This window comes from Nerophis ophidion, linkage group LG12 (genome assembly GCF_033978795.1).
Source record: "Nerophis ophidion isolate RoL-2023_Sa linkage group LG12, RoL_Noph_v1.0, whole genome shotgun sequence".
Taxonomy (NCBI): Eukaryota; Metazoa; Chordata; class Actinopteri; order Syngnathiformes; family Syngnathidae; genus Nerophis; species Nerophis ophidion.
This window is the reverse complement of record NC_084622.1, coordinates 34,481,279-34,610,271: the sequence shown is the minus strand read 5'-3', so window position 1 is coordinate 34,610,271 and position 128,993 is coordinate 34,481,279. Positions and strand designations below refer to the sequence as shown.

The 128,993-nt window shown below is 40.3% G+C and overlaps 1 protein-coding gene and 1 long non-coding RNA gene across 3 annotated transcripts; one reads left to right on the top strand and one right to left on the bottom strand.

Annotated features, from left to right (window-relative positions):
• Positions 1-30,362: 30,362 nt before the first annotated feature.
• Positions 30,363-41,409, bottom strand: LOC133563356 (uncharacterized). 2 transcript variants are annotated; one of them, XR_009809033.1, is made up of 7 exons: positions 40,754-41,409; positions 36,388-36,463; positions 35,393-35,470; positions 34,782-34,859; positions 34,171-34,249; positions 31,522-31,593; positions 30,363-31,405 (listed from the first exon to the last, which is right to left on the bottom strand). It is a non-coding gene; the product is annotated as an uncharacterized LOC133563356 (long non-coding RNA). The 2 variants fall into 2 exon arrangements; XR_009809032.1 differs by lacking the exons at positions 36,388-36,463; positions 40,754-41,409 and having other exon boundaries at positions 35,393-35,776.
• Positions 41,410-45,394: 3,985 nt separating this feature from the next.
• On the top strand, positions 45,395-119,189 carry calb2a (calbindin 2a). The gene is made up of 11 exons (XM_061917440.1): positions 45,395-45,599; positions 61,332-61,408; positions 61,476-61,565; positions 63,640-63,720; positions 70,353-70,409; positions 85,965-86,042; positions 89,710-89,765; positions 89,859-89,898; positions 89,982-90,035; positions 113,242-113,313; positions 117,757-119,189. The coding sequence occupies exons 1-11, from the start codon at positions 45,509-45,511 to the stop codon at positions 117,871-117,873; spliced, it is 813 nt and encodes a 270-aa protein (XP_061773424.1). The 5' UTR covers positions 45,395-45,508; the 3' UTR covers positions 117,874-119,189.
• Positions 119,190-128,993: the final 9,804 nt, after the last annotated feature.

Genomic DNA, 128,993 nt, shown 5'->3' with positions numbered 1-128,993 from the left:
AAGACCCATCTTAAAACTCATTTGTATACTCTAGCCTTTAAATAGACCCCCTTTTTAGACCAGTTGATCTGCCGTTTCTTTTCTTTTCTCCTCTGCCCCCCTCTCCCTCGTTGAGGGGTGGGGAGGGCACAGGTCCGGTGGCTATGGATGAAGTGTTGGCTGTCCAGAGTCAGAACCCGGGGTGGAACGCTCGCCTGTGCATCGGTAGGGGACATCTCTGCACTGCTGACCCGTGTCTGCTCGAGATGGCCCTACTATGGACTGCACTATCACTATTATGTTAGAGCCACTATGGACTGGACATTCACAATATTATGTCAGACCCACTCGACGTCCGTTGCATCTGGTCTGGGGGGATGAGGGGTTACCCACATTTGCGGTCCTCTCCAAGGTTTCTAATTGTCTTTCTCATCGACGTTCCACTGGGTTGTGAGTTTTTCCTTGTCCTTATGTGGGCGCTAACCCGTGGATGTGGTTGTGGCTTGTGCAGCCTTTTGAGACATTTTTGATTTAGGGTTACATAAATAAACATTGATTGATTGGTTAAATGATTGGTTGTTGAGCTTACCCACTCAACAAATTCCGGCCTTAGCCATCAACACCACGTCCGGAAGCTGTCGGGCTCTCCTCAGAGAGGGAGGTTGCAATCAGGCAGGGGACCCCAGCCACCACGCAGCAGCTGTGAGTAGGTGCCACTTCTGCTGCTCACTGCTCCCCTCACCTCCCAGGGGGTGATCAAGGGTGATGGGTCAAATGCAGAGAATAATTTCACCACACCGAGTGTGTGTGTGACAATCATTGGTACTTTAACTTTGATTTTAACTTAACACGGGACAAGACTGGTTCATTAATGGCAACGACCACTTCCTGGCTATGGCAACACACAGAGGACAAACTGTAATGACTGCATACTTGCAAATGACAATCAGAAGTGTAACAAAACAAGCTTAAACAACTGGACACCACTGTTATCGTTATCAACATATTAAATGTATGCACACTACAAATTTGAACCGTTGAGTACCGATATGAATATTCAGATACCATAAGTTAGTACCTTGTCTGTTCAAATGTGAAAGGTATCATCCATCCCTAAGTGCATTTAATCAATCAATCAATCAATGTTTACTTATATAGCCCTAAATCACTAGTGTCTCAAAGGGCTGCACAAACCACTACAACATCCTCGGTAGGCCCACATAAGGGCAAGGAAAACTCACACCCAGTGGGACGTCGGTGACAATGATGACTATGAGAACCTTGGAGAGGAGGAAAGCAATGGATGTCGAGCGGGTCTAACATGATACTGTGAAAGTTCAATCCATAATGGATCCAACACAGTCGCGAGAGTCCAGCCCAAAGCGGATCCAACACAGCAGCGAGAGTCCCGTTCACAGCGGAGCCAGCAGGAAACCATCCCAAGCGGAGGCGGATCAGCAGCGCAGAGATATCCCCAGCCGATACACAGGCAAGCAGTACATGGCCACCGGATCGGACCGGACCCCCTCCACAAAGGAGAGTGGGACATAGAAGAAAAAGAAAAGAAACGGCAGATCAACTGGTCTAAAAAGGGAGTCTATTTAAAGGCTAGAGTATACAAATGAGTTTTAAGGTGAGACTTAAATGCTTCTACTGAGGTGGCATCTCGAACTGTTACCGGGAGGGCATTCCAGAGTACTGGAGCCCGAAATGAAAAAGCTCTATAGCCTGCAGACTTTTTTTGGGCTTTGGGAATCACTAATAAGCCGGAGTCCTTTGAACGCAGATTTCTTGCCGGGACATATGGTACAATACAATCGTTAAGATAGGATGGAGCTAGACCGTGTAGTATTTTATACGTAAGTAGTAAAACCTTAAAGTCACATCTTAAGTTTAAAAAAAAAAGTATGCAACATGATGGATGTCCCCCTATATTTACCGAGCACTGGAAAATATGTGAAGTAAATTACATTTATATAGCGTTTTCTCTATTGTTCAAAGCGCTTTTACATAGTGAAACCCAATATCTACAGTAAGTTACATTTAAACCAGTGTGGGTGACACTGGGAGCAGGTGGGTAAAGTGTCTTGCCCAAGGATACAACGGCAGTGACTAGGAACTAAGATCCTGGAACCCTCAGGTAGCTGGAACGGCCACTTTACCAACTGAGCTATACCGCCCATATGTATCAAATGTATCATGTTGTAACTGTGTACATGTTCAAAACAAACTTTAGCCAACCAACTTTTTGGACTACAAGTTGTGATCAAAATTATTCAACCCCCACACAATTTTGTGTGTTTTAGCAAGTTGGACATTTATTCTGTATTTTGTTTATAGTCATATCAAATAAAGATGCATTAAATAGATGAATGCAACTTGAATTACAACATTATATTTTTTAAATACCAAACAGTGTCATTTCTCTTAATATCTCATTGACAAAATTATTCAACCCCTTGAAGATCATAACTCTTAAGAACAGAATTTGAATAAAGTCTTTTCAATCAGGTGTTGAAAACACCTGTAGATGTGATTAGAACCATAACGAGCAACAATTAAACTGATTGAAAAAGACTGTGACGCTCAGCTTCTTGTAGATCAGGGGTAGGGAACCTATGGCTCTAGAGCCAGATGTGGCTCTTTTGATGACTGCATCTGGCTCTCGGATAAATCTGAGCTGGCGTTGCTTAACACGATAAGTAATGAATAATTCCACTTGTAATCACAGTGTTAAAAATAATGTTCAAAATACAAAACATTCTCATGCATTTTTAATCGATCCACCCGTTTTCTACTGCACCTGTTCAAGAAGTTACGTTAATGGTAAGAAGTTATTTATTTATTATTGGTTAGTGTGGGGCTTGCCCTCCTGGGGGTTCTTCAGACCACCAAGCACCGACATGAGAGCCTGTTTCATGGTTACAAGATTTTTTTTTATTTTCAATAAGTCTCTCAGTTGCTTTCCAGCAATTGTATTTTTCTCTTTTGTTCTCGCTCGCGCTCTGGCTCCAGCCCCAACTCCGTCTCTCCTCCTGGCTGCTGCTTATAACAGAGCTACAGGTGATTAGATAACAAGGCCCAAGTGGGCCATCGACGCATCAGTCGCTGATTTTGAGGCCGGTCCTGGCACACCCCAGTTCGCTGCAGGCCCGCAGGCCACGCCGCCTCCACATTTAGCTTCAGAATAACAATGTTAATGCAAAGAATAACAGACCTACTATACTCTAGAAATGGTGGTCTTACTTAAAAATGCACGCGTTAAGTTGTGTTCAGTGTTAAAAAAAAATATTATATGGCTCTTATGGAAATACATTTTAAAATATTTGGCTTTTTGGCTCTGTCAGCCAAAAAGGTTCCCGACCCCTGTTGTAGATGTTCAATGGTGTATTTGCAACATGGTGAAGTCCAGGGAGTGGTCAAAGAAGTCAAGAGAGGAGGTAATTTCTCTTCATAAGAAAGGATATGGATATAAGAAAATAGCAAAGACATTACACATTCCAAGAGACACAGTTGGGAGCATAATTTGCAAGTTTTAAGCTAAAGGCACAGTGGAAACACTACCTGGGCGTGGTAGAAAGAGGATGCTGTGTGCAACTGCTGTCCGGTATTTGAAGCGTACAGTGGTGAAAACCCCCCGAGTAACAGCTGAGGAACTACAACAGGACATTGCAGAGTGTGGAACGCAGGTTTCGTCCCAGACAATAAGGCGCGCACTACGAGATGAAGGCCTCCATGCCAGAACTCCCAGGCGCACCCCACATCTGACTACCAGGCACAAGGAAAATAGTCTTCAGTATGCCAAAAATCATCTGGACAAACCCCAAAGGTTTTGGGAAACTGTTCTATGGAGTGATAAGACAAAAGTGGAACTCTTTGGGCCTATGAATCAACGTTATGTCTGGAGGAGAAAAAAAATGAAGCTTACAAAGAGAAGAACACCTTGCCTACTGTTAAGCATGGTGTGGGGTCAATCATGCTCTGGGGCTGTTTCTCTGCCTCAGGTACCGGGAATCTCCAGCGCGTTCAAGGCATTTTGAATTCTATTTCCTACCAGGATATACTAGCTGCAAATGTCTTGAAGTCAGTGACGAAGCTGAGGCTTGGGAGACGTTGGACCTTCCAACAGGACAACGATCCCAAGCATACCTCCAAATCAACATCAGAGTGGTTGCAGAAGAAGGGCTGGAAGACTCTGGAGTGGCCTTCAAAGTCGCCAGACCTAAATCCTCTAGAAAAGCTGTGGTGGGACTTGAAGAAGGCAGTTGCAGCACGCAAGCCCAAGAATATGAATGAACTGGAGGCCTTTGCCCAAGAGGAATGGGCTAAAATACCTGTAGATGCTTGCAAGAAGCTTTTGTCCGGTTATGTATCACCTTTGAAGGATGTCATCACTGCCAAAGGGTGTTCTACTAAGTACTAAAGATGCATGGAACTAGGGGGTGGAATCATTTTGTCAATGAGATATTAAGAAAAATGTCCTTTTTTGGTATTTTGTAAAATACAGTGTTACAATTTAAGTTGCATTTGTCTATTTGACACATCTTTATTTGATATGACTATAAACTAAATACGGAATAAATGTCCAAATTGCTAAAACACCAAAATTGTGTGGGGGTTGAATAATTTTCATCACAACTGTAAATGGCAAGTTACCTGCCTTGATTGGCTATAGAGTCAAACAATTCGCAAGGCTAATGTAACTATTGTAATTCGGTGACACAAACAGCTACTACAGGAAACAATCCAGATAAACATTTCCAGTTTAAACTGTTAGGATGACATGAACCATACATCTTGGTAAACTAAATATAGATAGATGTAAGCCACCCACCCCATTACCCATTATCATTTTCTAGGGGTGTAACAGTACATGCATTTGTATTGAACCGTTTCGGTACGGGAGTTTCGGTTCGGTTCGGAGGTGTACCGAACGAGTTTCCAGACGGACATATTAAGTAGCGTACCGCACTTTGTGTAATCAATGCACACCGAGGCACTGCATGCTAGCAGCGACCGGACTACGATAGACTGACCATACCTCCTCTTTTCACCGGATATGTCCTCCTTTGCGGGGCTGTCCGGGTGGAGTTTCTTAAATGCCTCAAATGTCTGCCATTTTAAGTTAGGGTTGCGTGGATTTTCAATGTACGTTTAGGGTTAAGAAGGGGTTAGAAACAAAAAAAATTGTGCACGCAGCAGCATTCTTGAGGGAGGGCCAGAGACAGAGCGAGCAAGAGAGTTATAATAAACATGCATGCGCCGCCAGACTCTGCTTTTTATCGATAGATTTATCAGATTTTAGTTTTTATTATCTATAGCAGGGGTGTCAAAAGTGTGCCCCGGAAGCCATTTGCAGCCCACAGCTAATGTTTTAGAAAGCCCACGGCACATTCTAAAAATACTATTAAAATAAACAAAAACATAAACAAAGAGAGTATAAACAAGTGGAGGAGTTCAACTACCTAGGAGTCTTGTTCACGAGTGAGGGAAGAGTGGATCGTGAGATCGACAGGCGGATCGGTGCGGCGTCTTCAGTAATGCGGACGTACCGATCCGTTGTGGTGAAGAAGGAGCTGAGCCGGAAGGCAAAGCTCTCAATTTACCGGTCGATCAACGTTCCCATCCTCACCTATGGTCATGAGCTTTGGGTCATGACCGAAAGGATAAGATCACGGGTACAAGCGGCCGAAATGAGTTTCCTCCGCCGTGTGGCGGGGCTCTCCCTTAGAGATAGGGTGAGAAGCTCTGCCATCCGGGAGGAACTCAAAGTAAAGCCGCTGCTCCTTCACATTGAGAGGAGCCAGATGAGGTGGTTCGGGCATCTGGTCAGGATGCCACCCGAACGCCTCCCGAGGGAGGTGTTTAGGGCACGTCCAACCGGTAGGAGGCCACGGGGAAGACCCAGGACACGTTGGGAAGACTATGTCTCCCGGCTGGCCTGGGAACGCCTCGGGATCCCCCGGGAAGAGCTAGACGAAGTGGCTGGGGAGAGGGAAGTCTGGGCTTCCCTGCTTAGGCTGCTGCCCCCGTGACCCGACCTCGGATAAGCGGAGGAAGATGGATGGATGGATAAACAAAGATGAAATAAAAAAGCTTAAAGGCTAAATGTAATTTAGAAAAACTTGCAACGTTGACTAATAAAACAAAGCTTTTTTTTTTTTTTCAAACTTTCATTGCTCAAAATATAATATTGAATCAAAATCAATGTTAGTATGAATTATTGGCCTATCCAAGGTTCCCATTACGTCACATCAAATATTCCACTAAGAAAAAATATTTTTAGTGGAAGATTTTGCAAATTTGGTAAATAAATAATCGTAAAATATATATTTTGTGGTTTTCTTACCGTGACCTCTGAACCGAGGTACGTACCGAACCGAAATGTTTGTGTACAGTTACACCCTTATCATTTTCCATTGTTCAGTTTTGCGAAAGGTCAATGCACAGTCTGAACACACCTCAAACAGAAAGACGCTGTGAGATTATGAGGTTGGGGAAAATGTTACTTAGTGCATAATTCATGTACATGTATATTCAGCCTGTAGAGGTGTATCCCACTGCGCAGCTGAAATATTAATACAAATGAGCCAAACAGCATGGCAACACACTTAACACGGAGAGCAGTATTGCCTCTACACAGATCCTGTGATCAGCTTCATCCCAAAAATATATTCTGAATTAAAGCACTTTAGATAAGGAAGGATGAAGACAGAAGAAGAAAATATACAACAAAGAAGATTGATACGTGTCCGACTGTCTAGTGCAGGGGTGCCCACACTTTTTCTGCAGGCGAGCTACTTTTCAATTGACCAACTCGAGGGGATCTACCTCATTTATATATATCCATCCATCCATCCATCCATTTTCTACCGCTTATTCCCTTTTGGGGTCGCGGGGGGCGCTGGCGCCTATCTCAGCTACAATCGGGCGGAAGGCGGGGTACACCCTGGACAAGTCGCCACCTCATCGCAGGGCCAACACAGATAGACAGACCACATTCACACTCACATTCACACACTAGGGCCAATTTAGTGTTGCCAATCAACCTATCCCCAGGTGCATGTCTTTGGAAGTGGGAGGAAGCCGGAGTACCCGGAGGGAACCCACGCATTTATATATATCATTTATATTTATTTATTTATGAAAGAGACATTTTTGTAAACAAGTTAAATGTGTTTAATGATAATACAAGCATGTGTAACACATATAGATGTCTTTCTTTCACAAAGACAAGAATATAAGTTGGTGTATTACCTGATTCTGATGACTTGCATTGATTGGAATCAGACAGTAATGATGATAACGCACACATTTTCAAATGGAGGAGAAAAAAAGTTGTCCTTTCTGTACAATACCACATGAAAGTGGTTGGTTTTTGGCATCTAATTCATCCAGCTTCCATACACTTTACAAGAAAAACATTGGCGGCAAATTCCGTAGCTTGCTTGATTGACATTCACGGCACCCGAGGGTCTTGTGAGATGACGCAGGCTGCTGCCAGTTCATTATTATGAAAAAATGACAGAGAGGAAGGCGAGAAACACTTTTTATTTCAACAGACTTTCGCGCCGTCCCTTCCGTCAAAACTCTAAAGGCCGACTGCACATTTCCTATCTTCACAATAAAAGCCCTGCTTCATGCTGCCTGCGCTAACAAAATAAGAGTCTCGGAAAGCTGGCGTGCACAAGTGATGTGCACGCCAGCTTTCTGAGGGATCGCTTGTGCACGCGGATGTGTAATGTGTAACTGAATATGGGTTGAAAAGGATTTGCAAATCATTGTATTCCGTTTACATTTACATCTAACACAATTTCCCAACTCATATGGAAACGGGGTTTGAAAATTTTTTGGTAGCAGGTTACAGTTTGCTTTGCCCATAATTTTAGCAGTTTGCAAATGCACCAAATCGTTGAATTTCAATATTTGTAATTATATAAAAAAGGGTTTGATTCTTCTTTACTGTGCATCCAACATTGTGCATTACTATAACTGACCTCTTTTGATACACACTTCGTGAAAGAAGCAAACATTTGTAGTTATTTCCCCATATTTCTACACAATAACTCAGATATGGTAACGCTAGCAAGTAGTAGAAAATATGGAGTGATTTTTGGTCCAATATATATTTTGCTTTCTTAATTTTTTAAATATGTCTTTCCATCTTATGTTGTATATTTGTCATACAAAATGTCCAGTTCATTCAAAAACAAATGTTTATTTTACCCTGTCAATGCATACTCTGTTTATTTATATGCGTGTTTGACTTTCTCATCTACTGTTACGGAATAGCATTGATTTGGTATTGCTGAGATTCAAAGATAGTCTGTGTTTGTCAAACCATCTTTTTAATTTGTTAATTTCTTTAGTCATTTTTTGGATTAGCATCTTTGTGTTCACTCCTGAAAAAAAATAGATGTACAGTTTAAATATAGTACCAACTTTAAGTCGTTAGTGACTTTACAAATGCCCTTTATATAGAAATTGAACAATTTTAGTCTCAGTACTGACCCCTGGGGTATGCTGCAAGATATAGTTAGTGTTGTAGTGTGTTCACCGAGCTTCATGTATTGCTTCCTGTTAGTTAAGTAGATTCTTACACAGTTCAAGACTAACCCTCTGATGCCATACTGTTCTAGTTTGTTAATTAAGTTAATTGTGTCAAATACACTGTAGCAGCACTTCTGTTATTTCGATTAATGACATTGATGTTGAAATGTTGGCTCTGTATCCTTATCAATCAATCAATCAATCAATCAATGTTTACTTATATAGCCCTAAATCACTAGTGTCTCAAAGGGCTGCACAAACCACTACGACATCCTCGGTAGGCCCACATAAGGGCAAGGAAAACTCACACCCAGTGGGACATCGGTGACAATGATGACTATGAGAACCTTGGAGAGGAGGAAAGCAATGGATGTCGAGCTGGTCTAACATGATACTGTGAAAGTTCAATCCACAATGGATCCAACACAGTCGCGAGAGTCCAGTCCAAAGCGGATCCAACACAGCAGCGAGAGTCCCATTCACAGCGGAGCCAGCAGGAAACCATCCCAAGCGGAGGCGGATCAGCAGCGCAGAGATGTCCCCAGCCGATACACAGGCGAGCAGTACATGGCCACCGGATCGGACCGGACCCCCTCCACAAGGGAGAGTGGGACATAGAAGAAAAAGAAAAGAAACGGCAGATCAACTGGTCTAAAAAGGGAGTCTATTTAAAGGCTAGAGTATACAGATGAGTTTTAAGGTGAGACTTAAATGCTTCTACTGAGGTGGCATCTCGAACTGTTACCGGGAGGGCATTCCAGAGTACTGGAGCCCGAACGGAAAACGCTCTATAGCCCGCAGACTTTTTTTGGGCTTTGGGAATCACTAATAAGCCGGAGTCTTTTGAACGCAGATTTCTTGCCGGGACATATGGTACAATACAATCGGCAAGATATGATGGAGCTAGACCGTGTAGTATTTTATACGTAAGTAGTAAAACCTTAAAGTCACATCTTAAGTGCACAGGAAGCCAGTGCAGGTGAGCCAGTACAGGCGTAATGTGATCAAACTTTCTTGTTCTTGTCAAAAGTCTAGCAGCCGCATTTTGTACCAACTGTAATCTTTTAATGCTAGACATGGGGAGACCCCAAAATAATACGTTACAGTAATCGAGGCGAGACGTAACAAACGCATGGATAATGATCTCAGCATCTTTAGTGGACAGAATGGAGCGAATTTTAGCGATATTACGGAGATGAAAGAAGGCCGTTTTAGTAACGCTTTTAATGTGTGACTCAAAGGAGAGAGTTGGGTCGAAGATAATCCCCAGATTCTTTACCGTGTCGCCTTGTTTAATTGTTTGGTTGTCAAATGTTAGAGTTGTATTATTAAATAGAGGTCGGTGTTTAGCAGGACCGATAATCAGCATTTCCGTTTTTTTGGCGTTGAGTTGCAAAAAGTTAGCGGACATCCATTGTTTAATTTCATTAAGACACCTTACTGGTTCTCTGAGAGTTTTCACTTTTATTTACAAAATTGTACATTTTTTAGAATGTGGACGGAATAAAGCAGGTTTATTGTTAGTAAACGGTGTGGATTTTTTGTGATTGTTTTCCTCGGTAGTCGTCTTTGTGGGTGCATCTACTTTAAATGCATCTAAACGCCATGCGTAATATGTGTAGTTTGGAGATGACTGCTTAATTTTTGTCACAGGTCAAGTTCCGCAAAGAATCTTGATGAGCATGACTGTGCACTTTTTTTTAACAGAATCATGTTGACTGGCTGGTTTCCAGGTGCTGTTTCTTCCGGACATTAGCATTCATTGACTGCACCTAGCCCCGCTTGGTTTCTTCACTAGGGGGCAAAACTACGACATCCCTTCTTATAAAACTCTATTTAACACAGTTACACAAGAATGACATTGTTTAGCACTTTAGCCTACAAAAACAAAGTTCAGCATTTCTCAAAATGTGCTTATTCAGTTTTTTTTCTCCAAGGTGTTGGATAGAGAAACAATTAAACAAAGTTTGAAGTTATAAGCCAAAGCGTAAAGAGTTCCAAGCCTTAATAAAAAATAAAAAAAATGCCCTTACAAGAAAGTATTCACAACGCTTCACTTTTTCCACATATTATGTTACAGCCTTATTCTAAAATGGAATAAATTAATTTTTGTCCTCAAAATTCTAGAGACAATACCACTGTGGGAGTCGCCTTCCAGGGGGTCCTCCAGACCACCAAGCATTTCTATGCAAGCCCGTTTCATGGTTCAATACAGTTTTATTTTTCAATAAAACTCTGTGTGTTGCTTTCCAACAATTGTCTCTTGTGGCTGTGACAGGCACGCTCTCGCTCTCACGCCAGCTCCAACCATGTCTCAACTTCCGGTTGCTGCTTATACAGTGCGACAGGTGATTAGATAACAAGGCCCAGGTGGGCCGTCTACGCCCCTGTTGCTGACTTCAAGGCCGTTCCTGGCACGCTCACCCCGCCTCACTGCAGGCCCGCAGGCCACGCCCCCCTCAACAACCACTTAATGACAATAAAATGTTTTTTTTGTTTTTTTTAATTCGCCAGTTTATAAAAAACAACTTTAACAAAATCACATGTACATAAGTATTCCAGCCTTAACTCAATACCTTGTTGATGCACCTTTGGCAGCACTGAAAAACTCAAGTCTTTTTGAATACGATGCCACAAGCTTAGCACACCTGTCTTTGGGCAGTTTCACCCATTCCTCTTTGCAGCACTTCTCAATCTCCATTAGGTCGGATTAGAAGCGCTAATTTTCTTCCAGGATGTCTATGCCTTCCTCTCTCTCTGTCTCTTTCTCACACTAGCCGGCTGGAGGCGTGGCATTGGGACTCACCTGAGGCTGATTGCTTCATTGGCCTTTTAAGCAAAGTGCTTGCAGCCGGGAGATGCCAGTTCTTTGATTCGTGTCATCTCTGCTACTGGACATCACAACCTTCCTGTTGCTGTCTTTGGAATAACAGCTTTTCTGGCTCCCATCTGGACTTCTTTGTTCCTCTCTGTCATCTCTGCTGCTAAAGATGCCTTTCACCTCTCCTCCAGCTGAAAGACTCTTTAGTTCAGGGGTCACCAACCTTTTTGAAGCCAAGAGCTCCTTCTTGGGTACTGATTAATGCGAAGGGCTACCAGTTTGATACACACTTAAATAAATTGCCAGAAAAAGCCAGTTTGCTCAATTTACCTTTAATAAATAAATCTATATATATAAAAAAATGGGTACTTCTGTCCATCATTCCGTCGTACATTGTTTTTCCTCTTACAGAAGGTTTTTTGTAGAGAATAAATGATGAAAAAAACACTTAATTGAACGGTTTAAAAGAGGAGAAAACACGAAAAAAAAAGAAAATGAAATTTTTGAAACAGAGTTTATCTTTAATTTCGACTCTTTAAAATTCAAAATTCAGCCGAAAAAAAGAAGGGAAAAACTAGCTAATTAGAATCTTTTTGAAAAAATTTAAAAAAGAATTTATGGAACATAATTAGTAATTTTTCCTGATTAAGATTAATTTTAGAATTTTGATGACATGTTTTGAATAGGTTAAAATCCAATCTGCACTTTGTTAGAATATATAACAAATTGGACCAAGCTATGTCTAACAAAGACAAATCCTTATTTGTTCTAGATTTTCCGGAACAAAAATTTTAAAAGAAATTCAAAAGACTTTGAAATAAGATTTAAATTTGATTCTAACGATTTTCTAGATTTGCCAGAATAATTTTTTTGAATTTTAATCATAAGTTTGAAGAAATATTTCACAAATATTCTTTGTCAAAAAACAGAAGCTAAAAGGAAAAAATACATTAAAATGTATTTATTATTCTTTACAATAAAAAATAAATAAATGTACTTGAACATTGATTTAAATTGTCAGGAAAGAAGAGGAAGGAATTTAAAAGGTGAAAAGCTATATGTGTTTAAAAATCCTAAAATCATTTTTAAGGTTGTATTTTTTTCTCTAAAATTGTCTTTCTGAAAGTTATAAGAAGCAAAGTTAAAAAAAAAAAAATTTATTTATTCAAACAAATAAAGACTAAGTCTTTCAAATATTTTCTTGGATTTTCAAATTCTATTTGAGTTTTGTCTCTCTTAGAAATAAAAATGTCGAGCAAAGCGAGACCAGCTTGCTAGTAAATAAATACAATTTAAAAAATAGAGGCAGCTCCCTGGTAAGTGCTGCTATTTGAGCTATTTTTAGAACAGGCCAGCGGGCGACTCATCTGGTCCTTACGGGCTACCTGGTGCCCGCGGGCACCGCGTTGGTGACTCCTGCTTTAGTTTATTCCAGTCATTTTTTGTGTTTCCTTTTTATGGTGCTTGTTTTTCTGTATTATCTCTCTCAGTTCGTTTGCTACCTTAGTTATTTTCTTATTGTTGATATTAAAAGACTTCGTAAAGACCTTCTTCGTCCTCCACTTCTGCAATTGGGCTTTGTGCTCCAAATGGACCCCATAGTGGCAGGGGCGGAGCTAGAGGAGAGGCCAGGGTAGCATTGGACCCCCTGAAATCTGATTGGACCCCCCAGGTGCCACCCCAGATGATTGACATATCGCGGTACCGCACGTCTTGTCGGAAGGAACCAGTTGCATTTTTAAATCAGTGAAGCCTATTGACTGCTAAGTCCCTCCCGTACAGTAGTTGGCGCTATGTGCCACAAAGCCTTGCGAGCCACGTTCATTAGGGGAGAAGAAGAATCGCCAATGAAGAAGAGGAAGATTTAAATTCGTGTCGCTTATCGTTGCTGGAGACCGGAAAGCCGGAGATCAACGAAGTTACAAAGAAAAAGAAGAATAACCTTCTCGTCGTAAAGTAAGTTTTACGGTGGTGTCCTAATGAGTCACTGTTTAAAATAACTTTTGTAGATAGAAGTTTTTTTTTGTCTACCAGCAGAGAGCCACGGCATCGAGCAAACGTTAATGTTACATCTCATGGCGTCTTGCTTCCAACAGCCGCTAACCTCTCGTTTAATTCATTTGGGTCGTTATTCATATTCACGTGTTTCTCCAATAATTCTAGAGCAGTGGTTCTCAAACGGGGGTTCGCGTACCCCTGGGGGTACTTGAAGGTATGCCAAGGGGTACGTGAGATTTTTTGAAAATATTCTAAAAATAGCAACAATCAATCAATCAATGTTTATTTATATAGCCCCAAATCACAAATGTCTCAAAGGACTGCACAAATCATTACGACTACAACATCCTCGGAAGAACCCACAAAAGGGCAAGGAAAACTCACACCCAGTGGGCAGAGAGAATTCACATCCAGTGGGACGCCAGTGACAATGCTGACTATGAGAAACCTTGGAGAGGACCTCAGATGTGGGCAACCCCCCCCCCCCCCCCCCCCCACTCTAGGGGACCGAAAGCAATGGATGTCGAGCGGGTCTAACATGATACTGTGAAAGTTCAATCCATAGTGGCTCCAACACAGCCGCGAGAGTTCAGTTCAAAGCGGATCCAAGACAGCAGCGAGAGTCCCGTCCACAGGAGACCATCTCAAGCAGAGGCGGATTAGCAGTGTAGAGATGACCCAACCGATACAGGCGAGCGGTCCATCCTGGGTCCCGACGAGCGGTCCATCCTGGGTCTCGACTCTGGACAGCCAGTACTTCATCCATGGTCATCGGACCGGACCCCCTCCACAAGGGAGGGGGGGACATAGGAGAAAGAAAAGAAGCGGCAGATCAACTGGTCTAAAAAGGAGGTCTATTTAAAGGCTAGAGTATACAGATGAGTTTTAAGGTGAGACTTAAATGCTTCTACTGAGGTGGCATCTTGAACTGTTACCGGGAGGGCATTCCAGAGTACTGGAGCCCGAACGGAAAACGCTCTATAGCCCGCAGACTTTTTTTGGGCTCTAGGAATCACTAATAAGCCGGAGTCCTTTGAACGCAGATTTCTTGCCGGGACATATGGTACAATACAATCGGCAAGATAGGCTGGAGCTAGACCGTGTAGTATTTTATACGTAAGTAGTAAAACCTTAAAGTCACATCTTAAGTGCACAGGAAGCCAGTGCAGGTGAGCCAGTACAGGCGTAATGTGATCAAACTTTCTTGTTCTTGTCAAAAGTCTAGCAGCCGCATTTTGTACCAACTGTAATCTTTTAATGCTAGACATGGGGAGACCCGAAAATAATACGTTACAGTAATCGAGACGAGACATAACAAACGCATGGATAATGATCTCAGCGTCTTTAGTGGACAAAATGTAGCGAATTTTAGCGACATTACGGAGATGAAAGAAGGCCGTTTTAGTAACGCTTTTAATGTGTGACTCAAAGGAGAGAGTTGGGTCGAAGATAATACCCAGAATTTTTACAGAGTCACCTTGTTTTATTATTTGGTTGTCAAATGTTAAAGTTGTATTATTAAATAGAGGTCGGTGTCTAACAGGACCGATAATCAGCATTTCCGTTTTTTTGGCATTAAGTTGCAAAAAGTTATTTATTTATTCTAAAATCCTTTATAAATATATTTATTGAATAATGCTTCAACAAAATATGAATGTAAGTTCATAAACTGTGAAAGGAAATGCAACAATCCAATATTCAGTGTTGACAGTTACATTTTTTGTGGACATGTTCCATAAATATTGATGTTAAAGATTTCTTTTTTTTGTGAAAAAATGTTTAGAATGAAGTTGATGAATCCAGATGGATCTCTATTACAATCCCCAAAGAGGGCACTTTAAGTTGATGATTACTTCTATGTGTAGAAATATTTATTTATAATTGAACACTTGTTTATTTTTCAACAAGTTTTTGGTTATTTTTATATCTTTTTTTTCCCAAAGAGTTCAAGAAAAGCCACTACAAATGAGCAATATTTTGCACTCTTATACAATTTAATAAATCAGAAACTGATGACATAGTGCTGTATTTTACTTCTGTATCTATTTTTTTTAACCAAAAATGCTTTGCTCTGATTAGGCGGTACTAGAATTTAAAAAAAAAAATTTTCACAGGGGGTACATCACCAAAAAAAAGGTTATGAACCACTGTTCTAGAGGAATGAACCTAGCAGAGAATCAGCCAGCCAGCTAGCTGTTTCATGCTTTGTTGTAACGTAACGTTCACATGGTAGTTAGCCTGCTGTCAACTAACTGAAAAGTCTGAATATTAAACTTAGGTCTACAATGGTTTATTTGCCCAGACATGTTTTAGGCTTGAAGTGGAGATTTAATAACACTGTGTGATTGTCAGTGATGCCTGGAGTAACAAGACTGGCTTATTTTTTCATAGCAGGGTCATTTGAGAATGAAAAGGCATTTATGACCTCTTTTTAAAAAGAAGCAAGTCAGGATCAGGAAAAGATGAGGCAGACAAACAGCCAGGATTCAGGTCTGCCAGCAGTCCTGGCAGCTCCCATCCTGGGACGAGTCAGGAGGAGAGAGAATGTGATGCACACAGCCCATCATCACCAGGTCAGAGCATAGAAGCAGTCACATGCTCACTTAAGTCATTTTAAGTTACAGGGTTCCTACGCTAGTATGGAACGTTTGGAATTTCTACATTTCCAGGTCTGTAGTAATACGGAAGATGGAAACATCCATCCATCCATCCATTTTCTACCGCTTATTCCCTTTCGGGGTGGCGGGGGGCGCTGGCGCCTATCTCAGCTACAATCGGGCGGAAGGCAGGGTACACCCTGGACAAGTCGCCACCTCATCACAGGGCCAACACAGATAGACAGACAACATTCACACTCACATTCACACACTAGGGCCAATTTAGTGTTGCCAATCAACCTATCCCCAGGTGCATGTCTTTGGAAGTGGGAGGAAGCCGGAGTACCCGGAGGGAACCCACGCATTCACGGGGAGAACATGCAAACTCCACACAGAAAGATCCCGAGCCTGGATTTGAACCCAGGACTGCAGGAACTTCGTATTGTGAGGCAGACGCACTAACCCCTCTGCCACCGTGAAGCCCTAAGATGGAAACAATTGTATGGAAATATATTTATACTTATCTGGGTTATCTTAAGATTTGTGGGTTAATTATTTTGCATATCTACAATCTTCTGGAAATAATTTGGTGACTTAATGGCATACAAATTCAATAATGATAACAAATGATTTCCATGATGAATTGCATAATTTATTCAATTGATATACTCATCTCAAATGTCACAAATTATTGGATTCTTTTTTACACAGATTTCTTGACCGTGTAGTATTTTATACGTAAGTAGTAAAACCTTAAAGTCACATCTTAAGTGCACAGGAAGCCAGTGCAGGTGAGCCAGTACAGGCGTAATGTGATCAAACTTTCTTGTTCTTGTCAAAAGTCTAGCAGCCGCATTTTGTACCAACTGTAATCTTTTAATGCTAGACATGGGGAGACCCGAAAATAATACGTTACAGTAGTCGAGGCGAGACGTAACAAACGCATGGATAATGATCTCAGCGTCTTTAGTGGACAGAATGGAGCGAATTTTAGCGATATTACGGAGATGAAAGAAGGCCGTTTTAGTAACCCTTTTAATGTGTGCCTCAAAGGAGAGAGTTGGGTCGAAGATAATACCCAGATTCTTTACCGTGTCGCCTTGTTTAATTGTTTGGTTGTCAAATGTTAGAGTTGTATTATTAAATAGAGTTCGGTGTCTAGCAGGACCGATAATCAGCATTTCCGTTTTTTTGGCATTAAGTTGCAAAAAGTTAGCGGACATCCATTGTTTAATTTCATTAAGACACGCCTCCAGCTGACTACAATCCGGCGTGTTGGTCAGCTTTAGGGGCATGTAGAGTTGGGTGTCATCAGCATAACAGTGAAAGCTAACACCGTATTTGCGTATAATGTCACCTAGCGGCAGCATGTAGATGCTGAAGAGTACAGGGCCAAGGACCGAACCCTGGGGAACTCCACACGTTACCTTAACATAGTCCGAGGTCACATTGTTATGGGAGACACACTGCATCCTATCAGTAAGATAAGAGTTAAACCAAGACAGGGCTAAGTCTGACATACCAATTAAACAAGAATGGGAAATAATTCCACTTTCAAAGCTTCAACAAGTTTCCTCAGTTCCCAAACGTTTATTGAGTGTTTTTAAAAGAAAAGGTGATGTAACAGTTGTGAACATGCCCTTTCCCAACTACTTTGGCATGTAATGCAGCCGTGAAATTGTAAGTTAATTATTATTTGCAAAAAAAATAAAGTTTATGAGTTTGAACATCAAATATCTTGTCTTCGTAGTGCATTCAATTGAATATGGGTTGAAAGGGATCTGCAAATCATTGTATTCTGTTTTTATTTACCTCTAACACAATTTCCCAACTCATATGGAAACAGGGTTTGTATATATGTAATGTAGTAGCAGACACATTTAATACCATGTAACATTTAACATATTTTGGTCATTTGAAGCATTAACGGAACATTTTGGTGCATTGATTTCATCACATTTGCTAGTTCCTACAACAATAAGAACAACTACTAATCACAGGTAGACTTCATGACAGGCAACAACGACTACTTTCGGAGCCAGAATCATATTGTTGAGCCTGAATGTAAGTAAGATGAGTTACAAGTTTTGGATCCAAAGTAATAATCAAATCACGCTCTATTGCTAAGTCCTAAATAAGAAATACAAACTACGCATATGCTGTAATAAATCAATCACTTACTGTACAATGACTACTTTTACGGTGATGCCGACTGATGGGTTGTTTATATCTTCCAGGACTCAACTTTTCTTCTCTGTATAGATGATTAATTCATAATTTAAAAAAAAGGTGGGCTAAAATATTGCTAGGAAGACACGACAATCTGTATGTATTTAGGTCTCAATTGATTTTCAAAGTTGGCCAACTTCTAAGTTTACGTCCCCAACCTTTTAATATTGAAGTGCGAAACATGATTTATAATTTAGCAGAAACTTTTACAAACTCCGAGGCGATGCAGCAGGAGCAACAGCTCACTATGTTATGAACTAGTTACCTCTCGGAGTTCACTGCACCATGTTACTAAAACGAGTTCCTCTTGCTAGCTCTTACAATAACATATATTTGATTAATATTCAGATAATGACATATAAATGGACTGTTGGTGGTTTTGGGATTTTTTTAGAGCACTTTTTAAGCGGGATAGATGACAGTTTTTGAAAAGTCGGACTAACACAGATTATGCAGTTGGAAACCAGGGGCCGTATTTATCAAGCTTCTTAGAATTACTCCTAAGAAGTCTGCTAAGAGTTGACTTATGAGTAAAGAAATTCTTTGCCGAAAGCTGCACTTAAAAGTCAGTTATAAAGCGCCTTACTCACACTTTCAGCGATGTGTAGGACTGAATCTTAAGTGTCACACTCAGAGCTGAATTATGACATTACTATGTGCCGTAAACGGAATTTTAGGTCACATCATTTCTGTGTCCATAGAAATGACCAATCACAGAAGGGAATCCCTTGTCTAAAAATAAAGAAATATCTGAGAAATATTTAAGTGGACAATGGGACTGTATATTTTAACAATAAACTACAAAATAATACAAAACAAAATGAAAGATTCTGAGAATACTCTCAAAGAGCTCCTAACTTATCCTAAAAAATCTCTGAGCGAGGAATTTTAGCTCTCATTTGTGCACATTACTTGTGCACTTTTTTTACATACTTATGTGTGAGCACACAACTTGTGCACTAATGTTGCACTCCTATATGAACACACAACTTTAGCACTTACTTGTCGCTCATACGTGAGCACACGTGTGCACCTATTTTACACACTTATATATGAGCATACAACTTGTGCACTTATTTTACAAACTTATATATGTGCACATGACTTCTGCAATTTATTAATGCACTTATTGTACACACTTATAATTGTGCACTTTAACCTGTGCACTTTATTGGTGCACCTATTTTACACAGTTATACAAGTGCACATAATTTGTGCACCTATTTTACACACTTATATATGAGCACACAATTTGTGCACTTATTTTACATACTTATATATGTGCACATGACTTCTGTAATGTATTAATGCACTTATTGTACACAGTAATAATTGGGCACTTTAACCTGTGCACTTTATTGGTGCACTTATTTTTACATACTTATTTATGTGCACATGACTTCTGCAATGTATTAATGCACTTATTGTACACAGTAATAATTGGGCACTTTAACCTGTGCACTTTATTTGTGCACTTATTTTACATACTTATTTATGTGCACATGACTTCTGCAATTTATTAATGCACTTATTGTACACACTTGTAATTGTGCACTTTAACCTGTGCACTTTATTGGTGCACTTATTTTACATACTTATGTGCACATGACTTCTGCAATTTATTAATGCACTTATTGTACACACTTATAATTGCGCACTTTAACCTGTGCACTTTATTGGTGCACCTATTTTACACAGTTATACAAGTGCACATAATTTGTGCACCTATTTTACACACTTATATATGAGCACACAATTTGTGCACTTATTTTACATACTTATATATGTGCACATGACTTCTGCAATGTATTAATGCACTTATTGTACACAGTAATAATTGGGCACTTTAACCTGTGCACTTTATTGGTGCACTTATTTTACATACTTATTTATGTGCACATGACATCTGCAATGTATTAATGCACTTATTGTACACAGTAATAATTGGGCACTTTAACCTATGCACTTTATTGGTGCACTTATTTTACATACTTATTTATGTGCACATGACTTCTGCAATTTAATAATGCACTTATTGTACACACTTATAATTGTGCACTTTAACCTGTGCACTTTATTGGTGCACTTATTTTACATACTTATTTATGTGCACATGACTTCTGCAATTTATTAATGCACTTTTTGTACACACTTATAATTGTGCACTTTAACCTGTGCACTTTATTGGTGCACCTATTTTACACAGTTATACAAGTGCACATAATTTGTGCACTTTGTTGGTGGACTTATTTTATACACTTATGTATTTACACATAACTTGTGCACTTGATTAATGCACTTATTGTACACAGTTATATATTTACACTTATTTTACACACTTATATACAGAATGTGCACATAACATGTGCACTTTATTGGTGCACTTAACACACTTAACATGTGTGTTTACCTCTTAAAATGTCAGTGCCTTGAAGAAGTCAGTATTCAATTTTAGATTGAAAAGCCTCACAATATAAAAACAGTCCATTCAAATTTTCCAACTGAATTTTCTAGTTGTGGAATATTTTAACTATTTTTGATATGTTTTATATTGTTGAATATTTTTATAAATAATGTTATAAATATAAATATAAATAGCATTCTGCTCCCTGAACGTTCGCGCACGTCTCTCTCGCCTCAGTGCCATCCCCCGCTGGCAACTCTTAACCACTTAGGACACCTCTGAAGGTATCTTAAATATCGTGGAGAGTAGGAGTGATTCTTAGACTTAAGAAAGTTGATAAATAGCTTTTATTCTTAAGTTTAAGAGTAGGACTAAATTTCGCAAATTCTCAGGACTTAAGTATAAAGTGGCACTTTAAGATAAATACGGCCCCAGATCTCTTGAGTGGGTATGTTCCCCCAGACGATACAATCAAGAATTAGATACCATTCAATAAAAACATAGCAACAATTGTCATGAACGGGACTACTGGCTTCATTCGGACTCCTGATCGAAATACGGGTGGGATGGAAGAGATGCAGGTATGTATTTTACAAGGCAAATAATGAAGCATACTCAAACCTTTTCACGTTGCCTTTGTGCACTCCAAACTGATTTAAAAAAGTCTGTATTCCACACAATGGGCAACATAGTCAAGAACAATAGCAACTTTCATCTGGAACAGTATCGACCGGGTAACAAACTATTCTCCTTTAAATTAAAAACTCCTTCCATCAATCCACATAGCCTTTTGAATAACCTTTGAGACATTCAAAGGTTTTGTTTTATTGATTTTTGTCCAAAAATTCCTTCAAAACCACTCCCTCCCACCGGTCTTTCTTTGCTTTGGACTGGCATCCGCTCCAAGACATTCATGGTAGCAGTGTCATGTTTGTGGTGCAATCTAAGATGATTTATTGATGCTGTCTGCTATTTAACATCAATGTAGCCATTGGAGAAGTAATATTTATGATCTGCGCCAATATTACAGCAGACATCATGTGCGGCAGGGCCAGTCTGCTGATTTCTACGGAGCCGCAGACGCCTGGTGTGACCTCATAGGTCAACTGCAAAAGTGATATATTAATACGCGCTAAAAGCCAATAAGCGCCTGAGAGGCACACGGCAGATGACAAATAGTCACATAGAAAGACAGACTGTATTTTCTGAACCATTGGGTGCATCGGATTATAAGGCGCACTGCTGATGATAGGATCTTTTCAGGTCTATTTTCATACAAAAGGTGCACCGGCTTATACGGCGCATTAAAGGGGTCATATTATGATATATTTCCCAAATTTAAAACATTTCCTTGTGGTGTACATAACATATGATTGTGGTTCCTTGGTCAAAATGTTGCAAAGATTATGTTTTACAGACCATCTTGTGGGATCTGATGTCGTTGTAGCTGGTGGAGGTCTTTGAGACACTTGTGATTAAGGGCAATACAAATAAACTTTGATTGATTGATCTTCAAGTCGTTTTCTGGTAGTCGCTTCAGGGTGCGTCGTTTTGTGAGCAGTCTTATTTACGTGGCTCACCTTCGGCAGCGTCTTCTCCCCGTCATCTTTGTTGTAGCGGTGTAGCGTGCAAGGACGGGAGTGGAAGTGTCAAATGATGTACCTAACTGTTTTAATGACATTCAGACTTTTCTTGAATTAATAACGAAGCAGCATCTCCTCATCCGCGGCTAACTAATGCAACAACACTGGAAATATGTCCATTTAAAAAAAACGTCCGATCAGAACTCTCTAATAACTAAAGTTACATGGGTGAATTATATAAACTCACTACACTGGTAGTTTTTAGCGCTTCCATAGCGAGATATAAGTTAGAACTTTTTGCTACTTTATATTAGAAATGGCAACAGCAGAGGATGAATGCCCCATAACAAGAAGATAGTGACAAAGAAGAAGCTTATCGACTATGGCATCTGCATGGAGTACATTGGCGGAAGTGTGCAAATTTTCAGGACTTATGCAGATCTCAAGTACACATCAGCAAGTAATATGTCTGCTAATGGGTGCCATTTTGTGGTCCTTATACACACACCATGGAAATACCTGTATCTCTGACTACGGTAACCATAATGGGCCGACAATCCATCAAGCAGTGCGGCTTCAAAGTCATACTAAAATATTTTGACAGATTTTTGAGTGCCCAGTGTAATGTTTTTTATTTTCAATGGAACATTTACAGTTTTGGTGTTGTTTACTGACGTCATATTTCAGTCTACACGTATATTTTATGTGTGACTACCATCTACTGGTCGATCATAATATTTTATTAGGACGTATCAAAGCACGTATTGGTATTTCAGACTTAGCCTTGTCTTGGTTTAACTCCTATCTTACTGACAGGATGCAGTGCGTCTCTCAGAACAATGTGACCTCTGACTATGTTAAGGTAACGTGTGGAGTTCCCGGGGTTCGGTTCTTGGCCCTGCACTCTTCAGCCTCTACATGCTGCCGCGAGGTGACATCATACGCAAATACGCTGTTAGCTTTCACTGTTATGCTGATGACACCAAACTCTACATGCCCCCAAAGCTGACCAACACGCCGAATTGTAGTCAACTGGGAGTGTGTCTTAATGAAATTAAACAATGGACGTCCGCTAACTTTTTGTAACTCAACGCCAAGAAAACGGAAATGCGGATTATCGGTCCTGCTAGACACCCACACCCATTTATTATTACCACCTTAACATTTGACCACCAAACAATTACACAGGGCAACTCGGTAAAGAGTCGAACCTCGGATTCAGGAGGAACAGTGTGGTTTTCGTCCTGGTCTTGGAACTGTGGACCAGCTCTATACTCTCGGCAGGGTTCTTGAGGGTGCATGGGAGTTTGCCCAACCAGTCTACATGTGCTTTGTGGACTTGGAGAAGGCATTCGACCGTGTCCCTCGGGAAGTCCTGTGGGGAGTGCTCAGAGAGTATGGGGTATCGGACTGTCTTATTGTGGCGGTCCGCTCCCTGTACAATCAGTGCCAGAGCTTGGTCCGCATTGCCGGCAGTAAGTCGAACACATTTCCAGTGAGGGTTGGACTCCGCCAAGGCTGTCCTTTGTCACCGATTCTGTTCATAACTTTTATGTAAATAATTTCTAGGCGCAGTCAAGGCGTTGAGGGGTTCAAGTTTGGTAACCGCAGGATTAGGTCTCTGCTTTTTGCAGATGATGTGGTCCTGATGGCTTCATCTGACCGGGATCTCCAGCTCTCGCTGGATCGGTTCGCAGCCGAGTGTGAAGCGACCTGAATGAGAATCAGCACCTCCAAGTCCGAGTCCATGGTTCTCGCCTGGAAAAGGGTGGAATGCCATCTCCGGGTTGGGGAGGAGACCCTGCCCCAAGTGGAGGAGTTCAAGTACCTAGGAGTCTTGTTCACGAGTGAGGGAAGAGTGGATCGTGAGATCGACAGGCGGATCGGTGCGGCGTCTTCAGTAATGCGGACGTTGTACCGATCCGTTGTGGTGAAGAAGGAGCTGAGCCGGAAGGCAAAGCTCTCAATTTACCGGTCGATCTACGTTCCCATCCTCACCTATGGTCATGAGCTTTGGGTCATGACCGAAAGGATAAGATCACGGGTACAAGCGGCCAAAATGAGTTTCCTCCGCCGTGTGGCGGGGCTCTCCCTTAGAGATAGGGTGAGAAGCTCTGCCATCCGGGAGGAACTCAAAGTAAAGCCGCTGCTCCTTCACATCGAGAGGAGCCAGATGAGGTGGTTCGGGCATCTGGTCAGGATGCCACCCGAACGCCTCCCTAGGGAGGTGTTTAGGGCACGTCCACCTAGTAGGAGGCCACGGGGAAGACCCAGGACACGTTGGGAAGACTATGTCTCCCGGCTGGCCTGGGAACGCCTCGGGATCCCCCGGGAAGAGCTAGACAAAGTGGCTGGGGAGAGGGAAGTCTGGGTTTCCCTACTTAGGCTGTTGCCCCCGCGACCCGACCTCGGATAAGCGGAAGATGATGGATGGATGGATGGAACTCGGTAAAGAATCTGAGCATTATTTTCGACCCAACTCTCTCGTTTGAGTTACACATTAAGAGTGTTACTAAAGCGGCCTTCTTTCATCTCCGTAATATCGCTAAAATTCATTCCATTTTGTCCACTAGCGACGCTGAGATCATTATTCATGCGTTCGTTACGTGTCGTTTCGATTACTGTAACGTATTATTTTTGGACCTCCCTATGTCTCGCATCAAAAGATTACAGTTGGTACAAAATGCTGCTGCTAGATTTTTGACAAGAACAAGAAAGTTTGATCATATTACACCTGTACTGGCTCACCTGCACTGGCTTCCTGTGCACTTAAGATGTGACTTTAAGGTATTACTACTTACGTATAAAATACTAAACGGCCTTGCTCCTTCCTATCTTGCTGATTGTAATGTACCATATGTTCCGGCAAGAAATTTGCGTTCAAAGAACTCCGGCTTATTAGTGATTCCCAGAGACTAAAAAAAGTCTGCAGGCTATAGAGCGTTTTCTCCAGTACTCTGGAAGGCTCAGTAACAGTTAGAGACGCTAAGTCAGTAGAAGCCTTTAAGTCCCATCTTAAAACTCATTTGTATACTCTAGCCTTTAAATAGACCCACCTTTTAGACCAGTTGATCTGCCGTTTCTTTTCTGCTCCTCAGGTTCGGTGGCAATGGATGAAGCGCTGCCTGTGCAAAGTCGTGACCCGGGGTGGACCACTCGTCTGTGCATCGGTTGGGGACGTCTCTACGCTGCGGAACTGTCTCCGCTCGGGATGGTCTCGTGCTGGCCCCACTATGGACTGGACTCTCACTATTATGTTAAATCCACTATGGACTGGACTCTCACAATATTATGCTAGCTCCACTCAACGTCCGTTGCATCAACGGCGGGGTCCCCACATCTGCGGTCCCCTCGAAGGTTTCTCATTGTCCCATTTGGTTGAGTTTTTCCTTGCCCTGATGTGGGATCTGAGCCGAGGATGTCGTTGTGGCTTGTGCAGCCCTTTAAGACACTCGTCATTTAGTACTTAATGAGTAAACATTGATTGATTGATTGACTTATCATTACACCATGTACCAAATAAAATTGCTTCGAGGTTGGTAAGCACAACAAGAATTATTCCGTACATTAGGCGCACCAGGTTAAAAGGCGCACTGTCGATTTATGAGAAAATTAAAAAGCTTTAGGTGCGCCTTTTAGTCCGAACAATACGGTAAGTGTTTGTTTGGGACGGCGTGGCGCAGTGGGAGAGTGGCTGTGCGCAACCCGAGGGTCCCTGGTTCAATCCCCACCTAGTACCAACCTCGTCACGTTCGTTGTGTCCTGAGCAAGACACTTCACCCTTGCTCCTGATGGGTGCTGGTTAGCGCCTTGCATGGCAGCTTCCTGCATCAGTGTGTGAATGTGTGTGTGAATGGGTAAATGTGGACGTAGTGTCAAAGCGCTTTGAGTACCTTGAAGGTAGAAAAGCGCTATACAAGTACAACCCATTTAACATTTATCATTCACATAGGGATTGTGAATGAGAGGCAAAATTCCTAAAAAAAAAGTGCAGTTTCCCTTTAAAGATGAACATCCATCATCTGGCTAAGTTCAGTTTTGTTGCATAAACTTGCATCGTTTCTCTCATGCAGTTGTTTTTAAAGTTTGTGTGTTTTGTGGCATTAGCATTCCCTATTATATGTGTTTCGGTTCTTGTAACATTTATTTCATTACAGCCTTTTTGATTTTCACAACTTTCCCATTGCATTTGTTTTTACTGTTGTTGTGTGTTTTCGGCTTTAGATCATTTGTGTCTGGAGCATCTGAATGTTTCCAACGGCCACCGTAACAAATGCATACGAAATGTTTTTTTTAAATATTTCTGTCCAATAATCACATTTGTTGACGTCACAATAATGTGTGTCAGTTGAATTATATGTAATGCACGTTAAAGCTGTTACCGGTTTCTCTCTAAGAAATAGAAAACAATAGGATTGGATGCCCATTTCCTTGAATAGTATCACCCCACATTATTTTGTAGGCGTAGCATTTTACACTCAATCTTTTAATAGGATCCATGACTTCTTACTGTACAGAACACTAAATGAAAAATATTATTTTTTTCTTTCCAATCAGAATTTACATTTATTATGTGGGCTAATCACTGCTCACTCGAGGCAATGTGGGAAATGCGATTAGTGCATAAGCTCTAATTAAGTCTGTGAGGCTTCACACACATTGCCAAAGCACTGGCAGGCGGCTTGCACACACACACACACACACTCTCACACACACACTCTTGGATTTGTTACCTTCTTGAGACCTCTGAATAATGCCTATCTCTTTAGGACCACCCGTTGTAGATATATAAAGATTTGTATTTACAACATTAATAAAAATACAAACTATGTAAATATAAAAAAGCTTGTTGTGAAAAATTAGCTGGAATTTCACAAGAAAAAGGTCCCAATTTCAGAAGAAAAACTTAGAATTTTGACAGTATTATAAAAAAAGTCGTCATTTTACTCAAAGCAAGTCAAAATTTTACAAGAAAAAACTAAACATTTATGCAATATTATGATAAAAGTTGTAATTTTACTCAATAACAGTTGCAATTTTATAAGAAAAGCTCAAAATGTTGGCAATTTTATGAAAAGAGTCGTAATTTTACACAAGTACACGAGTCAAGGGAGGGCGGGGGAGTACATGTCGGAGGGTCGCCAGGCCATGTGTCCCCGAATCCCCTGGGGACAAGTCAGGTGGCGGCGGCGAATTGAAAGCCGCTGCCGCAATTGTTTAGGCGGGGACCTCGGAAAGGCCACATCCGTGGCCGTCGGGGAGGGTGGTACACTTGGCGAGGCGGATGGCCGACGTGGAGGTGGGCGCGTCGGTGCCGTCGTCGTGGCAGGCTTGAAAGCAGTGGACGAGTCAGGCGCGGGTGCAGCAGACGAAGCATGCTCGGGTGCATCAGACGAAGCTGGCTCGGGTGCAGCAGACGAAGCAGGCTCGGGTCCAGCAGACAAAGCAGGCTCGGGTCCAGCAGACGAAGCAGGCGGCGAAGCTTGGCGTGTAAGGCCAGCTCGAGGTCACTGAGACGTCGTCAAGGAAACAGGCGTTGTCGTCATGGAAACAGGTGCTGGTGTGAGTTCCAGCCTTGGAGCAGGTGCTGGAGTGGGATCCAGCCTTGGATCAGGTGCTGGAGTGGAATCCAGCCTTGGATCAGGTGCTGGAGTGGAATCCAGCCTTGGATCAGGTGCTGGAGTGTGATCCAGCCTTGGATCAGGTGCCGTACTGGAATCCAGCCTTGGGTCAGGTGCTGGAGTGGGATCCAGCCTTGGATCAGGTGCTGGAGTGTGATCCAGCCTTGGATCAGGTGCTGGAGTGGGATCCAGACTTGGGTCAGGTGCTGGAGTGGGATCCAGACTTGGTTCAGGTGCTGGAGTGTTATCCAGACTTGGATCAGGTGCTGGAGTGGGATCAAGCCTTGGGTCAGGTGCTGGAGTGCGATCCAGCCTAGGACTTGGACTTGGACTAGGACCTGGACTTGGTCTTGGACTAGGACTTAGACTAGGACTAGGACTTGGACTAGGACTATGACTAGGACTTGGACTAGCGACAGGTGGTAGCCGTGGTGCAGGTGGAGGTTGCCTAGCTGGGGGTTGCGGTTTGGCAGGCCGAAAGTTAAGTTAAAGTACCAATGATTGTCACAGACACACAAGTTGTGGTGAAATGTGTCCTCTGCATTTGACCCATTCCCTTGATAACCCCCTTGGATGTGAGGGGAGCTGTGGGCAGCAGCGGTGCCGCGCCCGGGAATCATTTATGGTGATTTAAACCCCAATTCCAACCCTTGATGCTGAGTGCCAAGCAGGGAGGTAATGGGTCCCATTTTTACAGTCTTTGGTGTGACTCAGCCGGGGTTTGAACTCACAACCTACCAATCTCAGGGAGTACACTCTAACCACTAGGCCACTGAGTAGAAAGACCAGTGGTGGAGGCCGCGCCGGAGGTTGCGGCTTGGCGACCCGAAAGACCGGTGGCGGTGTCTAGCTGGGGGTTGTGGCTTGGCTGGGCGCAGCTGTGCTACCTCCGTAGCACAGCTACCAGAACTAGCCCCCCCCCCCCAAGAAGCGGATCCCAGACGCGCTCCCTGTGGTCTGGGATTGTCCTTAAGGGTGGGTGGAGGAAGGTCAGGAGGGGGGTAGACTCCTCCCCTCTTGATTGTCCAAAAAGTCTATTGCGCTCTGCAATAGCAGGCGGAGCCAAAGTCACTGGGCGGGACTTTGAAAACATGAGACTGAGACTGAAAAGATCTAAATTTAGAAAAAAAAATCTATCATAAGGATTAATTCTAGTACTAAATGCTTTAGTAGGCGGCTGACAAAGAAAGTAAACCGCATCTAAAAAAATTATTGGTGTATGATGTCATCGTTAGTGGGAGGGATGACGTCATTACGGGAAAGTGGCGAAACTTCGACAGCGGAGGTTTCCTCTTGGCTCACAGCCCAATCGGAAGATTAATTGGTAAAATTAAAAACTGAATTACCAAACCTCAGAGGGGAATACTGGACTGCTGTTGGTGTGCTGCTGTCTGGAGTAGGTGTCTTCGGGAGCGACACGTCCTGGCGAGGCGAAGACTCCATGCGGTCCAATGCGGGGGAACGAGTTGCTGGGTCCATTCTGTCACGCTCGTGGCGCATTGTGATGCGGGATTTCGTTCTCCCCACGGATGCAAAGGACACTCCGGATGACAACGTAAAGGTAAGATAATTTAATAACTCAGACACAGTACAAAACGGAAAGAAATAAACAAAAGAAACGCGTGCTGAACGTACGGGAAGCTAATGCTAACACTTAGCATAGATTAAGGAAACACTAGTGCAGCGTGCCGAACACAGGGAAGCTAAGGCTAACACTTAGCACAGATTCAGGAATCAGAAACATGAAAGCGATTGTTGCTTACCGCAAAACAATGGACCCAGGCCGACTGACGGGAGAGGTCAGGCTTAAATAACAAAACAATTACAACACAGGTGCGCGTGCGGAAACAAGTGGCAGGTGAAACTAATAAGTAACTATGGTGACAGAACAAACAAGGAAGTGCAACTAGGAACTAAGTCAAACGTTAGCAGAATATAATGTAAAAAAGATTCAAAACCTAAACATAATACAAAAAAATATTGAAATATTACAGAAACAGAAAGAATATGAGAAATTGTTTCCAATTTTATAAGAAAAAATTCGAGACTGCTTTTGGTAAAAAAAAAATTTGAGGGGGGGGGATTTTTGCTTTGTAAATGGTTTTTAATCTTCATTATTTACTTCAAGTTATTACAGTATGTCTCTATATACATAGTTATTTTTTTATTTTTTTTAATTAATTTAGGCCAAAGGGGGCGCATTTCAATTTCTTACACACACTTGTTATGACACATGTTGGCCATAGGGGGAGCACTTTTAAAACCGACACACAGTCAATTTGAAAAATCCCTCCTTTAAGGTACCACCCTAATTTTGATAAATTTCACCACCAGGGGTGCAAATGACATCTCTATGAAATCCTGACTTTGGAGCTTAGGCGCCGATTCCGTGGGCGCTTGGGCCCCCGAAGTAAATGTAGATTGGCACCTGTGCTTCAGAGCAATGTTCACGGACTTTAGTATTTGTCTTGCCATTAGATGCAATGGTTTTCCATATTAGGACCATGATTTTGGTCCTAACATATTCACTGGTCCTCATGTTGATGTCTCAAGAATTAAATAATTACAAGAACACACACACACACACACACACACACACACACACACACACACACACACACACACACACACACACACACACACATACGTGTTTGGGTGACATATGAGGACTTATGACAAAAACGTGACATATGGGGACATGCCTTTCCAATGGTCCTGCAGGCCTGGGAATCAGACGGTTAGTGAACCAGAATTTTAGAAACACAGTGGTCTATTGAGATTTTTGCAACTCTTTTGTTTTTTTCTGAACCTGATTTTTATGGTACATATGAGGACTTGTCAGGTTTAGGTGACAAATGAAGACCAGAGTGTTTAAGATTTCAAGTTTATGTGACATATGACGACCATGACGTCACAGAGTGTTTAAGATTTCAAGTTTATGTGACATATGATGACCATGACGTCACAGAGTGTTTAAGATTTCAAGTTTGTGAAATATGACAACCATGACGTCACAGAGTGTTTAAGATTTCAGGTTCATGTGACATATGATGACCATGACGTCACAGAGTGTTTAAGATTTCAAGTTTGTGAAATATGACAACCATGACGTCACAGAGTGTTTAAGATTTCAGGTTCATGTGACATATGAGGCTAATGACATCAGAGACTTAACAAAACCACCTGAGTTGGTTTAGTTGATGTGTTGTCATTTAAAAAAAAAATCCCCATCCCATGCTACTGTAATCTAAAACCAAGAAGAGTTTAAAAGAAACATGGGTAAAAATGTAATTGTCAACTAAGTGTAACTGAATTGTTTTTGTGGATTTTGTCGCTAAGAATTATCTGGAATAAATACAAAACGCTTGCTGTTTATTTTGCTTTTTTAATTGCTGGTAACATACTCAAACTACCACAGAAGATGTGTGAAAACATTTTTTTTCCCTTTTTTTAATATAATTCTGTTATGGATGTAGTACTTGATGGCAAGCCAATCTCTGTCCTGTAGAGCTACTAGTTCTTTATGGAGGCAGGCTTCACAATCTTTTTTACCTGGTACTTTGTTGCCAGTTACAAAATGCAACATGTGTCATTCAACTGCTTCCACTTCTTCCCCTTTGCAGCTGTCATAAAGGAGACAAAATACAATTTCTTACTGAAGGAATAATGACTATAACACAGTGAAAAGGTGCAAAACGTAATATAATATTCTAGTAAATGATGTGGATTATTTATTTACCCCGCTTTGGAGTGGACCAAGTGGAAGAAGCTTGAGACATACCTACTTCCAGCGATTTGTCCTGCTGTCAATCTGAAAGGAAGAATTAGAAAACTGTAAAAGTAAACATTTAACATATTGTGCTTTGTGAAGCAGCGGAGTATATGTGTTGTCTGTCTATTTATGAATAATGCAGACCAGGAGTGTTGGCTGAGTTCTTAACGTTTGCTTTCAGAGCGTGCATATCACAACATACAAGATGCCGTCATGGCGACACAACCTATACCGGGCTACCGCGCATGCTCGTCACTCCTGTTGCATGCTGGGTAGGGTAGTTCTTTTTTCCCCTGGCTCATAACATCACAATATAGTACCATGTATATGTGTTCAGTTTATCAAAGCACCAAGCAAACAGATATGGTCATAATTATTTTAAGTGCACCACGCAGAATAAACACAACATTATTAATATTGCTACTACGGATAATTTGATCAAAAATTCCCTAAAACAGCCCACTACCTATAATATAAGTTATTTAAACATAAGATCCCTGATAAAAAAAAATGTTTCTGCTGTTACCTCAGAAATTGCATGTTCAGATGTTATGATTGTGGCTCAGAGATTTGTATGTAGATTATATTTATTTTCCATAACAAACAGGATAACTTAAATACCCTGGCAGTGGCAATGAGCTTAAATGTTTGTATTTACATTTTTGGAGTTGATTTTCATAAAATTTGCTATTTAACTGCTACTGTTTAACAAGGACTGATTTAAATTGTGTTTGCTCAACAAATGTTTTGGCGCTTTTGTTCATGTGGGAGAATATTCCAATAAAGGTGCACTACACACTACTTTTGAATTCATTATTGGGCTTTGCGTATACAATGCATTTAATCGCGATTAATAAGAGAAATAGTGCGATTAACTTCGATTAAAAATTTTAGTCATTGCCCAGCCCTAATATATATACAAACCCCGTTTCCATAAAAGTTGGGAAATTGTGTTGGATGTAAATATAAACTGAATACAATGATTTGCAAATCCTTTTCAACCCATATTCAATTGAAAGCATTACAAAGACAACATATTTGATGTTCAAACTCAAACTTTTTTTTTTTTGCAAATAATAATTAACTTTGAATTTCATGGCTGCAACACGTGACAAAGTAGTTGGGAAAGGACATGTTCACCACTGTGTTACATCACATTTTCTTTTAACAACACTCAATAAACGTTTGGGAACTGAGGAAACTAATTGTTGAAGCTTTGAAAGTAGAATTCTTTACCATTCTTGCTTGATGTACAGCTTAAGTTGTCGTGTTTTACGCTTCATAATGCGCTACACATTTTCGATGGGAGACATGTCTGGACTGCAGGCGGGCCAGGAAAGTACCCGCACTCTTTTACTACGAAGACACGCTGTTGTAACACGTGGCTTGGCATTGTTTTGCTGAAATAAGCAGGGGCGTCCATGATAATGTTGCTTGGATGACAACATATGTTGCTCCAAAACCTGTATGGACCATTCAGCATTAATGGTGCCTTCTCAGATGTGTAAGTTACCCATGCTTTGGGCACTAATACACCCCCATACCATCACACATGCTGGCTTTTGAACTTTGCGCCGGATGGTTATTTTCCTCTTTGTTCCGGAGAACACCACGTCCACAATTTCCATATATAATTTGAAATGTGGACTCGTCAGACCACAGAACACTTTTCCACTTTGCATCAGTCCATCTTAGATGAGCTCGGGCCCAGCGAAGCCCGCGGCGTTCCTCTGTGTTGTTGATAAATGGCATTTGCTTTGCATAGTAGAGTTTTAACTTGCATTTACAGATGTAGCGACCAACTGTAGTAACTGACAGTGGTTTTCTGAAGTATTTCTGAGCCCATGTGGTGATATCTTTTACACACTGATGTCGGTTTTTAATGCAGTACATCGCTTACGTGCAGTGATTTCTCCAGATTCTCTGAACCTTTTGATAATTTTACGGACCGTAGATGGTAAAATCCCTAAATTCTTTGCAAAAAAAATGTTTAGCAGTTTTAACATCAAATATGTTGTCTTTGTAGCATATTCAACAGAATTGGGGTTGAAAATTCTTTGCAAATCATTGTATCCTGTTTATATGTACATCTAACACAATTTCCCAACTCATATGGAAACGGGGTTTGAATGTATTTATATATATATATAGCCTATTATTTGCGCACTATTTACAAGTTATGTAACAAAAACACGACCACCGAAAAAATACTTTGATCAAGGAAAACAGCGCTGCAGAAACCGGCTGTAAACAAGAGGCACTGCATTTTCTGAATTGAAACACTCATTTTAAAGCTTTGACATTAACATTTTAACACACACTAATCTGATTCAGAAAATATGAGGACCTTATATGAAACACACCTAGGTCTTTCTTGGTTCAAACAATATGAGGACATGACGAGTGCTCACATGTAGAATTTATGTTGTTGACTTGTAACATCTCCTGTTTTGCTAAACATGAGTTCCAAACTCCCTACTGACTAACATGGATGTACCCTTACGAAAATGTTGTCATGTAAACTGATCTGTGACAGATTAAAATTAATAAATGTCTTTCAAAATATAGGTTGGGTCAAATTTAGAGCAGATATAGTAAAAATAGACATGTAATAACCTGTTGGAGGGATGAAGTCGGTTTATGGCTGTCATCTGAATCTAGAGAATGTTGAGATAGAACCTCAAACAGTTGGTTTCTGCAACAAAACACAAAAATATAATGTCATAACTAATTAATTATAACATTCTCACCACTTTTTGTTGATAAAAATCTGAGCATACAATGCCAGATAAAGGGTAAAGATTATTACAGAGTTTCAGCTCTTAGACAATTCATTAAGAATGTAACACACACAAAAATCTGGTTCAGAAAATATGAGGACCTGAATTGAGACACTCATTTTAAAGCTTTGACATTAACATTGTAACACACATTTTCTGGTCCAGAAAATATGAGGACCTTATATGAAACACACCTAAGTCTTTCTTGCTTCAAACAATATAAGGACATGACGAGTGCTCACATGTAGAATTTATGTTGTTGACTTGTAACATCTCCTATTTTGCTAAACATGAGTTCTAAACTTTCTACTGACTAACATGGATGTACCCTTGCGAAAAAGTTGTCATATAAACTGATCTGTGAGAGATTAAAATAAATAAATGTCTTTCAAAATATAGGTTGGGTCAAATTTAGAGCAGATATAGTAAAAATAGACATGTAATAACCTGTTGGAGGGATGAAGTCAGTTAATGGCTCACATCTGAATCCGGAGAATGTTGAGATGGAACCTCAACAGTTGGTTTCTGCAACAAAACACAAAAATATAATGTCAGAACTAATTAATTATAACATTATCAGCACTTTTTGTTGATGAAACTCTCAGCATACAATGCCAGATAAATAGTAAAGATTATTACAGAGTTTCAGCTCTTAGACAATTAATTAAGAATATAAAACACACTAAAATCGGGTTCAGAAAATATGAGGACCTGAATTGAGACACTCATTTTAAAGCTTGGACATTAACATTGTAACACACACTAATCTGGTTTAGAAAATATGAGGACCTTATATGAAACACACCTAAGTCTTTCTTGGTTCAAACAATATAAGAACATGACGAGTGGTCACATGTAGAATGTATGTTGTTGACTTGTAACATCTCCTGTTTTGCTAAACATGAGTTCCAAACTCCTTACTGACTAACATGGATGTACCCTTACGAAAATGTTGTCATATAAACTGATCTGTGAGAGATTAAAATTAATAAATGTCTTTCAAAATATAGGTTGGGTCACATTTAGAGCAGATATAGTAAAAATAGACTTGTAATAACCTGTTGGAGGGATGAAGTCGGTTTATCGCTCACATCTGAATCTGGAGAATGTTGAGATAGAACCCCAACAGTTGGTGTCTGCAACAAAACACAAAAATATAATGTCAGAACTAATTAATTATAACATTAACAACCACTTTTGGTTGATAATATTCTGAGCATATAATTCTACATAAACAGTAAAGATTATTATAGCGTTTTAGCTCTTAGACTATTATTTAAGAATGTAACATTCACTAAAATGTGGTTCAGAAAATATGAGGACCTGGATTGAAACACTCATTTTAAAGCTTTGAATTAAACATTGTAACACACACTAATGTGGTTCAGAAAAATATGAGGACCTTATATGAAACACACTGAAGTCTTTTTTAGTTCAAACAATATGAGTACATGACAAGTGATCACATATAGAATTCATGTTGCTGACCTGTAACACCTCCTGTTTTGCTAAACATGAGTTGTAAATTCCACAGACTAACATGGATGTACGCTTAAAAAATGTTGTCATATAAACTGATCTGTGAGAGGTTAAAAGGATTAAATGTCTTTTGAAGAATAGGTTGTGTCAAGTTTTTAGCATATATAGGGCAGCACAGTGGAACAGGGGTTAGTGCATGTGCGTCACAAATCGAAGGTCCTGAGTAGTCCTGAGTTAAATCCTGGGCTCGTGATCTTTCTGTGTGGAGTTTGCATGTTCTCCCCGTGACTGCGTGGGTTCCCTCCGGGTACTCCGGCTTCATCATACCTCCAAAGACATGCACCTGGGGATAGGTTGATTGGCAACACTAAATTGGCCCTAGTGTGTGAATGTGAGTGTAAATGTTTGTCTATTTGTGTTGGCCGTGTAATGAGGTGGCGACTTGTCCAGGGTGTACTCCGCCTTCCGCCCGAATGCAGCTCAGATAGGCTCAAGCACACCCCGCCAACCCAAAAAAGGGACAGGTAGTAGAAAATGGATGGATGGATGGATAGTAAAATAGTCAAGTAATAACCTGTTGGAGGGATGAAGTCGGTTTATTGCTCACATGAATCTGGAGAATGTTGAGATAGAACATCAACAGTTGGTGTCTGCAACAAAACACATAAAAATAATGTTAGAACTTATTAATTATAACATTATCAGCACTTTTTGTTGTTAACATTATGAGCATATAATGCCAGATAAATAGTAAAGATATTTATAGAGGGTTTCTGTCTCTTGTCCCGCTCATGTCTTGAGATGAACTTCCCTCGGTACTCGACCACAAAAGAACCTTTTTAAATTGATGCAAGAGCAAATACACCATATCCTGATAAAACAGTTTATCAATTAATAATGTTTGGAATATCTGTTTTAAAAAGGAATAATAATAGTCGTTACTTGACTAAAAATTCAATTACAAACAGAATTACTCTTTCATAAATGTAAATAATTATAAAATTAAGTACAAACCCCGTTTCCATATGAGTTGGGAAATGGTGTTAGATGTAAATATAAACAGAATACAATGATTTGCAAATCATTTTCAAGCCATATTCAGTTGAATATGCTACAAAGACAACATATTTGATGTTCACTCTGATAAACATTTTTTTGGTGCAAATAATCATTAACTTTAGAATTTGATGCTAGCAACACGCAACAAACAAGTTGGGAAAGGTGGCAATAAATACTGATAAAGTTAAGAAATGCTCATCAAACACTTATTTGGGACATCCCACAGGTGTGAAGGCTAATTTGGAACAGGTGGGTGCCATGATTGGGTATAAAAACAGCTTCCCAAAAATGCTCAGTCTTTCACAGGAAAGGATGGGGCGAGGTACACCCCTTTGTCCACAACTGCGTGAGCAAATAGTCAAACAGTTTAAGAACAACGTTTCTCAAAGTGCAATTGCAAGAAATTTACTGATTTCAACATCTACGCTCCATGATATCATCAAAAGGTTCAGAGAATCTGGAGAAATCACTCCACGTAACCGGCATGTCTGGAAACTAACATTGAATAACCGTGACCTTCGATCCCTCAGACGGCACTGTATCAAAAACCGACATCAATCTCTAAAGGATATCACCACATGAGTTCAGGAACAATTCAGAAAACCACTGTCACTAAATACAGTTTGTTGCTATATCTGTAAGTGCAAGTTAAAGCTCTATTCAATCAATCAATCAATGTTTACTTATATAGCCCTAAATCACTAGTGTCTCAAAGGGCTGCACAAACCACTACAACATCCTCGGTAGGCCCACATAAGGGCAAGGAAAACTCACACCCAGTGGGACGTCGGTGACAATGATGACTATGAGAACCTTAGAGAGGAGGAAAGCAATGGATGTCGAGCGGGTCTAACATGATACTGTGAAAGTTCAATCCACAATGGATACAACACAGTCGCGAGAGTCCAGTCCAAAGAGGATCCAAGACACAGCAGCGAGAGTCCCGTTCACAGCGGAGCCAGCAGGAAACCATCCCAAGCGTAGGCGGACCAGCAGCGCAGAGATGTCCCCAGCCGATACACAGGCGAGCAGTACATGGCCATCGGATCGGACCGGACCCCCTCCACACGGGAGAGTGGGACATAGAAGAAAAAGAAAAGAAACGGCAGATCAACTGGTCTAAAAAGGGAGTCTATTTAAAGGCTACAGTATACAAATGAGTTTTAAGGTGAGACTTAAATGCTTCTACTGAGGTAGCATCTCGAACTGTTACCGGGAGGGCATTCCAGAGTACTGGAGCCCGAACGGAAAACGCTCTATAGCCCGCAGACTTTTTTTGGGCTTTGGGAATCACTAATAAGCCAGAGTCCTTTGAACGCAGATTTCTTGCCGGGACATACGGTACAATACAATCGGCAAGATAAGATGGAGCTAGACCGTGTAGTATTTTATACGTAAGTAGTAAAACCTTAAAGTCACATCTTAAGTGCACAGGAAGCCAGTGCAGGTGAGCCAGTACAGGTGTAATGTGATCAAACTTTCTTGTTCTTGTCAAAAGTCTAGCAGCCGCATTTTGTACCAACTGTAATCTTTTAATGCTAGACATGGGGAGACCCGAAAATAATACGTTACAGTAGTCGAGGCGAGACGTAACAAACGCATGGATAATGATCTCAGCGTCTTTAGTGGACAGAATGGAGCGAATTTTAGCGATGTTACGGAGATGAAAGAAGGCCGTTTTAGTAACGCTTTTAATGTGTGCCTCAAAGGAGAGAGTTGGGTCGAAGATAATACCCAGATTCTTTACCGTGTCGCCTTGTTTAATTGTTTGGTTGTCAAATGTTAGAGTTGTATTATTATGCAAAGCGAAAGCCAATTATCAACATCCAGAAACGCCGCCGGCTTCTCTGGGCCCGAGATCATCTAAGATGGACTGATGCAAAGTGGAAAGGTGTTCTGTGGTCTAACGAGCCCACATTTCAAATTTTTTGGGGAAATATTCGACACCGTTTCATCCGGACCAAAGGGGAAGCGAACCATCCAGACTGTTATCGACGCAAAGTTGAAAAGCCAGCATCTGTGATGGTATGGGGGTGCATTAGTGCCCAAGGCATGGGTAACTTACACATCTGTAAGTTACCCATCTGTTTGGAACAACATTTGCTGCCATTTAAGCGCCGACTTTTTCATGTGCGCCCCTGCTTATTTCAGCAAGACAATGCCAAGCCACATTCAGCACGTGTTCAGCTTCATAAAAAAAGAGTGCAGGTACTTTCCTGGCCGGCCTGCAGTCCTATCAAAAATGTGTGGTGCATTATGAAGCGTAAAATACGACAGAGGAGACCCCGGACTGTTGAAGGACTGAAGCTCTACATAAAACAAGAATGGGAAAGAATTCCACCTTCCAAGCTTCAACAATTAGTTTCCTCAGTTCAAACGATTATTGAGTGTTGTTGAAAGAAAAGGTGATGTAACACAGTGGTGAACATGCCCTCTCCCAACTACTTTGGCACGTATTGCAGCCATGAAATTCTAAGTTAATTATTATTTGTAAAAAAAATTATTCCGTTTGGATTTACATCCAACACAATTTCCCAACTCATATGGAAACGGGGTTTGTAATTAATGTGTTACTTGAAAAAGAAAAGTTTAAAATATCTAGCATATGCAGTTGAGAGACATTTCATGAGAGCAGAGTGTGTGTGTGCCTTTAAAAAGCTGTGCCTTTTGCCAAGTGACGTGGGACTTCAGCGCCCAGACATAGCAAAATAGTTCAGCTGTATTTTTTAGCTTAGCAGTGGCAGTTAAGATAGTTCTGTTGAATGTTTTTGTTTGCGTGTGGATGAGGCCTCTTTCTATTTGATATCGTGTTCGTAATTACTTCCGGGGGTTGCTTTCATTAGTAAAAAGATATTACTGCACTAAACCTTTTGTGCTTCTAACGCTGTCTTGTTGACATACAATCACATCAAAAGTAGCATGCCAGATTACATAAAACGCATCGTAACAGCGTTGTAGCGTACATAAAAGTTATTAGATTACTCGTTACCGGTAAAAGTAACAGCATTAGTAACATCGTTTTCATATACCGCTGTTATACCATCCATCCATCCATCCATCATCTTCCGCTTTTCCGAGGTGAGGTCGCGGTGGCAACAGCCTAAGCAGGGAAACCCAGACTTCCTTCTCTCCAGCCACTTCGTCTAGCTCTTCCCGGGGGATCCCGAGGCGTTCCCAGGCCAGCCGGGAGACATAGTCTTCCCAAAGTGTCCTGGGTCTTCCCCGTGGCCTCTTACCGGTTGGACGTGCCCTAAACACCTCCCTAGGGAGGCGTTCGGGTGGCATCCTGACCAGATGCCCGAACCACCTCATCTGGCTCCTCTCCATGTGGAGGAGCAGCGGCTTTACTTTGAGTTCCTCCCGGATGGCAGAGCTTCTCACCCTATCTCTAAGGGAGAGACCCGCCACACGGCGGAGGAAACTCATTTCGGCCGCTTGTACCCGTGATCTTATCCTTTCGGTCATGACCCAAAGCTCATGACCATAGGTGAGGATGGGAACGTAGATCGACCGGTAAATTGAGAGCTTTGCCTTCCGGCTCAGCTCCTTCTTCACCACAACGGATCGATACAACGTCCGCATTACTGAAGACGCCGCACCGATCCGCCTGTCGATCTCACGATCCACTCTTCCCCCACTCGTGAACAAGACTCCGAGGGGCCATAGAGGTCGGGTGCATTGTGAGCTGGGCGGCAGCCGAAGGCAGGGCACTTGGCGGTCCGATCCTCGGCTACAGAAGCTAGCTCTTGGGACGTGGAACGCTGTTATTCCAAACACTTCTAATTAAAGCCATATAATACAACCTCTATTAGACAGTAAGGAAATGATCCAAATGAGATGTTGATACAGTTACCATTGATATGATACATAACAAGACATACCTTTCCAATCATTGATCCACTGGGCCTTAAAACAAGACTTGTCACATCCAGATCAAATAAACTCGGTGGCTTCAGCCTCAGGATTACGTCTCGCTCTTCTTTTGGACACGATGTCTATTTCATGTGTTGATGCGCCTAACAAATCCACACATAAAAATGAAAAAGGTCAGTGACACAGAAATAAAACAAAGAACTAAACCCTTCAAAAACTGTTGAATTTAGGCTCAATGCAGACATGAAGCTTCTCAAACAAAGAACTAATGTAACAATATCAGTAACATGCCAACTCCACAGTGCTTATCAGCTTGAAATATTTGTATTTGAGAAAAAGTATAAACAATTTGAAGAACTCTAGTCTGTCTTGTTTAAAATTAAGAAAAGGTTTACTAGCATAGTGATCAAGGGTGATGGGTCAAATGGAGAGAATAATTTCACCACACCTAGTGTGTGACAATCACTGCTACATATAATCTTCCATGCAACTTTAAAAAAAAAATGTTAAATGCCTTGGCCTTGGCCCAGAACTGAAATGCTTAATTTAACCTCATAAAATCAAATCTGATTGCAATTAATAACAACAACATTTAACTGTTGTTTATAATGAACTATTTTCCTATGTTAAAAAACATTGGTCTATTTAATTACGTTAAACTCCATTTTATGCTCACCTGATTAAACCATGCTGTCGAAGACTGTCAAAGATGGTTTGTGGCCAAGATAGATGTCCCCTTCCGGTGATGCAGGTCCCGGAAGTGATGTTCACTGAGCGCTCTGTTGTGCTCAAAATCGTATGTGAAGTTGTGTATTTCGATTATAAATGGTCCTTTTGGAAAACCCTTTTTTAATATATATTCAATATTAAGTGTGATACATGAGCTGTATAACTTCCATGATGAAAATAGTTAACTAGTGATTTAGCCATCTGTTAGGAGCAGACATCGTCCAGCGGCCAATCAGGCGGCGCCTAACTGAAAATTGGACCAATCAGACGCCGAGACTCTTCAGAGTGGGCGGAAGTAACCATCTTGAATACAATGTAAAGTGAATACCTCCAAAAACAATCCCCATATTAATCCTAAATTTGCCCCAAAGATAAAAATACCCAAATAATGTGCTATTGTAACCATTTGAAAATATTAAATACTGTGTGTAGTTTGAATTGCATTTGAATTATCGCCTTTGTCTCAATCAAGGTTGAAGGTTGTTTTTTTTTTATGCAAAAACCTACATTTCAGGCACATTTAAAGCAATTATTGTGCGGCATTGTATTTTAGTCAACAGAATAGCAAAAAGTCCAATACAGTAAAATACTGAATCAAACAAATTAAATCATCACCATAATCCCTTTATTACTAATTGTCTAGCCCAAATCCTCTCCAGATAAACCAAATTAATAGATAAAACTAACACTAAAAAGGATGAGATCATCAGATCAGTTGAAAATGTGTTGTTATTTGATTCAGAATTCAAGAGTATGTTTATTGCTGTAATGGTTAGATGTTTTTCAAAATGTTGGAGTGTGTGAGTTTCTGACCCACATGACATATGAGGACATATGACATATGAGGACAAGTGTGTGTGTGTGTGTGTCATAATAGCAAAGATGGCCACTAGGGGCAAAATCGAAGGTGACCAAAAAAATTAAACACACTTTCACACACTTTTTCTGAAAATTTGACAAATGAAGACTTTAGAGATTTTTGGTCTGGGAACATGCTGGGAGGGTGTAGAACACGATAGCATTGCGGGAAATATGGGGACATGGAAAATGTCCTCATATTTCAACAGGTCCTCATATGTAAGGTGAAATTTCATAAAAATGTCCCCATATGTCACTTTGACAAACGCACACACACAAACATTTTTGTATTATTTACCTTCTTGAGACCTCCGAAAAATGCTTCACTCAAGGCAAGTCAACATTTGTAAAAGAAAAACTGAACATTTGTGCAATGTTATGAAAAATGTTGGAATTCTACTCAATAACAGTCGCAATTTTACAAAAACAGCTTAAATTATGGCAATTTTATGAAAAGAGTCGTAATTTTAAATGACAAAAATCACAATTTCAAAAGAAAACTTAAAAATGTTGGCAATATTATAATAATCAGAATTTCACTTAGCAAAATTATGACAAAAGTCATAATTTTACTTCAAAAATGTCACTGTTTAACAAGAATGACAAAAAAATTGGCAACGTTGTGTTAAAAGTCAGAATTTTATATGAAAAATGTCACTGTTTTGTATTAATAAGTAAGTATAAAAGTAATAATTTATGAAAAAATATTGAAATATTACAGAAACAGAAAGAATATGAGAAATTGTTCCCAATTTTATAAGAAACAATTCAACACAATGACAAAGACTGCTTTTAGTAAAAAAATTTGGGGGGTGGGGGGGGGGGGGGGGGTTGGATTGTAAATGGTTTCTAATCTTCATTATTTACTTCAAGTTATTACAGTATGTCTCTATATACATAGTTATTTAAAAAATAATAATTTTGGCCAAGGGGGGCGAATTTCAATTTTTTACACACACTTTTTATTACACATGTTGGCCATAGGGGGGAGCACTTTTAAAACCGACAGACAGTCAATTTGAAAAAAACCCTCCTTTTTGGGACCACCCTAATTTTGATAAATGAGATCTATATGAAGGCCCTGCGATGAGGTGGCGACTTGTCCAGGGTGTACACTGCCTTCCGCCCGATTGTAGCTGAGATAGGCGCCAGCGCCCCCCGCAACCCCAAAAGGGAATAAGCGGTAAAAAATGGATGGATGGATCTCTATGAAATCCTGACTTTGGAGCATGGGCGCTGATGTCGAACACTTACATGGGATTGTTGGCAACTTCCATCCATCCATCCATTTTTTACCGCTTATTCCCTTTCGGGGTCGCGGGGGGCGCTGGCGCATATCTCAGCTATAATCGGGCGGAAGGCGGGGTACACCCTGGACAAGCCGTGTTGGCAACTTTCAATCTTTAAAATATTTTTGGAAAAATCAATCTTGTTGTTGTTAATTTTGTGGCGAGTTTGGTCCGTTTTACAAAATAATAAAGCCACAAATCATATAGATAGATAGATAGATAGACAGATAGATGGATGGATAGTACTTTATTGATTCCTTCAGGAGAGTTCCTTCAGGAAAATGAAAAATTCCAGCAGCAGTGTACAGAGTGAAGATCAATTAAACAGTAAAAAGTAAATAATGGGGTTATAATAGAAACAAAATAGAAAAATATTACAATAAGAATAAAAATAAAAAGCAACAATGAGAATAAAAATATAACAGTAAAATAAGAGTATAACAAGAGAAACTAGGCAGCAGTGACCATGTTATGAAAACATATTGCACTGTTATTAGAGCTGTGAATCTTTGGGTGTCCCACGATTCGATTCAATATTTATTCTTGGGGTCACGATTCGATAATATATCGATGTTTTCGATTCGATTCAATTCTCGATTCAAAAACGATATTTTTCCGATTCAAAACGATTCTGTATTTATTCAATGCATAGGATACCCCAGTCTGCTGACATGCAAGCAGAGTAGTAGATTTAAAAAAAAAAAAAAAGCTTTTATAATTGTAAAGGACAATGTTTTATCAAATGATTGCAATAATGTAAATTTGTTTTAACTATTAAACAAACCAAAAATAAGACTTATCTTATCTTTGTGAAAATATTGGACACAGTGTGTTGTCAAGCTTATGAGATGCGATGCAAGTGTAAGCCACTGTGACACTATTGTTCTTTTTTATTATTTTTATAAATGTCTAATGATAATGTCAATGAGGGATTTTTAATCACTGCTATGCTGAAATTATAACTAATATTGATATTGTTGTTGATAATATTCATTTTTGTTTCACTACTTTTGGTTTGTTCTGTGTCGTGTTTGTGTCTCCTCTCAATTGCTCTGTTTATTGCAGTTCTAAGTGTTGCTGGGTCAGGTTTGGTTTTGGAATTGGATTGCATTGTTATGGTATTGAAAATCGATTTTTTTCAAAATGAGAATCAATTCTGAATCGCACAACGTATTCGATTCGATTCGATCCGTATTCGAATCGATTTTTTCCCCACACCCCTAACTGTTATTGTTTTGCATCCCCTGTCATCCGAGTACCCCCCGCACCCCTCCCCAGAGCGAAGTTGTACAGTCTAAATATGGGATATTAACTTCGCTGAACGTCTTTTTTTTGTTTTGTTTTTTCAAAACACACACACACACACACACACACACACACACACACACACACACACACACACACACACACACACACACACAGCACCCACTGGCAGAAATGTAGATTGCCGCCTGTGCTTTGGAGCAATGTTCACGGACTCTAGTATTTGGCTCTCTATTAGATGAAATGGTTTTCCGTCATGGGACCATGATTTCGGTCCTAACTTGTTCACCGTTCCTCTCATGTTGATGTCTCAAGAGGGGTAGAATTACAAGCACACACACACACAAACACACACACACACACGCACACACACACACGCACGCACACACACACACACACACACACACACGCACACACACAGATGTACAGTAGCAGTGCGCGCGCACACAGAGGATGGATGCGTTGGGTTGCACAGTGCGCCCCTAGCGGTTAAAACTCTTGTTTAAAAGCAGGTGGCGAGCAGCGGTGCGCCACAGTGAAGCCTGACGCTTGACTTCGACCGAAAAGGCACACAAAAGTTATTAGTGGACTTAAAAAAAACCTGCAACTTGGGCGAACATCACCATGGCCAACACACCGCAGCCTCCTCACCTGCACTTGGCTGAAGTCACCGCGTCCCAGTTCCTCGACATCTGGAAGCATTTTGATTCTGATGGTGAGACCTTTTTTCTTCTTCTTTCTTTTCTTTCGGTATTCAGCATCAAAAAAATAACAATATTTGAAAATTAAGACTAATATATAGTCGTTAATCTTCGGTTTAGGTAAAGTAACACTTTTAATCAAATAATTAGTCCACTTCCTCCGAACAGGAAGTGGACTAAATTAATTAAACAGCTGTTTTCTACGAGTTGCATTCAAGACATTTTAAAAACGTTGGACATTTCACAAATGGTCATTATGATACTTGAACATATAATAAAATGACTCTTAAACTATGGCTGATATATATATTAATATAAGCGGGGACACTATAATTTTAAACGATAATGATTTAAAAGGGGAGTGAAAGTATTATTCCGCAATTTCGCCATCCGTTTGATTTGTGTTAATTGCTGCTTCTTTAATCATATAAAAAGTGAGACAATACAAATACATTTGTGATTAATATGTCAATTTGATTGGTTTCCATTGGCAATAAAAATCTCGCTCCTTGATATGTTGTCAATAAATGCAGCGTCAGGCGACATGTTCCCTAAAAAAAAAAAAAAAAAAGCTTCATACTGAAGGTCCTATCGATCCAGTATCTGTCAGTTTAGATTTATCATTGTTGTAATTTATCTTTAGCACCTCCAGCCTCTCTTTTCCTCCTCTCTAAGCTGATGCATTGATGCCATATTCATGAATAATTTGCACATTGGAGTACTGTATTCCCAATACCAATACTTTGGTACCGGTACCGGTACCGAAATTATTTTGATACCTTTTGGTACTTTTTTTAATGAAGGGGGCCACAAAAAATGTAATCCATCCATCTATTTCCTACCGATTATTCCCTTTGGGGTCGCAGGGGGCGCTGGCGCGTATCTCAGCTACAATCGGGCGGAAGGCGGTGTACACCCTGGACAAGTCGCCACCTCATCGCAAAAATTATGTCGATATCGGTTTTATTTTAACAAAAAAATCTTACGATACATTAAACATATGTTTCTTATTGCAAGTTTGTCCTTAAAAAAATAATGAACATAAAAGACAACTTGTCTTTTATTAGTAAGTAAGCAAACAAAGGCTCCTAATTTAGTCTGCTGGCATATGCAGTAACATATTGTGTCATTTACCATTTTATTGTTTTGTCTAAATTATCAATGTGGTGGAAAATGAATTATTAATCTACTTGCTCAATAACTGTTAATATCTGCTTACTTTCTGTTTTAACATGTTCTATCTACACTTCTGTTAAAATGTAATCAACACTTCTTTTGTTGGTTGATACTTTACATTAGTTTTGGATGATACCACAAATTTCAATCAATCAATGTTTATTTATATAGCCCTAAATCACAAGTGTCTCAAAGGGCTGCACAAGCCACAACGACATCTGCGGTACAGAGCCCACATAAAGGCAAGGAAAAACTCACCCCAGTGGAACGTCGATGACAATGATTATGAGAAACCTTGGAGAGGAACGCATATGTGGGGAACCCCCCCCCCCCCAATATATATGGATCCAAAATAACAGTGAGAGTCCGGTCCAGTCCATAGTGGATCCAAATTTGGGTGTCAATATGATACCAAGTCGTTACATGATCATACATTGGTCATATTCAAAGTCCTCATGTGTCCAGGGACATATTTCCTGAGTTTATAAACATCCATTCATCCATTTTCTAATGCTTGTCCCTTTTTGGGGTCGCCGCGGGTGCTGGAGCTGCATTCAGGTGAAAGGCAGGGTACACCCTGGACAAGTCCCCACCTCTTCGCAGGGCCAACACAGATAGACAGACCTTATTCAGACTCACATTCACACACTATGGCCGATTTAGTGTTGCCCATCAACCTATCCCCAGGTGCATGTCTTTGGAAGTGGGAGGAAGCCGGAGTATCGGGAGGGAACCCACGCAGTCACTGGGAGAACTTGCAAACTCACGTTTTTAAAAAATGAAAGAAGTGAAGTGAAGTGAACTGAATTATATTTGTATAGCACTTTTCTCTAGTGACTCAAAGCGCTTTATATAGTGAAACCCAATATCAAAGTTACATTGAAACCAGTGTGGGTGACCCTGGGAGCAGGTGGGTAAAGTGTCTTGCCCAAGGACACAACGGCAGTGGCTATGATAGCAGAAGGTGGAATCGAAACTGCAACCCTCAAGTTGCTGGCACGGCCACTCTACCAACCGAGCTATATAGAAGATGTTGTGATATATATTTTCTATATATATATACATATATATCTCAATATTTTGCCTTGGACTTGAATGAACACTTGATGCATATAATCACAGCAGTATAATGATTCCATGCGTCTACTAGAAACTAGTGAGCATCCTGGATGATGCCAGTCACCCTCTGCATAGCGTTATCAGTAGCCAGAGGAGCCTGTTCAGTGCTAGACTGCTTCATCCCAAGTGCAGGACTAATAGACTCAAGAACTCCTTTGTCCCACACGCCATTAGACTGTACAACTCCTCTCTGGGACGGGGGACGGGGGGTATTAGGATGACAGGGGATGCAAAACATTAACAGTGCAATACTTTTTCATAACATGGTCACTACTGCCTACTTTGTCTTGTTATATTCTTATTTTACTGTTATATTGTTATTCCCATTGTTTTTATTCTTTTTGTAATATTTCTCTATTTTGTTTCCTTTTAAAGCCCTGTTATTTACTTTTTACTTTTTTCTTTAAATTGATCTCAACTCTGTACACTGCTGCTGGAATTTTAATTTTCCTGAAGGAACTCTCCTGAAGGAATCAATAAAGTACTATCTATCTATCTATCTACATTAAAACATTCTTGTTCATACTGCATTAATATATGCTCATTTTAAACTTCCATGCAGGGAAGGAAATCACAACTAAGTCAATTGACCAAAACTGTATTTGTTGGTGAGGGAAGAGTGGATCGTGAGATCGACAGGCGGATCGATGTGGCGTCTTCAGTAATGCGGACGTTGTACCGATCCGTTGTGGTGAAGAAGGAGCTGAGCCGGAAGTCAAAGCTCTCAATTTACCGGTCGATCTAAGTTCCCATCCTCACCTATGGGCATGAGCTTTGGGTCATGACGGAAAGGATAAGATCACGGGTACAAGCGGCCGAAATGAGTTTGGCGGGTCTCTCCCTTAGAGATAGGGTGAGAAGTTCTGCCATCCGGGAGGAACTCAAAGTAAAGCCGCTGCTCCTTCACATCGAGAGGAGCCAGATGAGGTGGTTCGGGCATCTGGTCAGGATGCCACCCGAACGCCTCCCTAGGGAGGTGTTTAGGGCACGTCCAACCGGTAGGAAGCCACGGGGAAGACCCAGGACACGTTGGGAAGATTATGTCTCCCGGCTGGCCTGGGAACGCCTCGGGATCCCCCGGGAAGAGCTAGACGAAGTGGCTGGGGAGAGGGAAGTCTGGGTTTCCCTGCTTAGGCTGTTTCCCCCGCGACCCGACCTCGGATAAGCGGAAGATGATGGATGGATGGATGGATGTATTTGTTAAACAGTTATTATCAGGTGACTTTTCAAATGATGCTACATATTACCAGGAATGCTAATTTTGGTAGCAACGCTTTTGGCATACACTTGACAAATTACGGTTTTCTATTCGACATATTCCCGCTTGAAGCCAAAAAAAACACCACCAGATGATGGACCCCGTGCTGTTTTTTTCGGGAATTAATTCTTCCTTCATTTGTTACCAGATTCGGACCTACTGTCTCTCGTATTACCACTCGCACGGCTTCGCTAGCATCACAGCTAACGTTAGCCATGCTGCTACCTCTCTGTTGGGCGAGGGCGTATACGTATGTGACGTATGACGTGACAGGATGTGACATATGTAAGAAGGTACGCTTACACCCTGTGAGAAGGAGACACAAGAAGGAGTGGGAAGAGCCTGTAGTGTAATGCCCGCAGCTAAAAACAACTGCGTGAAAACGTATACTCAAATATCGCAATATAGTCTTTTTCTATATAGGTTTCTATATGCGTTACTAAGGTCCGCATGGAGTTGGAGGGGGCGCGGCCTCCAGCTTCGCCTGAATTTCGGGAGAAAATTTGTCCGGGGAGGTTTTCGGAAGAGGCGCTGAATTTCGGGAGTCTCCCGGAAAATCCAGTAGAGTTGGCAAGTATGGTAATAATAAAGAAAAACTAATGAATAAAATAAACTGCCAGACACAGATAATGGCACCCACACATTACCGCTCTCCTGTGCACGCTATTGCCAACGGCTGTGTGAAGACCATGTCCGCATATTCAAAGTTCCGGGCACTCAATGCGGTTCATAAATTGTTATCAGTTCCACTCATTCAATGATTATCCGAAGAAACAGAATATTGATCAAAGTTTTTTTTCTAATCAAACTAATCAATTTTTGTTGCAGCCCAAATGTTATTCAAAGTACCAGTATAATGGAAAAAACTAGTTGCCTCTGTATTGAAACTATTATCATATCTATACACCGAAAGACTTAAATAGTTTACGAGTAATTACATCAAAATAGTATCACTGTCACGGAGATCCCCGAGCCATTTTGAGAAGATAATGAGCAAGCCGGTCACGTGATCGGTGACGTAGCAGGAATGACCACAGTTCCATTCCCTGTCAAAAACAATGCTAATCATGCACACTTTGTGGGAGCCAACAACAATTACTTTTGGAAAAATTATGATCCAGAACCATTTATTTTGGAGCTCAAACACAAGGATGATGAGCAATACGTTTTAGAAGGGGAGTGCGAAACGGATGTAGCTTTTATTAAACGCTATAGCATCAGCAGCAAAGCGAAGGAGCTAAAAATACAAACTAACCGTAATAAAATAAACACTTACTCTACAATTTCCACTCTCGCAGGGATGCCCACCAACGCAACACTTACATAATCCGGTTAAGATGAAGACTTAATCAAAATCCTCACAAAGGGTTTAAAAAAATGTTGCCGCAACTAGCGTCTTTTTGTGTCTTTTTCGCTATCTCGGATATGTAAAAGTCAACCACCCTCTCAGTCAATGGCCATGTTTGTCTACTACCAGGTGAGAGGTGCATGAATTATAATCTAGAAATGAACTTTTACCAAGTCTGAGACAAACTAAAGGAAGCATAAGCTAGCATTAGCTCACTGCTATTAATATGCCGCTAAAATAGACCGTCGGTCTTGCGTTTATAATAACAATATCACTCATATTTGGTTAATTTTCAGGTAACAACATGTAAATGGAGCATCGTTGGCGGTTTTTGAATCTTATGGCTGCAACAGAGGATCTTTGATCTGTTGGGCTAATTGTTAGCAATTTATTTAAGATTTCAAATGCATAAAAAGCCAAATATATATATGTTCTTGCTTTACATAAAGATTGTGAATGATAGACATTACATCTCTTTCCATTTTTTGCGTATTTCCAGTATGACTGATATGATGATATGGTCAGAGTGCTGTAGCGTTCATCCGACCCCGAATCTACGAAAATTGACGAAAATCTTTGGAGTGAAATCTTTAAAATTTTGGGTAAATTTGTGGCATCATTTTTTATGTTGAGATGGTGTTTTCACATGATTTGCAAATTGTAAACACAATCGTATATGGTTTAATGGATACAATGAAACACAATCATATAAAATCAACTTGTTTTTCCATTGTACTGGTAATTTAAAAAGTCATTCTTTACTAGGTATTTTGATGCACCTGGACATATCATCAGTGATGTATGACACAGTTTCCTTACTTATTTAGTGTATATACTTGATATCTGTTAATAGTAAAGACAACATGATTTTGCTAATGAATGTTTTTTAGTTTTGAAAATGTAAATTGTGCTCATTTGTTTGTTTTTAATCCAGTCAACATCCTTGCTCAGTCCACTATACAGTATACCTGCAGATGATGCAATTGCGTCACACCTCACATATGTTTTGCACACACATGCTCCTATGGGAATCCATCTTCTACGCAATATGTTGTGACTGCTGCACGTGTTGAAAAATACAGAAAAAATGATTGTGGAAAGGGGATGGCTTCTGGAGGGCACATTTACTGTATGGCCTGCTTAAAGCCCAGTAGTGTCAGCATCATCACTCTTGTTTTTTTAGTCCTGCTTGGGATTTTTACATACAGTGCTTTGCAACAAGCCGCTTTGCTAATCAAATGCAAGTAATGCATCAACACTCTTGGCTACAGTGTTTGATTTCTACCCCGCATTACAGGCAGTGTGTTTTATTTTGGCATAAAGGAAGAAGAGATAATTTGTTTGCCTGGATTAGGTAAATATCTCATAGTTTGTAGTTAAAAATACACAGAGGGTGATATACCCAGAGATGATGAAACTACTTATTCCCAAATTGGCGCAAGATCAAATATCATCTGGATTTTGTCTGCCTCCTGCAGCTCCTCTGTACTGCGTCCTTCTCTTCTTTCTATGCTTCCTCGGTCAGGTCTTTTTAATCCGATCTGTTCAGAGCTTTAAAAGAAGCACTTCCGCTCTCTCCTGCTAATTATAGAATAGTTGTTGTCAATTGTCTTTGTTAAGATGCGGCATCATGGATATGAATCAAAATCACCCAGAACCTGAATCAATCTGTCCGTCATTGGTAAGAAAACTGTTTCAAATGACGGGACTGCAAGCTCCTTAGGAAGACACACACACTTTACATAGCTTTTAAATATGCACTTAGCTGGCACTGCTCCCCTTTCTGAGAGTGTTCCTACCACATGGTTGAGTTATAGCATCAAAAACTAGAAGAGTAGGCTTCTTAAGTAGCATCTCTTGGGATATGTGACGTATCCCAAAAAGTGTGTTCACACAAGAAAAATAGATTTTGTCAACCCTCTACCTATCTGAATGTTGCAGACTCTCAAAGCTCAACTGTTAAATAATACACACGCTCCACATTCATACAATATGTGAGGGAAGTTTAATCACCCCAATGTAATGTACGTCTTTTGCTGTATCAAGACTATATTGACCACATATTGTTGAATCCAAGTACATCATTCGTTCAAACATTTTTCAATAAAAAAAAAAAAACAACTAAATACATTTTATTTAAAATGTTATTTTTCCAATTTTGCACACAGTTGAAAAATGGTCAAAACAGGTACTAGGCGTTTGAACCTTTTTATTGCAATTGCATATCTCCATTTGAGACACACTTCTACTTTGCCCTCCACCCAAGTGCAGCTGGGATAGGCTCCAGGCCACCCGCAACTCCAAATGGGACACGCAGTAGGAAATGGATACATGGATGGCATTTGAGACACCAAGTTTACCAAAAAATAGAAAAGTAGTAGACATAGAGGAAGACAAAAGGACCGAGGTGTCTAAATCATTGAGGTTATGGGATGTTTTTGTTCTCGCTAAACATTGAAGATGTTGTATAAATATAAAACTGGATGATTAGTCACATCAGGAATTAATTAACTTGTCATGAGCGTATTCACAAAAGGAGCAGGCTTGAATGACTAATCACAAACATGGATTGACTGCTTGCAGTTTACGTAACTTCGGAAAATAATAATCTTGCGACGATACTAGATAAAGATATTATTTTTTTGAAAGTAAACAAGGTAACAGTTGAAAAATACAGGGCTGGTATAGAAAAGCACTCACTACGGTCATGCCTAAATCTTTATATCATAAATAAACATACTGTATATGACCACAACTAACATGCAAATGTAGACAGAATGAATGATAGATACTTAGTTGTCACTGTAAAGCATGTTGAGTATCTAAAAACATTTGTATAAATCTAATCCATTACCAGTATTATTATATGCACATACATATACAACAGTAGTTGACCATTATAGTTTTATTCTTTCAACTTGAGGGTGCCCTGGCACACTAGTGTGCTGTGAGATAATAAGGTGTGTCATGATAATTTGGCCCATTTCATCTAAATGGTCAAAAAAATTGCTCGGTTACTGTAAATAAGTCTGTTGACCGCTAATGCCTTTGAGTGTTGTTCAATATTTTTCCACTAGATAGCAGCAGGCAGCTAAGTCAATTTAGAATCAATGAGGGCGCTTTGTCAAATGTGGATTACTATCAGAAATAGGAAAATAAAAACTCTGAACTGACGGCTAAAAATACGTTTTTTTTGTATGTCTTTGTAAGGCAATGGTACCGCAACATAAAGTCTTAGTCCATATGGAGTTCCATCGTATATCATGGCTCTATTCAGACAAACATGGACATTTTAAAAACGCATATTTTCTATTTTTATTGAGCTTATACTACGTACTCAATGTTTGGTTGGGTTAAAACAACAACATCCCACAAATTTAACTTTATTTAGAACCCTTCGGTTCTCCTGTCTTCTTCTACGTTTGTTCACCTGCAAATCAAAGTCTATGTAAAACCACTTCCGGGCAAACTTAGTGTCTCAAATGGATTTTCAAAATATACGTTTAAAAACCTGTTATTCATTTTGGCCATTTTACAACTTGGCACAAAATGAAAAATGTGGAAAACGATTTCTTATCTGATACCTTAAAGGGGAACTGCACTTTTTGGGGAATTTTGACTATCATTCAAAATTATTATGAGAGACAAGACAACAGGATGAGGAAGTAGTCCAACGAGTTGGTCAACTTTGGCATCCAATTTAGACACAAGTCGCTTGATCTGCGTTTGTTTACACCCCCCCTCCGTAACTCCAGCATAATTCATCGGATTAATCCCTTTCGAACGACAAAACATTCAGCACATTTACTATGTTTTCATAATGTCCACAGTGACTAGTAAACAGTGTTGAAGGATATAGTCGTTGTGATGAGGTTTTTTTTTTAATTCATGTATGTTTAAAATGATTAGGATTAGGAGCCATTATGGACAACACCTCCCACCCACTACACTCGGACCTTGTGGAGGGAATGAGCACGTTTAGTGGAAGGCTCGGACTCCCAAAATGTAACACGGAACTACACAGGAGGTCCTTCATACCGACTGCCATCAGACTGTATGATGCATATGTTCCTTCTTGACTGCACTTAAATGTAGAATATATGTAGAATATGTTTATATTATTTATATATTATATATAATACATATATTATATATATAATATATGTCATATATTATGTATTATTATTATTGTTTATTGTGAGCGAACTGTGGTGCTGAATTTCCCCCAGGGATCAATAAAGTACTTTCTATTCTATTCTATTCTATTAAAATGCGCAAACAATACATTTTATTTTAAATGGGCCCTTTACTACATTACATTAATACTTACAACATGTATATAAAACATTGGAGGTGTTTGGATGTTTTGTTAGAGCGCTTTAGAGGCCGAATAGAGGGATTCCATTTGGCTCCATTGAAAGTGGACTTTTGATCGCATTTACTAGTAAGAATGCATAAAAAAAAAAAAAAAAACATGTCTTACCTAGGGATTGTGAATGTTGGCAAAACTCCCTAAAAAAGTGCAGTTTCCCTTAAAGTCTGGACACAGATATTGAAAAAACAAGTTATTTTGTTTATTTTAGTTTTGGGTTTAAAGCTCACTGGTGAAAGGAGGACTCAAGGCAGAGTTGGCAGAACAGACTGGTGGGTTTATTCCAGGGAAATATTCCACACACAGGAAGGAAGTCCAAACAAAGCCAAAAGGTAAGAGAGGTGTGAGGCAAAAGGCAAAGTCAAAGGTCAGGCATGGTTCAGTAACAAAAAGGCAAGAGTACGTTAGAATGTGGCATGAATGGCAATAAACTCGCAACCAGACTGAAAGACAGGAGAGTATATAATTGAAGTGAGTGATATTTATATAGCACTTTTTCTCCAGTGACTCAAAGCGCTTCACATAATGAAACCCAATATCTAAGTTACATTTAAACCAGTGTGGGTGGCACTGGGAGCAGGTGGGTAAAGTGTCTTGCCCAAGGACACAACAGCAGTGACTAGGATGGCGGAAGTGGGAATCGAACCTGGAACCCCCAAGTTGCTGGCACGGCCACTCTACCAACCGAGCTATACCGCCCAAAGAGCTATATAAGGAAGAAGAATACTGAGTTGCATCCCAAGAACATGGGGTGGAAAAACTTTGCTTTGGGGCAGTTTTTCTGCTAAGGGGACAGGACAATTGATCCGTGTTAAGGAAAGAATGAATGGGGCCATGTATTGTGAGATTTGAATGGTGAGAGCTTTGAATGGTTGACCAAATTCCCACAATGTGAATTCCTGGATTTTTTTTTTCACATTCTGTCTCTCACAGTTGAAGTGTACCTATGATGAAAATTACAGACCTCTGTCATCATTTTAAGTGGGAGAACTTGCACAATCGGTGGCTGACTAAATACTTTTTTGCCCCACTGTACACCCAACACTACATAGGCGAGGAAGTGGCTTATTATCAGGTAGATGCACATTAAGACCCAAGAGTGGCTTTGCCACTCTCCAGATCTTAATCCTGTTGAAAATCTTGGGAGGGAGCGGAAACTTCAAGTTGCCAGGCGACAGGCTCGAATTTATCATGATTTGGAGAGTATCTGTAGAGCAGTGGACCAAAATCCCTCCTGAGATGTGTGAATGACTACAAGTAACTTGTGATCTATGTGCTTGTAAACAAGGGTTTCTCCATCAAATACGAAGTCATGTTTTGCTTGGGGATCAAATACAAATTAATTTATAACCTTTTTCTAAACCTGCTTTTAATATGCTGTTTTCATTTGGTAAACTTAAGATACCAAAACTATACACTGTTCATGTCTTAGTAAGAGGTTAAACGTACACAATTAGTAAGTATTTTGTTTTGTTTCTTAACATTTAATGCAACCTACTTTATATTTAATCACAATGTACTTGCTAATTGTTTCTTAGGTCATTTCTCTCCAGGGAGCTAAATGTCAGTAAGACCTACAGGAGGGGGGCTCCATAGCAGGGAGGCTGTCCTACTTATCCGTGCATTTATGAGTTGTGATGTGGAGTAACATACATGTCCACACAGACGCAATCACACAAAGACACGCACACACATCCAAACATATGCATGCATGCACGCACACACACACACACACACACACACACACACACACACACACACACACACACACACACACACACACACACACGCACGCAGATGAAAGATGTTAAGATGTTGGCTGGATGAAGCAGGAAAGGATGGGAGAGTGAAGAGGAGAGCAAGATGATGAGTTTTGACGAAGAGGAGGGGAAGGAGATGGCATAATAGTGTTTGCAAGTGTGAAACGAGGCAACTCTGCCTTCCAGGGCTTTATTGAAGCAGCTAGTCACATTGTTAGGAGCCATCTGTCCAAGCATTCGGCAGGCTCGTTCAAAAGATGTTGGCACACATTCACATATACTACCTGGGTGAAGGGAGCACAATCATTTGTGTTCTGAATGACTGCTCTCAGGGGGAAAAAGCAAGAAATATTTATAAGATGTGACGTTAAGTAATGGTCATGGCCAGCAACTGAAACAGTCAGTAAACAATTTAATAGGGCTGTCAACTATTTACATTTTAAATCGGATTAATCACATTTTTGCATTTTGCTTTACTACGATTCATCACATTAAATTACTTTATTGTGATATAACTTATTTTCACAATGACATACAAGAACTTTTTAAAAGGTTTTCACTTCAATGCACGTCATATATTTGTTCAAAACAGTTTTATCTGTGTAAAAGTTCTGTGTTTTGAAGTGAAATTTCCCAGCGAGTCCACTCGTCTTCACTGATGTATTGATTGACCTTATCACTGACCGTGACCATCTGCAGTTAAAGGCCTACTGAAACCCACTACTACCGACCACGCGGTCTGATAGTTTATATATCAATGATGAAATATTAACATTGCAACACATGCCAATACGGCAGGTTTAGTTTACTAAATTACAATTTTAAATTTCCCGTGGAGTTTCTTGTTGAAAACGTCGCGGAATAATGACGTGTGCGCGTGACGTATTAGCGCAGCACCATCTGCGGCTAAAAGTCGTCTCTGGACATCTGTGTTGCTGAATCTTTTGCAATTTGTTCAATTAATAATGGAGAAGTCAGAGCAGAAAGATGGAGGTAGGAAGCTTTAGCCTTTAATCACACAAACACACGGTGTTTCATTGTTTAAAATTCCCAGAGGTGAAGCTTTACGATGGATCAGAGCGGTCAAGCAAACATGGTTCCCGACCACTTGTCAACCGGCAGGTTTCGCTGAGAAAATTGTCGTAAAAAGTCACCTCTTGCAGCTGAGCTTGCGCCGTCCATGCAGCTGCCGTCGAATTCCCTCAGAGACTGGCGTCAAGACACCCGTCGACACACCCCTCCGATTATCAGGTACTATTTAATCTCACTAAAACACAAGCAACGCAATAGAAGGATAAGGGATTTCCCAGAATTATCCTAGTAAATGTGTCTAAAAACATCTGAATCTGTCCCGATGCAATCGCCTTTTTTTTAACTTTATTTTTTTAATATATTTTTTTTATAGTCCTTCGCTATCAATATTATCATCTACGAATCTTTTATCCTCGCTCAAATTAATGGGGAAATTGTTGTTTTCTTGGTCCGAATAGCTCTTGCTGCTGGATGCTCCCATTATAAACAATGTGAGGACGTGAGGAGCCCTCACCCTTGTGACGTCATCGTCTGCGACTTCCGGTAAAGGCAGGGCTTTTTCATTAGCGACCAAAAGTTGCTAACTTTATCGTCGTTGTTCTCTACTAAATCATTTGAGCAAAAATATGGCAATATTGCGAAATGATCAAGTAAGACACATAAAATGGACCTGCTATCCCCGTTTAAATAAAAAAAATCTCATTTCAGTAGGCCTTTATGGTAAAGGCGTATGTGTGGTCAAAATAAATAAAACAATTAATCTGCGTTTACACATGATTAATGCGATAACGTTTTGTGACTAAGTGTTGGGGTTAAAGTATTATATTTGACAGCCCTACTATTGAGTAATACAAATTGTGAAAGCTGTACTTAAGCTCTTAAAAACAAGGGATGTGCCGATCAATGGGCTACCAATCAGTATCGGCAGATTTTTGTGATAAAGTTAATCAGCAGTTAATTGTATATCTCCATACATAGTGTGTAGCCGTGTTCCTAAGGTAATAATCAGCTCTATTACGACAAATAAACTGCATTTTTTAAAATATCTTAAGTATCATCGTCACACCTTACACACTCAGAGCAAGCCAGGAGTAGGCATTCTCATAGCTAAGCTAAGTTAGCCGCTAAACAAGCAAGAAATAACACAAAGAAATAAGTGAATAGGAAAGTTTAAGAAATGTAAATGAAACTGAATTACAGCAGAAACTACCGTATTTTTCGGACTATAAGTCGCAGTCTTCTCCACAGTCAAACTACAAAAAAAAAACCGTGACTTATTGTCCGAAAAATACGGTAAGCAGTTATTCCGCCTGATTGCAGCTGAGATAGGCTCCAGCGATCCCCCGGGAACTCAAAAGGGACAAGCGGTAGGAAATGGATGGAAGAATGGAATTACCAATTACAAGAGTCCAGAGAGAAGATAGTATAACAACAACGTTAGTGTGTTAGCATTGTCACAGTCAGTAAACGATACATGCGACACCTATGAAACTGTATCAGTATATGATCTTTGCCAGAGTGATTAGGTTGATATTTCAATGCACTATGAACCATTTTTACATTTTTTTTATTAGTGTTTACAAATTCTGAGAATAAGTCACTGAACACAGTAGGAATTTGAGGACAAAAGTTATTTCGATGAGTAGTGGATAGTAGTTTTTGTTTTTTTAGTTATTGCTTGCTATTGACTTTGTTTTGCTTCAACAATTGTATATAATAAAGGAGAATAAGGGGCTTCACGGTGGCAGAGGGGTTAGTGTGTCTGCCTCACAAGACGAAGGTCCTGAGTAGTCAGGGTTCAATCCCGGGCTCGGGATCTTTCTGTGCGGAGTTTGCATGTCCTCCCTGTGAATGCGTGGGTTCCCTCAGGGTACTCCGTTTTCCTCCCACTTCCAAAGACATGCACCTGGGGATAAGTTGATTGGCAACACTAAATTGGCCCTAGTGTGTGAATGTGAGTGTGAATGTTGTCCGTCTATCTGTGTTGCCCCTGCGATGAGGTGGCGACTCGTCCAGGGTGTACACCGCCTTCCGCCCGATTGTAGCTGAGATAGGCACCAGCGCCCCCCGCGACCCCAAAGGGAATAAGCGGTAGAAAATGGATGGATGGAAAGGAGAATAAGGAAGTAGTTTAAAACATGTTCTGATGATGTTAAATTGTCAATATCACTGACCAGAAACACACTTACAAAATGTAGTTAATACATGTGATTTTTATCAGTATTCGTATCGGCCGATCTCACTCAAGCATGATCAGTATAGAAATTGTCAGCAAAAATCCCTGATCTGAACATCCCTATTACTAACATGTAAATACATAAACCACGCTCCATGGTAGTTTTGAATAGGACATTTTGAAAACTACATTCTTTCTTTAAAGTGAAATATTATTTTCTTCATTTAGTTATCCTCCTACCGGGCAACCTGAATTAACATTGGTTAGAGAAAAATAAACAACATTTAAAAAAAACTCAGTGTCTCACCGCATGTCACTGCTATTTACCAGAACCCCCCCGAGCCTCAACCCCTGCTGACAACTGCATTGACCTTTATAGAATAGGAGAAGCCACCTATGGATCATCACCTTCAAAATCCTAGATAAGCAATTTTCCATAAATAGCTCCTCAGTATGGGCAGTGATTGCTTTGCATTATATCATTTCATAGGTTAATCGATTGATCAGGGAGGGAAGTAAAAGTGTTATTGGTACAAGGTTCTTGTTAGAACCATTGGCAAGATGCCCACATGAGACCTAATGGGACCATATCTGCTCTATGCGGAAGAGATGCTGTAGTTGACGGTAATAAACCATAATTCCCAGCTCCTCTGACAGAGTTCTCCACTTTATCACATGCTGTTTGGACAATTGTAACTCCCTGTTCTAAGCAGCAGGCTTCCATCCGTTGCTTTCAGATGGTCCAGTATGCAGCTGTACTCCTAATAACTGGTACGAGCAGCGTGAGCACATCACCCCTGTGTTGACATCGTCCCACCGGCTTCCTGTCACTTTTAGGATACATGTCTTAGTGGTCTGGCTCCCTTTAACTATGTGCATTTTTTTAGCCATAAACAAGGTCCATCAGAGTGACTGGTTCTTGGCTTGGGTCATCGATCTCCCAGCCACGTATTGAAAATTATTGGAATTTCCACAACCATGTAAATTATCCAAACACTCTTTGATTGGCATATTTGTATGTGAAACCTCTTAAAGGGATCCTATTAAGCAAAAACAACTTACTTTCCTTGTGGTACCTGTTTTTGAGTATTTGGGATTTGCATAAGTCCCGAAAGAGCCTGAGATAGTTATGTAGCAATCTTGACTTGTTCCAAACTTGTCCCAAATGATAAGTGATTAAAAACTACAACATGGATGATGGGATGGCGACACAGTCAAAGTAGGTTTGGCTTGGAGGTCCTCTGCACTTAAATAAGACCCACAAAGCGACAGTCAGTAAGCGGTTTGAAGATCGTTTGTAAAACAAAATCTTCAGAATTTTGATCAAAGCACCATTATTACATACAGACCACGAGGCAGTGTTTTAAATGTAGAAAGAAAAAAACAGACATCACGTCATTCTCACAATGACTATGTTTCACTGTCAGTTCATTTTATTGGTAAAGGTCAAACTCAATCATTGTCCAAATATTTCAGGATCTAATTGTATATTCTATAACTCCAAGGTAATGGCTTTATCGAAGGGAAGGAGTTAGAGAGTTTCTTTCGGGAGCTGGAAACAGCCCGCAGAGGATCTGGCGTGGTGAGTTACGTAGCCAAGCATTTAACACACTGCAAACACTTCAGTCTAAATAACTTCTGTTTTGCAGGACCCATCAAACCCAACATTCAGAGAAACGATGAAGGAGTTCATGCAGAAGTTTGACAAGAACAAAGACGGGAGGATTGAGATGTCCGAAGTAAGACTGGATGTGGTTTGACTATTTGGAAAGATTTCAGATAATTTGTCGGTTAACCAGTTAGCTTACTAAACATTTCTAACCACGTAGGCTGTATCGTACAACAGGAAAATGCCACCTGAATTAGCAATCGTCACTATGAAACAAAAAATGTTTTTTGGTATAGAACTACAACATTTATTCATTTTCTGTGTCAGTAGGGATGTAAGTATATGAACATTTCATATCAAGGTTATTGTGATCAAAATAATCACAGTTATCATTATTATCACGGTATTGTTAAATGTGCAAAAACTCTGAAATATTGTAACCACGTTTTTTTACGATGGTGATGAAGAAAAAAACAGGTGTTGAGGCATTTTGCTTCTAGTTTATGCCAACTCCATGAAAAAAAAATAAGTTTCACCTTGTGAATGGTAAATGGGATGTACTAGAGCGCTTTTCTACCTTTTTTTTTTAAGGACACTATTTCCACATTCACCCATTCACACACACACATTCACACACTGATGGCAGGAGCTGCCAGGCACCGCGCTAACCAGGACCCATCAGGGGCAAGGGTGAAGTGTCTTGCTCAAGGACACAACGGACGTGACATGGATGGTAGAAGGTGGGGATTGAACCAGTAACACCCAGATTGCTGGCACGGCCACTCTCCCAATTTGGCGACGCCGTCCCCCGTGTGGGGCTGGTGGACCTGATTGTTTTTCCCTTTTTTGCATGTTTTAAAGGAGTTTTATGCTATGTGCAAAGAATGAATGGAGGCAACTGGACCTTTATTCAGAAGAGTCCATTTACTTTGATTAAACCTTTTTGGATTATATGACCTGAAGACATTCTACACACATTGATTTTTAAACTATTTGACCTTGACCATAATTTAATTAAATGTGTAGGTTTTGGAATTATACAAATACATGGGAAAGTAAGTGTTCAATAATCAATATTTTTTGTGCAAAATAATTAAAGGAACAGAATTAAAAAAAAAAAAAAAATATATATATATATATATATATATATATATATATGTAGGTGTGGGAAAAAATCACAAGACTACTTCATCTCTACAGAACTGTTTCATGAGGGGTTCCCTCAATCTTCAGGAGATTTTAATGGAAGCATTCACATACAATGGTTTATATAGGGCACAGAGTGGGTGGGTACAAGCAGGCGTAGGGTGTGGTGATTGGCTCATGTGTTACCTAGGAGGTGTTTCCGTCTGTGGCGGCATGTTGAAATAATTTCACTGCGCTTGTTGAGGGATGATAGATCTGGATGATATATAATAAACAGTTTCTCTTTCAAGCATAGGTTGCATCTTTTATTACCACTGTTGTAAGGTGTGCTGAATGCAAGAATTTGCCATGTTATTGAATATTCAACATTATTGTCTTTGAGGTTCCAAATGTGTTTGCTGAGTTCTGTAGAATTCCGCAAAGTCTGGTTTCTAAAGGAGGCGTTGTGATTATTCCATCTTGTTTTGAACGCTCCTTCGGTTAATCCTACGTACGTGTCGGATGTGTTAATGTCCTTGCGTGTTACCTTTGCTTGGTAAACGACTGATGTCTGTAAGCACCTTCCGCTATATATATATATATATATATATATATATATATATATATATAGTGTATATATATTTACCAAGTATAAGAGTCCAGATAGGAGTCTTATACTTTGACTGTGTCACCACCCCATCAGCCATGTTGTAGTTTTTAGCACTTATATCCCTACGATGAGGTGGCGACTTGTCCAGGGTGTACGCCTCCTTCTGCCCGATTGTAGCTGAGATAGGCACCAACGCCCCCTACGACATATACATATATATGTGTGTGTGTGTGTGTATATACAGTAAATACGTTTAATCCTTCAACAAACTTAGGGAACTTGGTTAAAACATGATTTTGAAAAATATTTTTTCCCGGCCATCGTCCATAGGTAATAATATACTGTATTATTAATGTGGAAGTCACTCACCCATTTGAAATTTTACAGTCAAAAAAACAGAATGCATCCCTTAAAAGTTGACTCCACTATCTTTTGTTGTCATCACTCCCATGTCTCGCTTTCTCTCTAGCTGGCCCAGATTCTCCCCACTGAAGAGAACTTCTTACTCTGCTTCAGACAGTTTGTCAGTTCCAGTGCTGAATTCATGGTGGTAAGTGTTTTTTTTTTAAGCAAATACAGTATGTTAGTCTTATGCAAAACTTTTGCTCCTTGTCTGTTTTGCTTGATGGCCCACTCAAAACTTACAGCATTGTTAACCCTTTTTACTTACAATCTGGCAGTGAGATTTGGTATGAAAAAAAAATTACAATGTAGAAAAAATTGTTTTGGCAACAAACAAATACAAACTTTGAATTGTTTTTTTTTTTTGATGGATGTTTCCGATGCCAAAATTCATATTTTTGTACACTATTGTTTTTGTGTGTTTCAAAATGTTTCTTATGATCGCTTCTCTTTTTTACGATTTAGTTTCTTTTTTGTCGGGTTTTGCTTCTTTTCTTTACGGTATCAAAATAATGGCAGTCTTTTAGCATTAGGGGTGGGTGCCTGTGGGCGGGACTTAAAACAAGTTTACCTGGATGCAGTTTTACTCGACTTGGGCATTCAATTAAGAAGAAGAAAGAAGGACAAAGGGCATCTAAATTAAGTTTAAAAAATCTTCAACATTCTCAATTATGAAACAAAAGTTGTTTTTTACATTTATCTTGAGTAGGCCTGTTTTTATTGTTGTCGGCAAAATCATCTCCTGTTCAGAGAGAAATCATGTATTTGTAGACATGATACAGTAACCTACTTTATTACTCTTTGACTACTTCGTAACGCACTCTGGTCAACTTCTTTGGTGAAACGTCAATGTTCCACCACTCCTGTCTGTGACTGCTCGTCCACACGCTCATCGGAGCAGATGTCGAAGCAAATGTCAAACTGGGACAGGCAAAATGCTTGCTCTCTCCCTTCTTAACCTTCTGTATAAATTGGTTCACAAAATGTTGACTTTGTTTGCAAAAAATCTTTGAAATTGCCACATATGCACCAAGACTAAGACCTTCTATAATTGGAGCCATGTTTACTTCCGTAAACACTGCAGCATGTGTGACGTCATGACGTCAAGTCTGCACGCAGGTCAATTAGCTTTCACATTAGACATCACATTTTTTTTACAATCTGAACAACTATGTAAAAATATAGGATTTGACAAAAAAAAATCCGAATTGGACGTCCAACTTTCCAGCGTGAATGTAGTCTTAAGTTGATCTCTAGTCTTTTTTGAGCCTTACAACGTGTTAATACTGTATGTATTATACTTATTACACACCATCTTAGTTGTAGTTTTCATTACTAAATTTGGAGCTATTCAAATTGCCATATAAAATTGATAATGCCAATCAGAAGCATGTCTATGCAAAGTTTTATGTAAATTAGCATCAAGCTAGCACATTTAAAAAGTGGAGCTGTCACGCCAAATTTCTTCCCCCCTACAAAAACCTTCCCCCCAGAAGACATTTGGCGTGACAGCCCCTCTAATGCCTGAAGGACCCCAATGAGGGCGTGATAATACCAAGTTATATGACTCTTAAGGGTTACAGCTGCAAAATTAGCGAAGCAAAAATAGCTTGAAAGGTTAGCATGCGGGAATGCTAATACTTTTTCCTCACCGTTATTTTTCCAATGACAATCAGCTAATTATAATGATTTTAAAACAGGCAGCTGCGTGGTCTGCTTTAAGGTCCTTCCACCCTCACCAAGGTCCTTCAGGAATTAGAGGGGCTGTCACGCCAAATGTCTTCCGGGGGGAAGGTTTTTGTAGGGGGGAAGAAATTTGGCGTGGCAGAGCTTTACTGTATGTAAATAAGTATGTGAATTATATTTATATAGCGCTTTTCTCTAGTGACTCAAAGCGCTTTACATAGTGAAACCCGATATCTAAGTTACATTTAAACCAGTGTGGGTGGCACTGGGAGCAGGTGGGTAAAGTGTCTTGCCCAAGGACACAACGGCAGTGACTAGGATGGCTGAAGCGGGAATCGAACCTGCAACCCTCAAGTTGCTGGCACGGCCACTCTACCAACCGAGCTATACCGAGTGCAGTATGAGTTGGAGTGTTTACTATCAAGCATAATTGTTTTGTTGACATGGAAAATTACAACATTACTGTAACTAGAGGCATTCCGACTGAGTCCTGCTTGAGTCCTTGTTTGCCTACCAAATGTTTGAGCCGGCCGAGTCTGCAACCAGACGTGACATCACGTGCAATAAAAGATGTCAGAATTTGGAATCATTTGATTGTATGAGAATCAACACCCGGCAGTACAGACGGAATTCCGTCAGTGCCTTTCAAAAATACCGAATTCCAAAACCCATCCCTTTTACAAGTGCCATAACCTAAGAAATCTCTCAGCTTTTGGGGGGGGTTTTAGGTTGCGATCAAAAAGTTGAGTTAAGATACCTACTTCGCTTAGCAAATGCCACGGTGAACCCCGTAAGATCACCCACAATGTGGTGTCTGACTCTTAGTTACAAACCCCGTTTCCAAATGAGTTGGGAAATTGTGTTAGATGTAAATATAAACGGAATACAAATATTTGCCAATCATTTTCAACCCATATTCAGTTGAATATGCTACAAAGCCAACATATTTAATGTCCAAACTGATAAACATTTTTATTTTTTTGCAAATAATCATTCACTTTAGAATTAGATGCCAGCAACACGTGACAAAGACGTTGGGAAAGGTGGCAATAAATACTGATAAAGTTGAGGAATGCTCATCGAACACTTATTTGGAACATCCCAAATAAGTGGTGGGTGCCATGATTGGGTATAAAAACAGCTTCCCAAAAAATGCTCAGTCTTTCACAAGAAAGAATGGGCCGAGGTACACCCCTTTGTCCACAATTGCGTGAGCTAATAGTCAAAACAGTTTAAGAACAACGTTTCTCAAAGTGCAATTACGAGAAATTTAAGGATTTTGAAAAGGTTCAGAGAATTTGGAAAAATCACTCCACGTAAGCGGCATTGCCAGAAACCAACTTTGAAAGACCGTGACGTTCGATACCTCAGACGGCACTGTATCAAAAACCGACATCAATCTCTAAATGATATCACCACATGGGCTCAGGAACACTTCAGAAAACCACTGTCACTAAATACAGTTCGTTGCTACATCTGTAAGTGCAAGTTAAAGCTCTACTATGCAAAGCGAAAGCCATTTATCAACAACATCCAGAAACGCCGCCAGCTTCTCTGTGCCCGAGATCATCTAAGATGGACTGATGCAAAGTGGAAAAGTGTTCGGTGGTCTGACATGTCCACATTTCAAATTGTTTTTGGAAATATCCGACATCGTGTCATCCGGACCAAAGGGGAAACGAACCATCCAGACTGTTATCAGTGCAAAGTTCAAAAGCCAGCATCTGTGATGGTATGAGGGTGCATTAGTGCCCAACGCATGAGTAACTTACACATCTGTGAAGGCACCATTAATGCTGAAAGGTACATACAGGTTTTGGAACAACATATGCTGCCATCTAAACGCCATTTTTTTCATGGATGCCTCTGCTTATTTCAGCAAGACAACACCAAGCCACATTCAGCACGTGTTACATCAGCGTGGTTTTGTAAAAAAAGAGTGCGGGTACTTTACTGGCCCGCCTGCAGTCAGACATTTCTCCCATCGAAACTTAGTGGCGCATTATGAAGCGTAAAATACGACAACGGAGACCCAGGACTGTTGAACGACGGAAGCTCTACATAAAACAAGAATGGGAAAGAATTCCACTTTCAAAGCTTCAACAATCAGTTTCCTCAGTTCCAAACGATTATTGAGTGTTGTTAAAAGAAAAGGTGATGTAACACAGTGGTGAACATGCCCTTTCCCAACTACTTTGGCACGTGTTGCAGCCATGAAATTCTAAGTTAATTATTATTTGCAAAAAAAAAATAAAGTTTATGAGTTTGAACATCAAATATCTTGTCTTTGTAGTGCATTCAATTAAATATGGGTTGAAAAAATTTTGAAAATCATTGTATTCCGTTTATATTTACATCTAACAATTTCCCAACTCATATGGAAACAGGGTTTGTACTTGTTAGTTTTAGCTTGCAATAGCTGGCTAGCTTGACAGACAAAACTTTGGTTTTCCAACTATTGGACTGAAGAAAGTCAGTTGGTTGGACAGTATGGAAAAGAAGAAGCAGATTATGTGCGTTGAAGAAAAAAAGATCCTCAGTAAACATGACATGGCGACGTACTACAAGCATACAACTTACAATCTGCACCTTGCGGACGAACCGGGAGTCAATAAAGGCTATGATAATGCCAGCCAAGAGTTTGAAATAAAAGAAAGTGTGTTGAAAAGGACAGAAATCAGCAAATGTATACGATAGATCTGTCAAGGTTAAAATCAAACTTCTATGTCAAGACACCACTATACAGCTAAACCAGTGACGTGCTGTCAGGGGAGGCAAGTGACGCAGTGCCTCACCTGCCACCAGGTGGCTTAACCGTGAGATCTTCCAAAACAAAGTAATAAAATAAATAAGTTTTAATATTTCTCTTTTGGCTTATGCTTTCTATGTGATTTAGGTGTGGTTGCTGTATATTTTGATAATTTTCATGGTCAAAATCGCGGAAATTCCATGTTTCCTGAGCAAAACAATGCAGCAGATGAGAAGTGAGGCAGACACAGGCGGTGCCTCCACGGCTACACACAGTGTGTATTGGGGCGTGCGTGCGAGGTGGCGCATGCTTGTTGCCACGTGGAAAAGGCATGTCTTGAGGCAGCAAGTACCTCTGCCTCAAGGTAGGGGGCGATATATTGTCAACTTGCAGTTCAATCCTACAGCAGTACTCTGACTCACCACAGTGGGGGCGCTCAAGCTAGGAGACACAGGTCTCTCCAGTGGAAGCCAGCATTTTTTTCTTTTCTTTTTTTTTAACTGTATTCAGAACAAACGTGGCATTTTTATTGGAGTAAGCCAGCGTTTGTGGGTGTTTTTTGTCAGATGCAAAAATTGTGTTTAATTTCTTGGAATTAAATTGAATTAAATGAATGTTTCTGCCAATATGGAGGATTATATACTCTAACCAAGAATAAATACTTCTCTAAACTGGACTTTATGACCAAATGAATGCGATTATACAAAGTACGCCTTCATGGAGGATAGCTATTGCTGCTTCAGATACAAACAAAGAAAGGTAATATACACTCACAATACTTGATTTATTTTTTTAAAAGCAATTGGGACCAAAAAGTATTCAATAACAACTTTATCAAATACTTTTTGGACCCATTTATCATATCATAATATCATTATGATAGCGTTTTTATGAACGCGAATAACTCCCTTTTTTTTCCCCCTGTAACTCTAATGGGCAACCTAAATCAACAACGACTAGAGCTGCACATATGAATTTGAGTAAAAAGAAAAAAAAGTATGTATGCCTCACCTAGTGTTTAGTTCACCGCATGTCACGGAGCCAAACTGACCAAAGCTGTTAACTACAGTAAAATGATAAGACACTTTAGAGAGGTAACAGTCAGTTTGTAGTAATTCCCCCATTTTAGTCGCTCAACAAATTGTTCTTGTACATCCCTTTAAGACAGGAGCAAAACATTCATCGATTTATCGAACATTTAAGGGTCTTGAGACAGGCCAAAGAAATACCAACACTGTTTTGTATATATTGTTAGTCCGGTTCCTGTCAGACATATAAAAAAACAGACATGCAAATGTTCCTGCATGAACCATGAGCCTGCCATATCACTTTCATGCAAAACAATTGTGCATGCCTGCCGGAGTCTCAGGTTTCTTCGCATTTAATTGGATGTATGAAAATATTCTGTATTTATATTCCAAAACATGTTGGACACCTGGGGTACATGATTTTGATTATTGTGCCGGATCACATGGGTGTAAAAAAACAACAAAAATGTGGATTTCTTTGATTTTTTATTGATTTACCCAAGGTTGATGATATCGTTTTAACTTTCGCAGGGATACGCATTTACAACAAATGGGTTCATTAACCAAAGTGTTGTGTAAAGATGTTTGATGCTATGAGCAGTATGAATAATGAATCATTCTATAACTCACACAAAGCTTTCTTCAGAGCGTTGAAAGCGACAAGGAATAGGAAATAATTTATTTCACCAAATTTTCGCTGAAGATAAAACGCTGGCAGATTCTGTGTTAGATCTGCAACAATGAAAGACTGCATCCAATTAGAAACCAATTGCACACAGTGAAGATTGTGTCTTTCTTCTCACTGTCATTGAGAGGAATAATGAAATGGGTGAGGGAGGAAGGAGAATATGTGGAGGATAAAAAGGACGGACGATAGCAAACAGTCACAGAGGAAACTTAATGAAATGTCGATGGGAGGTTGGTAGCCAGAGTTTGAGAGCATAAAACAAGAGGATTAATCAGTCTTTGTTGAAGGAGGAAGTGAGCAAAGAGGTTTTTAAAGGGTTAGAATGAGAAAGCAGGACCTTCTATTTTCAGGGTCATGTATAATGGATAAGACCGCTGTGCAGAGGAGAAGGGTGCACAGGGGGAGGAGGAGGGGATGGGGAAGGAGGAAGACCATCCATCTTGACAAGGAACCCTTCTTTGGCCACAGACAGCTGCAGGATTAAAACATTTATTAAAAAGCCCCTCCCGGCCATGCTTGTATCTTTCCGTCTCTTGCTGCCGCGTCTGTGTATTGAAGGTAATTTGAAAAAATTTATTTTTTAAAGTTCATACCTTAAGGTTTTTTTGTGTTTTTTTTTTTTCTTGTAGGCGTGGCGGCGATATGATACAGACCGCAGTGGCTACATCGAAGCAAATGAACTGAAGGTGTGTTCTATTGTTTATGTAGAATGAATTGCCAATCCAACAATACAACTCAATTATGATTATACATTTATTAATAAATAATCTATATTTTATTATACATTTTATGAAGAAAAACAATGTATTAATGGGTCTTTGGCAATACTGTAAATTTTGTGTTTGTGTTTTCTTTTTCTCATCCCTCTTACCCACTTAAACTTATAAACAGGACACTCACCCTAAACTTTAATGATCATACATTGTCATTACAGTCATATTTAAATCATTGTGTGTCTTTCAGTTATTTTATACCATTATTCCTATCATAGATTCTGATTTGCTGCCCTTATTGCACTATACATATTTTTTATATACATTTGTGGACAAGCGGTAGATAAGGGATGGATGGATGTGATTTTGTCACGTGCGGGTCGCATTTTAATGCGGGATCGTTCCTCCAACGCAAACATAGACACTCCGGACAACAATTAAAAGGTAAGAATGATTTAATAACAAAACACTGGTACAAAAACAGACGAAAAGAAACGCGTGGCGAAAGCACAGAAGCTAATGCTAACACTAGCACAGGATCAGGTAACAAGAAATCTAGAATTACCAACGAAACAGTTGCATACCGCAAACAAGGGACCAAGACCGACTGACGGGACAAGGCAGGCTTAAATAAGGAAGTAATTAACAAAAACAGGTGTGCGTCTGGAACCCTCAGCAGGTGAAATTAATATGTTACCATGGTGACCAAACTGACTCACAAAAGGTACACGAACAACAAAGGGAGTCCAAACTAACAGAAAATAACTAAACTAAACATGATCCAGACTACGGATCATGACAGTACCCCCTCCTCAAGGACAGATACCAGATGTCCATAAACAAAAACAAGCAGGGTCAAGAGTCACGGGAGGGCGGAGGGAGGAATTGGCGGTGGGTCGCCAGGCCAAGTGTCCCCGAATCCACCGAGGCAAAGTCAAGTGGCGGCGGCGAGTGGAACGCCGATGCAGCCGGCGAGGCGGGCGACCAGGGAGCGGCCACATCCGTGGCCGACAGGGAGGTGGATGCACTTGGCGTGGCGGACGACCAGGGGGCGGCCACATCCATGGTCGACGTGGAAGTTGGCACGTCGGCGCCGTCGTAACAGGCGTGGACGCAGCAGAAGACAAGTCAGGCGTGGACGCAGCAGAAGTAATTAACAAAAACAGGTGTGCGTCTGGAACCCTCAGCAGGTGAAATTAATATGTTACCATGGTGACCAAACTGACTCACAAAAGGTACACAAACAGCAAAGGGAGTCCAAACTAACAGAAAATAACTAAACTAAACATGATCCAGACTACGGATCATGACAGATTACTGTTCTTTTAATGTCCAACTGTTTAGTGGTACACATCAATGAAAAATAATCAAAATGATTTGTTGGTAAATCAATAATTACGGTGCATTCGGAAAGTATTCACAGCGCTTCACTTTTCCACATATTGTCATGCTACAGTCTTATTCTAAAATTAAATACATGTATTTTTGTACTCACAATTCTACACACATGATGATGTGTAAAAGTTTTTTTTTTTATTATTTAGCAACTATATTAAGAGTAAAAAAAAAACATGTACATAAGTATTCACAGCCTTTGCTCAACACTTTGTTGATTCACTTTTGGCAGCAATCACAGCCTCGAGTCTTTTTTTTTAATACGACGCCACAAGCTTGGCACACCTATCTTTCCTCTTTGCAGCACCTCTCAAGTTCCAACAGATTGGATGGGAAGCGTTGGTTTTGTAGTATTTCGGTCGATTTTGCCACTCTCCCAGGACAGCGTGACCGTGTGCTTGTGATGAGCCAAGAAGAAGTCAAGAGGAATCGTCGATCAAAAAGCCTTGTCTGTTTCAGCGAGCTTCAGACAGGAAATGCAGTTTCCTGGAAAAGGAATGGGCTGGATCTCTTCTGATGTCCTCTCGGACTACTATCCTTAAATACCGTTTATCAAAAGACCCAAAATCTTTGTAACTCTAGACTTGGGGCCGGCCAGTTTGGACAACACTCAGTTTGTTTGTACAAATGCAGACAACACCTGGGCGTTGTCACTTTGCTCAATAGAGTCATTTGACCTCCAAGCACTGATCTCTACTCCTACCGGGGGGGGGCTCTTACCAAATGTCGTTATTGTGTTTGCACTTCCTCTTAAAATCCAACTGCTGCTGTCTTTTAAATTCCCCAATGTCCTGGGGGAAAAGCCCCCTTTCTGGAGCGCTTGTGCTGGACATGTGGACTGTTGACCTTAGTAGAATAATCCTTTACAGGATTCTGTGACCAAATACAAATACATGCTACTTCCCAATCATATAAAAAAACTGATCATGATATAATTCACTTCAGTTTTCATCCAGGATGTCTATGTACATTGCAGCATTCGTCCTTCCTTCTATCGTGACTAGTCTCCCAGTTCCTGCCGCTGAAAACCATCCCCACAGCATGAGGCTGCCACCACCATTCTTCACTGTAGCGATGGTATTGACTTGGTGATGAGCAGTACCTGGTTTCTTCCAAACATAGCGCCTGGCATTCCCGCCAAATAATTCAGTATGTGTCTCATCAGACATGAGAATTGTGTTTCTCAGGCTCAGTGTCTTTCTGTGTTGACTTTGCATGTACTCCCCATGACTTTGTGGGTTCTCTCTGGGTGAACCCTGCGATAGGCTGATATTGGCACTACTAGTGTCATGGCCAGGGCGCATTCCATAAGCCCTCATCCTTGCACTCCACTTGTTGCATCTCGGGACATGGTCACGGCTGCGCACATCCAGGGACACGCCAGGCGCGTCTTCGCCCTGTAGCAGACACCAGCTGCAATCATTCAGCGCACCTGCCTGTGATGAGCGAGCTGCCTTCTTAAGCCTGCTCAACCTGCCATTCCTCGCCGGAATATAGTCTTCTGTACCTTCCCTGTGTGCATCCCTGAGTCAAGCTGTGCGTCTTTTGCTCCTGGATCCTCCCTGCCTCCCTCGCGCTTCCTGGTTCTCGACTCATCGTTTGCCCCCAGACTACAACGACTCGCTCCTGCCTCTCGACCCCGCTTCTGCCCCTGGACAACTCTGCCTGTCTTGCCCTTGTCGGACAGCACCGCTCCTCTCAACACGCATTTCCAACATTTACGGTAAAACACTCCAGTTAAATACTACAGATAGTCTTACACCATACACACTCTTGGATTTTTTCACACTCCATTTCTTTAGTTATTATATAGTATTGTTTAATTATTATATATATATGGTCTATATATATATGATACATCTCAAAGCTACATACTTACCCTGGTCTCTGTTGCTGTCATCTCCCTTAGTAAAACATAACAACTAGTGTGTGAATGGTTGTCTGTTTATTTGTGTTGTCCAGGGTGTACACCGCCTTTAGTCTGAGTGCAGCCGGGAAAGATTCTGCTATTGAAAATAATAATAATAATTCACATTGTCATTATGGGTTGTTGACTGCAGACTTTTGAGAACAAAAATGAATTTATAAAATGTTTGAATAAAGCTGTAACATAATCCGTTATATTTACTTAAGTAACTTTTAAAAAATTGTACTTGCCGGAGTATTTTTTACTTTTACTTGAGTATTTTTGTAAAAAAGAAACTCTACTCTTACTCTTTTACATTAAGTTTCATTCCGTTACATATCACCATGTACTATCTGATTATGGCTTGCAAAGACAAATTGTTTGTCAACGAACCTTCTTCCGGTACGCACTGTCACATGACTCTCTTTGAATAATCCAACGTACTGTAGGCACTTGTGACGTCCGCCTCCATTTCACTAATCAAACGGAGTCTGGTAGTCACATGACTACATGTCAACAATCAATTGCAGCCTGGCATTCTTCATTATTTGCGGACAGAGCGAAATAAGCCAGTAGTGTTATCATGCTAACCAAGCAGAAAGTATGTAACTATTTTTAAGGTATATGATGAAATAGAAACCTACTTGTTGAGTAAGTGTTATAATGTTTCCAAAGAAGACACTTTATTTACGTTGCATGACACCATTACATGCTGGCTGTTTCTAAGAACTGGTCAACAGAAACCTCTTAAAAACATATTTTGACACTAAAACCTTTTTTTTGTATGCACTAGTGTTAATTTTGTTTACTAAAAATGTTTAACTTAGTTTTCGTCAACGACCTATTTTACCCTGACTAAAATAAGACGACAACGAGCTAAAACAAATGAACATTGACGAAAACAATCACAACAATAGTTTACAATCAAGGCGATGAATAAAAACGAAACAAAAATCATTGACGGAGACGATATCAAATCATATTTATTTTCGCCTTTAGGTGGGTTCGAAAAGTTAAAAATTCATCCAATCACAGTAGCATGCAGGAGAGGGGCGGGGGTAAATCCCGGCGTGTATCCAATCAGAACTTCTAAGTCACAGTGTTTGGATGTTTTACCGGGAAACAAGACTGTATTGTAGGAATGTAACGATAAACAGTAATATTGATACGACGACAACACTCCCAATGAATAGTATTACTCTTTTCAAATAAAAATTATCTAAAAACCAAGATTGCACATAGGCTAAAGGGAGCGCTTGATTTCCTTACCCGAATCCACCAACAACACAGTACGGGGTCATCTGGCTTAATTGGAGCGTTTTTAATTTGTTTTCATTTTTATCACCAATATTTTATGTTATCAGAATCACAATGTTATCAGTATGATGTCATCATGAATCCTCTTATGAGCCCGATACTTGTCTGTCCGCTATTTATCATGCATCCTTAAAACTAACTAATTGCAAATTATGATTGTGGCATCTACATGGCTCTCCTCTCCACTCTTCGCCATCTTCACCAACAATGTAAAGTTATGTTAAATGTTTATTTGTCAATTCCATTCATTGTGCATATATTCCATATTGTCATCTACATGTAAACTATGTATTTTCTATAAAATGCTGATGTCTGGAACAGATTAATTAGATGTATTATTTTTTAATGGGAGAATTTCTCCGCCTTTCATCCAATTAAGTTTTTACCTGACCTTTTAAGACAGCTCACAAAGAAAATCCAAGGTCATCTGTAGTTTTAGTCAGCCAGAAAGATCAAGTAGGCCTTTAGGTGCTTAAATTTTTTTTTATAGAGACCATATCCACTGAAACTTATTATTCTATATCTATTCTATTCTTCTCTATTTAGTTTAGTTTGGTTTATTAGTACATTTTAATGTATTCTTCTAACCTTTCCGAAGAAGACAATGAAAATGCTGACTTGCCAATATCTACTGTAGTTAAAAATATCATATCCGTCTTTCCGGACATTTCTTAGGCTCGGACAGGAAAGGACTTAAAACTCAAAAGTGCTTTTACACTAGCAAGCTTTGGTCTGTTTTGAGTTTGAGGTCTAGATTTTTTTAGGTCCGCACGTCTGTGCTTCTCACTGACCCTTAAAATGCAGCGTGGTTCCTAACAAAGTTCCTACATGCTACGCATTGAAGGAATGGTTACCTTATTTGATCTACGCAATAGCAAGAGGCAGGAAATTTGTCAATTATAATCAGTAACACTACAAAGGTTCCTGTACGCACTTAAAGCCTGATTTGCTAAAGATTTACATGCACTAAACATGTGCAAACTTGATAGCACACGCAAAGCTGATCTACTTAGCATTAGCAAAGTGGGCTGCGTCTGTTAGAAGAAGGTGCACGCCTTATTCTAGTCCATTTTGTGTTTGTCTTCATTAATATGCAAAATATATGCTGATCATCAAAACCCCCACAATACTGGAAACAAAAGATGCAAATATAATTATTTAGCGTACGCAATGTGATTCATCAACACTCATCGTTTTGCGAGCACTATTGTGCATTTTATTCAACACGTGTGAGAAGGAGGTGCAAACAAGATCTGTGCTCGCGTTGCAATGACTGTTTCTGCTTCTAAAATGCCCATAAAATGTGGTACATATCTCCTGCATGTTTCAAAAGATAGCAAAACACCACAGGTGGGCGGAACATGATGACAGGAATGTGCAATAAACGAGAGTGCCTCCGTTGTGATGCCCCGTATTATTAACGCAAAATCCTCATTAGCCATCCTTCGCCACGTTACAATTCCACACGTAGTGTTCATAAATCGCACACAACACGCCCACTAATAGCACACGCTATTTTTGTGTTTTTTGAAGCAAAATTGATTGCGTCAAAATTGTGCCAAAAACCTTGCACATAAAAAATACACATGTGTGTGGCCTGTCTCAGTTAGCACGACTCAGTGCTAATTTGGACTAATTTAACACCTGTACAGATTATTTTTTGCTCGTGCACGGACTGTTTGTCTGTGTGCAGAAAAGATCGCAATTTTTGACATGTTCACACGACATCATAATAAATGGCAGGGTCATTGTTTATTAGGTTGTCGAAGTGTGTAGGCTTTTAGTGTGGATTAGCGGTCCTCTGCTGGTATTGTCCCGGAACGTTGCACGGTTTAGTCGTCTGTTATCCTTAAACACCTGGATCAGCTGTGCGTGCATACAGAAAAAATTGCTTTTTATAGATAATGTCAGCTTGTTTTGGAATCGTTTCTCTTTTTAACAGCCAGATGGTATCCTCCCGATGTACTAGCTGCCAACATACAGCATGCAATTCACTCAAAACCACGCTGACAATTATTTAAATCCCCATCCCTCTTCTGTACTTCGTCTCCTATCACTTACTCAATGAAGCCATAGCAAGCAACAACTCCATTCAAGAGCTTCCCCTGCAGGCTGCACCTTGAAACAGCATCCTCAGTGGGACACAGCAACACACCACATATCTGCCAAACAAACAAACCAAACACATTTTGAAACGGTAATGGACATAGATCCAGATACCAGCTTCTTTCGCACAATAAGCAACAACTGCCAATTTTACACAGAAGACCAATACAATAGGAACATAAAAACAGATGATAGACTAACAATTATTCACTTCACCAGTAGAAGCATGTATGCAGACTTTGGTAATATTAACCTATACTTAAGACAAATAATGAACCATGTAAAGTAATAATGATCTCAGAAACCTGGATGGATACAGGAAGGGGAATATACTTTGAATTGGATGGATATGACCCTTATTATATTAACAGGTATAATAAAACTCGAGGTAGAGTAGCACTGTAGGTGAAAAATCATATGAACTATAAAGTACTTAAAAACAAGTCTCTTGCTATTGATAACCTATTAAAATGCATCACTGTAGAAATGTGTTAGGAAAAGACATTAACGTGTTAGTATGATGCAAACAAAAATATATCCAGTTGAGCAAAAAAGTGTTTAGTCAGCCACCGATTGTGCAAGTTCTCCCACTTAAAATGATGACAGAGGTCTGTAATTTTCATCATAGGTACACTTCAACTGTGAAAGACAGAATGTGAAAAAAAATCCAGGAGTTCACATTGTAGGAATTTTAAAGAATTTATTTGTAAATTATGGTGGAAAATAAGTATTTAGTCAACCATTCAAAGCTCTCATTGATGGAAGGAGGTTTTGGCTCAAAATATCAAGATACATGGCCCCATTCATTCTTTCCTTAACACGGATCAATCGTCCTGTCCCCTTAGCATAAAAACAGGCCCAAAGCATGATGTTTCCACCCACATGCTTCACAGTAGGTGTGGTGCTCTTGGGATGCAACTCAGTATTTGTCTTCCTCCAAACACTACGAGTTGAGTTTATACCAAAAAGTTCTATTTTGGTTTCGTCTGACCACATGACATTCTCCCAATCCTCTACTGCATCATCCATGTATCCATTTTGGTATAAACTCAACTCGTCGTGTTTGGAGGAAGAAGAATACTCCCAAGAACACCAAACCTACTGTGAAGCATGGGGGTGGAAACATCATGCCTTGGGGCTGTTTTTCTGCTAAGGGGACAGGACGATTGATCCGTGTTAAGGACAGAATGAATGGGGCCATGTATCGTGAGATTTTGAGCCAAAGCCTCCTCCCACCAGTGAGAGCTTTGAATGGTTGACCAAATACTTATTTTCCACCATAATTTACAAATAAATTCTTTAAAATTCCTACCATGTGAATTCCTTGATTTTTTTTCACATTCTGTCTCTCACAGTTGAAGTGTACCTATGATGAAAATTACAGACCTCTGTCATCATTTTCAGTGGGAGAACTTGCACAATCGGTGGCTGACTAAATACTGTTTTGCCCCACTGTATGTCAAAGGCAAGTATAGTGACATGCACAGACTGGATCAAAAGCAACTTTTACAGATAACCAAAAATATTTTTCTTATATGTTGAGACTTCAACTTTGATTTTCTGAACCCAAATAAGCAAAAAACACAATGAACAGTATGATAAAAAAAATTTTAAAAGTCTAAAGCAAGCAGAATAACAGATTATAATGCCACTTTAATTGATAACAGATTCATCAATGATTTTAATAACAAAACAAAGTGTTGGTGTTAATCACCGATAACACTGATCATCTTCCAGTCTTCACAATATACAATGCGAACTTTAGAGTGACAAAAAAAGGAAATTAATACATCAAACAAAAGAATACGCACAGCAAAACGATTTATGGCCTTTAAAATTGTTTTGAAAGAACAAACATGGGGAAAACAGTATAGTACAACTGAAGTGAATAAAACTTATGACATTTTTTCATTCATTTTATCATACATAAGAGTGTATGATAAAAACTTTCCACTAAAAATAGTTTCTAAAAAGAAGAGAAAGAAAGAAAAAAAGAATGACAAAATCATTAGAAAAAGCTTTATCCACCCATCCATCCATCCATTTTCCTCCGCTTATCCAAGGTCGGGTCCCGAGGGTAGCAGCATTAGTAGCGAAGCCCAGACTTTCCTCTCCCCAGCCACTTCGTCCAGCTCCTCCCGAGGGACCCCGAGGCGTCCCCAGGCCTGCCGGGAGACATAGTCTTCCCAAAGTGTCCTGGGTCTTCTCTGTGGCCTCCTACCGGTCGGACATGCCCTTAACACCTCCTTAGGGAGGCGTTCATGTGGCATCCTGACCAGATGCCGGAACCACCTCATCTGGCTTGTCTTGATGTGGAGGAGCAGCGGCTTTACTTTAAGCTCCTCCCGGATGGCAGAGCTTCTCACCTTATCTCTAAGGGAGAGCCCAAGCGGAGAAAACTCATTTTGACAGCTTTTACCCGTGATCTTGTCCTTTCGGTCATAACCCAAAGTTCATGGCCATAGGTGAGGATGGGAACGCAGATCGACCGCTAAATTGAAAGTTTTGCCTTCCGGCTCAGCTCCTTCTTCACCACAACAGATCGATACAGCGTCGGCATTACTGAAGACGCCGCACGATGCACTCTTCCTCCACTCGTGAACAAGACTCCGAGATACTTGAACTCCTCCACATGTGGCAAGATCTCTTCCCTAACCCGGAGATGACACTTTACCCTTTTCCGGGCCAGAACCATGGACTCGGACTTGGAAGTGCTGATTCTCATCCCAGTCGCTTCACACTCAGCTGCAAACCAATCCAGTGAGAGCTGAAGATCCTGGCCAGATGAAGCCATCAGGACCACATAATCAGCAAAAAGCAGAGCCCTATTCCTGCAGCCTGCAAACTGGATCCCCTCAACGCCCTGAAAGATGTATACAAACAATTTATTAAACAAAGAAGCTGAACACAAATATAAAACGTACAAAAACAATTTAATACGGACTCTACGGGAAAGTAAGAAAGAACATTACGACAATATACTAAATGAAAACAAAAATACCATTAAGGCAACATTGAACATCTCAAACAGTATTATCAAGAAAAAGCCTATGGAAAGCAGAATATCCTCAATTGTTTTTATAGGGAGACGGGAAAAGGATTTTATGGAAGGTCAAATATTTCAACGACTATTTTGTAGATATCGGACAAAACAAAGAAGACTAAATCTCACTAAAACACATCTGATGTTTCTGAAAAAAACATCGAAAGAAATCTCAACTCAACTTTTCTAAGCTCAGTGAGAGTAGAGGAAATAATAGATATTGTAAACAAAAGGAAATCTAAAACATCCACTTGTTATGAAGGGATCGATATTAAATTGATTTTAAAAAAAGGCCATAATAGAAATATCAGACCAATCATGTTTAAACGTATCACTGCAAACAGAAAAATTCCTAGACCAGATGAAAATAGCTAAAATAGTATAAATGTACAAGACAGGAGACAAACATCAATTCAAGAATTACAGACAAGTCTAATTACTCCCACAATTCACCAAAATTATTGAAAAATTATTTACCAACGGATTACACAAATTTATAAACAAGTATGAAGTACTGTCAGCAAGCCAATACGGATACAGAACAAATATATCAACATCAATTGCAATAATTGGCATATCTGAAGAAATTACCAACGCAATAGATCACAAACAATCTGCAGCTGCAGTATTTTTGAACCTATCAAAATCATTCAACACAACCAATCGCAGTATCTTAATACACAAATTAGAACGTAAGGCATTAGGGGAGTAGTGTTGAAATGGGTGAAAAGCTACTTAACCAATAGGAAGCATTGTGTGGAAGCAAGATTTGGTTAAATCTGAGGACAAAAATGACATGACAGAACAAGTAATATGCACACGCTTCACGACAGATTTTTTTTCCTTCCTTCTATCTTAAAATAACACATTCATTACACAACATTAGTAATAGGTCCACATTAATGTGGATAGATGTTTGTCAAAATAAACATGATGCTATATATTTTTAATAAACACATAAAGTACGTACGACACTAAATTGGCCCTAGTGTGTGAATGTGAGTGTGAATGTTGTCTGTCTATCTGTGTTGGCCCTGCGATGAGGTGGCGACTTGTCCAGGGTGTACACCGCCTTACGCCCGATTGTAGCTGATATAGGCACCAGCGCCCCCCGCGACCCCAAAGGGAATAAGCGGTAGAAAATGAATGGATGGGGCTTCACGGTGGCAGAGGGGTTAGTGCGTCTGCCTCACAATACGAAGGTCCTGCAGTCCTGGTTTCAAATCCAGGCTCGGGATCTTTCTGTGTGGAGTTTGCATGTTCTCCCCGTGAATGCGTGGGTTCCCTCCGGGTACTCCGGCTTCCTCCCACTTCCAAAGACATGCACCTGGGGATAGGTTGATTGGCAACACTAAATTGGCCCTAGTGTGTGAATGTGAGTGTGAATGTTGGCTGTCTATCTGTGTTGGCCCTGTGATGAGGTGGCGACTTGTCCGGGGTGTACCCCGCCTTCCGCCCGATTGTAGCTGAGATAGGCGCCAGCGCCCCCCGCGGCCCCGAAAAAGGGAACAAGCGGTAGAAAATGGAGGGATGGATGGAAAATGAATGGATGGATATAGTACCTACAGAATTCATTCCTCTTTCTTGACTCTCTTTGCACATGCAAAACACAAATAAAAACATAAATATCAATTAGAAATGAAAGATGAATCCACGAAAGCCCTGTGTCCAATCTGATTCACAATTGTAATAGTTTGACAACACTAGATTAAAATGAAAATTTTGTAAACTAGATTGAACCTACCGGCAGCTAAAGATTACATTTAGGAATACATTTACTTGAACAGGTAGTGTTTTCTTCACATGTATTATTTTTACAGTAAATGTTTTTTTATGTTTGAATTGGGACAGGAACATTATTTATGTTTAGTACTTTACAGTAGTCCGCCAAAATTCAATGTCAATCAATCAACGTTTATTTATATAGCCCTAATTTCACAAGTGTCTCAAAGGGCTGCACAAGCCACAACGACATCCACGGTACAGAGCCCAAATAAGGGCAAGAAAAACTCACCCCAGTGGGACGTCGATAGGAATGACTATGAGAAACCTTGGAGAGGACCACATATGTTTGCAACACCCCGCACCCTCCTCTAGGGGAGACCGAAAGCAATGGACGTCGAGGGGGTCTAACATAATCTTGTGAAAGTCCAGTCCATAGTGGATCTAAATTGATAGTGAGTAGTAAAATAATGGGTAAAAATTCTACTATCCTCCTTTGAATTTTCATAAGGACAGTACCCAACTCTCACAGGATCACATTTCTTCCAGGCTAAACCAGTTGCAAATCAACTTCTCTGGTGTGGGTTCTTGCATTCTTTATAACAAAAAAGAAAATAGCTTCAATTCAAGGAAGCAGATGCTGGACATGGTTGTTGGTGCAAATAATTGTGCATCGTGTTCTCACATCGTCCTAAACTAATTAGAATAAACACACATGGTGCAGTATTTATGAGACACTATTCCAAATGCTTTTACCTTTAATATGTTACACAATATTACTTCAAACCAGCTTTATGATTTACATGAATATTATATCAGAGTCCATATAAGCCCTCCCCACAGCTTTCACACACACACACACACACACACACACACACACACATTTGCTCCTAAACACTTTACAATATTTTATGTAATTTTAAAATGAAAAGTTGAATTGGTACTCAAATTTTAATTGAAGCATTTGTACTAAAATCTGCAAGAGACACTTAGAACAGTGGTTCTCAAATGGGCTACTTGAAGGTATGCCAAGGGGTACATGAGATTTTTTTTTAAATATTCTAAAAATAGCAACAATTCAAAAATCCTTTATACATATATTTATTGAATAATACTTCAACAAAATGTGAATGTAAGTTCATAAACTGTGAAAAGAAATGCAACAATGCAATATTCAGTGTTGACAGCTAGATTTTTTTGTGGACATGTTCCATAAATATTGATGTTAAAGACTTCTTTTTTTGTGAAGAAATGTTTAGAAGTAAGTTCATGAATCCAGATGGATCTCTATTACAATCCCCAAAGAGGACGCTTTAAGTTGATGATTACTTCTATGTGTACAAATCTTTATTTATAATTGAATCAAGTTTTTAGTTATTTTTATATCTTTTTTTTCCAAATAGTTCAAGATGAGCAATATTTTGGCATTGTCATACAATTTAATAAATCAGAAACTGATGACATAGTGCTGTACTTTACAGCTGAGTAACCATGGTAAACAATCACTTCTAATATCATAGTTAAGCATTTATTTAACATGATGCAGAAGTACTATCACACATTTCAATTCAGAAAATTGAAAAAAACCCTGTTAGTTGAGCTAGAGCCTATTGCAGAGGACTTTGGCGTGAGGATAAGTTGCAGTCAATTATTGTTATGATTAGGGTTGTTCCGATCCGATATTTGAATCGGACCGGATCGGCCGCTGATATTTGCCAAAAAATGCGTATCGGCAAGGCATGGGAAAATGCCGATCCAGATTCAGTTTAAAAAAAAAACTGGGCCGTGTTTTCCAACGCACCGATTTAAATAATACATTCCACTCTTCTGCTATACTCCGTTCCGCATTTTCCAGCACACCTTCAACACATCCACAGGTCTGTTCTAACCGTTAAGACGGCCGTGTGAATTAAAAGATACGGTAAAAATGTGAGCTGTGTGGGATTATTTTACCATATAAAACGAAAAAGATGAAGAGGTGGAGTGCAAAACATGCCACAATAAAGTCAACCGTGGTGGTAAAGTTGTAAGACATTTTAATGACTTTTGAGAGTTAGAGGCTTTTTAGAACTCATCATTGATGAACACAGGAGCAGGCTGACACCTGAGCATCTTGAAGTGCTCATCTTTGTTAGAAAGAATCTCCCCATTATGCTTGGACTTCAATTGTTTGCCCCAGCCCCCCCCCCCCCACCCCCACTCCCAACTGGGGCAAACAATTGAAAGGAGTGTGTAGATAGTTTATTTTATTTTATTTTTTCATGTTTACACTTGTTCAAGAGCAAGTATTGATGCTGAGTTATAGAAATGTTATCCCACTCAGGTTGTTTGTGTGTTTTGCTTTTTTTAATAATGTTTACAGCATTATTTGCAATTTATACTGTTCACTTTTTTACTGTTTAATGTTTTCTTCCTGAAGATAAACCGTTTGAGAAGCACTCAACTCACATATGCTTACTCCAAATCATCATTGATGCAGAACCAGCAGACAATAACCAACATTATGTTTCATGTTCATTGGAAATTCCCCCAACAGCTCGTACAGCAAATGAATATGTTTGTCTTGATACAAGGAATAACGTTAGCAAACTTAGCATCAATTTAAGAATATTATGTTGCCTAGCTAGCTAGGACTTCACTTACATCTCTCATTCCTCGCTTCCTCTCTGCTGCGGGCGAATAACTTTCTGATATCCATCCAGGAGTTACAGTTTGAGTCAAATCAAAATCAAAATAATGTAATTAACAAATTGTTGTTGGCTAACATTACTTACCTCAGCAGTGATTCACATCGCCTCTCTCTGTCTCTCTCTCTCTCTCTCTCTCTCTCTCTCTCTCTCAACTGAAGTCTCGATCCACACGTGAATAAATTACCATATTAAGTAGCCATGTGCTCACTGTTTCGTGGAGTGAATACAGTAGCAAACAATTACCATACTAAGTAGTATGTGTGCTGTTGTCTATGTTATGTAGACTTAAAACTCTGAAGCGTTTTCTTTTTTATTGGTGAAATTTTTACTGGGGCACTGCAGATCAACAGTGGGGCACGTGCCCCACTGAAATATGTCTGGCGACGCCCCTGGAGCATACTTCAATAAGTTTTTATCATATAGGATATATATTCTAAGTGAAAAAATATATGTCTTTAAAAGATATTAAATGACACCAAAACGCATCAATTATACATGTTTTATCAGCCACTTAACTCATACAACATCTGTAAAATTGTAAAAGAGTATTGCTGAATAGACAATTTGTCCAATATTTTTTTTATTTCTGAGTGTCCAAATATGCTGACGGAGGATTCTCTGTCCATCATGTTTTTGAAGCGGGAGCACTCCTCTCTCACAGACTGTGTCAGTTTGTGTGTCCTTTTCAAATATAAAAATGTCACCCGACTCTATTGAGCAAACTGACAACGCCCGGGTGTTATCTGCATTTGAACAAACAAACTGGGTGTTGTCCAAACTGACCGGCCCCAAGGCTAGAACAACAATGAGTAACTGTCTTCGGGTAAAAGGACTGTTGTCCACGAAGACTGGAGGAGAGGTCCATACTCTCCTCCTGGAAGCTGCAGTTCTAGTCTGAGGCTCGTTGAATCAAATAAAGCTTTTTGTTTGACGATTGCTCGTTGGCGTCTTCTTGGCTCATCACCCATCACACAGTCACTCTGTCCTGGTAGAGTCACACGACCAGAATTATACCACACTATGAAGTTTGCACATGTTTTAGTACACACAAAACCTTAAGTAAATCAAGCCCCTTAGTAAGTAGAGGGCCACAATCTATGACCCTGCAGGCCTGAACCTCCCCATTGACTGCAATGGCCTAAGAATACAATGAAATGGATAAAAAAAGACTAGACAATCAATGCAAAACAAAAGGAATGCATTTACTAAGAACCTTAGACAAATCCAAAATACAATAGAAGTTTGCAACAATATGATCCACTCCTGGTTCCAGACAGCAGTAAGCATGAGCATTTTGGACCTGCTGAATAATCATACGCACTTCTTTGTTGATGTGTTTTTGTCTTCAGGGCTTTCTGTCAGACCTCCTGAAAAAGGCCAACAGACACTATGACGAGCAGAAGCTTACTGAGTACACACAGACTATAGTAAGACTCTTTCCTCCACATTGCACTCGCTCACAATCACACACATTTACTTGAATCAGACTATTTTTAATGTCTGAGTTTACATAATTGTTCGGAGTGTGGAATAGAATTGTGGGTGTTGATACTGCAAGGTAAAGTATTTATTTAATAAAGAGCACAACAATATAAGAAATATAAAAGAACATCAATTCAATTGTGCGCACGAGTGGTCTGGACCACTCATGTCCCTCAGGTTGTCTGTTTACATCCCAGATGTCCTAACATCTGCTACTTCTTGGAGGCCCCAGAGGTGACCTGACCTGGTTTGGTGAGGCAGGTTGCTTTTCACACATGACTACACTTTAGCAAATGTTCCTTAGTCAGTCGCGCATGAGCATAACCACCTATGCTTACACAAGACATCTCAAGCGAGTATATGGTGTACGATACATATGAAAGGGGTCTTACTGTATTATGATTGTTTTTCAACATTTAAAACACTTCCGTGTGGTCTATATAACATGTAAAGGTAGTTCTTTGGTCAAACCTTCGCATAGATCAATTTATAGACCGTTTGCAAGCTGCTTTCTGAACGTTCCTTACGGATGCGCAGTTTTGAGTGCGGTCTTGTTTTCGTGGCTCCACTTCGACAGCGTCTTCTCCCCGTCATCCATGTTGTAGTTTTTAGCGCTTCCATAGCGAGTCTTCTGACAGGTATAAGTTCGAACTAGTGTTGTCCCAAAACCAATGTTTTGGTACCGGTACCAAAATGATTTTGATACTTTTTGGTGCTTTTCTCAATAAAGGTGACCACAAAAAATTGCAATATTGGATTTATTTGAACAAAAAATCTTACGGTACATTAAAAAATATGTTTCTTATTGCAAGTTTGTCCTAAAATGAAATAGTGAACTTACAAGACAACTTATCTGTTATTAATAAGTGAGCAAACAAAGGCTCCTAATTTAGCTGCTGACATATGCAGTAACATATTGTGTTATTTTCCATTCTATTATTTTGTCAAAATTATAATGGACAAGCTGTAAAAAAATATTATTAATCTTCTTGTTCATTTGCTGTTAACATCTGCTTAATTTCTCTTTTAACATGTTGCATCTACACTTCTGTTGAAATGCAATAATCACGTATTCTTTTGCTGTTTGATACTTTACATTAGTTAATTTTGGTACATGGCATACACACACACATGTTGCACAATCAACGCAGGACAAAAGGAATGTATTTACCAAGAACCTTGGACAAATCCAAAATACAATACAAGTTTGCAAAAATATGATTCACTCCTGGTTCCAGACAGCAGTAAGCATGAGCATTTTGGAGCAGCTGAATAATTATACGCACTTTTTTGTTGGGTATCAATCTGATACCAAGTAGTTACAGGATCATACATTGCTCATATTCAAAGTCCTCATGTGCCCAGGGACATATTTCCTGAGTTTATAAACATAATATACATTTGAAAAAAACTGAAGATTATGTGATGCCAAAAAATATTGACGTAAATATAGGATTATCGACTAGATACGCTACTGTACTTGGTATCATTACAGTGGATGAACAGGTGTAGATCCACCAATGTTGTTTGTTTACATTTTGATGCTGGTGTGTAGTGAAGCATTTTTAGCTATTCCTCATCCTGCAGGGATGATACTTGTAAGAAACTTTATATGTCGCCATTGAGGCGAAGGTTATTGATTTAGAAGTAGCTAAAACACTGCTGACTGGCGCTGGACTTTAGCCACTACCTAGCAAGCCATGTCTTAAAGCACCTCTTCTTGGGGGTGTTCCAGTGCAATAACTTCATCTTTATCGTTAATTTTTAAGTCAAAATGCTTCCGTTCTCCTATTGCTGTCTACACACATTGTCTGCTTGTAAGTACTCCGTGATTGTGCACTGCGGAACATGCTCGTCTGCTCATAAACCAGCAATGACACGACATGAAGACGACGGGGGCGCGAGGGAGTGGCAGACCGGTACTTTTCAGAGGCATTACAGTACCAAAAATGATTCATTAGGATCGGGGTACTATGCTGATACTGTTACACCGTACAACCCTAGTTCGAAGTACATGTTGATTTGTATTAGAAATAGCAACAGTGGAGGGTGCATGTGCAAGTACAAGCCAGTTTGGCCCTCTACGTCTGACTACAATGGGGGACTCCCACAAAGCAATTTGGGTACATTTCTACCATAGATGGAGATATTTGCTGATGTTAAATAGGCAAATTCCAAATGGCTGGTTTGAAAGAAGTAGGAAGGAAGACCGGATTGTTTTATAAGTATCGCCGCCATGCCTCCATGGTTTGATATTCAAACAAATATTTGGGACTTATACAGATCCCAAATACACAAGACAAGTTGGTTTTGCATAATATCGCCCCTTTAAATAAGAAAAACAATGGCTGTTTGTTTTGACCAATTCTGATTCTCAAGAAACATCTGGTTGTTATTCATTGATGTACATGAAAAAACTGCATATGCAACAGTGACGTGCTGTGAGGTTCATGGCTGGCGAGGCACTGACTTCATTACAGTCAGATTTACAAACATATGAACCCAAAAGAGTATCTTATTCACCATTTGATTGGCAGCAGTTAACGGGTTATGTTTAAAAGCTCATATACCAGCACTCTTTACATATACAAACTGTAGCACATAGAAAAGGACATTTAATTAAAAAAAAAAACGTTATTATGGTGTTACCTTTACTTATAAATGAACTTCATGCGCCGCTCCTTCCGAACAAAAGCATTGATAACTGGTTTATAGAAGTCTTCCTTATCTTTCTTCAGTTTTAAAAGTCTCTCTGTCTTGATGGAGATCACTGTCTGGAGCAAACCTTTTAGCTCCGGCGTTGGTCTTCCTTTAATTATTACCTCCTGCTTCAATTGAAAGTCCAGTTTAGAAATCTGTTTTATTTTAGATATGTAATCCTCCATTTTAAAAGTCCAGGGGAGAGGAAAAAATAAACTTGACTTGCTAACTGTAGATTGTTGTCACTTATTCTACAGCCGAGTAGTCGCAAGAATGATCCCTGGGATCACTAGCGCCCTCCACCACCATGAGGCAAGAGAACATGTGCCTCACACAGTGCGTCTTCTCAGCCGTTTTATGATTGCTCAGCACAAGAAATACGTTACACACATACAGTTGTTGACAAAATACACTGTACATTATATACCTCAGCTAACTAAACTATGGAAATGTATTATATAATTCATATAGCAATACGGTCTCACTGCACAGCAACCAGCAGTTAGCCGGGTCATTGCGCAATCCATGGTGAGGCTCAACTGGCTGCTGACTCACCGCAAGTCTCTTCTCAGTATTTGGACGGCAAATGTGAAAATTCAGCGATTTTGAATAAAAATTATCTAAAAATGATGAAGTTATATGGAAAATAACTTTATAAAGTATAATCACTGGATACATATAACAATTTAATTTTTTTTTTTTCTTTCCATGATGGCACGTGATGCACTGCCTGACCTGCCTCCCCTGACTGCACGTCACTGATATGCAGTAACCATAGCCTTAACCACAATCCATTTTTTTTTTCTATTGTTCAAGTAAAGGACTTTGTCACTTTGACTGAATAAGCCTAGGAATTGGTTACGTTTCAGTCATCTTTCTCTGCTTCTTCCTATCTCTGCTTCCACTTTGTAGCTCAGGATGTTTGATCTGAATGGAGATGGAAAACTGGGCCTTTCAGAGATGGCGAGGTAATATGCAATTTCATTTCCCTTGGGTACTGCCTGCTTGACTGAATCACTATATAAATTAAAATCTATTGTGTCCATTTACCACTTTTCCAGACTTCTTCCTGTTCAGGAGAATTTCTTGCTTAAATTCCAGGTAAGGAAAAAAAACACAATGTAAATGACACTTTTTATTAGTAATTTGTTACAGTCATTTTTGATATTAAATCGTTTTCACAGGGTGTCAAGTTAACCAGTGAGCAGTTTAATGCCATATTCACATTCTACGACAAGGTGAGTTGTACTGCAACACTGGGGGGTTTCTGTTTGTTTACGCACTACTAAATCATAGGCTGTGTTGCAAATCTGCGGCTGTATTCTTCCAAGGACCCAGCCCATGTAGTCGACAAATTGTGGGTCAATCCTCTAACAGGGTATGGAGCGATTTAAAATGGCTCAGTCTAGCCTTCGGGACACCTTCTGGTTACATCAGTTTTCTTTGCCCTTTCGTTTATATCACCTTTTTGCTTCTGAGTTGAATAATGCTGAACTTAAGAGAAGAATGCCATTTTTTTTTTGTTGCAGTCTCTTAGTCATTTACCTTATTTTAGAGGAAGCAGCTAAAAGTTACAGGCACTGACATAGTCGGATTTTCCTGCGGTTAGAGCCGACCGATCATGGGAAATGGTTGTCATGAAGACGTGTCACGTGTTGACAAGCATTCTAAAACTGTCATTCGTAAATATTATTTAATGATGGATTTATTTTTATTTGTGAACGGTTGTCGGAGTGGGACATGTACCTTTTGAAAACCCGCAGACAATCCAGAAGATGTCCCAGAAAGAGTCCTCACGGTCTATTCATACAGCAACACCACACAATCTCATTTAGCAGTTGTTTTGTGATTCACAATTCATGTACTTTTCTAATCTTGACAAACTGGTTGGATTACAGCCAGTAATGAAAAAAAGTTGATTGGATTTTGTGGTAGTCTTTCTCTCGTGGGTTTCCTGATACCGACCGATTTTCACAGTAGCCCGGGAGTCTGGTGTTATCAATGCCTTTTATTGTGGGCGCACACACGCTATGACTGCACTCCACTCTACATATTTTCAGTCTCTCGTCTGGAAGCACCCCACGACAGTCTCTGTTCTGTGACTTTCCAGTCCTTTTGGTGTGTTCATCTTTCTGGCCTTCTCTCTCCGGCAATGTCCAGCATCTGTGTCCGCTCACCAGCAACTCCAACTCCATCGGTGTGTGTTGGCCCGGCTGATGCTGATAAGCATGGCAGGTGATTGAATGAACCACCCCAGCTGGGTAATCCAATCATCTGCCAGCTGTGCTTCGATGCCGGTCCATACACACCCCATTCCTGCAGGAGGCACGCCGACCACGCCCCCCTCCACAAATATTAATTGGGATGGCATAATATTATTATCATATAATTATTTGCAATGAAGGCAGAGGAAATTAATCACAACAACTGGTGTTTCAGCACATTAGTTTATTATTTATATGGGTTATAAAAATACTTTATTTTTAAATGATCATCCAAATTGGTATATGCATGTTTTGTGTCATTTCTTTTTGGTCTGTTGTCGTTTAAATTGCCTTGTCTAAGTCCTTGTCCTCCTTGATTGTTCTGCACAGCAAAAAAAACAAAAAAACAAAAAAACAGAAAAGTTAAACGCATGACTACATTAATCATTTATAGAAGTAAACATTTTCAAATATTGATTGGCAGCACTAAAATTTCAATTTAAAGTACCAATGATTGTCACACACACATTAGGTGTGGTAAAAGTTGTCCTCTGCCTTTGACTTTTCCTCTTGTTCACCTCCTGGGAGGTGAGGGGAGCAGTGGGCAGCAGCGGTGCCGTGCCCGGGAATAATTTTTGGTGATTTAACCCCCAATTCCAACCCTTGATGCTGAGTGCCAAGCAGGGAGGTAATGGGTCCTATTTTTATAGTCTTTGGTATGACTCGGCCAGGGTTTGAACTCACAATTTACCAATCTCAGGGCGCACCCTCTAACCACTTGGCCACTGAGTAGGTGGCCTAGTGGTTAGAATTGGCCCTAGTGTGTGAATGTGAGTGTGAATGTTGTCTATCTGTATTGGCCCTGTGATGAGGTGGCGACTTGTCCAGTGTGTACCCCGCCTTCGCCCAAATTCAGCTGGGATAGGCTCCAGGCTTGACCCTGAAATGGATAAGCGGTATAAAATGAATGAAGGAACATTTACAAATAACATGCAAATGCATACAAAAACAGCAATAACTAATATCAGTACATTGATGCACACATTTACAATTTTACCCTATTTCGGCCATTCATTAATATGACATAAATAAGTCGACCTTTCGCGGTCTAAAAAAGGAGTTTCAAATGTTGAAAAAAAGCATCTGGGCCGAAGCAGTATATATGTCGGATATATGGCTTTTATTGATTGATTGATTGAAACTTTTATCAGTAGATTGCACAGTTCAGTACATATTAGGGACAGCATGGCGCAGTGGCAGAGTGGCAGTGCGCAACCCGAGGGTCCCTGGTTCAAATCCCACCTAGTACCAACCTCGTCACGTCCGTTGTGTCCTGAGCAAGACACTTCACCCTTGCTCCTGATGGGTGCTGGTTGGCGCCTTGCATGGCAGCTCCCTGCATCAGTGTGTGAATGTGTGTGTGAATGGGTAAATGTGGAAGTAGTGTCAAAGCGCTTTGAGTACCTTGAAGGTAGAAAAGCGCTATAAAAGTACAACCCATTTATTTATTTATTTATATTCCGTACAATTGACCACTAAATGGTAACACCCGAATAAGTTTTTCAACTTGTTTAACTTGTCCATGTAAATCAATTTATGGTACAAATATATACTATCAGCATTATACAGTCATCACACAGGTTAATCATCATAGTATGTACATTGAATTATTTACATTATTTACAATCGGGGGGTTGGGATGAGGAGGGTTTGGTTGATATCAGCACTTCAGGCATCAACAATTGCATCATCAGAGAAATAGACATTGAAACAGTGTAGGTCTGACTTAGTAGGATATGTACAGCCAGCAGAGAACATAGTGAGTTCAGAAAGCATAAGAACAAGTATATACATTTGATTATTTACATTTGGTTATTTACAATCCGGGGAGGTGGGATGTGAAGGGGGGAGGGTATTAGTAAAGGGTTGAAGTTGCCTGGACGTGTTGTTTTAGTGCGGTTTTGAAGGAGGATAGAGATGCACTTACTTTTTCACCTGTTGGGAGTGCATTCCACATTGATGTGGCATAGAAAGAGAATGAGTTAAGACCTTTGTTTGATCGAAATCTGGGTTTAACGTGGTTTATGGAGCTCCCCCTGGTATTGTGGTTATGGCGGTCATTTACGTTAAGGAAGTAGTTTGACATGTACTTCGGTATCAGGGAGGTGTAGCGGATTTTATAGACTAGGCTCAGTGCAAGTTGTTTTACTCTGTCCTCCACCCTGGCTCTCCCTCGGGATAAAGAAAAGAGCAAAGAGCACGACACCCGCTCAACATTACAATAGTAGAAGTATTGTGTTTTAACGCAAATGTATATCACTACTATACCCCCAGATTGACATGTATGCTTTTAGCCGCTTTAAATGAATAATTAAAGCTATACTTACATTTAAAAGTCGCTGTTATCGCTCTGCATAGCACTGCCATGTTGAGAAAAAGAGTTGACTATTCTTTTTCTTTTCTTAGTTGATTTCGAACATGACATACCTACAACATTTTACATCAGGCAATTTCATCATTTCACAATACACAGTACATCATGTCCAAAAAGGAGAAGGAAGAAGCAAAGTATGCAAAGAATCTTGGGATATGAAAGGGTGCGAAGTACATGGATGGACACTTTGAATTGGGTCAGACTTTGTGCACCGCGATGATGTCAGTACGCCACAAATGCCCACTGTCAAGGAGGCAGTCGCCAAAGAGAGACACCGCTTATATCTGATGTAACTTTGGATAAAAAAACATCAATTTTCTCATAGGCTATTCATGGCTGTTTTAATTGAAGCAAATATGGCAACATTGAGTCTGAGAGCTGTCATGTTTGTAGAGTGGATTATCGCATGACTTTCTATTTCGGGGTTACCTTGGAAACAGATTGTGCAAGTGATGAATGTCACATTATGAAATAATTAATTTTCACATTACTTCTCATGAGATTATATTGAATATGCAAGGGTGTATTTACACACCGTATAACAATAGCAACAACAACAAAAATAATACTCTGTTGAAAACATTACTTTTTCCCTTTGGTCCAACACATGAATATATAATATCCTTCCCTTTCTACTTGGTATGCTCATTATTCTGGGAAAGGCAGCGGAGAACACAAGTCTCTTTCAAGAAAAGCTGGTAGTCTGGAATTGCCATGGTCTGTTAGGAGAGTAAAATAAACATGAAGTGTGTGTGTTGGCGTCAGCTAAAAATGAGTTTATGAGAGTGTTTATTAGCCTTAATTTGTCTACCATTTTATATTTTTTTTAAGAGCTCTGATAAAGCCATAGTGTATAACATAAGTTTTTCTTGTGTCATATTTCGTATATTTTTAGTTAGAGCCTTTATCGATTTTCTAAAGGATGTAAAGAAGATATACTTGACAAAAAAATAACAGTCGTGTCGTTTTGTCATGTAGTGTTAAGACAACGGATTGTGTGCTGGATTTTGAATGATACATCTTAGTTTTACCCCCCGCCCCCTCACCATTCGACATGTTAACTTTGCATGGGTGACCAAGTACCATATTTTTCGGAGTATAAGTCGCTTCGGAGTATTTGTCGCACCTGCCGAAAATGCATAATAAAGAAGGAAAAAAACATAAATAATTCACACTGGAGTAAAAGTCGCATTTTTGGGAATAATTTATTTGATAAACCCCAACACCAAGAATAGACATTTGAAAGACAATTTAAAATAATAAAGAATAGTGAACAACAGGCTGAATAAGTGTAGGTTATATGACGCATAAAAAACCAACTGAGAACGTGCCTGGTATGTTAAAGGGGAACATTATCACCAGACCTATGTAAACCTCAATATATACTTTGATGTTGCAGAAAAAGGACCATATGTTTTTTTAACCGCTTTCCGATCTCTAAAAGGGTGAATTTGGCGATTGAAACGCCTTTCATCAGGAAGCAATCTGCCATTTTCTCAAACACATTACACACACCAAGTCAAATCAGCTCTGTTATTTTCCGTTTTTTCGACTGTTTTCCGTACCTTGGAGACATTATGCCTCGTCGGTGTGTTGTCGGAGGGTGTAACAACACGAACAGGGACGGATTCAAGTTGACTTACGTGGAGTGTGCATCGATTAGCACGGCATGCTAATCAATGCTAACATGCTATTTAGGCTAGCTGTATGTACATATTGCATCATTATGCCTCATTTGTAGCTATATTTGCATCCAGCCTTTCCTTCCACCCACATTTAATGGCAAACAAACACATACCAATCGACAGATTGAAGTAGCACCAGTTGTCAAAAGATGCGAAAGTCCCTTGATTGTTCTACCAACGATAGCGATGCTACGACAGAGATGTGTGGATATCCTGCGGCACTCAAAGCAGATGCATTTCCAACGATAAAGTCAACAAAATCACAAAGGTGAGTTTTGTTGATGTTATTGACTTATGTGCTAATCAGACATATTTGCACACGGCATGACTGCAAGCTAATCGATGCTAACATTGTAGTTTTATTTGCATCCGGCCTTTCGCTCCACCCACATTTAATGCCAAACAAACACATACCAATCGACAGATTCAAGTTGCACCAGTTGTCAAAAGATGCAATCGTTGGTTAGAAGGCGATCGCCAAATTTATCCTCGTTGCTGTTGTCTGTCGTGATATGGCTCAATAGCTTCAGTTTCTTCTTCAATTTCGTTTTCGGTATCTGCCTCCACACTCCAACCATCCGTTTCAATACATGCGTAATCTGTTGAATCGCTTAAGGCGCTGAAATCCGAGTCTGAATCTGAGCTAATTTCGCTATATCTTTCTGTTCTATCCGCCATGTTTGTTTGTATTGGCATTATGCAGTGATGTCACAGGAAAATGGACGGGTGGATATAGCGATGGTGAAAATCAGACACTTTGAAGTAGTTATTCGGGATATTGCGTGATGGGTAAAATTTTGAAAAAAACTTTCGAAAAATAAAATAAGCCACTGGGAACTGATTTTTATTGGTTTTAACCTTTCTGAAATTGTGGTAATGTTCCCCTTTAACGTAACATATTATGGTAGGAGTCATTCAAATAACTATAACATATATAACATGCTATATGTTTACCAAACAATCTGTCACTCCTAATCGCTAAATCCCATGAAATCTTATGCGTCTAGTCTCTTACTTGAATGAGCTAAATAATATTATTTGATATTTTACGGTAATGTGTTAATAATTTCACACATATGTCGCTCCCGAGTATAAGTCGCACTCCTGGCCAAACTATGAAAAAAACTGTGATTTATAGTCTAAAAAATACGGTAAATGAGTGTAATATCCAATACATCATAAAAATGGACAATAATATCATCCAACCAAAAATTTCGATTGATATAGCCTAAGAATAAGATATTAAATCATACCGTACATAGTTTTTGGGGGGCTGATAATTATAAATTCATCTTAGAATGTCTGCAGTGTGGAGTTAGCCTTGCCTTCAGATAGCAAATGTACATATTGCAATGATTTTAAAGTGCTGGTTATGTAAATAGGGCATCTTCCTTCAGTACTTCTACTTGGAATTCACACCTCCAAAATAATCACTAGGTTTGTTTATACAGCAAAATAAAAACAAGTGACCGGCAGTACTAACAAAAACTACCCAGCTTTACCCAGTTTATAATTTTTGTATTAGTCTAGATTTTCTTACTTGCAAATTTATTCAAAAGACACTAGTGCACTAGTAGGTGGTGTAACACAAATTTAAATGTATTCAATTTCAAAAATCAATCAATCAATCAATGATTACTTATATAGCCCTAAATCACTAGTGTCTCAAAGGGCTGCACAAACCACAACACAAACCACTACGACATCCTCGGTAGGCCCACATAAGGGCAAGGAAAACTCACAACCAGTGGGACGTCGGTGACAATGATGACTATGAGAACCTTGGAGAGGACGAAAGCAATGGATGTCAAGCGGGTCTAACATGATACTGTGAAAGTTCAATCCATAATGGATCCAACACAGTCACGAGAGTCCAGTCCAAAGCGGATCCAACACAGCAGCGAGAGTCCCGTTCACAGCGGAGCCAGCAGGAAACCATCCCAAGCGGAGGCGGATCAGCTGCGCAGAGATGTCCCCAACCGATACACAGGCAAGCAGTACATGGCCACCGGATCGGACCGGACCCCCTCCACAAGGGAGAGTGGGACATAGGAGAAAAAGAAAAGAAACGGCAGATCAACTCGTCTAAAAAGGGAGTCTATTTAAAGGCTAGAGTATACAAATGAGTTTTAAGGTGAGACTTAAATGCTTCTACTGAAAAACACCATGACGAGACAGTCACAATAATAGGAACTGCTCTCAAAATATCTGGGTAGGAGTCCAAAACCACCAGGCGTATCTTAGGTACACAAGAAAGTTCAAACTGCATAAAGCACAGAAACATTTAAAGCAAAAACCTGCACAAGGTAGCTCACCAAAACTAGAAGAGTAATCCAAGGACATGTGTTGCTGTGGAATTCACCAGCTTAAAGGCGACCTATTATGCAAAACCAACTGTTTTTACATATTGGTACCTGATTTTGTGTATTTGGGATCTGCGTAAATCCTGAGGATTAGAAATCAAACCATGGAAACTGATTGATTGATTGATACTTTTATTAGTAGATTGCACGGTTCCGTACATATTCCGTACAATTGACCACTAAATGGTAACACCCGAATACGTTTTTCAACTTGTTTTTTCAACGTTAATTAATCCATGCTACAAATATATACTATCAACATAATACAGTCATCACACAAGTTAATCATCATAGTATATACATTGAATTATGTACATTATTTACAATCGGGGGGGTGGGATGAGGAGCTTTGGTACTTCAGTCATCAACAATTGCATCAACAGAGAAATGTGGACATTGAAACAGTGTAGGTCTTATTTAGTAGGATATGTACGGCCAGCAGAGAACATAGTGAGTTCAGATAACATAAGAGCAAGTAAATACATTAGAAGTACATTTGATTATTTACATTAGGTTTTTTATAATCCGGGGAGATGGGATGTGAATGGAGGAGGGTATTAGTAAAGTGTTGAAGTTGCCTGGAGGTGTTGTTTTAGAGCGGTTTTGAAGGAATATAGAGATGCACTTACTTTTATACCTGTTGGGAGTGCATTCCACATTGATGTTGCATAAAAAGAGAATGAGTTAAGACCTTTGTTAGAACGGAATCTGGGTTTAACGTGGTTTGTGGAGCTCCCCCTGGTGTTGTGGTTATGGCGGTCATTTACGTTAAGGAAGTAGTTGGACATGTACTTCGGTATCAGGGAGGTGTAGCGAATTTTATAGACTAGGCTCAGTGCAAGTTGTTTTACTCTGTCCTCCACCATGAGCCAGCCCACTTTGGAGAAGTGGGTCGGAGTGAGGTGTGATCTGGGGTGGAGGTCTAAAAGTAACCGGACTAGCTTATTCTGGGATGTTTGGAGTCTAGATTTGAGGGTTTTGGAGGTGCTGGGGTACCAGGAGGTGCAAGCGTAATCGAAAAAGGGTTGAATGAGAATTCCCGCTAGAATCTTCAAGGTGCTTTTGTTGACCAGAGAGGCATGGCGAAGGTATGTTTAAGACAATCTTGCCTTCCTTCATATTTCTGCCAAACGAGCTGTTTGGAATTTGCACAACCTGTGACGTCTTTCCCACCAGTGACATCAGCATAGTATCCATATACAGTATCAGGCCTGGGCAATTATTTTGACTCGAGGGACAAATTTGGAGAAAAAAATGTGTCGGAGGGCCGGTATATTTATTTTTAGGGTCACTAATACAAAACTTCACAAAAATGTCTGATTGAATCCTAAAAACGTTATGACAGACCACCTCAAAAAACGTAATGGAATTTTACATTTTTCTATGAACGATAAAACACCGAATATTGATAAAATATGAATGTCACACCCCCTTTCGATCGACATATTTTACAATCAAGTGAAACGCAACAAAAATGCAACAAACAGTGAAATATGAACGCAAAGGGTAGAAAATAAACCCACCTACAATCTGATACATCTGATAAATCACTAAGCTTTAGAACTTTGCTGTTAAAAGCTCCTTCCGCGTCTGTGGAAACGCTTCCCGCCCACACTGCTTGGTGCCTCTTCTGAGCTGCTGTGACGTAGATTACCATAGTAACTAATTAGATTACCATAGTAACTGGTATATCATACATAAACGCAGATTCCAACCATTGAAATACTTTGTATTGTTGAAGACTTACGGTCATTAGAAAACATCACTGTACATAACAATGGCAGCTGCAGTTTCCATCTTAAAGATCTAAAAAAATCTATTTGGGAAAGTCCGGTGGGCCAGATTGAAAAGCTTAGCGTACCACATATGACTGTGTTTGCCCAGGTCTGCATATATGATAGAGATGTACCCGAATATTTTTGTGCAAATCCACCATTTTGAATCATGTTGTTGGTTTCTTTCACCAGCAAGAGTCACTACACAAACTTTCAGCCTTATCTTAAGAAAATAGTGCCTTACTATTATTTGTATTATTTGTGGCAATGTGCTCTCAATTGTGAAGAATTCACTCCAAGTGTGTGAAAACCACATTTTAAAACGACTTCACAAATCTACACCAGTATAAAGATGGATTTTCTGAAAAAAAAAAATACTTTTTATGACAATGAAGGAGACAATAAAACGGTATGTAATGATAGAAGGTTAGAAATGTGTGAATGATGCATTGGCAATGTAAGCTCAACTTGTTGTGTAGCTAGCTTAGCCTTCTATTGTAAGAAGTAATGTACCAGCTTCACCATCCTACGGCAATATAAGGAGTGATTTTCCTAAAAAAAAATACTTATAATTGGATTAGTGCCTACTGTGTTTTGCAATGGACAAAAAAGTAATATAAAACTTTATTACATTGACGATGAAGCTCAAAGCGTAGCTCATAGCCTTTGGCCTATTGTTTTTAAAAGGAGTCGAAAAAGCAGTGCAGTGGCGTTGGTAATATAATACAGAATAGAAAAGCTTTCTTTTGTCACTACAGCATACTTGCCAACCTTGAGACCTCCAAATTCGGGAGATGGGGGGTGGGAGATGGGTGGTTTTGGGGGTCGGGGTTTTGAGGTCGGGGGTGTGGGGGGCGTATATTGTAGCCTCCCGGAAGAGTTAGTGCTGCAAGGGGTTCTGGGTATTTGCTCTGTTGTGTTTATGTTGTGTTACGGTGCAGATGTTCACCCGAAATGTGTTTGGCATTCTTGTTTGGTGTGGGTTCACAGTGTGGCGCATATTTGTAACAGTGTTAAAGTTGTTTATATGGCCACCCCCAGTGTGACATGCATGACTGTTGACCAAGTATTCATTGCATTCCCTTTTGTGTGTGAAAAGCCACAGATGTTATATGACTGTGCTGGCACGCTGTTTGTATGGAGGAAAAGCTGATGTGACGACAGGCTGTCCTCACTCAGATCTAGGGATGATACTCGAAACCGGTTTTCCCGGTTGTTCAATAGGAAAAGAACCAAGTCCTCGGACTCGAACCCCTTTTTGAAAACCGGTACCCGTTATCGAGACAACTATAGTAAAGAAAAAGAGTTGGTTCTTTATTCGAATCCGTCCCGACCAGAAATGCTCCGTGAGACATCACAAGAAACGACGTCACGTAGCTCAGTCATTAGGCGCAGATAGCGAAAGCAGAAACAACAGCGCTCCAAGGTGTAATAAAGTTCAAAACAAAAGACATTATCCAATGAATAACTTTACTGAGAGATTTGAGCAGGGTACAAACACATGACCAACACTTTTACGACCAACCGGAAACATAGCAACCAGGCTAGCAACGCACCTCCTTTACGGCAGCTGTCGCAATGTTCTTAAAACAACCGCAGCACATACATATATATACAACATATCCCCCTTTTTTAACTTTTGTTTTTCTTTCCTTGTAAACAAAACAAAATCACACCATATATGTGTTGTCAGTCTAATTATAAATAATGCAGACGAGGCGTGTTGGCTGAGTTCTTGACGTTTACTTCTGGGTGACGACATGCAATCCAATCCAATCCACTTTATTTATATAGCACATTTAAACAACAATAACGTTTCCAAAGTGCTGCACAGCCATGTTAAAAACAATTGTAAAAAAAATATAAATAAATAAATAAAATTAAATAAAAAATAAAAAAGTATATATATATATATATATATATATATATATATATATATATATTATGCTCCACCAATGACTGAATAAAAACAAAAAATAAATGAATATAAAACCAATAAAAACAATATAAAAACAAATATGATTAAAAACTATTTTAAAGGGTAAAATCAATTAAAACAGTAAAATAGAAATCAAAGTGTATAAAAAACACAGAGGACAACAGAAAACAGAGGACCACACAACTCACGTAGTGTTAAAAGCCAAAGAATAAAAGTGGGTCTTAAGACGAGACTTAAAACACTCCACTGGGACGGCGTGGCGCAGTGGAAGAGTGGCCGTGCGCAACCCGAGGGTCCCTGGTTCAAATCCCACCTAGTACCAACCTCGTCACGTCCGTTGTGTCCTGAGCAAGACACTTCACCCTTGCTCCTGATGGGTGCTGGTTGGCGCCTTGCATGGCAGCTCCCTCCGTCAGTGTGTGAATGTGTGTGTGAATGGGTAAATGTGGAAGTAGTGTCAAAGCGCTTTGAGTACCTTGAAGGTAGAAAAGCGCTATACAAGTACAACCCATTTATTTATTTATCACTGTGGAAGCAGTTTGAACATGGAGCGGCAGAGTGTTCCAGAGCTTGGGGCCGACCACAGAGAAGGCCCTGTCTCCCCTGGTCTTAAGTCTGGTCTTGGGCACCACGAGCTGGAACTGGCAACAACACTTTTCGGGGCTACCGCGCATGCTCGTCACTCCCGTTGCATGCTGGGTAGTGTAGTTGTTATATTCCCAAGCTCACAAAGAAAAAATGTTAACTCAATAAAGTGTATTTCTTTTTTTAGCTTTAACTTTTCATATTTTAGCATTGTAACCACATTTGCAAACAACTTTTCTCTTCATAGAATTGTCTTTCAATAAAGAAATAAAGTGCAAAAATGTCAAAGCATCATAACAAACAGTTATGTCAAATAGTAGCAGAAGTGCACTTTTTGGAGCGCTGTATTATTTTCAGTTTTGTGCCTAAGGGACTGATTTTATTTAACACTATATTATTATTTATACACCTATAGTGATCACAGAGACAGGTTGTTTTTGTGTTACTGTGTATATTAGTTTTTCTGAAAAATCCCACTTAATATACTTTGGGTAACAACAGTCAATGTTTATTTATTTTATTTTATTTTTTTAGGGGGGTAACAGTCAATATTTATTAGATTATTTTTTTTCTTATATAATAAAAGTGAGCTTTTTTTAAACCAAATATTCATTTTTTTCCATGTACAACAACCTATCTGGACTCGACAAGAGAATCGATAAGGAATCGGTTTGATAAGAGGATTCGATAATAGGCTCGAACTCGATAATTTCTTATCAAACATCATCCCTACTCAGGTCCGCATGTTATCGGTTGAAGGTTTCAGGTGAGAAAGGACACTAAAGGCAGTGCCTTTAATGCACACCCCCAATATTGTTGTCTGGGTGGAAATTGGGAGAAATTCGGGAGAATGGTTGCCCCGGGAGATTTTCGGGAGGGGCACTGAAATCCGGGAGTATTCCGGGAAAATCGGGAGGGTTGGCAAGTATGCAGTACAGGTATACCGTAAATTTTGGATTATAAGCCACTACTTTTTTCCTACATTTTGAACCTTGTTGCTTACAAATGGATTTATGGATTTTTCTTTGCTGACGGCCATAATAAAAGGATTTAAAAAAACAAAAACAAATACACTGCAATGGTGTTGTCTTGTTATTGATATGGCGCCCTGTTTTGAATGAGTTTGCTCACTGCATGTGCAGTAGTGTCCTTCAATTTAGGGCTTTCTTTAACCCAGGGGTCGGGAACCTTTTTGGCTGAGAGAGCCAAGAATCCAAATATTTTAAAATGTATTTCCGTAAGAGCCATATAAAAAAATGTTTAACACTGAACACAACTAAACGTGTGCATTTTTAAGTAAGACCAACATTTCTAGAGTATAATAGGTCTCTTATTCTTTGTAATAACATTGTTATTCTGAAGCTAACTGTGGAGGGGGCGTGGCCTGCGGGCCTGCAGCGAAGCAGGGTGTTGCCAGGATCGGCCTCGAAATCAGCGACAGATTCGTAGACGGCCCACCTTTGCCTTGTTATCTAATCACCTGTCGCTCTGTTATAAGCAGCAGCCAGGAGGAGAGACGGGGTTGGGGCTGGAGCCAGAACGCGAGCGAGAATAAAAGAGGAAAAGATAATTGCTAGGAAGCAACTGAGAGACTTATTGAAAAATAAAACAATATTGTAACCCTGAAACAGGCTCTCATGTCGGTGCTTGGTGGTCTGAAGAACCTCCAGGAGGGCAAGCCCCACAGTAACCAATAATAAATACATTACTTCTTACCATTAACGCAAGTTCTTGAACAGGTGCGGTAGTAAACGGATGGATGGATTCAAAATGCATGAGAATTTTTTATATTTTGAGCGTTATTTTTAACACTGTGATTACAAGTGGAATTTTGAGCGTTATTTTTAACACTGTGATTACAAGTGGAATTATTCATTACTTATCGTGTTACGCAATGTCAGCTCAGATTTGCCCGCGAGCCAGATGCAGTCATCAAAAGAGCCACATCTGGCTCTAGAGCCATAGGTTCCCTACCCCTGCTTTAACCGGAAGTATAGTGCAGTTCAGTATTCTAGCTGTCCATAGCGTTTTTAAACGTATGGCTTCTTCCTTTGTCACTCAAAGCAACATTTTTAAGTTTTACAGTATAAATAAAACCATCTATACTTACTAAATTGTCTCATGTGTGATGTCTGTAGGACCGTTTTCATGCACATTTGTACGTGCTATCGTAATGTAATGGCGCTTGCATCGTTAGCATTAGCTAACATGTTTGCGAGTATCTGTGTTTGTATTATTAACTTACTACAGCATTCTTTTTGTATTGTTTCAGTTTCACAAATTCCTCAGTAAACATCACCGTGGAGTAATTAAGTCTATATAACTGATTGGAGAGCTGGCTTTCGCAGCTAATGGGTCCATGGTGATGACTTCTGTAGTGTTTGATCAGCCATTTTACTGCTGGGTTAATGGCACCATTTGGAAACAGTTGAGGTGTTTAAATAAACATCTCCAAAATCTATTTTGTGTAAATAACTAATTTCAGAAAATGCACCGGTGCGGCTAATATACAGAAACATATTTTTTTCTTCTAAAATGTTGTGGGTGCGGCTTATACACTGGTGCGCTCCATAGTACAGAAAATACGGTACACCTTTTGGGTGTAACAACGGATTAATACGTTGATACATCGATTTATATTCCGTAATTTCAAGTTTTTTTTACGCTACCAATGTACATACTGAAGGTGGGGAGACAGCAGCAAAACAATAATTTCCTTCCGAGACTATTAAATTTAGTCTCCGCAGTAAGGATAATTCCAGCCCGAATTTTGGTAGATGTGTTTTCCTGTGCTACAATCCAAATAACTTTCGGCATAAACCACCCGTCTTGATTCGAACAAAAATTTGATCCGAAGGTGTGTAATCGGGTTAGAATCTTCCGAATGACATGTTTACATGAAGCATTTTTATCCCGGTTAGGCTTTTAATCCGATTAAATGTGTCCATGTGCACATAGCTCGTTAGCATGAACTGATGAAGCCTACTCGAGTGAAAGGCAAAACGTCTTCTAAGACGAACCGAACAGTTCAGTTGCCATCGATTGAATGCCCTGAGAATACAACGACCTGGGTGAATGAGTTCTGTTTCAGTTTAGTTTATTTATTTATATAGCACATTTAAAAACAACCCCAGTTGGCCAATTTTAAAAATAGTGTTTGCAGTGTCATAGTTACATTGTGACACAGAAACATGAATAAAACACAAAAGTAAAACATACCTGTCAAAATAATTGTATTTATGTTATCGCAAAACTTTATGTTTCCCTGAGTTCCTGGCGGGCAGACAAAAGTTGTCTTTGATCCTCCCAAGCAAAAGGCTTGTATAACTCCACTATGTACGATGGGAGGAGACAGGAGGGGTTCAGTTTATTTGATCTATGGTGATCCACAGGAAGATCTTATCTTGACCCGAGATCTACAAAGCAGAGGGAAAGCAGGACCTGCCCAGGCTCCAGGCATATTTTTGTTGAAGTGTTTTGTGACCGAAGGCAATAGCTGTTTAGGACCTCCGTCCCTTTAGAAACAGCTGTTGCAATGTAATCAGGGAAAGTTCAAATAAAAGAGGTGGCGTAAAATGATCTTGCCTGGGCGTGGTGGAGGATTGTACAAAGCTGCAGCTCAGACATTTCTCCTCATTGAGCTAAATTGAATCCAGTCTCTGTTTAATTCCTTGCTTCTTATCTGATTAATAGATGTCGTCGGTGTTTGAACCTGACAATACCTTAGAAGAAGTGCAAAATATAACACCTAAAAATACTGTAATAATCCATCCATCCATCCATAATCTTCCGCTTATCCGAGGTCGGGTCGCGGGGGCAACAGCCTAAGCAGGGAAACCCAGACTTCCCTCTCCCCAGCCACTTCATCTAGCTCTTCCCGGGGGATCCCGAGGCGTTCCCAAGCCAGCCGGGAGACATAGTCTTCCCAACGTGTCCTGGGTCTTCCCCGTGGCCTCCTACCGGTTGGACGTGCCCTAAACACCTCCCTAGGGAGGCGTTCGGGTGGCATCCTGACCAGATGCCCGAACCACCTCATCTGGCTCCTCTCGATGTGAAGGAGCAGCGGCTTTACTTTGAGTTCCTCCCGGATGGCAGAGCTTCTCACCCTATCTCTAAGGGAGAGCCCCGCCACCCGGCGGAGGAAACTCATTTCGGCCGCTTGTACCCGTGATCTTATCCTTTCGGTCATGACCCAAAGCCCATGACCATAGGTGAGGATGGGAACGTAGATCGACCGGTAAATTGAGAGCTTTGCCTTCCGGCTCAGCTCCTTCTTCACCACAACGGATCGGTACAACGTCCGCATTACTGAAGACGCCGCACCGATCCGCCTGTCGATCTCACGATCCACTCTTCCCTCACTCGTGAACAAGACTCCTAGGTACTTGAACTCCTCCACTTGGGGCAGGGTGTCCTCCCCAACCCGGAGATGGCACTCCACCCAATAATAAGACTACTGTAATAAATAAAAATAAAATGACCAAGATAACCTGCCTAACTGGATTTGAACGCCAGGGAGTACAAATATGTTTTTAACCTCGATTTAAATTGTCTCAGAGACTGGGAGGATCAAATAGATAGTTGAAGGCTAGGCTACTCCAGAGTCTAGGCCCTGCGGCTGAAAAGGCTCTGTGTCTTCTGGTTTTGAGTCTGGTTTTAGGGACTGCCAGGAGGAGCCTAGACTGTCAAGATATCTATGAGGGAGAACATCCATATACATCTTTCAGGGGGAGTTTAGCAGCGAATCCAACTTCACACTGGTCCATATTGACTAAACAGTCCCATGTAAAAATGGCAAAGACAAATAAACACGCAAGTGGGAAAAAGCAACTCTATCGACTTCACTCCAGTGGAGTACAATCTACTTAACAATACATGGAGCTGGGTAAACACATGTCTACAGGGCTAAATATATACTGCGGCGTACCCTAGGGATCAATACTTAAATAAATAATGCTATTCAGCAACAGTAAAAGAGAAAGTCGAACACAATTACAAACAGACGGAGTAGACATTAAAAGAGTAATGAAACAACATATTTGGGTGTAATGATAGATGATTGTATGATTATATAAATAAACAACATAAGGTGGCAAGAAATATTTCAACAAGAGCACCCCCCTGCAACCCTGAACTGGACAAGCAGTAGAAAATGAATGGTGGATGAATGAATCAAAGTGTTTACAAAGTACAAAGAAGAAAAATCCTGATAAAAATTAGACTTTGACTTAGAATTGTAATGTTGTTGAACCTTATTGAAAATGAGATCATCTTTTTCTTCCTTACATGTGAATTACAAGTTAACTATTTTTTAAGACGGCTATTGTTTTTATTATTCGCTGATTTAAATTGTTTTACAAATCGAGAACAGGAAGTGAACAAATGTGCTCGTAATTCCTATAAAATGGAAAGGGGTTAGGATCAAATAAAGTTGAAGTCCCAACGATAGTCTCACACACACAGTAGGTGAGGGGAAATTATCCTCTGCATTTGACCCATCTCCATGTCAACCCCCTGGGAGGTGAGGGGAGCAGTGAGCAGCAGCGTGGGCCCTGCTCGGCAATCATTTGGTTATTTAAACCCCCAATTCCAATGGGTCCCATTTTAATAGTCTTTGGTATGTCTTAAAATAAACGGAAAGGTGTGTTATTATTTGAACTCACGACCTTCCAGTCTCAGGGCGAACACTCTAACCACAAAGCCACAAGGCAGGTTAGGACTAAATAAGATCTGCTTTTTCCTACTCCTTTTTGGACATGTTATGAGAATATGTGAAATATGTGATATCATAATGTTACATATCCTATTGTAAGTGTATGCATGTTCGAAATAACAACTTCTGCCTGGTACTTGCATTTAAAGGAAAACTAAATAAAACTAACTAACGCCTCAGACCCGAACAAACATTTTAATGAATCTATTGCTAATGTGCTAGTACTCAAGTCTTAGACCACAGAGCAGTGCACAGCTGTAAGAAGAAAGGGCGAGCGAGCTGGCCAAGCATTAGCGTGCCCATATAACTATATTTCGCAAACATTGAAGTCAATGTGCTTCCATTGTTAAAAACTTTGTAGGACACAACGTTGAAAGGCCATCCAAAAATGCTTGCAGGCTCATGTCTAAATGCATGATTTGGCACTTTGGTTTTGTTTAACATGAGTATTCAACATTGGAACAACATGATATAAGTAAAATCTTTATAGATCCCCTTTAATGTAAGTGTGGCATCATTAGTCTTGCTGATTGGACTCTAAAACACATACAAATACAAAATCGCTGTGCTCTGAAGGTCTGATTTACTAAAGGTTTGCGTGTGCTAAAACATGCAAACCTGATAGCACACACAAAGCTGATCCATTAAATGTGTGCAAAGTGTCACTCTTAAGTGAGCAGATTAAGACCTGCATTCCATTTTGCGTCTTAGTCTTCATTAATATGCAAATTATATGCCGTTTTAGTCAATTGCACACAACGCACCTACTAATAGTACGCAGAATTTTAAAGAGTGCACACGCTGTTTAGCGAGAGGTGTTTGGAGCTTAGTAAATCTGGCCCTTTTTGAGAAGGTGTGCTACTTTTCAAAGTGAAGTGAAGTGTGTGTGTGTGTGTGCGTGTATATATATATATACATATAATAACATGTATGTAGACATATAATAATATGTATTTATATATATGTCTGTATATGTATATATATATATATATGTCTGTTTGTATATGTATATATATATGTATGTTTGTATGTATATATACATATGTACATACATATATAAATGTATGTTAGTATATATATATATATGTATATATACACGTTTGTGTATATATATATATATATATATATATATATATATATATATATATATATATATATATATATATATATGTCTTGATTGGATTATCCAGAGAATAGTGCTTGATACCGTGGTAGAGCGCAATATGTAGGTGTGGGAAAAATCACAAGACTACTTCATCTCTACAGAACTGTTTCATGAGGGATTTTAAAATCTCCTGATGATTGAGGCAACCCCTCATGAAACAGTTCTGTAGAGATGAAGTAGTCTTGTGATTTTTCCCACACCTACATATATATATATGTATACATACATATATATATATATTTACATACATATATATACGTATGTATGTATATATATACATACACATATATATATATATATATATATATATATATATATATATATATATATATATATATATATATATATATATATATATATTATGCATGTATATATATATATTTATTTATAAATCAGATGTGTTTTTGGCAACATGTTAAAGATCCATCCAAAAGCATGATTTTAACACATATAGATTCCTTTCTTTCATTAAGATATGAATATAAGTTGGTGTATGACCTTATTCTGATGACTTGCATTGATTGCAATCAGACACGATTCACAGTTGTGCTGATAACTTCCACATTTTTGAGAAACATTGTAGAGGAAAAAAGTTTTCCTTTCTGTCCAATACAACATGAAAGTGGTCGTTTTTGCCATCTTATTTGTCCAGTTTCCGAACTAGTTTTTAAACACCTTACAAGAAATACATTGACTCTATAGCTCGCTTGCTTTCTGAGACTCTTATTTTGTTAGAGCAGGCAAGCTAGAGCAGCGCTTTTATTACGAAGACAGGAACTGTGAGGTTGGTCTTTAGGGTGTTGACAGCAGGTTCAGGCCGAGAGTCTATTGAAATAAAAAGAGTTTCTTGCCTTCCTGCCTGTCGTTTTTTTCTTAATACTGAGCTTGCAGCAGCCAGCTTCATCTCACGTGAATGTCAATCGAGTGACAAAAAGAGACGTCACAGTGAAGATTGATCATTGCAGCGTTTTAGGTCTATTTTTTTAATGCCTGGCTGGCACACCCTCCGCGATCGACCGGTTGCTTGCGATCAACCTAATGGGCACCACTGTCCTAAGTCATCACAACATTAAAGATTATGTAACCTAACAAAACAAAAAAAACTTCAACTTAACTTTCACACAAAATAGAAGGTGTAAACAGTTTACAAAGTACATTTTCTTCGAAAAGGATAGGAACATGTACTTCAGACACAAATAACATGTAATTAATATGTTTTGTGTGTTAGAAAAGTAAATAAATGGGAGTAAGAAGTATTTGATGACAACATAATAATCAAAGTGAGTTATATTCTTTTTATTGGCATCCTCTTAATAAGCAACATGATTTATGATTGATTAGAGCATATTAATTTCAAGTTTAAAACTCTGAACACATTAATAGAAATACAATAAATACTTCACCGGGCGTGAACCTCACCACATGTCACTGGTTGGTCAGTTCAGCCCTAACAAGGCATGCTGTGCCCGAACCCAACATTAAGTTTAAAGTGCATAATGACACGCAATGATGGCCCAGTGGTTACCACATTGCTCAGTTTTTTGGATGACAAGCTGCTTGGCCAGATGTCTCCTTAAAGGCAAATACAGTTATTTTATACAGATAAAAAGACCTCAAGAAAGAAAATCTTGTAATATTTTTTTTGGGGAGAAAATCCTTAGGGCAATTTGTACAAAGAGATGTTAAGTATTACCCTGCTTCTGTAATGTAGCAGTCACTCATACTCAATAATACACTTAGGGCCTGATTTAAGTTTATTAATACGCAAAGTATATGTTGATACTCAAAACGCCCACAGTAATGGTGCAGAAAATGCAGATAATCATTCAATCAATCAATCAATGTTTATTTATATAGCCCCAAATCACAAATGTCTCAAAGGACTGCACAAATCATTACGACTACAACATCCTCGGAAGAACCCACAAAAGGGCAAGGAAAACTCACACCCAGAGGGCAGGGAGAATTCACATCCAGTGGGACGCCAGTGACAATGCTGACTATGAGAAACCTTGGAGAGGACCTCAGATGTGGGCAACCCCCCCCCTCTAGGGGACCGAAAGCAATGGATGTCGAGCGGGTCTAACATGATACTGTGAAAGTTCAATCCATAGTGGCTCCAACACAGCCGCGAGAGTTCAGTTCAAGCGGATCCAAGACAGCAGCGAGAGTCCCGTCCACAGGAAACCATCTCAAGCGGATCAGCAGCGTAGAGATGTCCCCAACCGATACAGGCGAGCGGTCCATCCTGGGTCTTGACTCTGGACAGCCAGTACTTCATCCATGGTCATCGGACCGGACCCCCTCCACAAGGGAGGGGGGGACATAGGAGAAAGAAAAGAAGCGGCAGATCAACTGGTCTAAAAAGGAGGTCTATTTAAAGGCTAGAGTATACAGATGAGTTTTAAGGTGAGACTTAAATTATGAATTTATCAACACCCATCACAGTTTTGCAAGCACTATTTGGTGTTTTATTTAGCACAATAATACTATAACAATCTACAAGGTTAATGTAGGCTGCTTCTCTTTCATCCCCTCCATTTTTTGGTATTCATTTTTTATCTCTAGTTATCGTTACGTATATGTATTGTTGTCAGTCAGGGTCAGTGCTTGCGCTGCAAAGACAGACAATGGACAGACGAGAATCCTCTGTCCAACATTTTTGAGGACGTCTGAAATAAAAATATTAGCCATATAGTCTGTTCAGCAATTTTATTTTATAATTATATTTCTGCTGAATGACTTATAAGGCTGATTAAAACAGAAATTCAATTAAGACGTTTTGGTGTCTGCTGGCGTTTTTTGTTTTTTTTTATGTTTTTTTTTATTTTGAAAATATATTACTATTAAATACCTCCTATGTGAAAGCTGCTTTTATTATGTCTTTTGTAGACTGCAAAGACAAGATATTTAATGTTCGAACTGAGAAACTTAACTTTATTTCGCAAATAATCATTAACTTAGAATTTTATGGCAGCAACACATTGCAAAAAAGTTGGCACAGGGGCATTTTTGCCACTGTGTTACATAATCCTTTCCTTTTAACAACACTCAGTAAACGTTTTGGAACAATTTTTGAATCTTTTCAGGTGGAATTCTTTCTCATTCTTGGGTCTCCATTGTGGTATTTTAGGCTTTATGTTGCGCCACACATTTTCAATGGGAGACAGGTCTGGACTTACAGGCAGGCCAGTCTAGTACCCGCACTCTTTTACTATAAAGCCCCGCTGTTGTAACATGTGGCTTCACATTGTCTTGCTGAAATAAGCAGGGGCGTCCATGATAACGTTGCTTGAATGGCAACATATGTTGCTCCGAATCCTGTATGTACCTTTCAGCATTCATGGTGTGTAAGTTACCCATGCCTTGGGCAATAACACATCCTCATACCATCACAGATGCTGGCTTTTGAACTTTGCGCCTATAAAAATCTGGATTGTTCTTTTCCTCTTTGGTCTGGAGGACACCACTCCCACAGTTTTCAAAAACAACTTGAAATGTGGACTCGTCAGACCACAGAACACTTTTCCACTTTGCATCAGTCCATCTTAGATGAGCTCAGGCCCACCAAAGCCGGCAGCGTTTCTGGGTGTTGTTGATAAATGGCTTCTGCTTTGCATACTAGAGTTTTAACTTTCACTTACAGATGTAGGGACAGACTGTAGTTACTGAAAGTGTTTTTTCTGAAGTGGTCCTGAGCCCATGTGGTGATATCTTTTACACACTGATGTCGCTTTTTGATGTAGTACCGCCTGAGGGATCGAAGGTCCGTAATACGTGCTGTGATTTCTCCAGATTCTCCGAAACTTTTTATGATATTACGGATTGTAGATGGTGAAATGGCTAAACTCCTTGCAATAGCTGGTTGAGAAATGTTGTTCTTGAAAAGTTCGACAATTTGCTCATGCATTTGTTCACAAAGTGGTGACCCTCGCCCTATACTTTTTTGTGAATGACTGAGCATTTCAAGGAAGCTGCTTTTATACCCAATCATGACACCCACCTTTTCCCAATCAACCTGCTCACCTGTGGGATGTTCCAAATAAGTGTTTGACGAGCATTCCTCAACTTTCTCAGTCATTTTTGCTACTTGTGTGAACTTTTTTAAAAGATCTTGCAGGCATCAAATTCCAGATGAGCTAATAAAAGTTTTCCAGTTCGAACGTTAAGTATCTTGTCTTTACAGTCTATTCAATTGAGTATAATTTGAAAAGGAATTATAAATCATTGTATTTTGTTTTTATTTATCATTTACACAACATGCCAACTTCACGGGTTTTGGGGTTTGTATTTTGCAATATACATTTTCTCAATATCTATTATGAAACATTTTAGTCATTACTGAAAAACACACAAGAACATGCTGCTAAATTAAGGAATACATTGAAATTAATGTTTTTATATCGAGAATACTCAAAACAAAATGAAGACGCATTAAACTACTTATTGACAGAAGTAGTGGAATATTTAATTGAAAAAAGGAACACAAAAACCCCTCACTGGCGATTTTTTTTCTTAAACTTAATCTGGAGCTTGTTTGAACAACAAAGTCGCCCATGTGTTTCTGCTGACTTGTTGCAGGACGGGAATGGCTACATTGATGAGCAGGAATTGGATGCTCTGCTGCGAGACCTTTGCCAGACAAACAAGACGGTGAGACGAGAGCTTTGCTTACGACTTCAGCAACATCACTTCCGAAGCCTGCATGTGTTTTTGTTGGGTTTTGCGTTCTACACAGCTTTGTCTGCTTTCTCAGCTACATTTCATGTAAACATCGCAAAAGACAAACACATGTTTGTTTACTGCAGTTTAAAAATCAGGGGTGGAATAGATATCAATAAAATAGTCAATGAAATCCTGCATGATCGTCTCAAGCCGAATATCAACGTCTCCATCTCAACATGAAGTTTCCTTCTTTTAATCAGTATTTTTTTGTAATGATTAATTTTCTTCCTGGAATTTTAAACATTTTTGAAGTTTAATGAAATTCACAGATAACAAAATATTTTTAGCTTAAATCAAACAAAACAAACAACAACTTGTATATTTGTCCATTTCTAGTGTACAAATATACCACATTACCATTTTGTAAACGAAAAACAATACAAAATGTGTAAGTTAACACAACAAATCCATAATTATGAATAAATAAATGCATAATATGGAACAAATAATACCTTTTAAAAAAATTATAACAACAACTGGTACTTATGATTTTTTAAAAGGTATTATTTGTTCCATATTATGCATTTATTTATTGTACCTTGAAGGTAGAAAAGCGCTATACAAGTACAACCCATTTATCATTTATAATAAATAAATGCATAATATGGAACAAATAATTCCTTTTAAAAAATTATAACAACAACTGGTACTTATAATTTTTGTAAGTTAACACAACAAATCCATAATTATGAATAAATAAATGCATAATATGGAACAAATAATACCTTTTAAAAAATTATAACAACAACTGGTACTTATAATTTTTGTAAGTTAACACAACAAATCCATAATTATGAATAAATAAATGCATAATATGGAACAAATAATACCTTTTAAAAAAATTATAACAACAACTGGTACTTATAATTTTTTAAAAGGTAGTATTTGTTCCATATTATGCATTTATTTATTCATAATTATGGATTTGTTGTGTTAACTTACAAAAATTATAAGTACCAGTTGTTGTTATAATTTTTTAAAAGGTATTATTTGTTCCATATTATGCATTTATTTATTATAAATGATAAATGGGTTGTACTTGTATAGCGCTTTTCTACCTTCAAGGTACTCAAAGCGCTTTGACACTACTTCCACATTTACCCATTCACACACACATTCACACACTGATGGAGGGAGCTGCCATGCAAGGCGCCAACCAGCACCCATCAGGAGCAAGGGTGAAGTGTCTTGCTCAGGACACAACGGACGTGACGAGGTTGGTTCTAGGTGGGATTTGAACCAGTGACCCTCGGGTTGCGCACGGCCACTCTCCCCACTGCGCCACGCCGTCCCTATTCATAATTATGGATTTGTTGTCTTAACTTACACATTTTGTATTGTTTTTCCCTTACAAAAATGGTAATGTGGTATATTTGTACACTAGAAATGGACAAACTATTAGTCATTTTTGAAGAAGGTGTTAGATTTCTCTATTCCTTTTCGGTCATTTTGAATTATGCAAGTTTACATGTAATGTTGTTTTTCCAACTTCGTTAAGTACGTCTAAAATAACCTAAACCATTACTACAAGACTTTTTTTATTATATACTTGTATTTCCCATAACAATTCTTAATAATAAAGAAGTCATAAAAAAATTATATATTTATACAATTACACAAAGCAACAATATTTGTATTGTTGGACTCGTAGGTTTTATTACCAATAACTTACTTATACTCGATATTTGATTATTGTTTACATTTTGTATGTATACTGTATATTACAGTGGTGCTTCGCCACTTCGCGCTTCTAATTTTGCGGCTTCATATTTATCAATTTAAAAAAAAAAAACATGTCACGGTTTTTCTGTGTTTTACATTTGACTATGTCTATTATATGTAACGAATATACATACTCAAACAAATTTTACTTATTTTTGGCCTAAATTAAGCATTTCCATCCATCCATCCATCCATCATCTTCCGCTTATCCGAGGTCGGGTCGCGGGGGCAACAGCCTAAGCAGGGAAGCCCAGACTTCCCTCTCCCCAGCCACTTCGTCTAGCTCTTCCCGGGGGATCCCGAGGCGTTCCCAGGCCAGCCGGGAGACATAGTCTTCCCAACGTGTCCTGGGTCTTCCCCGTGGCCTCCTACCGGTTGGACGTGCCCTAAACACCTCCCTAGGGAGGCGTTCGGGTGGCATCCTGACCAGATGCCCGAACCACCTCATCTGGCTCCTCTCGATGTGGAGGAGCAGCGGCTTTACTTTGAGTTCCTCCCGGATGGCAGAGCTTCTCACCCTATCTCTAAGGGAGAGCCCCGCCACACGGCGGAGGAAACTCATTTCGGCCGCTTGTACCCGTGATCTTATCCTTTCGGTCATGACCCAAAGCTCATGACCATAGGTGAGGATGGGAACGTAGATCGACCGGTAAATTGAGAGCTTTGCCTTCCGGCTCAGCTCCTTCTTCACCACAACGGATCGGTACAACGTCCGCATTACTGAAGACGCCGCACCGATCCGCCTGTCGATCTCACGATCCACTCTTCCCTCACTCGTGAACAAGACTCCTAGGTACTTGAACTCCTCCACTTGGGGCAGGGTCTCCTCCCCAGCCCGGTGATGGCACTCCGCCCTTTTCCGGGCGAGAACCATGGACTCGGACTTGGAGGTGCTGATTCTCATTCCGGTCGCTTCACACTCGGCTGCGAACCGATCCAGCGAGAGCTGAAGATCCCGGTCAGATGAAGCCATCAGGACCACATCATCTGCAAAAAGCAGAGACCTAATCCTGCGGTTACCAAACCGGAACCCCCTCAACGCCTTGACTGCGCCTAGAAATTCTGTCCATAAAAGTTATGAACAGAATCGGTGACAAAGGACAGCCTTGGCGGAGTCCAACCCTCACTGGAAATGTGTTCGACTTACTGCCAGCAATGCGGACCAAGCTCTGGCACTGATCGTACAGGGAGCGGACCGCCACAATAAGACAGTCCGATACCCCATACTCTCTGAGCACTCCCCACAGGACTTCCCGAGGGACACGGTCGAATGCCTTCTCCAAGTCCACAAAGCACATGTAGACTGGTTGGGCAAACTCCCATGCACCCTCAAGAACCCTGCCGAGAGTATAGAGCTGGTCCACAGTTCCACGACCAGGACGAAAACCACACTGTTCCTCCTGAATCCGAGGTTCGACTATCCGACGTAGCCTCCTCTCCAGTACACCTGAATAAACCTTACCGGGAAGGCTGAGGAGTGTGATCCCACGATAGTTGGAACACACCCTCCGGTCCCCCTTCTTAAAGAGAGGAACCACCACCCCGGTCTGCCAATCCAGAGGTACCGCCCCCGATGTCCACGCGATGCTGCAAAAAATTAAGCATTTCCAAGCATATAAATGAACCTAAAATAACAAATCTCAGATGCTGTTATGTAGTGTACAGCAGATCATCATCGTTATTTTCAAACAACTTTATGTATTTTCACATGTTTCGTGACTGTTTAGGAACTATGTGTCTGGATGTGTGTCTTAACAATTTTACAGGTGAGTAATGCGGACGTTGTATCGATCCGTTGTGGTGAAGAAGGAGCTGAGCCGGAGGGCAAAGCTCTCAATTTACCGGTCGATCTACGTTCCCATCCTCACCTATGGTCATGAGCTTTGGGTCATGACCGAAAGCATAAGATCACGGGTACAAGCGGCCGAAATGAGTTTCCTCCGCCGGGTGGCGGGGCTCTCCCTTAGAGATAGGGTGAGAAGCTCTACCATCCGGGAGGAGCTCAACGTAAATCCGCTGCTCCTCCACATCGAGAGGAGCCAGATGAGGTGGCTCGGGCATCTGGTCAGGACGCCTCCCTAGGGAGGTGTTTAGGGCACGTCCAACGAGGCCACGGGGAAGACCCAGGACACGTTGGGAAGACTATGTCTCCCGGCTGGCCTGGGAACACCTCGGGATCCCCCGGGAAGAGCTAGACGAAGTGGCTGGGGAGAGGGAAGTCTGGGCTTCCCAACTTAGGCTGCTGCCCCCGCGACCCGACCTCGGATAAGCGGAAGATGATGGATGGATGGATGGATGGATGGATATGAGGGTGTTAATTTATATCAAAATGGCTCCAAATATGCTTAAAATAATTTACTTAGAAAGTCGTTATTAAATAAATATTACATTTACAAATAAGAATTTTTACTTTGCAAAAATTCTCCATCAAACCAATTAACCGCGAAAACGAGGGACGACAATAGTTCAACATTTGGTTATAAAGAGCAATAAAGATAGGTGCTAATGTCAAAGAAAAAATCTAAACGAACAGATTCTCTCTTCCGACTCTCTGGGTTGTGTGTAATGTTTCTTCTTGACTCATGTCTCGAGTTGATCAACTTCCTTGACTCAAATATGCCCCTTTTTACCCCCTTTGTGTACCCCAAGGAAGCGGACTTGAAGAACCTGTCTGGTTACAAGCAGAGCATCATGAGCCTGTCTGATGGAGGGAAGCTCTATCGCGGCGAGCTAGAAATCGTCCTCTGCAAGGAGCCAATTCAATGACTTCTCATCCTGTCTTACTGTGTACCCTAATCTTGTCTGACTGCCCTGCCCTCCGAGTAAAACACTCCCTCCCAGCTCGCTTCCCAACAGCAAAACACAGGGTGCATGTGCCGGATCTCCCATTTCCTCTTAAACTTACTACTTCTCAGTGGATTACAAGTGCACAATTGGCACGAGATAGCGTAATTGCAAAAAAAAAAAAAAAAGAATAATTGCATTGTTTTCTGTAACCTGATCTCTCAACCCTGAGGTGACCTTTATGAAATAATCAACTTGATATTTTAGTCCATTTAAAGTACTTTGTAATGGTATGTTATTATTTAACTTCCAATGTTCTTTTTGTCCTAATTCTGTTAATTGAACATTTAAATAAAACATCTTAACATGAAATCATCTTTCATTTTCTTCTGATTTATGGTCTGAGGTCAAGGCAGGCTCGTGGCATAAAGATCTGATCGTTGTTAAGGGCCACAACCACTACTGGGGCCACATATGGCCTGGGTTTTTGTAAAGATGTTATTGTATTGATCTATTTATGCACATCGCACTTATTAAAATTCACAGATATTAAAACAACTGAAATGACAAGTGGGGGTCACAGGTTGCTGCGGGGTTTGTTCTCCCAGGATGCAAACGGACTACTCTGGACCAGACGTGAAGGTAGGAACATTATTTAATTATCTGACTCAAAAGTGAAAATAAAAAGGGCGCACAAGGCAAAGGCCAAACTTAACGCAGGATACCAAAACTAACACTTAGACAGAAACTATGGACATAAAATAAAACTTGCTAACTGTGGCACAAATAAACAAAACTTACTTGGCAAGGCATGAGACAAACAATACAGAGCATGAATCTATGCCTTGAATAGAGCAACGTGAACTAAGCATGGAAGGGGCAATGTCGCCTTGATTAGAGCCAGGTGAGCGTCCGAACACCAGCGGCAGGTGAAAATCATATGGCACCATTGCAACCAAGACAAACAAGAGTGCACCAAAATCAGGAAGTAATGGAGTTCAAAACAACAGAAAATAACAAAAACATAATCCCGACCAACAAACAACGGATACTCGTAATTTTACATAGTCACTACTGCATAGTTTCTCTTGTTATATTCTTATTTCACTGTTATATTTTTATTCTCATTGTTGCTTTTTATTTTTATTCTTATTGTAATATTTTCTATTTTGTTTCCATTTATACCCCCATTATTTACTTTTTACTTTTTAAATTCAGTCTCAATTCTGTACACTGTTGCTGGAATGTTTATTTTCCCGAGGGAACTACCCTGAAGGAATCAATAAAGTACTATCTATCTATCTATCTATCTATCTATCTATCTATCTATCTATCTATCTATCTATCTATTTAATTTAAACCCGTCAGTTACCACATACGACATCATAAATGTTTGGAAAAAATCAATCAAAAGAACGTTTGAATGAAATAAGAAATATGTACCAACCTACACGCCGCTTATAAAATGCAAAATGTCCTCCTGGTAGCAGCAAAGAGATGATGGAACACTTCATCCTTTTTAGACCAGTTGATCTGCCGTTTCTTTTCTTTTTCTTCTATGTACCACTCTCCCTTGTGGAGGGGGTCCGGTCCGATCCGGTGGCCATGTACTGCTTGCCTGTGTATCGGCTGGGGACATCTCTGCGCTGCTGATCCGCCTCCGCTTGGGATGGTTTCCTGCTGGCTCCGCTGTGAACGGGACTCTCGCTGCTGTGTTGGATCCGCTTTGGACTGGACTCTCGCGACTGTGTTGGATCCATTGTGGATTGAACTTTCACAGTATCATGTTAGACCCGCTCGACATCCATTGCTTTCCTCCTCTCCAAGGTTCTCATAGTCATTATTGTCACCGACGTCCCACTGGGTCATTATTGACACCGATGTCCCACTGGGTGTGAGTTTTCCTTGCCCTTATGTGGGCCTACCGAGGATGTCGTAGTGGTTTGTGCAGCCCTTTGAGACACTAGTGATTTAGGGCTATATAAGTAAACATTGATTGATTGATTCATTGTTGTGTTCACTCAACACAGACGCCATAAAGTCATCAAAGCTCACCTTTATGCAATCACACACAACACCAATATTTGATAGGTGGGAGAAATTTTAAAATATGAAATATGAATATATAAGTCTATTTGTGGCTGCAATGGACACAATGATATTAAAGTTTCACTTTTGGATCTCATACACATAATTGTAGTGTGTTCAGTTAAAGTTGATTAACGTTTGAAACAGACTTCACTAGTTTTTAAATCCACAGGAGAAGTAACTCCCGGTTGATGCACTAACAATGATAACATATTAATATTATTCTCCAATGATAATATGTGAGGCAACACTATGAAATAAAGGGAACCTTGCAAATTACATCTGTTATGAAAAGATAGTTTCAACCAAATTAGGTTAATAATTTGTATGTGTGTATTTGAGGCTGTGGCGTTTTCATGATCCGGCAGCTTTTCGCTGAAGTGTTTAGTTTCTTGGTCGCGGGGCAGCACCTGATTCCCAATTCCCCCTGACTACTTAGGCTCTCCAGGCCATTCACTTGGTGCCAGTAGATTCCTGATGGTTCGCCCTTCCAGTCGTGTTCATCTCCTCTGCTTTGGCTCCGCTCACGCTTCTCATTTCCTGTGGCTCTGCCCCGGCACGACTGTGGAGTGTTAACGCTTTCCTCTCCACACCTTTTGTGTGTGTTTTCTGTTTGTTTGTTTGTACAGCTTTAGTGTGCATCCTTAGTTATTGTTCCTCACTCCTATTTGAGTGTACTTTTTGGTATTATTCTTATTATTTATTTTTGCTGATCATGACAAATCTGAAGGCCAATATGGACCACGCAGAGAGACAAAATACACATCCACTCTGCGCTAACTGGCTTTGGACAGAATCTCGATTATCACGACCAGCTGCTGCCTGATTTGACTGCCGCCTTCCACACGCTGTCTGCCAATGCCGGCACCTTTTGCCAGCGTGTTGATCAGACGTGCACTGAGAGTCACCTGGAAGGAGGTCACACCGGGATGGGAACCTTCCCGCCTCCTTCAGCAGCTCGTCCTCCCACACCTCGGAGAGTTTCACCGGTGAGTCTTGTTCCTGCGAGCAGTTCCTCCATCGTTTGCTCATTAGTTTTTGACCAGCCGCCTGGACTATTACTGGTAAGGAATAGCCTGCCATGAGCCTCTAATCTGACAAAGCCACACCTGAGCCTTGGCGGTTAGTAAAAATGTTCCCGCTTTGCGCACGGCACTACCTTGTTTAGGAAATAAATGACGAAGGTGTTCGATCATCTCCTGCAGGGCAGAGAAGCAGGCAGTCGCCTGCTGGACTTTAAGCAAGGAAAGCTCTCTGTGACCGCAAACTCCATAGACTTCAGTATTTTAGCTGCAGAGAGCAGATACGGTTACACTGGTTTATGCAGCAATTTTTGCAAGGGATTAAATCATCAAATCAAGTACAAACTTGCAACACTTGATAAAACTACCACCCTTGTCACACACATTAAAGGGGAACATTATCACAATTTCAGAAGGGTTAAAACCAATAAAAATCAGTTACCATTGGCTTATTTTATTTTTTGAAGTTTTTTTCAAAATTTTACCCATCCCAGAATATCCCTAAAAAAAGCTTTAAAGTGCCTGATTTTCGATATCTGTGAAGCCATCGTCCATTTTCCTGTGACGTCATGCAGTGATGCCAATACGGATAGCACAGCAAGATATAGTGACATTAGCTCGGATTCGTACTCGGATTTCAGCGGCTAAAGCGATTCAACAGATTACGCATGTATTGAAACGGATGGTTGGAGTATGGAGGCCGATAGCGAAAACGAAATTGAAGAAGAAACTGAAGCTATTGAGCGAATAGCTATTGACGCCATGTTTGCCTTAGCATCGCGGGTAAAATGTGCAGACCAACGATCGGAAGTTTCGCATCTTGTGACACTGGATCAACTTAAATCAATCGATTGGTAAGTGTTTGTTTGGCATTAAATGTGGGTGGAGGGAAACGCTGGATGTAAATATAGTTTCAAATGTACATACAGCTAGCCTAAGTAGCATTTTAGCATCAATTAGTTGGCAGTCATGCCGTGACCAAATATGTCTGATTAACACATAAGTCAACAACATCAACAAAATTCACCTTTGTGATTCAGTTGACTTTATCGTTGGAAATGCATCTTCAGGTTACAGTATCCATACATTTCTGTGCCATGTCTGCCTTAGCATCGCCGGTAAAATGTGCAGACACTACGACACATTCAAAGGGGATCTGGCTGTCACGATTTGGTGGGCGCATTGTGATGCGCGGAGGTGTCGGCCCCAAGATGCCAAAGACGGGAGCAAGCAGGAGTGGAAATAGGAACCAGATTTAATAATAAAACACAACAAAACACTTGACAAAGGAAAAGAAAAGGCGTGCCACCGCACGGAAAGCTAAATGCTACTTGTAGCAAGGGTAGAGTTCAAAAATCCATAAGCAACGCGAGCCGAGCGCGCGGAAAGCTAAGCTGAAACTTAGCAAAGTGAAGCAATGAGGAATAACAATCGTAACTTGTTGCGTGAGCAGACGTAACAGCCAGACTGAACTAAGGTAACAGGTGGGTTTAAATACAGAGAACGTAATAACAAACCGGTGTGTGGACGGAGCGTGCAGGAGGAGCAAATTAAGTTGTCATGGTGATGAATGTAAATTAGGAAGTGCGCTAACAAACGGGATCGGTAGAGTCCAAAACATGATCAAAACATAGTAGGACAATACAAAAAGGACATAAACATGCTAGAGATGTGTGATCCGGCTTCCGGATCACAACACTGGCGGCAGATTTCTTTGACTTTATCGTTGGAAATGCATCTGCTTTGAGTGTCGCAGGATATCCACACAATCTTGCCATCTCTGTAGTAGCATAGCTTTCGTCGGTAAAGTGTGCGGAACAAACGACTGACCATTTCATCGGCTTCCCCCACACTCTCGTATTTTGAACAAATTTCGTACAAATTCCTCGCCACTTTCGCATCTTTGGGCCAGTGGTGCAACTTGAATCCCTCACTGTTAGTGTTGTTACACCCTCCGACAACACACCGGCGAGGCATGATGTCTCCAAGGTTCCAGGATATAGTCGATAAAACGGAAAATAACAGAGCTGAGACGCGGTGTTTGTAATTTGAGAAAATGGCGGCTTTATTACCCAGGTGACGTCACGTTCTGACGTCGTCGCTCTGAGAGCGATAAATAGAAAGGCGTTTAATTCACAAAAAATTAACCCATTTAGAGTTCGGAAATCGGTTAAAAACATAGATGGTCTTTTTTTCTGCAACATCAAGGTATATATTGACTCTTACATAGGTCTGGTGATAATGTTCCCCTTTAACTTAGCCATTTGTCTTGACGACGGAATTAGTGAGTGCAATAGAGAAGGCACTAAGAAGGATAACCAATACCTTACCTCTCCGCCGAACGGAGCGCTATCGACAGCGGCAGAATCGAACCTGTAAACCTCCACTCGTCAGCCTAAGGACGCTAGTGAGGTGCCAATCCAGCTTGTAGAACAAGTCACCACTGCGGAGCGAATTACGCCTCTGTGATTACTGTGAAAGCCCAAACCCCCATAGTTCCAACTGTTCCATTCCTCCTCCCAGAAAGACAGTACTCGCACCTCCCGCTCCTTAAAATTTTCCTACTCTCTTCCTGCGGGTATCAACAAACAACATTCTACTAATGGATTGTGTGAGTACCCGCAGGCTCCTAGACCTGGAAAAAGAGACTTGAACTTTCAGAGACTGTCTGGGGAGGAAAATGTGTCAAGATTGTTGCATTTATTGACTCGTTGGCTTAGGATTGCTTTATGGACTCGAACTTTGTGGACTTGCATAAGATAACTAAAATTAAACTCTGCTTCCCTAAGAAAGTCCGTTCTTTAGACGGTCGGTCTTTAGACGGTTGTTGACTGGCGAGGGTGATGCACCGAAAAAGAGACTAGCTTTACAGCTAATGCTTCTTTATTCTTCCATGTCAGTTGACACCCATCGTATTAGGTCTCTCATGGATGAAACTGCAAAATCCCAGTACTGATTGGGGTAAAACCACCATTTTGAATTGGAGCACAATTTTTTGGCATCCCGCTGTTCCCTCGTTTTCCACTCCTAGCCATGTTAATGAGACCATTAATCTGTCGGGGGTATTCGACGAATATCATGACCTCAAACAGATATTTAGTAAAGACCAAGCTCAGGCCCTTCCGCCACACGATCCTCACGACTGTTTCATTAAACCCTTCCTGGGGGCATCGTTACCTGTGCCAAGAATATAATGTGTCAAGTCTGGAACAGTCTTCATCAAGTAACTATATTTGCTGGTCTCTTGCACCCGGTTTAATTTACCTCTCTTTCTCTCCATTGAGGGCTGTTTTTTTTCCGTTGAGAAAAAAGATATATTGTTGCAGCCCTGATTAAAAATTGTGGTATAAACTACATAACTGTGAATAGTAGCTATCCTTTGCGGATTCGGCATTTAATTCATTATCTTCTGCTGCTGTGTTCATGAAATCAGACTTAGACCACGCTTATCACCCCGTAAGAACTAAAGATGGGGAGCAGTGGAAGACCTGTTTTAACATCTCTATGGGGCATTTAGAATGTTTAGTTACGCCTTTTGTCCTCACTAATGCGCCCACGGTTTTCCAAAATATAATTAACAATGTCCTTAGGGACATGATCAATCAATTCTGTTTTGTGTACCTTGATGACACTCTTATCTTTTCCAGAAATCTCCAAAAACATGTCTGCCACGTGCGTCTCGTCGTACAGCGGTTATTGGAGAATAGACTATATGTCAATAACTATTTCTCCTGAAAACTGCTTGCAAGAGGTTTCAAGTACTGCTAGCTTTTGTGGGACTAACAGCACAAACATTGCAAATCGAGGTTTCTCAGGGGCAAGGCCAGGCCGAGACAGACTGATTCCACGACTCGGTGCAGCGACTGACCAGATGATAGGTTTGTCTATCTCTGCTCTTGTGTAGAGTATGTCGCTATGCTCTAACTGGCATGGTCCACCACAGACCTTGTGACAGAAACATGATTGGAACTGCCAGGATGTCCAGCCTCACCCAGATATGTCAAGACTAAGATGTGCAAATTTCACTCGACATATTCGTCGTTTCTGGGGTTCATCGTAGAGAAGGGCCATCTGAAACCTGATCCTGCCAAAATGCAGCCAGTAGTCAAGTGGCCATCTTCAATATCAATGAAGCACTTGCAAAGGTTCTTGGGTTTTGCCAACTTCTATAGGCGGTTTATCCACAAGCTGAACCCTTGACAAGGCTCACATCCATTAAGGCAACTTTCCAGTGGACCCAAGAAGCCTTTTCTTTGCTAAAACAAATGTTTACTTAAGCACCAATCCTAAACACGATGATCCTGCTTTACAATTTTTTGTCGAGGTTGATACATTGGATACAAGAGTTGGAGCAGTACTGTCCCAGCTTTCCCTGGTCGACCACAGGCTTCACCCTTGTGCTTTCTCCTTACATTGCCTCACAGTGGCTAAAAAAACAATGATGTAGGAAATAGAGAGCTGCTGGCTATTGTACTCGCACTACAGAAAGAGGCTACAGTTGTAGGCGGTTGCCACGTCATTGCTGGTCGTCACAGATCATAAAAACCTGGCATATAAAAGGACTGCTCAAAGACTTAACTCCCGCCAACCACGTTGGTCACTGTTTGCATCAACTTCTCTATCACCTACAGACCCGGCTCCTGAAACACCAAGCCGGATGCACTCTCCAGAGTTTATAGTCCTGCCGCTCCGGAGACCATTATACCTGTGGCTCATGTGATAGAAACACTCCAATAGGAGATGTAGAGAAAAGTGTCCGTTGCCGCCTCCAAGACCAAGGTCCCCGACAATGTTTCTGCAGGCAAGGTATTTGTACCTAATGAACTGAGATCTAAAGTCCTGCAGTGGGGACACATGTCCAAGGCTATCCTCTCATCCTGGTGTGAGGTGAACTCTGTTTTTAGCCTCACTAAATGTAGGAATCCCATTTTCTTCTGACTACTTAAGCTCACCAGTACATTCCCGCGCCGGCAGTAGATTCCTGATGGTTCAACCTTCCAGTCGTGTTTATCGCCTCTGCTTTGTCTCCACTCACGCTTCTCGTTTTCTAAAAAGTTAAAGTACCAAGGATTTTCACACACACTAGGTGTGGTGAAATGTGTACTCTGCATTTGACCCATCCCCTTGATCACCCCCTGGGAGGTGAGGGGAGCAGTGGGCAGCAGCGGTGCCGCGCCCGGGAATCATTTATATTAACCCCCAATTCCAACCCTTGATGCTGAGTGCCAAGCAGGGAGGCAATGGGTCCCATTTTTATAGTCTTTGGTATGACTCGGTCGGGGTTTGAACTTACAACCTACCGATCTCAGGGCGGACACTCTAACCGCTAGGCCACTGAGTAGGTGGCTGTGGTTCTGTCCCAACGCTGCTGTGTAGTGTTAACTTTTTCCTCCCCACAACTTTTGTGTGCGTTTTCTCTTTTTTCACACCTTTTGTGTGTAGCCCTAATTATGTTTCTTAACTCCTTTGAGAGTGCACTTTTTGTTATTAGTCTTATTATTTTTTTCTCTGCGTTGGGGTCCTAGTCCGGCAAAGCCGATAGTGACAGATGTTAAGTTTAGAGTGGGGCGGTGGCCACAAATAAAATCTTGTTTAGGACCCTGTTTTAGGTAGGCTGTAATGGTCCTGAGTGGTAAAAATATTAAAACCCCCAAAAATTATTGCTTAAAACCAATATAACTATTTAGAACCCAATGTAGTGAGAGCAGCTGTCCCAAAATAAGGAAAGATGAATATACTGGTTCACAATTTATTAAAATACAATTAAAACCAGTCACGCTGTCGACACTAAAATACCAAAATGGTAACGAATGTGATGGGCGAGGGTACAGTCAGACGTGTGGGTCCATGGCTTGGCTGCGCCCAATTCCACGGTGTCATCCTGCACACAAAATTAAAAGGGAGGCAGGCCACGGGGATAAAATCAAGTAAAACCACGGACACGCTATCCGGGCTGACGTCACACTTACACGCAAGGCAGAGTTTCTCCTGCCTTTGCTGGAGTTCCGCGTCAACGTATTGGTTACGCCCACTCTCCTCGCCAGTCTCCGGTCACTCGCGGGACATACGTGGACGTACCCGTCCCGCTCCGCCTCCTGGTCGCGCCGAGGGTCGCCGCAGGTCCCTGGGTCCAAATCGCCCCCTGTCCACAGAACCACACAGCCAGCGTACGACGCACGAGCCAGCAAGCCCACAGCCAAAGGCAGTTGGGTGTCCCCACAGATCCACAACACACGGCACTTACTTGGGCTGCAGAGTTTCCTCTGCCCCTGCCTGTTGTGGACGTTTTGGGGTTCGTTCCGGTAGCCTGCGGGGTCTACTGTGTGGTTCGGGGATTCCTTCCCAGCCTGCATGCGTCTACCCGGTCGCTCTCGGCAAAGCCTGTAGATTCTTCCCCGTCCCGGCCAAAACCTGCCGTCCCCTCTCCTGTCGTTTTCCTCTCTGTCGACCCACCCTCTCGAACCTGCTTTTCTCACCCTGCTCCAACCTCTCTCGACCCTCCTCTCTTCTTCCTCCTGTCGCTCTTTTTAAACGTGGGCACTCCTAAAGCTCCACAGGTGTGTCCAATTTCCTGTGCCGTTGACACAAAATTAGAAGGGAGGCAGGCCACGGGGATAAAATCAAGTAAAACCACGGAGACGCTATCCGGGCTGACGTCACACTTACACGCAAGGCAGAGTTTCCCCTGCCTTTGCTGTAGTTCCGCATCAACGTATTGGGTACGCCCACTCTCCTCGCCAGTCTCCGGTCACTCGCTGGACCTACATGGCCGTACCCGTCCCGTTCCGCCTCCTGGTCACGCCGGGGGGCTCCGCAGGTCCCTGGGTCCAAATCGCCCCCTGTCCACAGAACCACACAGCCAGCGTACGACGCACGAGCCAGCAAGCCCACAGCCAAAGACAGTTGGGTGTCCCCACAGATCCACAACACACGGCACTTACTTGGGCTGCAGAGTTTCCTCTGCCCCTGCCTGTTGTGGACGTTTTGGGGTTTGTTCCGGTAGCCTGCGGGGTCTACTGTGTGGTTCGGGGATTCCTTCCCAGCCTGCATGCGTCTACCCGGTCGCTCTCGGCAAAGCCTGTAGATTCTTCCCCGTCCCGGCCAGAACCTGCCGTCCCCTCTCCTCCTGGCAAAGCCTGTCGTTTTCCTCTCTGTCAACCCTCCCTCTCGAAACCTGCTTTTCTCACCCTGCTCCAACCTCTCTCGACCCTCCTCTCTTCTTCCTCCTGTCGCTCTTTTTAAACGTGCGGAGTCCGAAAGTTCCAAAGGTGTGTCCAATTTCCTGTGGCGTTGGATTGGGCACTGTGGTTAGTAAGGGGAACCAGCTAAAAGGGGCAATGTCTTAAAATGCCAGCAAAGTTGACATGAAGTAAAACATACAATTAAAAGGACAATCAAATTCTAAAATAGAAAAACATGCAATTAAAAATACAATCAAATTCTAAAATGTGAAAAAACATGCAATGTAAAATCCACAGCAATAAAACACTATAAAACTTGCATGGCAATGAAAAGTAAAAAAAATAGAATCCCCTACTTGTGCCCCATCACAAGTCTATTCTCTTACATTCCACCGCATTAATGTTCACCCATTACAGGACACTATTAGTGACATAATGGATCATTAATCGTCTTTCCAAGAGCAGTTGCAGGAATTCAAGGGTGTTGGGTGGCTGCCCAAACCCAAGCAAGAAGCTTTTAACACGCATCCTCCAACTTTATAACGTCACATTGATACAAATAATGCAACATATGGCAAAACAAATATGACTGAAGCTGCACAATAAATAATATTTGATAAATATTTAATGTGGTAGACCAACAGTCTACAAGATTCAGCTCTGAAATCTGAATCACTTGGTCAAATCATTTGGTGTCTGCTTGTGTTTGAATTATCCAAAATAAATAAAAAAGACTGTGTTTTTTTTCACTCTTGCTCCTCGGCTGAGGTGCTCATCTTGAGATAGTAAAAGACAATGCATCATATTTCTC

Coding starts and splice junctions, on each gene's coding strand:
- calb2a (XM_061917440.1), top strand. CDS start 45,509: ATGGCCAACACACCGCAGCCTCCTCACCTGCACTTGGCTGAAGTCACC. Junction 70,410..85,964: donor TCGAAGCAAATGAACTGAAG/GTGTGTTCTATT, acceptor TTTTGTCTTCAG/GGCTTTCTGTCAGACCTCCT. Junction 113,314..117,756: donor TTTGCCAGACAAACAAGACG/GTGAGACGAGAG, acceptor GTGTACCCCAAG/GAAGCGGACTTGAAGAACCT.